The 114,806-nt window shown below is 52.0% G+C and overlaps 4 protein-coding genes across 8 annotated transcripts; all 4 read left to right on the top strand.

Annotated features, from left to right (window-relative positions):
* Positions 1-1,307: 1,307 nt before the first annotated feature.
* ARID1A (AT-rich interaction domain 1A) lies at positions 1,308-72,464 on the top strand. The gene is made up of 20 exons (XM_090058395.1): positions 1,308-2,324; positions 25,107-25,319; positions 26,236-26,700; positions 27,803-27,916; positions 46,358-46,598; positions 47,026-47,115; positions 47,800-47,967; positions 48,474-48,789; positions 49,801-49,946; positions 50,035-50,144; positions 57,524-57,733; positions 58,309-58,516; positions 64,344-64,476; positions 64,845-65,017; positions 65,188-65,338; positions 65,450-65,593; positions 65,710-65,806; positions 67,185-68,058; positions 68,659-68,789; positions 69,517-72,464. Exons 1-20 carry the CDS (start codon positions 1,437-1,439, stop codon positions 71,233-71,235), a joined length of 6,591 nt encoding a protein of 2,196 aa, XP_089914521.1. The 5' UTR covers positions 1,308-1,436; the 3' UTR covers positions 71,236-72,464.
* Positions 72,465-75,713: 3,249 nt separating this feature from the next.
* On the top strand, positions 75,714-82,951 carry PIGV (phosphatidylinositol glycan anchor biosynthesis class V). 3 transcript variants are annotated; one of them, XM_090058690.1, is made up of 4 exons: positions 75,714-75,810; positions 79,464-79,615; positions 80,068-81,240; positions 82,634-82,951. In XM_090058690.1, exons 2-4 carry the CDS (start codon positions 79,529-79,531, stop codon positions 82,943-82,945), a joined length of 1,572 nt encoding a protein of 523 aa, XP_089914816.1. In that variant the 5' UTR covers positions 75,714-75,810; positions 79,464-79,528; the 3' UTR covers positions 82,946-82,951. The 3 variants fall into 3 exon arrangements, with proteins under 3 accessions (XP_089914816.1, XP_089914818.1, XP_089914817.1); XM_090058692.1 differs by lacking the exon at positions 75,714-75,810 and adding an exon at positions 75,821-77,223; XM_090058691.1 differs by lacking the exon at positions 75,714-75,810 and adding an exon at positions 75,821-77,854.
* Positions 82,952-85,876: 2,925 nt separating this feature from the next.
* ZDHHC18 (zDHHC palmitoyltransferase 18) lies at positions 85,877-101,189 on the top strand. 3 transcript variants are annotated; one of them, XR_016443672.1, is made up of 10 exons: positions 85,877-86,121; positions 86,204-86,364; positions 88,853-89,002; positions 91,059-91,196; positions 91,723-91,771; positions 92,402-92,504; positions 94,129-94,238; positions 96,190-96,289; positions 98,976-99,068; positions 100,234-100,369. XR_016443672.1 is itself a non-coding variant. In XM_090058693.1 (9 exons), exons 1-9 carry the CDS (start codon positions 85,877-85,879, stop codon positions 100,489-100,491), a joined length of 1,314 nt encoding a protein of 437 aa, XP_089914819.1. In that variant the 3' UTR covers positions 100,492-101,189. The 3 variants fall into 3 exon arrangements, 2 of the variants coding, with proteins under 2 accessions (XP_089914819.1, XP_089914821.1); XM_090058693.1 differs by lacking the exon at positions 98,976-99,068 and having other exon boundaries at positions 100,234-101,189; XM_090058695.1 differs by lacking the exon at positions 100,234-100,369 and having other exon boundaries at positions 98,976-100,227.
* Positions 101,190-105,332: 4,143 nt separating this feature from the next.
* On the top strand, positions 105,333-106,986 carry SFN (stratifin). The gene has a single exon (XM_090058696.1). The coding sequence runs from the start codon at positions 105,645-105,647 to the stop codon at positions 106,383-106,385; it is 741 nt and encodes a 246-aa protein (XP_089914822.1). The 5' UTR covers positions 105,333-105,644; the 3' UTR covers positions 106,386-106,986.
* The last annotated feature ends 7,820 nt before the right edge of the window (positions 106,987-114,806 follow it).

Below are 114,806 nucleotides of genomic sequence, written 5' to 3'. Positions count from 1 at the left end.
CTGCGGGCGCCTTCTGTCCCCCGTGCTGCCGGAGAAGGGAAAGACTGTTCCCACCAGCCCACCCCTTGTGCAGGAACCCCTGTAGCAAACATGTTCAACGTATACGTACAATTGCAGTTGTTTGGTAAAAGTTCCCCCTTCCAACAAGCGTTTCTCAAGTCGGGGGAAAGTCTTGTACTTAATACGCTGTCAGGATGGCAACTGGGTTATCAACCCTGATATCAGGAAGATTACCACGTCCTAATGCTGGAGACTTGATTTGGCAATCTAAATTTGCTTTTATTTTGATCTACTTTGTTTTTTATTTTTATTTTGATCTAGGTTCCGTTTTTTATCCTTGTCTTGGGTCACACGCGTGGTCGAGGGAACCGTTGGCCCCGCGGCACGCAACCGCAGCGCTTGGGCTCCAGGACTTGGGACAGTGCCCGCTGGAGCCAGGGGGCTTTGCCTGGGTGAAGAACCACCCCCCGAGCCACTCAGCACCTGCCAGGGCCACACGTTTATAAAATCACAGGGAATGAGGGCTGGACCGGGCCTTGGGAGGTCAGAGCGGGCCGCCGGGCCTCCTGCTCTTGCTCTCTGTGGCTCCCGACCTCTCCCTTTTGGCAGTCTTCAGCAGGGTGTTTGCTGTCCCCTGACTTGGGGCACTGTGAGTGGCACGTGCACAGGGAGGAGTGCGGTAGGGGCAGCAACCCAGCAGCAGCTCCTGGGGCAGGGAGCAGAAAGCAGAGCGGTGCATCGGGGCAGGGGACCAGAGCGGCACAGGGAAACGGGGGGGGGGGGAGGGATGCAAACAGCATTTCCCAACACAAACCCTCCCACCAAAAACCAGTGTTTTGAAGTTGTTTTTAATGTCCTAAAAGCTGGTGGCACTTGCGAGAGCGCCGGGGGCGGCCCGAGCTTGGGAAGAAAGAGACTTTCTTTCGGAGCGGCGCATTCCCGTCGGAGTCCGCTCCGATCCGCGCCGGGTTTCGCGGCGGGGGGGAGGGAAGGGAAGGAGCGAGCCGAGCCGAGCCGAGCCGCCTTTTGTGGCGGCGGCGGGCAGGGCAGGGCGCCGCTCCGCGGATCCGGATCCGCCGCCGGAGTTGCGAGGCGCCCGGGGCCGGCCGCTCCTCCGCTCTCCTTTGTGACGGGGGGAGGCTCCGCTCCGCGCGGCTCCGCTCCGGCCGGCCGCGCTCCGCTCCGGGTTTGGCAGGCGGCCGCGGCGCTGGGTAAAATGGCAGAGCCGAGCCTCGTGTCGGAGTGAGCCGGAGCGGAGTCGGGCGCTGCTCCTCGGCCCCGCCGTGTCCCGGCCCCCCCCGCTCGCCCGCCCGCCCTCCTCCCTCGGCCCGGCCCACTCGCCTCGCCTCGCCTCGCCTCGCCTCGCGGGCCCGGCGGGGATGAGCCCCGCCTGAGCGGGGAGCAGCGGAGCAGCGCCGCGCCGGGGCGGGGGGATCATGGCCGCGCAGGTGGCCCCCGCCGCCGCCGGCAGCCTGGGCGCGCCGGCCCCGGCCGAGCTGAAGAAAGCGGAGCGCGAGCAGGACGAGGCGGCGGCGGCGGCGGCGGAGGAGAAGCCGGCGGGCGAGGGCGCCGCCACGGAGGCGCCGGACGAGAGCAACGGCGAGCCCGAGCCGCAGGGCCCCAACGGAAGCGCGGGCCCGCGCGCCCACCCCGACCCGCCCGCTGCCGCCGCCGCCGAGGCCGCCCCGCCGCCGCCGCCGCCGCCACCCCCGCCGCCGGCCTACGGCTTCGGGCCGCCCTACGGGCGCGGGGCGCCGGCCGCCGCCGCTGCCTTCCACCAACATGGCGGACAACAAAGCCCTGGCATGGCAGCGCTGCAGAGCGCCGGGCTGGAGCCGGCCTACCCGGGCGCCGCCGCGCCGCACAACTCGCACGAGCACGGCTTCGCCAACCACCAGTACAACTCCTACTACCCGGCCGCCGCCGCCGCCCGCGGCCCCGCCGCCGCCGCCGCCGCCTTCCCGCCGGCCTACGCCCTCGCCGGCTCCCCGCGGGGCGGCGCGGCCAAGCAGCCCCCGCCGCCGCCGCCCCCTCAGCGCCTGGGCGCCGCGGCGGCCGCGCAGCCCAGCGCCACCCCCACGCTCAACCAGCTGCTCACCTCCCCCAGCTCGGCCCGCGCCTACGGCGGCGCCTACCCCGGCGGCGCCGACTACCCGCAGGACGGCGGCAAGGCCCCACCGGCGCCCGCCGACATGGTCTCCCCGTACGGCGGCGGCGGCGCCGCGGCCTGGCCGCAGAGGAGCCACCACGCGCCCGTGAGCCCCGGCAGCAGCGGCGGCGGCGGCGGCGGCAGCGCGGGGCCAGTCCTCAGCCGCGGCCCGCAGGTGAGTGAGAGGGCGGCTGCCCCCCTCCGGCCCCGGGAGCTGCCATTGTGCCTGCGCGCCCGCGTCTAAAATGGCTGCCTCCCCCCGCCCGCCGGCCTTTGTGCCGCGGCCTGGCCCGGGCCCGCGCACCGCCCGGCGCCGGGATTTGAATTATGGAGGTAAAATCCTGCTGTCAAAGCCAGGAGACAGTTGGTCTTAGGTTGACATCCTCTCTGCGCGCTGATTGGCTCCCCCTCGCCTGCTCCTGGCCATTTGTAATTGCCTCTGATGTCATGGCACCGCCATCCCCTCCGCGCATCCCCTGCGCCCGCTCGGCGCCCCTTCCCTCTCGCCCCTCACCCTCGCCCCCTTCCCTCTCTCGCCCCCCGGCTGCGACCTGCCCCTCGCTGCCGACCCCTTCCCTCTCGCCCCCTCTCGTCCCCCGGCCGCGACCTGCCCCTCGCTGCCGACCCCTTCCCCCTCGCCCCTCACCCTCGACCCCTTCCCTCCCTCGCCCCGGCTGCGACCTGCCCCTCGTCCCCCCACCGCCTGCGTGCTCTCATCCCCCAGCCGCGACCTCGAGGGCCGCGGGAGTCTTGCCGCCCAACAAGGAGGCAGCCAGCTGCCGCGTGTCTCCGGTCGTTCAGGAGGCGCCAGTCCCCGGCGGGCCTGGAAGACGGCTGTGGCGGAGCGGAGCGGAGGGCGCCTGGGAGGGCTTGGTGGGACGCGCCCTTTGGGAAAGGTGGCTTCTTGGGCTGCGCTCTGCAAGGCGGGGATCGGGGCTGTTCTCACACCTGACTTGGATCTTTTTTGGGAACGGCAGTTGTCTTCGAGCACCGCGGGGCCCAGGTGCGTTGCGCGCGCTGCCTTTTGGGAGCGGGGCCGGTAAATGCGTCCATGCGTTTAAACAGTTTCTCCCGGTGTGATTTTGCTTTTTCCCATTTTTGTTGTTAAAACCCTGCTGGAAATGTGAGGGCAGCCTGTGGATGTGCTGCACAGCACTTTCACCCATGTGCGAGTCAGACATTTTGGATCCGGAGCCAAGGGTTACTCACATCTCATTCATATCTGTTCTTAGTAGGTTTGAGGAGCCCCTGTCCGTGCATGCGTCTTGGGCAGCATTGGGAGACTTGTTTCTCCTCTCTGTCCTACCTTCGGAGACATTTGATACTCTAGAGTGTGACTTGCGCCTCCAGCTTTCCCTCCTCCGGCGTGGCTCTGAACTTTCATTTTTTGTTCCTTGATTACTGTCAGTGCTGTCTGCTTCCTCCTCTCCGAGCGCTGCAATCGCCCTGTCCCTTCAGTTGAAGCCCTGCTTCCTGATGAGGGTCTTCTCTCTGCTGTGGTCGCTGCATTGTCTGCAGGGAAGGAGTAGGGACCCCTCTGGGTAGATATTCCAGTCCACTTGTCTCGAGTATTCGCAGGTAGGGTCTTGTGGAAACCAGCAGGAAGGTATTTTATGGAGCAGTTGGGTGTTCTGTCAAAAAATCCTTCTGGACCCAGATGGGTATGAAGAGGCAGCCAAAGATTAACCAGTTCAGGAAGGCTTTTGAGTGCCGTGAGCTACCAGTGATAGACCACACGGTAGAAACCTTGTTCTTCCTGGGGGGGGGGAGCCCAGGCCTGCGTTGAATGTCTAAAGTGGCTTACAACCAAGTGAGATGCCTGATCTCAGGTAGTTGGTAAGTGCATGTTTGGTGTCTTGGAAGTGTGTGAGACCTTGGCACCAGCGCCATGTACAGAAAGTTTTGTGCTCCAAGGATGATCAGAATTCAGGACAGATACAAATGCCTCTTTGGGTTGTGAACCACCAGAAGGTTGCTGCTGGGTGTTGAGAAATGGGTTTTCGGGCATTGTCCATGTTCTTGCAGAAAGTTAAATGGCTGCATGTGTGACAGTGCACAGCCAAGCCATGACTTCTTTGCAGTGTCTTGCTGGTCGTAGATTCATAGAGGACTTTGGGCACGAACTGTTGTATTTCTGTCTGAGGCTGCTCAGTCCTGCACCTGAAACTTATTTTTTTTCCTCAGAGAAGTAAAGATGGGGGGTGGATGTGATGGACCTAACCCAAACCATCTGCAACCCACCAGCCCTAGGAAAGTAAAAGTCCTCTAGCTGCAGTCTCGGGGAAGGGGCCTGGGAAGAGTGCTCTTCTGGTTTCTTCCATAAAGTTGTTGTATTTCAGGGAGGAGAGGTTAAGGAGAACAGAGCGGACCTCTCCTTTTGCTTCTCCCCATGCCTGGTGCAGTCAGTGAACTTAGCTGGACTTTGTTCACTAAAAGTTATTGCTTCATTCTTCTTACTGGTTTGGAGGCCCCTTTTCTGTTGGGACCTGGGAGCACCTGGGTACTTCAGTAACCCCTTGCAGATCGGTCTGCGGCAGGAACGAGCCGCTGGTGGGGGGAGTCCTTCTCAATAGAGGCCAGTTCTGTATTTGTGTGGACTAGGTCGATGCACACTTCTGTTTGCTCGAGTGACCTTTCTAACCTGGAGTGGGGTCAGAGATCAGAAGGTCTGTCTTGCAGAATAGGAACCTAGAGGTCCCTGGTTGACTATGGGAACGACTTGTAGAAAACTTGGAGCTCTTGGGGGAATGAAGGAAGAAGAAACGGACCCTTTCCTGTAGCGTGACAGTTTTTGGAAGTAGATGGTGGCTTTCTTAAGCTTCTCTAAGGATGGGGCAGGGGGAAGGAAAAGGTCCGTGAAGTGCCTGGGAGAAGAGGGTGCCATCTCTGTAATACATAGGTGGATGTTTCTCTTGGTACAAACTCACTACAGTAAAAGGCATCTCCTGTAATGAGAGATGTCTTTGGATCACATTAAACATTCACGTGTTGGATAAACTCCCAATAGGTACACCGTCATCCAGAGGCCTGTGTTACAAGTTCTGTGAATTCAGTTTAAAAACAATGACATGCTAATAAAAAAGAAAAAAAAAAGTATTTGGGCCCATTGCCATGTAATAGCAGTTCAGTTGTTGACTTAGTTCTCAACTTTAGTAGCAAGCGAAGCATGAAAAATGTTGTTAAAAATATGGTTTTCAAACTAAATTGGCACTAAATGGCTCTGTGCTGCCAATGAGCTGTGATATCTTGGAATCTGAAATTGAGCCCTGGCTCCTGTTGGCTTTTATCGCAGGGTTTTTCCTTGCTCGGTAGTGTATTGTTAGCAGGCCTTGTGTTGCCTGCGAGGTAGTAAACATTAGACCTCTCGACAAAAGGGAGAGGTGCCGTTCTTTTGTGGCGTGGGCCTTGCCTCTCAATTGCCCTTAGGCTTTGTCTGAATCAGAAGAGCGTGCTAATATAATTGCATTGTTTTTAAAATGAGCATATTTAATTGGCACGAGCCCCCTATGGTAGACGCACAGAGTTTAAGCAGGTTTATTCTAAGGTCCGGTTGAGTTAAGCCAGCATTCTTGTCTGCTATAGACTAGGGGGTGGTCTCCACTTGCTGTTTAAATATTTCTCTTTTGGTGGCTGTTAAGGTGGTGTTTCAGGACGAGGATGATGGGGTTTTTTTGAGGTATGTGAGTGGTGATGAGCTAGTGGGATCTACTGGAGACAGCATGATCTGATAGGTAGGAGACCCAAGTGGGAGTCCCAACTGAGCATGCCTTTTTCCCCCTAGTCCTTTGCTGACTGTCTGCATAACCTCGGCTGAAACACTTGATCATTCGGTGCCTGACTGAAGTGGGGTTAATACTTGCTCGCATTAGTAAAATGTGCTGAAATCTATGAATGAAAGGCATTATGAACGCTTATTTATTACCATGCATAGGGTGTTAAGATCCCCTTTTCCTCATCTATTATGTATGGCAACTCCTACAGCGCGACTTTTATTTCCAGGATATTAACAGGGATGTGCTGTCTGGAGGGGGTACACGGGCGCGCACGCGTGCGTGTGCCTTCATGGACCATTTCTGGCAAGAATCTTTGCTCAACAGTTTTTGAAAACCTTCAGCCAAGTTTCCCTGTTGTTCCACGTAGCAGTTCAGTTCAGCCTTTTCAAAAAAAGGGCTACGACTATGTTTGGTGTTGTGAATAGGATTTAAGGGAAAAGATGAACCAGATTTGCCTGTCTCGCACAAGCGTATCTTGGAAATGGTGGGGCAAGGCACATGCACAAGGTGGTGTGTGTGTTGTGGGGAGAGGGGGGTCATTTAATACAGTATACCTATATCTTTAGGGCACTGACCTATATGATTAGAAACTCGGTATCTTCATAATACTCTGGGCTTATGCATAGCACCTCTCATGCAAGGGGCTGGACCCAACGATCTTCCAAGGTCCCTTCCAGCCTTACAACCTATGAACCCGAGAGCATTGTTTAATGTCTTCCTGACGGGGTATTAATGTGTAAATGAACAAGAAATTTTACAGCCAGGTTTCATGACACAAGCATCCAAACTCTCTGGATGTTACAGCCCCTTTTACCTTCTTCTATCCTTGTCCTTGCTGTAGTGCTCAAACAGAGCGCCATCAGTTCGGGAATCCCACTGCCCTCTGAAAGAGCTGTACCTGCTGTTCTCACAAGTGACACCTGTGTTCACCGTAATCGAAATGCTAGAGGGAGAGAGGCACGTGCTCTCTTTTCCCTGTTTACGCACTTCATGTGTTTGACCGCCTCTCTGTCTCTAGTCAGTTGGGATGTCCAGGTGCGACTTCTGTCTCCTGCATTGCTCTGAAGAGAAGCGTTGCTGGCATGCCGTTGTCCAGGTCCTGCCAAGAATGTCTGAAACTTTCACGCGGTAGCAAGGCCAAAACCGAAGAGGTAGGCATATGCAAAGAGAGCAAGAGGGGCTGCCTTGATGATATTTAGCAGTACCGTGGGGCCCTTCCCATTTTTTCTCCTGGAGAGACCCCTGGGAGTATGGACAGGAAAGCACAATAACCCCCCCTTCCCCTGCTTGTGTTTCAAAATGGAAAACTTCAAACGCTAGCTGTCTTTAAAAGGTACGCCACTTGTTACTCCCTTTAACTGGCTGACTTCAGCCAATTGAAGCTGATTAAATGTCATTTGTGAGGTCTGCTGTGGGGCTCATATCCATGGGTTGACAAAGTAGACTGAGCTTCTGCCAGCTGAAGCCCGAACTGTAGCCAGCTAGAGATGAAAGAAGGATGGGATTGGAGAATGGGAGCCACCGCTCAGTGGCCGATGGGCAAGAGGGGTACGATTGAAACGTGTCGTGTCCGTGCTTGTGCTGTCCATCTGCCTGCGGGTGACAATGGACAACTGGACAACACTGCCTTTCAGTTCTGCCCCACTGCTGACTGGGGAAAGCTGAGCAGCTGCATGGGGACTGGAACTGCTTTCTGCAGGCTCAGGAAGACAATGCTGCGTCTGTTAGCAATTGCTTTTGAGACGGTTGTCTTTATAATATTCATAGCATAAATGTAATTTTTAAAAAAATCTGAAATTCCACAAAGTCCTTCATCTACCCAGGAAAGTTTTTGCCCCTGGCACGTGCATCTTTCCTAGTGTTACTCCCTCACGTTGTTGTTTTGCTGGAAAGGAAGCTGAGGCACAGAGGTTACGCATTTTGCTATCTTTGCATGCCCAGTCCTGCCACCTTAGCCTTAATTTGTTATTTATGTGTTGACAATGCATTAAACCCTATTTTCCGGTGTTTTATGTTTAGGAAACACGGTGCCCAGCCTGGCCCTGTGAGAGGGAGAGGACTTGGCACTGGCGAGGCTGAAACAGGAGGAGCTGCCTTGCTCTGGTTTGATCTTATGTGCATATTTGGCTTATGCCCGTAGTGACTTAAGCACGTGATGTAAATATGCGCACATGGGCCAGGGAGGGGTTCATATGTCTACTCCTTTCGGCGTACCTGCCTTCCCAGGGTCATAACTCAGCAGCTCAGCAATACAGCTTGGACAAGTTATTGTTCCATGCAACAGAGAGGCGTTTGCGAGTCTGGCACAGTCTTCTTTCTGGAGCGTTTCTGAGCTTTGTCGAAATACTTGCTGAGCTGTCACAATGTCCGTGTGAACTTTCTGTAGTGACACGTATAAGATACTATATAATGGTAGGTAAATTTAATAAAAGCCACTCAGTAAACAGTTCCTTTCTTCATCCTTTTACTTTGGAGGCAGTGTGGATGAAACCAGAACCTTCTTTCTGTGTGTGTTTTGGGGGAAAGGCATGTAAGGAGGAGAGATCGGCTTGCAGAAAATGCGCGTCCCACTCCAGTGGGAGTTCCTCTCCCCGCACACAGTGGGTGCATAAGTAGCGCTGATGTGCCACGTTCTTCCATTAAAGTCACTTGCTTGGTTTGCCATAATCTGTGCACTGCTGTTCCAGGTTGGAGTTTGGCCAGAGGGGTATTCTCAAAGCCTAAAAAGGAAGTCACTGGTTAGGTTCTCCCATTCTTTTTTTACCAGCTATTTGTACTGGCAAGGCCCAGGCTGTTCAGGGATAATGTTCTCTCACTTGCAACTGTGTCCTGGGGAGGCTGGTAGCCTTTTAATTAAAAAAAAAAAAAAATCAACCCAAACTTCTTGTGAGTATTTTCTAGGAGCTGTAACTCTTCCATTGTTTGCATGAGGTTGCTGGAATTTCCCAAGGAGAGGCTGATGTCATAGAAGTAGCTTTTCTTTGTGTGAAACTGTGTTCAGGTTTGACTCAGAACTTCTGCAAAGTACCTTTCCCCTTCTGATGTCAGTGCGAAGCTGGCAGCCTGCCCAATGAATAAGTGAACACTAATGTCAAAAAAAGCTGGGCTGTGTCATCTCTGCTGCTTGATGAGCCTGAGAGTGGGTGACCTCTGGGGTGGAAATGAGTTTGGCTTTCCCCAGTATTTAGCCACCGCTTGTCTTTTTTTCTTCCACCTTTCCCTGGGGGTGTCGGTAGAATTAAGACTGCCCAACTGCTTGCTGTCAGCACATTGTTTTAATGCAGAGGTGCTGAGTACACATGGCTCCTACTGACTCCTCTTGCAATCGGGTGCTACGTACTTCTGCGTATCGAGCCCCAGATGTCACACAGCGGGCACCCAGAAAGTGGTCTGTTCGTGGCCCGTGGGTCCCAGACTGGTCTTTTAGGTGTAACAGTCTGGTGGGTAAGTACAGAGCGCAGCTTTCCCGTGTCGTGCGGCATTGGCTTGTTTGAATCAGGCGACCACCATTTCGTTTCCATTCCTGCCGTCCCCTACTTTGTCCTCAACATGTTTCTGATTTCTTTTTTGACTACAAAAAACAAAAAACCAAAAAAACCAAAAAAAACTTTTTGTACCAGGAGTCTGGCAAGTGTCCTCTGTGCATACATAAAGCTACTTTGTGCCTGGGTAACACCTACGGATGGCAAGAGGGGACCAGGTTTAGGTGGCTGGAGCATCCTGAGCTTTGGAGATGCTTGAATTCGCAAAATTAGTGGTGTTTTCAATCCTCTCTTATGCACTGAACACGTTGCTGAGACTTCTGGATTATCTCAATACTAGGATTGATTTAGTATTGAATGGAGTCCCTGGGACAGTGATCTGTCCTGGTCTGGCGCCGTGGGGGTAGATGCAGGTTTGGTTTCTAGTTCTAGACTTCATGGGGGAATTCAGTGGTATCCTGTCTGCTTCCAGAGGATCCTCTGTAATTCCATCTTGCTTAGGCCTGATCTAAAGCGATGTCTTTTCCCAGCTAATTTCTGTTTCTTACACAGGTACAGGTACACACATGGCTAATATAACTCTGCCCATGCTTTAACTCTGGTTTTTAGGCCAATAATTGAAATAATGCAAAAAGCATAGCGGCCAAGACCTTAGAAGGAGACAGGACGTGATTGCAGGGATATAGGCAACTCCTTGGAAAGGCTGGTTCTGGCTCTGGGATTGAGGGAGTGAAGTTGACTTCAAGGCTGCTGAAATGATCCTGAGCAACCGCTCCACCTCCTAACTTGTCCACAGTGAAATAACAGTAGCATGTGCTCCATGTTTCATGGACTCCGTGGTCTTGTACGACACTCGGGAGAGCCAGGTTCATGTGACTTGTTGGGAGAATGGAGGTTTTTTTGTCTACGAGGAAAGAACAGGGTTTTTTTGGTCCTTTTTCCTGCAGAGTATTAAATTGGTGTAAAACCTGGCCTTGGAGTTGGCTCTGTTCCTCAATTTGACACTGAGACCGGGCAGTATTTTGGTGGGTAACATTGGTAAGGTTCCTAAGTAGCGGAGGACACTTCTATCACCATTACAGTAACTTCCTGAAGGAATTCCCATGCTGGGTGGCTCTCTTGACTTTCCTTGTGGGGACTCTTTTCTGATTTCTTGCCATTTAACACATCTGTCCTTAGATATCTGATCACTGAAGGATTTTGTTGAAGGAGCTTGGTTGTTCTTGTCTTAACACATGAACTTGTTCCAGGAGGCCAGGCTTTGGCAGCCCCACACCGTTAGCCTGGTTTTGTTTCACTGATCAGGATCCTTTCTGCCTTTTTGCTTTGTGCCTTGTTCTCTGAGACGATCAGGGTGGATTTAAAGTCCAAATGACTGTAGGACTATGCACCCTGCCCAAGCTTAGAGCAGTATCTGGTATTCATTAACTTGATGTCAATAATTAAACTCTAGTACTGAGCTCCCTTGCCACAGAATAGTTTGAAGAAGAGTATTTTGGTTCTCCAGAAGAGGTGTTTAAGTGGCAAAAGCTTTGGAGTTCATTACGTGTTTTAAAAACCACCTTGTTACTTTTTTACCTGTGTTGGGTACCATTATTAATAAAATGGAAGGCCCTGCATGCTAAGACTAATTTGCTAAGTAAGCTTGCACATCAACAGCTTGCCCATACAATTGCAGAAATTGCCTTTCTGTACTGCATTTAGCTGCCAGCATGTTGCGACAGTGGCCCTAGAAGTACCTGGGCCAGACCTCATTGGCCAGGCTGAAGATTTGCCTTGTCCCTTCCCCTACTATTGACTTGGTGGTCTGGTCACCTTTTTGTATCTGTTCCTTACTGCTTGGAAGGGCCCCAGAGAACTAATGAAGTAGACACCATACCTGGCTGTATTGGATATATCTTGCACCTGTATCACACAAATATTCAAGGCCTGGTCTTCAGTACAGATTTTTGGTGGCAAAACTTGGAGTGCCCCTGCATCCAAAGCACCCCCGCATTGGGGGAGCCTCACTTCTGCCTCTGACCAGCTAACGGGCAGAAGGGATGTGTTGGCCACTGGCACCCCTTCTGCCACATGTCATAGTCGCTTCAGCAGCTGGTGCCTTATCGGGGTGCACTTGGAGTTTGGGCAGCTCTGTGGCTGGGGGGGGGGTCTCTGTGCCTGCACATACAGGTGTTGTGGTGGCTTTGCTGCCTGTGCCTGGAAGTCCCAGGGCAGAGGGGCTTAAGCATAGACCAGGTGTGGGGTACTTAGAAGGGAACAATTGCTAGCCCCTTGCAAATGTTTGTGCATGTATCCTCATGGCACCTATGTAAAGTAGGGAAGCGCTGTTACAGCTTGAGCATGGAGGCCTAGCAGGACAAAACGATGGGTCCCAGGGTCACGCAAGACGCCTGTGCCATAGTAGGGACTTGGAAACCGGGTCTGACAAATGTCTGACCTGCAGGGTCATCCTTTCCTTTTGGGAGTGTGCTGGAGCCTGTACCAAGTGCCCGTGTAGGCTCTGGGACAAACCATCTGATTGGAAATGCTGCTTGTGGCCTGAACGAGGGAGAACTCTTTTTTTTTTTTTTTTGTGGGGGTGGGGGTAGGGGGAGCTGTGGATGGTCTCAGGAAGCAAAATCTCCAGTTGGCATTAGTATGCTACCCATGGTCTGCTGATACTGAGGTAGGCGAGCAATAGCAGTGCAGAAAGAGGTCCTTTAACATTGTGGAAAATGTCCTACCCAATTAATTTTCATTTTCCAGGGGAAGGGGAGCTGGTGAAAAGACCCAACCATAGCGGTCAGTGATGAGAGCCCAGAGAGGACTGCAGCAGCTAGAAGGGAACAGGCAAATCCACCTGGGTTTACCCACTTGTCTGTACTCCTTAGGGATGCTTTGAGAGCATCTTTTAGGTGCTGTCTCAAGACAGAAGTGAAGAAGCTTGTTTCCACTTGGAGACGGTTTGATTACCTTGTACTGTAGAAGGGGTTTCCCCTTGAAAAAGTTATAAGCAGGTTTGATGTTGGGTTGTAAAATCAAATGAAGTGATTGCAGCTCGGTAGAATATGCCGGTGCAGTTCAGTGCTGCTCTCTGATCCAAAAAGACTGCCGGCATCACCCGTTCATGCTTCCCACCCACTCCGTGACTTGGGAGCGTGGAGCTGAGCATTATGCTAATGCAACTTGCGGGGGGGGGGGAAACTTGAGGCTAATAAGACGCATTAGTGTGAGAGTGCTCGGTACCCGGAAATGCGAGCCTCAGAAAGCTGGTTTTCTGGTTTATTGACTGCCTCCATGCCCATTAAAAGCACGTTGCATCAGGAGGGCAATAATATTTGTGCTGGGTAGCGCGCAGGTATTAATGTTAGCTTGGAATTTGGTCGCGCTATGCAGAACATTAAACTGCAACGGGTTGTCACTGCTGTCAAGGTGTAATAGTCATGTCTCATTTTCCTCTTCTCATTCCACTTGCCTTGTGGTTTCTTGTTATACCTGTTTCTGAAACCAGTGAAGGGTTTGCAGCGTTGGCTGTTCTTCCTCTCCTGCTGGTGCTGGCACAGGCGTTAATTTTGGTATCTGCTCACCAGCAGCCAGCACGCTCTTTCCCTTTTAACTTGCAGAGCAACTCCCAGTGTTTACAACTTCTGCTTTTAAAAGCAGCCCATTGTGTCTGGACTGATGGGAGGATAGAAGCTCAAAGCCAGAAGGAAAGGCTGGAGAGAAACAAATAGCAGATTTAGGCGTCAGGATTGCTGTAACCTGGCATTCGGAGCTGATAATTAAAAACCAAACAAAAAACCCCCCAAGACACATACTTACATCTTTAGTGGCCTGCTCAAGGACCTGTGTCACTGCAGAGTTGGGATTCTTACAGGACTTGCCAAGAGGAGCATATCTAAATTGGTCTGGTGCTGCCTTCTTTTTTATTCAAGTCTAGGCTGGAGTATCTGTACTGCTCTCAAACGAGGCAAACTTGGCTGCAGTTTTGAGTTTCTTGCCTACACGGTGTCTGTGCCTCCCCCAGCCACCCCTTCCCTTCCCAGCATAGACATGACTGCAGCTCCGCTTTCAGGATGAAAATGGGTTGCCTAGGTAGAAATGCTGGGAATCGGTTGCTGTTTGTGATGCTGCTAAGCATGGGTGGCCTCCTTGCCTGACTCTGGGTGCCTTTGATTTCCAGGAGGTGTAATAATGAGTGGCATTTCTGAGTCGGGTGGGAGAAGTCTTCTACTAGAGGCTTCGTGGAGCATCCAGAGCTATTGCTTATGTGATCCTGAAGCTGCTTGCTTTCTCTTTCCCTTCTTTGCAAAGGCAGAAGATTTCAGCCTTGCAGGCCTTGTTGGAACTTCTGTGCAAGATAGCTGGGGGTGGGGGCTTCAGTAGTAGCAGGATGCCCGTTATCTTTTTAGATCTGTCCACGGAGATCTTGCTCGTGATGAGCAAAGCGGCATCCTGTGACTTTAGGCCATCCCTGGTCTTCAGGAGTGCCTGGGAGGGTGGGATTCTGGGCTACATCGTGGAGCAGCCAGGTTATTGCCGCTGTGTGCCTCGTTCCTTATATCTAGTCTCTTAGTTGCATGAAGGGACAGGAGATGTGTATTCGCAGTTTACCGGCTATCCCCTCCCAGCTTTTACTCACTTTTTTGGCTTCCTCTGTGGTTGCTTTATGAACGGCTTGAAAACGGAAGATATTTGGCACTCTTGCCGTGGCAAAAATAAAGGCAATGCAATCGCTTATGGGTACTACAAGTCCCAGCATGCTCTGGGCAAGATGGAGCACAGCATGCTGGGATGAGGTAGCCTCCGACAACTGTACCTCTCTTACAGTTGAGCGTGGCTGCATCTTCCACCTTGCAGTGCTGTGCATTTCTATAGGGCTGAGATTGCTGAGGGCCCTTATAGATTTAAAATGCTGCAAACTAAGCCTCCCAGCACCCTGTGCAAGGTAGGTTGTTCCTGTTCTTTCCTTGTAGGCGGTCATTTGAATCCCCTCATTGGGCAATGCATTCATCCACCTTTTTTATCCTGATTTCAAACAACAAAATCCCTCTCCCCCTTTTCAGATCTGCAGACTTCTAATAATAATTTTCCCAGGTGCTTGGAAATTTGCAGGGACGTAGTATCCCTTTATGGGTGAGAAAACTGTGAGGCAGAGGTAAAAGCTGGCTGTGAACAGTCACAAAGACTGGCATAGACAGGACCCATCTCCTGACTGCTCTGCACTTTAGCCAGAGACCATTTTTACCTCCTCACAAGTTGGTTGGAGCCCTGAAGCTCATATGAAGTCGGCAACATCATTTTTTCCTGGCTAAAGTTTGAGCACCCCTTTCTCCATTGCTTCCAAGTGGGAAGGGGGTGGAAAATGGGGATTTTTATTTTTTCTAACCACTTCCCAGCAGACCTTCTAGGTTGTGTAGGGACGCATGAACCCAACCTAATTTTTCTCCATACCATGCGTGCAGACCACCGATTCTGCCTGTCTTTGCATGGGGGTGTGTGCTGACTCGCATGCAAGTTTCTCTGTATCCGTGTGGCAGAAAAGTGGTGTAGAGGAGGAAGGGAAAACCTGACGGATGCTGGAGCCTGTCAGGTTCCCATGTGCAGAGAGCTCATAACGGGTTAACTAAATTACCGGTAACTTGGTTTTGGAAACCCGTGTTCTGTGTACTCCGTGCAGGCCTGAAGACTTCTAGCACCAGCACTTTTTAGTAGCTGCGGGTGTCCTGTGCCTGTGCCCAGTCTTGCTCGTTTGGGATGAGGAGCTGGGTTATAGGGAACCAGATGGCTAATGATGACTGGTGGCTTATGGCTCACTGTAGCTGTTTGAACATACATGTTGGCCACCTTTTGGGGGTGCTTTAAGGTCTGTTTGACATCCAGAGAATGCTTTATGATGCAAGGTGATTTGGGCAAGACTCCAGCACTGCTCTGTGATGCAACTTGAACGGGCGTTGGTCCTGTCCTCACTCGGTGAGAGGGGACGAGGGATAGAGCTGTTTCTGCCCTTCTTCACCTCATTTTGGAGAGTGGGGAAAGCATCTCACTGTGGGTCCAGAGGCTTCAAGTCTCACTCCAGGCTTGTGCTGAAGCCTGCCCTACCATTAACTTGCTGGGGCTGGGGAGTGAAACCTGGCTAGGTGTTGCCTTAACTAAAGCGAGCCTCAGTGCTTGGGTGAAGGTTTGACCTTGACATTCTTCCAGTTTGAAAGATACTTCTTTGACTATTGTTCTACTCTGGGAATGGGACTTAACCAACATGTGAGCCTTTTTATTATCTCTTCTGTACGATGGGGCTGGTATAAAATGTCACAGTAAAAAATGTTGTCTCTGTTAACCCGTTTCCAGTTGATTTATGGTGGGGGGCATAGGACGCTGGTTAAATTTGGAACCTTGTTTAATGTCCAGGAAGGAAGTTAGTTGGCTTTCCTTTGGGAAGGGGAGCACCTTGACATTTTTGTGTTTCCTGACAGTGTTTCCTGTGAAGTTATCTTGGATGACTTTTTTTGGAAGGGAGGAATCTGTGGGTGACTTAGAGTGGAGGGGCTGAGCTGCATGTCAGTCAAGGTGACTGAAGGCCTGAGATGCGTTGGGGTGAAATGCGTGACTAGTTACGTGAACGTGTCCTGTGAGAGGAAATGATTTGCATCTGTACCAGAACATCCTAATCTTGTTCAGTTTTTGGTGTCTGCAACTACTGAAGGAGCTCACATCTTAAATATCAAGACGCTCACTTGACACCTGCCGTCTATCTACAAGAGCATCAGAAAGTTTCACCAGCTGATACCCGCTTCTGAACAACCGCAACTTTTACTGACCATCCGAATTAGCTTATAGAAGTTGGCAGCTTGGCATAGTGACAAAAGCAATAGCTTTAAACTTTCCAATTTGCCTTTGCTGGAAACCAACCTTGTAGGCATTCATGAAAGAATCTCAGCCTTTAGTTAGATGGTAGAAATGTGCCTTATCCTCTTTTTGTTTTTTTGTTCTTCTGACCTGGCAAGGTGTGGACAATCATCAGTAGAGAGCATTGTGGGGGCGCATCGGACAGCACGCAAGTTTGGGATTTTTCTCCCTTTTCCTTTCAGTTTAGAGATCCGTCGGCAGACTCAGCTATTTGTGCAAGGACTCTTTTGAAACATCTTAGATGTCAAACCTTGTTCCCACTGTCACGCTAGATTTTTTTTTCATACATCCAGTTTTGCCAGTTGTGTGTATTTTCTGCCTGGGGGTGTACTGAACACCTTTAAATAAGGGTGTTAGACGGTGCAAAAGTGTGAGGCTCAGCTCGAGAGAGAAGGGTTTTTCTGTCTCTTGTCCCTCATGCTGTTTTTATGCTTCACAATTAGTATGGTAGACTCCCATATTTACCCAGCCAGCGCAGGCAAGGCTGGGCCTGTCCGTCTGGCATCTTTACAAGCGCTGCATCTACTTGAAACAAGGAAGAATTGCTGTCCTAATAACCAGGCTGCAAAGCTTACCTTGCAACACTGGTTTTTTAGGTATGATGGGAAGATACCCTAGTAATCTAATATGTGGGTCCATGGAAACTGCAGGTTAACAGAAAACTTGACTGCAAGTCGTCACTGGATATGGCAGTAGCCGTGATGGGGATGAGGGAGTGGTGCAGCTACTAAAGTCATGCGGCGTGAGAAGTGCAGGGGCTGTGTGTTACCGAGTGATTTACTGGGTGAGGAGGAAATCTTGGAGCTTTGTTAAGCAAAACTTGGTGGCCTGTTTAGAAAGGTTGGAAATGTCACAGGCCAGGGAGAAGATCTGGGAGAAGCCTGACATTTGACAGCCTGGATCTGCTGTGCAGGGGAGTCCCTGGTTTCTTCCAGCTTGAGCAGCAGCTCAGAAAAGTTTCCCCTGATGAAGGTGCGCACATTACTAGCAGGGCTGTTTCTCTCCCGCGTGGGTTGGGCTCTCTCGGCAAAGGTGATGTGGTTAATGTGACAAATTTGAAGAGTTCCCTCCGTGCCACCAACAGCTGTGATTGTACATCTGGGAGAGACCTGAACACTCCTCGCTGGCAGCGGAGGGGGGTGCTGTACGAAGCGCTGCTTTCTCCTTTGTTGTCAGTGCGTGATGAGTACAATTCTTCAGCTTCTTGAGGTCTGTGTGTTGTTGGCAGAGGAGTAGAAAATATGCTGCATCCATTTCTGGTCTATCAAAAAGAAGAAAAACTTGGGTTTCCTCTAGTTATGTGAGTGAAGCCTATTAGGCAGAGGCCACATGCTGAAATGCTCTGGTGACCACTAGTAACTAATCTGCTTTTATGACTGGTAGTGAGAGATGAGACTTTCACTTCTAGTTCACTGGCTCAAATTTGAACCAGGTTTCTTCTATTCTTTAATTTGTCAGGTTGGGGTTTTTCCCCCTCCCTCCTGCCAGTAGCCTGTAAAAAGGAGTTTGGTCTCCTGTGTGTTTGTGTAGGTCTAGGAATCCCGAATGGCTCTTGGCAGCATCAGATGTGGGGTGTTTTGGGCGTGTGGACTCGTGCCTTCTCAAAACTACTCTCATTCATGAGATTTAAGCTCACGGGAAAGACAGTGGGGAACTTTGGGACTGCGAGGGGGCTCGCCGGCTTCCCTTTCCTGAGCCTTTCAACAATTTGAGGAAATGTCAGCTTTGCTTGTGCTTGGTAATATGAAAAAAACATGTCCATGGTGCATCTTATCTGCTCCTACAGGAAACTTGATTGCAACATTTATCAGAATAAGTGCAGCAGTTCCTTCTAAGGGGCTTCCAGAAGTCGGATACTCTTTTGAAACATCTTGTATATTGGAAGATTTTAAACTAAATTCTATTTATTTCAATCGTCTATCCTTCTAGAAGAGACGAGCTTGTTTTAAAGAGTGGTGATGAATTATGCCCTGTGATACACTGCACTAGTCTTTCAGAAGGTGCTGGGAGGTATGGAGTTCACACTGGGATACTGACCTGAACACAACCGGTTACACCTCAAATAGAGCAGGTGCAAGTGCTTCTAGGTAGCAGGTGAACCCTGTTTACTGATGAATGGGAGCGCTCTTTCATTTCCTCTGACTTTTCAGCTTGAACTTTTCACTGTCTGGTTGGGGAAGAACTAAAAGTTGGCTTAGGTGCTGCAGAGAGCTTGTGAAATACCGGTTGGTGAAGCCATGGGAGAGCGAGCAGACACTAAAAGCCAAGTTGAATGCTAACTCCCTGTTTTTCTACCAGGATCGTGTAGCAGTGCAGTTGGCACACTGGGAAAGGCGGGAAGTGCCCATCTGCGTCTGAATTCCTTGGGCCAGCTGCTTAGTTGGTATAAATGTTTATAGTTAAAGTGATGCCAGTTGACGGGCCAGGCCATGATCCGCTCTTTCTTGCATCATGTTCTGCTGATGGGTGCCTGTTCCTTCTATACCTGCCACTTGGATATCATTATGCCCCTCTAATATGAAACGGGACTAGTGTATTGAGATCTTCCCATGTCTGGCTTGTTATGATGCACTGGTACATTGACTTGTAGTGGTCTTTCCAGGGTGTCTTAATGTTTTGTTTTTTGTTTTTTTTTTCCAAGCTAGGAAGCACTTGTAGAGACTGGTCTTGCCGCATCAGGTTTACCGAACATGTAGGATCTCCTTGCTAGGGTTAGGTGCAACGGCCTTCTCGAATCTGGGGACCTTTCAGAGATGTTTGTAGGCTCCCAGCGCAGCCTGCTGGATTCCAACGCATCTGTGAGCTCTGCTAAACGCCTTGTCACGGGGACACGAAAAAGGAAAGGAAGGACAGAGTTTTTTTTGTGTGACATCAGCCCGTGATGATGCTTGTTAAATGTAATGTATGAAACTAGAACTAGCTGCCGCAAAAGAGAAGTTTGCGTATCTCCCAAACTTAGGACTGTGTTTGTATTTGAGACGGTTTTGTCGTGCAGTTGAGAACCCCTCTGGGGTCAAGGCGTACCACCTGACTGCGTGAATTCAAAGTGCCAAATTCTCTTTACGTTCTGAGTGATCCTTCGCTTGCCAGCTGATCAGGATGCATTTGTCTTTTTCTGTGCCTTGGGATAATGTGGCCCATTGTCCCTGAATGGGTAGAAGGCACTGGAAAGTGAAAGCATAAAGCTGCTGATTCTGTATCCTGTTCATGTCAACAGTGCCATAGGTGTTGCCACTTTTGGGCAGTTGAGGTCCCCGTCACTAGCTGGTTGTTTTTGCACACTTGTAGATTTGAGAAAAAGCCACATACTTAAAAGTTCCTGGGAGCCTGGGCCATTTGTCAGTCTAAACAGCTAAATCCCAATAGGTAGATAAAATCCCCTCCACGCATAAATGCAGAAGAGGTGGCAGGTTTCTGAGTGAGAAATTGATATTTCTCCTTGATCATCTCCTGTATTAATTTAGGCCTGACAGTGAGGATAAAACAACCTGCTTTCTGATTTCTCTAGTACCAGAGACTGGTTGTGCCTTTGTGCCTGGGTAATGCGATGCTTGCAGCCGAGGGGGGATAGAAAGGAGGGGGGAAAAGAGGACAGTCTTCTGAACAGAAATCTAATTTCTTTCCGTCAGTACTGTGCAATCCCATCTGGGCTCAGCCGTGGGGAGCTGATGGAAGCTGCATCTGCGAGCGCGCAGAACGGTGTTAATCAGGGTTTTGTTGGTGAGAGCTTTCCTCTGTTTGGTGGCTTTCAGGTCCCTGGGGTTCGGTGGTCCCTGTCCTCCAACCAGCTCGAACGTGGTGGGGTCCAATAGGAGAAGCTGCGGGAACAGCTGCTGCTTCCCCCTGAATTCACAGGAACCGAACGGCCTGAACCGTCTTTGTACAGGAGCTCAGCAGCCAAACAATAGTTTGTGCTCGCAGGGCCATGTGGTGAGGCACGTGACGCGGTGCTGTTTTCTGCCGGGGTCCTTGCCCATCTGTTCTCTCGGCTCTTTCTGGGTTATCAGGCGCAGGTCCAAGTCCTCTCAGGCAGCCAGCCTCATGGCCAGAGATTACGAGCAGTAACCTTCCTGGCAGGGGCGGCGTGGCTTTGCTTTTATGCAGATTAGCCATGTGCTTCTCACTTCAAGGCGTTCCACAGGAAAAGACATTTCCTGTGTTTGGTTCTCAGTGGGCGGCTCCTGCCTCGCCGTGCAGGGCCCGTTGGGCTGGGGCCCGCGAACCGCGAGCACGCTCGGGAGAGGGATTACAGCGCTTGGCCCCCCTTCCCATTCCACCTCCAGTGCTACGTCACCACAACACAACCACATGCGCTCTCATACTGTTGGTGTCATTCATTCAGTGCCAAGATTGCTTTAAAAAATTCCCTTGGCCCCAGTTCAAACAGGAGTACAGCTGGGATGTGTTAGATTTTAGGCAGTCTGCCCTCAATTTGAGATGAGTTATAAATAGCAGTGCCGACTTCCTTAACTACCACTCTCGGAGGTAAAATGCAGGTTAATTACTGTGGGAATCAATTAAGGCTTCTCTCGGTTAAACAGCCAGTGATGCTCTTGATTATTATTATTTTTTTTTAATTGCAAAAAACGGACACCAGATCTGGGAAGAAAGAAATTCTGGATCCAAGGTGAGACCTTGCGTTCCAAGGAAACCGATTCTGGCTTATGCAGGCGCTGCCTAATAACTGAGTGATGCTGTTAGAGGAATTGCACAATTAGCAAGTTCAGGGGGAAAAAAACTTGCCTTCCTCTTGGTGCCCCGTCCTTCCCCGCAGTGAAATATCGCTGTGTAATAAACCGTCGCGCGGATCGCTGGGCTACATCTGGCTGCGGACAGTGTGTCACCGTTGCTCTTTACCATCCTGTCTCGCAGTGGGACTGACCTTTCATTCATTCAAGTAGCTCTGCTCTGCCCCTAAGTGCTGCCTTTATTTTAGGTAACGAGTCGCTCTTTATTTTATTTTTATTCTAAAATCTTGGTTTTCTGGCAGAATTGTGTGTTACTCTTGTACCTACCTAGACCCTTTAGAAAAGTTTTGCCCGTTGCCTTCCACTTCATCTGTATTTTGAGCATCGCTCCCGACCAGCTGATACTATTTTTGAATGCTGTTTCTGTTTTTACAAGTGGAAAGCTGTTTTGCCCTAGTAGCTGTGAAGTGGATTAGGGTAACTACCTTTTGTGGTGCTGTTTCATCAAAGGGCCCGTCACACTTCCCATTGTATATCTAGCTTTTGGAGGGCTTTAGAGCTTGGCAGTGTCAGATTGCGTTGGGCTGGTGCCTCCGAGCAGTCTTTCTTAGACCAAATTTGAACAATCAACTCTTATTTCTGGAAGACTGCTTTATTGTGGGCTTTGTTGCATGTACCAAAATCCAGCCACTTTGATTTCTTTGGAATTTTGGCAGGGGACAGGACTCAAACTTGTCAAGTTTGGGTACTTGGAAAGTGCTATTAAAGAGCAGAGATCCTGAGATTGCCTCTGCCTCTGTTCTTTCTCTGGTTTGTGTGAACGCAGGGGGTCTGGACTTCACTGATCAAGGAGCAATGCTTCTCTCTCACTTATGTCTCCCTGTGGCAGGGCCTTTGCTTTTGAAGTGTAATCACAGTAATCTACTCCTGTGGTTTCCCATTGAAAGGATTTCCCATGTGTCAGTCCAGAGAAGAATCCCCAGCCTTTTAGCAGTTGGGGTTTGGCATTTCCGTATTTATCCTGAAGTGTTCTTGCAAGTGAACAGGCATCACTTCCTCTTGGCTTTTCCCATCTCGTATAACACCCATATACAAAGGATCTATAGCCCATCCCTCCCAAACTCTTGCCCAGCATTTAGTTGGCTAGGCACCGTGCTGTTCTTTCAGCCCTGCCTGTTCTCTTCTTGAAGCCCATGTTGTTAAATTATGTAAGAATGGAGATGGACCCTGATGTTCACTTCTTCGACTAGAGGAAGACGGTTGGGGTTAGGGCAGTTAAAGCCCTATCAGTGAAAGAGATGCTCAGCCTCCTCCCTCCAAATCTCCCACAGCAGACGTGCTGTATCAGCGTGAAGGCATACCACAAAGCAGGAGGATGCGGGTTTGCCTTTTGGATTACAGGCATCGGATGCATATATTCTATTTTTCCTTTTTGCAGAAGTTGAATGGGGCTCGTTCAGGTTAAAAGAACAGTAACCAAGGAAGGTTTGGGGTGCAAAGCCTCTCGAGCCATCAGACTTCCTTTTTGACTCCTGGTAGGGGTCATAGTGTGACAGATGCTTCCAAGTAAGAGGCCAAGTCCCAGAGGAGCTTTGTCTAAAGATGCGCACTGTATTCCTAGTCCAAGTGGTTGAGGGGGTGATTTTTGTCACATCTTGGGACTACAAAGTCACTTTTTCATGGACTGTACGAACCATTTCCGATCGCTCCTCATTCTTACTGTTAGGAGTTAGGGCAGAAGTGCATCCTACAGGAGGGATTTGAAAGTGGGTGGAAGTAGTGGTAGCTTTGCAGGTGATTATAGGAAAAAGGAGCTCTATGCCTCGGACTCGGCACGCGGGCTTTCCTTTTAAAGCACTGAGGCATGTGTGAAAGGCTGGTGGCACTGGCAGAGTGGGAAAAAGTGGTGATAAGATGGAAAAAGCAAAGTAGGAAAGGAGAAGTATGGAGTCAGTGATGAGACATTTGAACTGATCAGGTGAAAAGAGAGGAATATGAAAGGATTAAACCAGAGATTGACTTGGTTTGAAATAACAGGTCAGGGAAATGATCCTTACAGTAGCACGTCATGTATTAAAGGAGAAAATGTTAGTACGGAGATGATGACAATAATCCAAAGTCCTATGTCTACAGACACCAAGAAAAGTGAGGGCAGGTCAGTGGATGGTGTGAAGACAATGCGCATGTGTTAAGGCATGCTTAAACCTCATGGTTGTACCTGTTCCAGAACAAAGTGGTTTGGATCGCCGCTGCTCACTTCTGAGCGCCAGCAAGCTGAGACCGCGGTACATCTGAATAGAAGCATCCACGTGGGGCTTAAACTTGCTTAACTGTCTTCATGCCTTTCATCCATTTGCCCAAACTTTTTTTTCCCCTAAGCAACCCTGTATAGATCTGGCACAAATAGGAGTTTCTACCTCTATGTATGTGTGTTTGGGATTGCAGGGGGGTGCTTTATAATGTAGCTAGTGATAGGGGGGAAAAAAATTAACCTATACACATAACACTGGGCCCTTTAATTCCTACCCTGGGCGTTTTACAAGATGCCTTACCTGCAGTGGCATAGTGTCCAGGCTGCTTTAAACTAGGTATTGGGGATGGGATCCTTTAAATCAAGTTAATTTCCATTCGATGAGTTCCATCTTAAAACTAGACTTGTGCCCACCTGAATGGAGCTGTCTGAAGTGTACTGTAGTGTGTGAACATTTCTAGGGGAGGGTGGATTCCTCATGCATAATTGCAGTGCTGGTGTGGCTTGTGGGCTTCCTTCAGCTTGCGTCAGGAGCTGCGCAAAACCTGCATGTGCAGGCCTGTAGTGCCACTCCTCAAACACCCGACTGCAGCGAGAAGGTGAAGCAGTAGGAATACCAAACACGGCCTGCTCAGGGCATGGGCTGGGGGAGATAAAGAGGGTCCCTTGTTAGCCATCAGGAGACAATCAGCCAGTTTCTCCTAAATCCAGATTCCTGGTCCAGAGCAATGAAGCTTGAAGATTGTGCGTGGATTCTGGTGCCACCCGATTTCACACGAGCAAAACCCCTAATATGAAGGACCTTATCTAAAGTCTGTCTTTAGTGCTGCCTTCGGTTAGGCTGAGGAGCTGCTTTCATTTGCAGACTGTATTTTGAGGGAAACTAGGCTGACATTTCTTATGCCTTTTTCTTCGTGCAGAGATAACGCGTTTAGAAAGTGTGAGTAAAATTGCATTTTTTTCCAACTTTTCTCTTGCTTAAGTTATTTCAAGAGTGTGCGCTTACAGCAAACCTGGAAAAAAAACAAACCATGTACTTGCATAATTTTTGCAGACTTTGATTGTAAAATTGTACTCTTGGCTCTGGGCTTGGCCCTCATAGCTAATAACGGTTTGTTACATGTGTGAAGAAAGCTGCTTTAGAAAGAAGCGTCAAAAAGCGACACGAAGCACACGTGTAAAGATGCATGCTAAGAACGCACCTGCCTGCAGCTTTCGCAGGCATCGCTGTGCACCCCTAGCACCGTGCACTGAACTTAACTGTTGGGTTAGTGTTAACGATGCAGCTGAATTTAAATGCACAAATGCAATATTTTTGCATTGAGAGAGAGACCCAAACCTGCTTTGCTCAAGGGGGTACTGTTGTAGGAACCATAACATCTTGACTTCTGTGCATTCACATTTTAAACTGTAGTATCGCGTTAACGTATCGTTTTGCGCCAAATTTAATTATTTAAATACACGCAGCCCCAAACTGCTTCATGGTGTGGGCAAAAACCCTTTTGCGGCTTCTGTGAAACAACTGCTCTTTGGTCCCTTAGTCAGATTTAGAAACTGGTCTTCGTTTGTCCTAATGACTTTCCCACCCTTTCGTGTCTGCGGGCCTCAGCTGAGGTGGCAGAGATTCCTCCGAGTTGGGGAAGTGCGGTGGGAGTCTCTGTAGGGCCAGTATGGCTGCCTCTCCTCAACTGATGCTGTGTTTTATAATGTGACGGCTAACAATTCATTAGCTGAGGAGATGCGGGCCAGCTGGAAGCTTTGCTATGCCCTTTCCTGCTGACCACTTTCTTCATGGCTGTTTGGGTGGAAGGATCGTTTGGGAAATCTTTTCTACACCAGCAAAATATAGCTCATGTGTCATAACTTACTTTGCAGCCATCAAGCCCAATGGATCAGATGGGGAAGATGAGACCTCAGCCATATGGAGGAAGTAACCCATACGCACAGCAGCAGGGACCTCAGTCAGGGCCGCAGCAAGGACATGGATATCCAGGACAGCCATATGGGCCACAGACTCCCCAGAGATATCCAATGGCAATGCAAGGCAGGACGCAAAGTGCAATGGGCAGCATCTCGTATGCACAGCAGGTAGAGCATGCAGCCCCTCAGCCCCTCCCCGCTGTAGCCTCCTGTTCCCTGGCTAGAAGTTGAATGAAATCTTGAAATGTGGCTTGCTATTGTCTGTGCAAAAGGAACCCATCTTTACATTCAGTTCTGTCCCATCAACAGTTATTGAGGCAAAAAATGGCATTTTTGTTTAGACTGTGTATTATAATGTAGCCTGGTTCCCTATGTTGTGGACAGGCTTTGTGCAGTCCTTGCTTTCTGGAGAGGTGAGAGTGGATCTTTAGTATTAAAATGGGGGAGGAGGGGAAGAGATGAGGGTGGGTGGGGGATAGCTGATGCAGTTGTTCCCACCTTTTTTAGATCGCGGACCAAAAGTGACCATGGATCGGCAAACTGCGGACCAGCATACTGTAGACCAGAAGTGACCAGCAGCCAACTCTTTTCTATGCTGAGTATAAAAAAGGGTTGGCTGCTGGTCTGCAGTATGCCGGTCACTTCTGGTCTGGCAGCCAACCTTTGGGCTGCAGCCTGCAGGTTGGGAACCTCTCAGCTAATGGATTAAAACATTGCCTCCATGAAACTTTTAACTTGGGGATACAGCTGCCACTTGGAGCAGTATAAACTTCCACTCCAGGGCTAGTTGGCTGCTTGGTCCAAGCAGCTCCTGTTGAACTTTTGCAGCATATAAAAGCCTACCGTGGAAGCAAGCCCTCCATCTTTTGATGGTTGGTCAAGTCAGTACTGCAACTAAGTCTTTGTGGGTTGTAAAGATCTCCCAGAAGGAATCTGGCCCACTAGTGATCTTTTTCTGGTGCTTATTTAAGTGGGCAGCTGTATTTCCATTATCTTCCCAGTTAACTGTCCTCTGTGGGTTTCTGCAGAAGCTTCTCCTCAGCCATGCTCTTGTGTTCTGGAACTCTGCTCTCCTCTCTTGTAGATTCCTCCTTACGGACAGCAGGGCCCCAGTGCATATGGGCAGCAGAGCCAGACTCCATATTACAACCAGCAAGGTCCTCACTCCCAACAGCAGCAGCCTCCATATTCTCAGCAGCCCCCATCCCAGACCCCTCACACCCAGCCTTCTTATCAGCAGCAACAGCAGCCTCAGTCTCAGCCTCCGCAGCTTCAGTCATCCCAGCCTGCGTACTCCCAGCAGCAGTCCCAGCCACAGCATCAACAGTCCCCATCTCCGTATCCTCAGCAGCCATCCACAGCCCAGCAGCATCAACCAAGTCAGCCCCCTTACACCCAGCAGCAGTCACAGTCACCCTACCAGCAGCAGCAGACTCCACAGACAGCATCCTCAGCTCTCTCTCAGCAGTCCTCTTCATACCCTCAGTCACAACCACAGCAGCAGCAGCAGCAGTCTGCATACTCCCAGCAACGATTCCCACCTCCTCAGGTAGGCCTTCTCCCACAGTCTGTCTGCTCCTATAGGGTTTGCATAAATTGGTTTTCTCGGTATTCAAAACCACTGAAATGCTCTGTAAACATGCAAACTGAATTGTTTGAACTACTAAATGTACAACCTTCCTCGCTGGGACTAGTTCCATGTCTCCCAGCTGTGATGGAGAAACGAGCAGGGCCGTGTAGAGAGTGTCTTCAAGATCACAAACACAGGACGTTGGCACTGCCAATCTAAAAGGCTCCTGATTTGAATGGCTTTCAAACTGGGGGGGTATGGAGTGTCTCCACGTGGTACGCAGACCTACTGTGCTTATCACCGTGGCAGAGCATTTCAAGGAATTATACTTCCTGCTGCTCTGGGAGCCCAGACCAAGATTCGTGTGAGATTTTTCTCAGAGCTTTTTATAATCATGCAAAGGAAACACTGAGTAGCTGCTTTGCTGCTTGGGTGCGGTTTCCCCCTGTAAACTAACAAAATTGTAAAGCAAATAAAAGGCAGAATAGCCTGCAAAATGACCTAGAGAAAAATGCATGGGAATGGGCTAGGTTAGGTGTTCAGTGTGAAGCCCTGCCCTGCACTTAAAAGCAAAGAAATGGCACCAGTTAAAATCAGACAGCAAGGTGTGCTGCATTCAGGTGAATTTATTTTCATTTGATCTTGCTAACAGTAGGATGTTTCTGTATGTAGTTGTCTAGAAACATTCCTACAGATGACAAATTTCACCTTTCTATTGTGAACTTAATTACATGAGTAAATGATGCAGGTTAAAAAATGAAAAGCCCTGTAACTGCCACAGGAAAGCTGTGACATGAGGAAGTTTAAGAGTTTACATAACAGGAGTGTAGTATGAAAGTGTTTGAGAAATACTGTTTTATGCTTCATCTTCTAGTACCGAATCATCTTTGGTCTAGGCAGTTAGCTTGGCTTAGTTGTCCATTGCTCGCCTTGTCCCCTGGGTGTTGTGGGCTGGTGGTAACTTGGTTTCTCTTCCCCATTTTGGACAAATGTACTTGAGTAGTACACAAACCTTCCTGCTTATGAATTCATAACAGAGCCCATGTCTCACTTCTGTGCTGTGTTACCTTGTGTGTTTCAGGAGTTATCTCAAGACTCATTTGGGTCACAGGCATCATCTGCCCCTTCAATGGCTTCCAGTAAAGGACAAGAAGATATGAACTTGAATCTTCAGTCCAGACCCTCCAGCCTACCGGTGAGTGGTGAGCGTGTCTGTGAACGAATGAACAAGCAGAGGTGCAGTAGGATACATTAGCACTGGTGGTACTGCAGGCGGAAGCCGGGATGCTGGAGACTCCTAAGCCATGTAGCTTTCCTCCAGAGACTGTGTAACTTAAATAACTAGCAGATATCATGGTATCCCTTGAATACTGTGGCCTAGATGTTCCAGCTTGGGGAAAGGCACTGAATTGCACTCACAGCAGCCTCTGACCTTGTGGGGTCTTTTGTATTCCAGTTCTGCTCATCGCTAGACTTCTTGGTTAAAAATCTAGTGTCTTTTCTTTGTCAGTGGATCATTGCATTGCTGATTGTGCTCCTTTAGTACAATTGGACTGAATAGTTGGCAAAAAATACTTTTGTTTAGGTCACGGAGTTAAGAAGATCCATTGTAGGTCGTCCCTTCTACTGCAAGCAGGGGAGGACTGTATCATCTGCACCCCATATCTGCTTGCTAAGTTTGCCTTAAGCACTCAGGCACTTGCATAGTTTGTAAATGTGTCTGACTAACATTCAGTCCCCTGGCTCATACTGAGCAAAAGGAGTTCTACCTCGGGTTTAAATGTCCTGGACCAGTGAGGAGAGTTGAAAATCACCCCTTCAAAATCCTGGATGACCTGCCCAAACAGAGCCATGTCAGTGGCTCAGAATAAAAGTTTGGTTTGTTGAAATCTGTTTTGTTAGTGATTTGGTTACTCCAAATTAGTGAGAGGTAGAAGTGATGTTTTCTCCTCCCCTTGAGCATGAGGCTGAAGCTTCTTCACAAGTGGCAGCTGGCTTGGTCAAAGGAGGATGAGCTGTGTACATACCAGAAATTATTTTTGCTTTCTTCAATAGAAAATCCAGTTTGTGGGTATGCCCTTCAAACTAAGATTTTTGAATTGCAGGGGCAAATAATGTTACACAAATGCTGAAAGGACTCTAAGTTTGATAGCTCAATGGGGTATGTTTTTTGGAATATTTTTCCTCTTATCATCTGGTTGGTTCCATTTGGCCCCCGAGTGGCTACAAGGAAGTTGTTCTGAGGTGTAGGAAAGAATCTTTTTTCCACAGCATGTTTCTTTCGACTCTACAGATCCTGCCATGTGACCCATCTTCTGGCTTAGAACATAGGGAAAGTGAAAGGCATGAAAGCAATTCAGGAAACTGTCCTGACGCTGAACTGGAGGGAGTCATGTTTAGTAGACTAATGCTAGAAGGATTCATGAAGACAATGGGCTCCTTTTGATTCAGATCATAGGAATTAGTGGCTTCTCCTGCACACAACCAAATGGAAGTGTGCTTTATATGTTATAGTGAAACGTGGTTTCTCCATGAACCCTTTTTTCAAGTTCACCTTCTTCAAATGGCTGAAAGAGGATTTCCATTTGTGGTATGGGGGTGGGGTGGTTTGGGAAAGTGGGAGCTGCATCTTGTTAGAGGCCTGAATTTTAAGGCATCAATTAGCTTCTGACATGCACTGCAGCACCCAGAGCCTGGCTTGGTACAGGTCTTGCATCTGTGGCCGCTTTCTGCAGTTGTCAGCCTGCCATTTCAGCCAAACCTCTTTGCAACCTTTTGTCTTTCTGAGTTTACCAGTAAATCCTCTGAAGCATAAGAGAATCAGTTGGTCCTTACCCTTCCAGAGCCAGGTGCACCCCAGGATGCACTGTTTTCCAGGTGTATGCTAGAATTCACCATCTTCTTTAATGCAAAGGGGATTGGTAATCATAGCTTCAAGATCTGCACTCCTTGCCTAGTCCTTTAAAATGGGAAATGCATCAGACAGTGACTCAAACAACCATATCCTGGACCAGTAATGTGGGAGGGCCTTGCAAGTGTGTGTTGGCCAGCCCTCTTGCCGTGACTTTTTTGCAGGGGTTCTTGACTGAGAGGGCTGGAGGCAGATCCCCCATAGAAGCTAAGCGTTATATTTTTCTTCTCTGTTCACCTCAAAATTGGTCCATGAGGAGTCCTAAGTCCCTGCTATTAGTCAAATAAACTTTCCCAAGTTGCATATAAATGCCTTTTATAAAAGTACAGTTGTGGGGCTCTTTGCATGTTTGAAAACCTCTGGGCTCCTTCCTAAGGGCTTGGAAGATCTTGCAGAGTAGCCAGTTACTGCGTTCTTTGGAAACTGGGCGATCTAGGAGATGCAGTATCTTAACTTGCTGCATCTAGGTTGACCCTGACTAAAACATACCTTGCTGTTTTTCTGGTTACCTCTGTTTAGGAAGATTAAATACATTTATTAAATCTTAACAAAGTCTGGAAGCCATCGTAACGTATGGCTCAAGTATAACCATTGAAATGTTGGGCAACAAATGGGGAGCATTTCCTTAGCAGGTCTTCCCTCTTTTTAGGAAGTGTCTGTTTCCTTGAGACTAACCACAAACCTGGCAGTACCGACAGGAAAGCTCATGCAGCCTGATATTTCTTGCCTGCCTTGTCGAGCTCTATCTGAGGGGTGGCCAGTTCACCTGGAGGGGTGGTGCCTCTCTGGGTGTCTGCTCATTAGTAAATTGGAGAACCAGCCCTTGTGCCATTTTTTTCGTTGTCTTGTTTGAATCCGAAAGACAGGAATATTGCAAAGGGCTGAAATTCATCAATGATTTACCTAGTGCCTTGATTGCAACAGTGCCTCGTCTCCCAAGTTTTGCCCACATGTCCCTGGGTTTTAATAGTTTTATGTTGTCTTTCCATTTCAGAACAATGGCCAAGCAGTGTAGGTTTATACGGCACAAGGCGGCAATATGCTGAGACGTGCTAGCCTGCATGCTCTGCTTCAGTGTCCTGTGTCTAGCTCAGCATTGCTGTGTCCCTTATAAACGCACCCAAAGAGTGCGAGTACATACACTGCAGCTGCTAAAGACCCTCGGGCTTTTCGGGATCCAGGATGGTGCCTGCCAAGGCCTATTGTTGTCTGGACAGAGAACTTTTCTGAGGCACTTCTAACAGCGCAACCCAGTGAAACTTAGATTGCTCTCACACAGGAGAGCAGAGGATAGTCGTGGCATCTGGATGTAATGGATGGAATAATCTTGAGTATAAATCTCTTCTTTCTAGGAGATAAGTCTCTGAAATTTAGCAAGAGCTTCTCCCAGGCAAGAAGCCTCCAATTTTATTTGGCCTTTAACTTCCTGAGGACCTCGACCCCTGGAGAATGAATCTGAAGATGGTGTCTCTGGCTGGTACTTAAAAGCTAGTGTTTGGTTTTTAATCAGGATGTGCTAGTTTTCTGCAAAGTTTTTAGGTGTAGTCAGAGGGCTCTTTCTTTGCATCCTTTCTTTTGTCCCCTTCCTCTTGCTACAACTTGAGCTACAAATATTCTGACTAGGACTTGCTGGAGGAGGGAGGGGGGGAATGGAAGTTGCCTTTCAACGGGTACTAATTTTCTCTTGAGTGAAAGATCTTACTCCCGTGGAGAGTATATTGCACAGCCCTTCCAAGTCTGGTCTCAGTTCTTTCTGCCAAAGCATACTTCCAGAGTGAGCTTGTCAGCTTCTTAAGGGGTTCGGATACCTGATGCAGGGAAGTGTAGAGTGCCTGGCAGGTGTTTCATTTATCCCTTCCCTTGATTTCCCCTCCTTCTTCCCGATAGTAAGTACCTCGATGGCTGGTTTCCTACACGGAGCTTAGTGTCCCACGTGTGTCCAAAGGGAGTCTAGAGGAGGCATTGTTTGCCTCTCTTCAGGAACATTTCTTCAGAAGCTCCTGAATTTCGTAAGGGATGGCTTTCTTTGTCTTCTTCAGGGTTCTTGATGTTCTCTGGTGTTCTTTTGTTGAGACCCAAAGTCTCAGAAGTTGGTTTTCTTTCTTATAAGTTGATTTTAAGCAGTTTTTTTAACACCTTAAGGGGTTGCGTGCTTATTTTGTAGCAGTGGAAAATAAGAGGCATTGCTTAGACAGAGTTGTTAGCATGAAAAAAGATCTCGAAACTGAAGGGTCCAATGTGTGAAGGAACAGAGATGTTGGTGGCCCACCAAGGAGCTTGCATATTGATGCTAGGTAAAAGGAGCATGACAGCAGGATGGAGAGCAAGGTTCTCGGCTGGTGTTGCATCGCTGGAGCTGTGCTGGTTTGTACTAGCTGAAGGTCTACCCTACCATCCTCGGCAATTGCTGCCATGTGCCCATGGTCGTTGATGGAAGGAGAGTTCGGGAAGCTGTGTACCGCTGTGTCATGTTCCAGTAAGTGTAGACTGCCCTTCCTTTCCTGTAGCCCTAAATTGCTACTTGGTTTTTTGCTGTAAAAGAAACTCCCCCCAGTTCAGAATTTGACTTCCTGCATCTGCGTTCCATGTTTGCCAGTTGGCGTACAAGTCCTGTGCTTGTCTAGAGGGGTAGGATATCTTCAGGAGCCTCCCATGGTTCAGGTTAGTTCGAGCTGAAGGTGAACAGGCTTTCCAGTGGTGGTTTTTTCAGGCCGGGTACTGAAGTAAGTGCACTGCATGAGCAGGGTCAGGATGCTGAAATACGGTTTTATGACAGTCTTCAGGGAGAAACAAATACCAGTTTAACTCGCCTCCTTTTCTGGTTATGATAGAGTTACCTTCACCAATCAGAAAAGTTTAAAGCCCAAACCTTACAGGGAAGGTACACCTGTGGTATGCCAGCAGACTGCAGCGCGCGCAGGGAACAGCCCCGAATGCCCAGCAACTAGTGTTGGGACCAGCAAGTGCTTCATCTTCATAAAACCTGACTTCTGATGCTGGTAGCTTGGCCCCCAGAGGAGGAAATGGGGTACCAAGTCTCCAGGTCAGTGAACTGAAAGTGCATTTGACTGGTTTTTGGTTTTAGATGAGGGAGGAGGTGGAGGGGGCGCACCAAGCAAACAGGACAAATATATTGGCCATCACCAGACTCGGGTGGAGTCTTAGCAAAACCTGCTATTTCAGCACACCCATGCCTCGCTCCCTGGCTATCAGAAAGGAACTTAGTGCAATCCCTGTCAGCTCGGAGGCTTTGGAAAACAATTGCCATGTCTGGCCATTAATAACTTGCCCGCGTGCCAAGCATGCGTCACGGCGTTGGGTCTGCCCTGAAGACTGTGTTCAAGTAGAACCACTTTGCTACTGGCGTCTAGCAGCTGCGCGTGGTCTGGGAGCAGGTCAGGGGTTTTCTGTGAAGCAGTATTTCAGTGGAAAGCACTGATTTGTCAGAATTGAAACCGTTTGCAGGAATGTGCCGGTTTTGAAGAAACCGAATCTGGGGAAAAGTTTCCAAGGGCAGGGCAGAAGATTCACTCAAAATCAGATATGGTAGACAAGCAGCTAGTGTGCCCCCGCCCAGGTTTGAGTCCCTGTGTCAGTGAATATGTGAAGTGGGACGGCTCTATCAAGCGAGAATTAAGCTTTCCACTCTAGCAGCTGGTTGATTATGACATGCCTGAGTGGGGGGGATCCTGTCCAAGGCTTTTTGTGAAAACTTTTGTAGGCTCTTGGTTTTTTACCATGTAGGATGGGAATCTTTATTTTAATCTCATTTTTTGCATGACAGAAAACCTGTTTCCCACCCATCTCTGCCCATTGCTTGTTTGATCTTGGGGGGGGGGGCTCTGAGCTGTTTCTGTTGATGCCTGAAGAGGATGCAGTAACTAACTCAGACCAAATCACTGATCCGCACTTAGTAGTTTTACCTTTGTTGCAGTCTCCAATCTTCAAAGTCGGGGCCTGGATGGATCAGGCTGCTGGAGGTGGAGGAAATGTCCCTATCTCTGATTTTTCAGCTCTCAGAATTTGAGTCAGCCTGTGACTTGGGAGGACAATAAATATTTGCTGCTGAATCTAATGGTGAACCCCTCAGCCTTTCCTTCCTTACTGGGTTTCCTGCTTCACTTTGTTGCTGGACTTTCAGCTCCTATTTCTCACTGTGCTTTTCAGCGGGGTCCAGCAAGTTACAAATATCAAAGCAACATGGCACATGCCTGCAGTAGTGCCTTAGCATGGTGGAAATAACTAGAGAGAAGGTGCTTTTCTGTTCCAAGCATTTTTCCAAGGTGCACAATTCCTGGCCACTAACGTTTGAGGGGTCAGAGCAGCTCAGCTTTATGCTGATGTGCAGTGCCTGTGCTGAGAGCAGGAGTTGAATGAGTCTTTTTGTAATCTTCCCTCTCTGCGGTGCCTCAAGCATTTTCTCCTAAGACCTCGCCCCCATGCTCATGTGACTCCCATTCCCTTGCAGTTGTTCTGGAGTCCTCCGCTTTTCAGAGTTTGGATTTCTAAGCTGCCCGGCGTGGGCTTGAGAAACACAAATGTCACAGGCCCCCAGTCACTCCAGCGACACGCTTTCTGCAGGTGACCCAGCCTCTTGGGATTGCTCTGCTGTTTGTCCATGTGGCAGTGCCTCTCCTCCCACCCCTCCCTCCGATGCTGAACGAAGCTGCTGTGACCTGGTGCTCAGAAGGAAATTCCCCACCCCCACTGCTGTATCAGCCGAGGCTGTGCAGAGCAACGCTCAACCGTGTGCATTTTTTTTCTTTCCTTGCTAGGAGCGGTACCCAATCAGCTTCCAGTTTATAAATCATGCTGCGCTGAGCCACCGATGCAGCTTGCTTCGCGGATGCCTGTGCTTGCAGCAGATTGCTCTATGCTCGGTCCCGGGCCCGTTTCCTGTTTCTATTCTAGTCGCTAGTGGCTCAGCTCTGCTTCCTGCCAGTGTATGTTACACAGATTCCCCTTGCCGGAGCCGTTCGGTTTTGTAGGAACAATTTCAGTTAGAGAATTAACTGAAACGTGAAATGAGCCATCTCCTTTCTGGAGCCACCGATCTGGGCGGCAGTCGCAGGCTGCCCAAGAGGCATGCTCGTTTCCTCCTGTTTTTGCAGCTCTCTTTCAGGCCCTGCTACACTGAACAGGCGGGTCAATGTTTAATCCGGAAATTGCTCCAGGATGACCAGTTCTCATCTTGGATTCCTAACAATGGGCCATTTTCTCTATCACGCTCGCCCACTGAACCAGAATATCCTGGATGTGCATGGCTTTTAGTTACCCGGTTAGAGTAACCTCTCTTGTGTGCTCCTTGAGAGATGACCCTCTATGTTTAAAGCCCCTCCAGCAAAGTCGGTCATTTCAGAGGGAGGCGATGTGCTACTGGCTTCCCTTTTTACTGCAGGTGGAGACAACTTCACTTCTTTCTTTGGCAGCCTGGCGTGTTGTGCTAAGAGGACTGCTGTCAGCAAAAGAACCCCCCAAACCCGCAAGCATAAGCTCACTGAGGCTTGAAAAGAGGCAGGAGGGGCAAGGAGAAGTTGTAGTGACTTGACCTTCTTCTTTGCAACCTGCTCTGTTCTCTGGGCACAGGGTGGGGAAGGGATACATGGAGGTGTTTGACTTGAGCTGGTTCCTTCTTAGTAGGGCCTCTCCTAAGCTCTCAGACGACAAGCAGGCTTTTCCTGTACATGCCAACAAACTAATGCACACAAGTGTGTGAGAGAAACTCTTTTTTTTTTTTACCTTGTCCCCTGGTTATAGGGGAGCAGGGCAAGTTTAAGCCTTTGTCCATCCAGCCCCGACCTGTAGAGGCAGAGGCTGCCTTGTGAAGGCCGTGTCTGCATCCTTATTGGCACAGAGTTTGCGCTGTGGCTTCAGACCCATCCTCCATGGTGAGTGGAGAAGGAGTTGTCTCACTTGATTTTTATTATTTTTAATCGGGTCTTTATCCAGGAAGGAAGAAGCCTCTTCATGAGACGGAGTTTCCTGAAATGGCAAAAAAATGACTTCTAGTAATGGACTGTTCTGACAGCCTCTGACCTCGAGGGCTAGCAGCCATCATTTGTCAGCACGTGGAAGGGGCCCTATTTACCATGGTTTTTTGTCTTCTACACACTCTTCTTCCCCATCAGCTTGGAGGAGAAAGCCCACTGATTTAAGCATGACTTCAGTTTTCCAGGCCTAGCCAGATCAGCAGCAGAAGCACAGGGATTTTGGCTTGAAAGTGCCGCTTTTGTGAACACACAGCTCGATGTCCATAACAAGTGCAGCAGCAGCCCTTTTGAGGCTTTCTACAGCATTAATTACGTGGAGGCTGTAGCCGGCAAGGAGAAGGGGACGGGGCATGCAGTGCCCTCTTTTTGGTGGCCTGGTCCAAAGGAAGAAATGCCAGCTTTGTCTGGCTTATAAACATCCAACACATTTGGAAACCCTGTCCCTTTTTTACAAATTTCCGAACAATCTTTCTCTTCTTTTCACCCTCGCCCACCTCCCAAAATGAGTTTTCTAGCTGCAGTCGCAGTTTCAGCGCTGTTGGAGCCCATTGTAGCATTGTCAGCCCAGTCTTTTAGTGTGATCTTTCTCCAAATTGGAAGCATGGACCAAGAGCCTTTTACATATTTCCCGTTTTTGGAATTCCTGGCTTCACTGCATTTCTTTGCCCATCCAGACTTGGATGGTTGGCATGGTGGCGTAATCGCATGCTAAGATGACTAAATGCTTCTGGAGTCTGGATTGAACACATCACAGATGGAGAATGCCGTGCAGATGAGGAGGAAGTGGGGCTGGGAATTTGTGCATGTCCTTGGGGATAGAGACAGCAGCTTAGTTTCCTGTTGCTTATATACAATATCTTTGCAGATGATGAGGGTTTTGGCTTCAGAAGACGCAGTGTCTCCTGCGTATTGATACAGGGTTGAGATGCATCTTGAAAGACCTTTTGTGGTCAGTCCTTTGAAACTTGTGCCACTTTCTCCTTTATGCTCTCCTACCCCAGGACCTTGTTGACTGCTGGATCAGGTCTGCTTTCTTTCCAGATCACACTGACATGGCTCAGCGCATCCCCTAACAGGAATTGCCCGAGTTGGGTGATGTTGGCATTGGAACCCCCCTGAGTTGCATGGGCGCTTTCTGTGGTCTCTTCTGCTCCAGTTCGCTTCAGGATCAGATCGTCAGACCTGTGCCTTGCTCTGCATGCTTTGCCATCAGAAAGCTGGGGCAGAAACTCTTGTTTAACTACCAGCCAGTACAGAATTGCCCCAGCAAATGGAAAAAGCCAAAATACGATTACCCTGTACCACTGCTGTGAATATTTCCTGGGGTATGTTAATACCAATTAAACACTAGGGAGCCTTGTAAAAATGAGGGGTGGGGGCAGGCAGGGATTCTCAAAAGGGTTAAGCAAAAACTGGCTTCCAAGGAGTTTGGCCGCTCTGGTTTCCAGGGTCCTGCAGAAGAGATCCACCCCCGGCGCTCCCTGGGGAGGGGGAGACTGCTGGCGGCCTCCACAGTGGGGCTTTTCTTTCGGCGACATCTTGTTCTGTGACTGAATCCCGTCACCCTTTCCTCTTACTTCGTGCTGCCAGTATAGCATTGACTGTTTTCAGAGAGGGGAGAGGACATGGGGATGTGCTAGTGGGCTCAGCGTTTTTGGGGAGGTGGGGGTTGTTTTACATTTTATTTGGAGGGGGAAGAGGAGAAGGGGTGGCGGAGAGCAGAAGCAAGAGATGTGATTAAAGCTCCTGCCGAGCAGATCTGTGGGAGTGGAGTATCGACCTCTGAAAAATCAATGGCTGCTGCGGTAGCAGTGCTGGCTGTTTTTGCAAGGTCTCCCATTGCAGGAATGTAGTAAAGCCAGCAGCACTTTCCTCCTCTTCCTCCTCTCTGCTCTGTATCTAGGCTCCATCCGAGCAGCCAGACCCACCTAGATTTGCTGAGGTGGATTCGAACAGCAGTTTATTTTTGCAATTAGAGTAAAATTTCTCGTGTGACACTGAGCCCCTCCTCCTCCTGCCAGCCTCCTTTCCAAATGCTCTTTCCCTGCACTGCAGCTAGAGCCAGCAGCTTCTACCAGTTTGTCTAAAGCCAGGCTGGAAGAATGAGCTTTTCAGCTCCCTTTTCAGACAAGGAGACTGTAGCAAGTGCTCTTTCCCACGTTCTGGTCCCCCTCCTAGATTAGTCCCTGTCAACAGTGGCCCTGCAGAGAAGCCCAAACTCCTTGTGGTGGGGAGGGAAGAAAATACGGGCTCGTTATGTAGCAGAGACCTGAATCCTGAGCAGTGTCGTTTTACTGATGCTCTTCAGCGGGTTGTTTCTTTTCTCTTTGCAGCAGGGGATGTCGGACCCACTTATCAGGGCCTGGGCGGATGGGAGTAAGCGTCACACGGGGAGACTTAGATGCATTTTTAGTTTGTAACCAAGATCTTACAGTTTTTCCCCCGAAAGGAGCTGTGTGCACTTCAGGGAGGAGCCTGAGAGCTCGCTTTGTAGCCGCTCGCCCGTCGTCCTTGTTCAGACCAGTAGACCTGGCTCCCGGTGGGCGACGCACGTGGTAGGCTAAAAACACAATTGGCTGTTACAGTGGAAGCTTTCTTGTCTAGTTGCTGATCTTAGAGGTTTTTAATAAGGGATGCAGGAGAACAGGCGAGGCTCTGCTCTGCACCCAGGGCACAGAAAACCGCCCAAAGGGCGTGGCCGAGAATGGGGTGTAGAGGGGCGCAGACTTCCCTTTCCAGGCTTTTCCCTACTTCCAGCACCAGGAGAAAGTTGCCTCTCAACAAATGACAAACCGCGTGCACAAAACCAACGTCTTTCCAAGCTGGGAGCTTAACCAATGTAACAGGAAAACAGCGTGCTGTGGAGGGGCGCATGCTTGCCCTGGTTATATTTGGGCATTTTGTTATAGTGAAGGTCTGGCAAAGGCAAGTAGAGCCTACAGATGATCACGGTTTTTTTTTTTTTAAATTTTTTTTTTTAATACGTTTTTATAAACCTAAATAATTCAGACGTCCCAAAGCTGGGCACTGCTGTCCTGTTTAGTAAGAATCCAGTTGAATCTCTTTCATTCCCCACATGTCTCCTGTCCCACTTCTCCCTGAAGCGCAGGGCATGGGATGGACAGTACCTCGATGTTTTTCAGCAGAAGCTTTGATTTTTCAACCTTGGACTTCAGAAACATTCTGGGTTTAGAGAGGAATGCATTGCAGAGAGCTTCTGAACGGATCTCCTCCGTCTCTCTCACACCGACGGATGATGATGAGCCGTCTAGAAGGTGCTTCTGCTGCTATGAAGAATGGCCTATTATCCTCCACACAATAGCCTATTGTAGAGAGAGAGCGGAGGGAGCCGAGCGGCCCAGTCCACCCTGTGGCAAGTTGTGTGCTTCCAGGATAGGGCAGGCTCCTGGAAATCTGTTTTGGTTTTGGTTATTTCAGCTTTTTTTCGCAGCACCTGCAGGTCTGTGTGGCCTGTTATCGTGGCCTTTTTTTTAAAGCAATCACCTGTGCAAGAGGTTGTGAGTTCAGTGCTTGAGATTAGCTCGTGTTGATGACGATGGTCACAGTTTGAATACACAAGGTCTAGTTTGGGCAGTGGCAAGTCCAGGCTCAACACACGGGCATCCTTGCCAGATTGTGAATGGGCAGTTGAGATGAGCAGCCTCTGCGCTCCTCCTGCTCCAACGTTAGTCTGCAAACAAGGTGTTATTTATGGGGAGGCCCCTCTGCTAGCAGCACAGGCCCCCACCCACTGGTTCTTTCGCCTAGGCTAATAAACAGCTATTCTGTAAGGATTTCTGGGCACCGCTGTCCTACTTTAATTTGTTGCTCAGGGAGAGGAGAGCTGTCAGCTCTGTTCAAGGGTGGATCAGGTTCCCGTTGTGCAACTCTGGCCGTGCAAAGCTACCTCAGTGGGAGCCGAGGCTCTGGCTGGCACTGTTTGAAATGTCAGCATTTGAGTGATTGCAGCCACTAGAGATGTTCATCGCTGGGTCGTATGAACTTGAGTAAGAGAAGTTCACTTCTTTTTTTTTTTTCTTGACTGGGTTTTGTCTAGGTTCAGATAAAGCAATACAACAGTGCATTCACCGTGGCATGGAACAGCCCGTTTCCTTCAGAAGCATAAAAATCCTGTTTAAGTTGCCAAGACACTCCTTTAAGATAAAGCCAATTTGTTATACTTTCCCTTCTGAACCATTTGAGTTGTGTTAAGCGCTCCGAAGAAAGGAAACGCACAGTAAAATCTCAACCCTGCCTGAATTCTGCTTCCCAACCACCGCCCGTCTTCCAGTTTGGCCCCACAACCCCCCAAAATGTGGGTATTCTTCATTGCAAGGGAATGACAGGCCTTTCTACACCCCCCTGCTCCCATCTTGTGCACGCAGTGCTGTCAGATGTGTAGAAACCTCCTGGGTTTTCTTCTTTTTTACAAGGTGCCCAATGTACGGGCTGGGCTCTGGTGTAAATGGGTACATGACCTCTCCAGACCACACAGCAGCTGGAAGTGAATACAGAGTGGCTTGTGGAGGGTAACATGCCAGACACAGTCATCTCTGTACTAGGGGGGTGGCAGTTTGTCACCCAGCTGTGTCCCTTTCTGTAAAATAACTTCGCATTCAAATAGGAGCTCTGAATGTTTACAGTTCTCAAAACCCTTGGAAAAGAAACTGTGGAAAAATGAAGACAGGCTAATAATTGTAATGCTAATGCAGGTGGTCCTGCTTTAAATCAGCGCACTGAGGATGTCCTTCTCTGAGAAGAGCCGGAGAAAAAAGATCATCCTGTTTTAATAATTCTCCTGTTAGTCCAGCCTCCGACTTCAGCCACACTGTTGGTTCTTGGTTTGCAGAAGTCCGCGTGGAAGTGATTTGGTTTACAGGATTTACGAGCGTCACCACGTGTGTCTACACAACTTCCTTGAACTGTATCTATTGATCGGACCGTGCTTTTACCGTCTTTTCATTTGGGCTGCCTCTCTGTCTTTCCTGACGCCCCTGTCCTTCCGGACACATTATTTACATGCCCTGACCCCGGGTAGCGGCTGGTTTGTGTTCTGGTCTGTCCCTTTGCTCAATCAGGACGGTGAAAATCTGGGGCTTTGTTACCCCGGTCTCGGGCCTTTCTTGTCGATTCGCTCTTCTGTTTGCTTAACTGACCGAGCTGAGGCTGCAGGCGAGATGGAGGTTCCCTTTTTTCACATAGAAGAAGCGTCGCTGTTCTCGGCACAGATTAACCGGCTCTCTTGCATTGGTCGTGCTGGGGCTTGCAGCCTATTCCCTCAGATAGGCAAGCTCCCTGCCCCTCCTCCTTTGGGTATTGGATTGTGTGATTTCAGGCATGGTTTTGTTGTGGTGTGAAAAGAAGGTGTTAGCTGCGGAGTCCCTGTTTGTCAGCAGTACTGACAAACCCACGCTGGCATGAGCTAGGATTGGGCAGCCAATCGCAGCTGGAACAGTTATCGTTTCAGAGTCCCTGTGGGCTTCCGCTATCAGGTCACATCCCAAAATAACACTGGGCAGTATTTCAAGTGAAGAAACGAAGGCTTTGGGGCTGCAGCCAGCCTGGAGTGTGAGATTCTGTGCGAAATAGTTGGAATCCCTCCAGCGTTTTTGATCTGCATGGCAGATGAGCAATAAAATGCATAAAAAACACATTGGAAACACGTGAGGAAATTCTCCAGACCCTGACGTTTCCTTCAAGTTGGCAGAGTTACCGCTGTTGATCCTCACCTCCTGTCTCGGCTCGATTGGCTCCGCTCAAGAGGAGGAGGGAAGAGGAGAGCCCTATTAGCAGGGCTGCTGCGTTGTTCTGGGCCTTGCCGAAATCCCTGGAGGGGGCAAATGAAAACCGTGCTGGTGTTTTTATTCTCTGGGCCTGATCCAGAACCCGCCGAAGATGATGGATCTTCACGATCCTTGCATTTTGGAGTAGGGCATTTGTGCTAAATCTGTCCTAAAAGCATCACGGAGAGGGAAGTGTTTGGGTTTCTTCTGGATTGCGACGCACTTCAGTTAATGGCGCTTTTAAAGTTTTTTGTGAGTGTGTCTTGTAGGCATAATTAAAACTACATAATCACGTTTTTACATGCGAGAAGATAACTCAACAGGCTGGGGACCAAATGCACCTTTGATTGCAGCCCACAGTGAAAGTGCTCTGGTCCCAGGTCTGACGTTTTTCTTTCCCCTTGTCCTGCAGAAGCCATGTTCCCTTGGCAGGTGGAAGTGGCACAGGCTGGGTGGGTTTGAATCCTTCATTTACTTATTAAATACACTGGTTCTGGTGGAGGGGAGTAGAGGCTGCACTGTTGGAGTGCGGCACATATCACGTAGCTTCATGGATGTTCAAGGCTCAGTGTGCAATTTGAAAGCTGTTGTCCTTTTTATATTTATGGACGTGAATTGTTTTAGCCTCCTAAGCTTTATGATCCGGTCATTTTGCAAGAAAAAAGCACCTGCTGCAGACTTGCACACCATTCCTTCAGTTAAGGGCTCAACTTCTGATGACTTTTGAAAGTGTAAAGATGATGGGCCTGATTTTCCTCGATGTGTTAGAGGCCCTTTTTATGTCATGTTAGCAGTGTGAAAGGACACTTAAATTGCATGTGGATACTACCCCGGTATTAACGGATAGGTAAATTACCAAACAGGCTAAATGGATGGAAACTAGTTAGCATCCAGCTAAGAGTCAGCATCACTTCACTAAGTCAGATGTTTTCAAGTGACTTGCTGCAGTTTAACTTGGCCATGGTGCATGGATGAGGCTGAGCACGCTGGTTTTAAAGTTTATCCAGTGGTTAGCGTTCAACCCGCTTGCCTGGCTCTGTTTACCCTTTTCTATATTCCCAGAACAGTCGCGTGCTCTCCTGTCTCAGACTTTACTTTGCTTAATTAATGTACGAGTGAACGTTGTTCATACCACGTAGCAGTTACTGACTCCTCAACTCCTCCATTTTGAAGAAGCTCCGTCTTCTGCTCATGGCAGATCAGAAGCAGCTCTCCCTGCGCCCCTGCTATTGCCAAGAGGGTTTCTCCTCTCGCCTCCCTTATGCAGCCCCCAAACACCCATTGCTCAGTCAGCTCAGCGTTCACGTTCTTGGATGTCGTGTCGTCTGGTGAAGGTCTCCAAGCAGACTTCTCAATAGATCTCTGACTCTAGCGTATCAGTAACATCTTCAGAGTATTATTTCATTCTCCAAAACATCCGCAAAAGTTTCTGGGAGGGATTTTGAAGATACTTGTGGAGATTTGGACTCTTAATTGCACTTCACTTGAAATGGAAATTGTGTATTCACATGCTGTCAAAGCCACCTACCATCTCAGCCCGAAAGTATATTAAAGAGAAACACCAGTCTTTGTTGTTTGGGTAGCGCACGTAAGGGCAGAGTGAAGTACGTCCATGCAACTTTGCTCTGAATTTCATGGCTTTCAGGCATACATTTTGTTACATGTCTGTCCTAGCAAACCTTGTAGCAGAAGGAGCTCATGCAGCCCTGCAATCTTACTAATGATGTTTTACAAACTTGGGTCCTAGAAAGGACCAAGGGACAGCCACGGTTTTTGATCTGATATATCAGAGGGGTGTTTTGTATTGCTACATAAAAGGATGGATTTCATTCATGGCTCCGTGATGGTTTTGCAGTTTAACTTGGGTTAAGTCTCTCAAGTGAAATATGAAAAGGGAAAAATGAAGTAGTGCTCCTGGCTTTGGTTTTAATTTCTTAAAATGAACAAAACCCGGGACATTTTCTGTCCTTTTTCTTAACGTCTCTTTAACAGGAAGTTCCTGGTTTTAGAGAGTAAATTTAGGTCTTATCTGCTTGTCTTTTTCCTAGAAGGGTCTGACAGTTGGATAAACGAGTAGGACTGTGACATTTACAGTACCAAGCATGCAAAAAGTAAGCAGTTCAGTGGAGGAGGGATTTTTAGACGCTTCATTTTGGCAGGCAAATTTATTCAGTGAATGCTTCACAAGCATTGGAGAGAAAAGGTATTTGTTCTTTTTTTTTTTTCTTAAACAAAGAGATCTAATATCATTTCCTCTTCAGTTAAGGAAACTTCACTGAAGCCAGAGAAAACAAGGCTACAATTCTTTTTTTCTTTTCCCCTAAAATTTTTACAAGAAACTGGACAGTCTTTCAGAGACCATCAGACTTACAGCCTGTTTGCATGTCCTCTTTTGCCAGTCACATTTTGTACCTCCTGTCAAAGGGAGACCAACTGTTTTAGGGCTGGTGTGAAGCTGTTAATATTTCTAAAGTGCTTTTAGATTCTTGGATGGCAAGCGCTAGATAAGTACAGGGCCTCAAGTCTACATCCCAGCTATGGCTGCATGGTTATACTGATGTGGGAGTTAATTTTAAAGCTACAACTTTAGCTTTCTTATTTAGTGTTGCAGTAGATGTCTAATGTTGCCCGAAACTTGTGCGTTAGGATAATGTGAACAATTTGACCGAACTCGTAGACTACAGAAGAAATTTATTTCGTGCTTAATGCAAAATTGTCCTGAAGTCCCAAAATAAGGTACAGACTTTTTTCTTTTTCTTTTCTTTTCTCTTTTTTTTTTTTTTTTAACCCCTTGGGTATGAGCAACTATGATGGCCATGTGCACAGCACTGTCTTGGGCCATCTTTACTGGAGTGATAAGTTTTTTGGTAGCTTTTGTGCCATAAACCAAATTTACTGCTCAGGCAAGAGACTGGAAGATCATGAAGTCCTGTGAACATTGTTTTTAGCTTTCACCGAAATATAAAGAGCACGTTTTTCTTGGGAAGATGGCAGGTATAAACACGTGCACTGATGGGATTTGCCTGATAAGAAATGGTCTTCATGCAAACTGAGCTGGTACTAAAAGGTGTAGGGGAGTGGTGAGATCTCTAATCCCTGAGAGGCTGATTTATTTCCCCTGTGTCAAACATGGCAGTTGACAAAACACTGGTTAGAGTTAAGTCATTTTGGAAAAGCACGACCGAAATCTGAAAAGGCTGAGAGATGATGACTTGCCCAGCGCATCTGCGGCGGGACGCAGACTGGAGCCCACACATCTGAAGTTGTATTGTGCTCAAAACCCCAAACTACATCTGTCTTGGCTTGGTTTTCTTGCTAGTTATGAGAGCCAGTATACCAGTGCTGCTGCACATGTGTGGTTCCCCAGGTACTCAAGAAGTAACGATTATTGAAGTTAAAAAAAATCTGTAAATAGTAAAAGGATTTTAACAGCCATAAAATATATATTTGAAATGCCGTGCGACTGCTATCCATTGATCAGTGCAAGGTATTTGATGCACTGGTGGGCTAGAAATGAATAGAAAGTAATATCCATGTGATAAGTTGGTCTCCTATTTCAGAGTAAATGTGAAATGTAGGTTAACATGTACCCTGTTGTTAAATCATCATCAGCATCATCCTCTCTGTGATCCCAGCTGCTTTTCCTGCTCTGCCAAAAATTGCCTCTCAAAAAGGGGTTTCTGAGAAACTTCTTATTCAGATATCTTCTACAAATCCACTGGTGCTGCGTTTCCTAGCCGCAACCCCCCTGCTTTGTCTATTTATCATCTCTTTTTTTTTTTTTAAGAGAAAAAAAGCTACTTTAAATACTCTTTCACTATAAGAAACACAACCTCAGAAGAGACCCTACAATTTTAGAGGATTAAACTCTGTCCTGTTGAACTTCATGCATAGTGTTCGGGCGGGGGGGAGGTGTAAAGTGCCCAGGACTTTATCTTGGTCTTTCATTGTGCTCTGGCACGTGTCTAAGCATGATCTCTTTGTGCCACAGATTGTCTTTACATCTGTGTCTTGTATAGCACCAAGGATATTAATAATTAACTCTACTTATAGTTACAACTTGTTAGTCAAGAGCTCCCCACATATGCATGCTGGTAAATACAAAACTGTGATATATATCGGCTTGCTTTCTTTATGCTGCAGTTTTCTAGCTACTCCTGTGCCAATTTAGGGCATTGAAACTAGTTCAAACAGGACTCTGCGCTTGCTTCATTCTCAAGGTGGATGTATGCAGCAGGGAGGGCCTTCTCTGTGTTTTTGCCTTTAGCAAAAACTGAATCTTAGTTCTGTAAAAAGAAATTTGTTCATTTCCAATATCTGTGAAAAAAGGGAAGTGGGCAGCCCAAAGAATGCCTTATGGTTTGCTTTAAATCTCTGTGTCGAGTTTGTTGTATTTTTGTCTGTCTCGAGCTTCCCAGCCCATCTGAGGTCTGTGAATGGACTGAGGTTAGACGGGATTTCTCAGACTCTTTCCAAGGGTGAGCCACATCTGATTTTTGTGGACAATCTCTCTTCCTAGTCATGATCACATGGACTGTCTCTTCTTCCATTTGCTGTCTTGGGCATGTGGTTGTGGCAACCACAGCAGTGCCTTACAGAGGAGAATATAGTCTTCTTTTTCTTCTAATGTAATCCAGCGTCTCTGGAAACGAGTATGAGAATTAGCACCACGTGGCCAGCCAACTCTTCGGCCCACCAGCAAGCACTCCCCAAACCAGCTGGGGTCTGGGTTCAGGGATGGGCAACCAGGGTGAGAGATGTTGTTTCAGTCACTTGGGTCTGTGCTATAGATGTCCTAACGGATGGTAACAAAACCTGGGTTCATGGACTGCTGTTTGTTGTATGGTTGAGGGGGGCATGCAGTTGAATTCTGAGAAATTCTATTTCCAGGTGGTGCGTGGGAGAATAGACTGACTTCTGTCCCTTCTTGCGTGTCCTTCTGTGTATTGCAGGACCTGTCTGGGTCAATAGATGATCTCCCCATGGGTACCGAAGGAGCCCTGAGTCCTGGAGTAAGCACGTCAGGGATTTCCAGCAGCCAAGGAGAGCAGAGTAACCCAGCTCAGTCTCCTTTCTCTCCGCATACCTCTCCTCACCTACCAGGAATCAGAGGACCTTCCCCTTCCCCTGTTGGATCTCCTGCCAGTGTTGCTCAGTCCCGTTCTGGCCCACTCTCACCTGCTGCTGTACCAGGTAAAGGTATCCAGCCTGTGTATACTTTCTTGTGTCTCTACCAGACCTACGTGAAGAGCCGGATTAAAATGGGTAGTTAAGGAAATTTGTCAGGAGCCAGACTACTTTGACACCAGAGCTTCTTGTGCTAATATTTAGTTGTTTAATGGCCATGACTTGCAAGGAGCAGGCTTTTAAATATATGCTGCAAAGCCTTTAGTTGATTAACTGATCATGCCATGGCATGATCTTGTGTGTATTATAAGGAAAAATTAATTTAACTCTTTCCTTCCTCTTCCTTCTCCCATTGTTTCTCTTCGCCTACCTCCTGTAGACTTTTTTGTAGCTTCAAAAAAAAGCCTCCTGTGATGGCCTCAAGCCTGTGCACTCTGGATTCTCTTGTATGTGATTCTTGGGGATAACATGCTTGCTTCTTTCCATGATGCAGGCAATCAGATGCCACCCCGACCACCCAGTGGGCAATCGGACAGTATCCTGCATCCTTCCATGAACCAGTCGACCATAGCCCAAGACCGAGGTGTGTGCATGTGTTACAGGTTTCAACTGTACATTTCTGAATGCAAAGCAGGATGTATAAAGGAAAATTATTTGGACTGTGCACTCTTGAAGCAATCCCCTTTCACGTGCGAGACACTATTGGATAATATTCTGTTTGAAAGATTTGTCACAGCTGTGGAGGTTTGGGATGCATCCCATCAGAGTTGACTGTTACCAGTCTTCTGGATACCACATATTTTTGTTTTTTAGGGTTTTTTTCTTTTTTAAAGAGGCAAGTTCTCTTCAGCTCCTCTTCTCTTCGAAGAGCATCTTCTCTTCAGCTTTTAAAAGAACTTTCTGAGAGGGTTGCTTTTCCAAGAGCCGTGGCCTTAAACGTATGGTGTTTTACAACAGTTTTGGGCTCCCAACAGAAGAGCAGAGTTGCTGGGAGAAAGATGAATGTATAGTAAATCAGCATTTGCCAGCTCTTACTACGCAGTGCTGCTGCACAATGCAGATTTTTCCCGGTTAGATTGGCAGCAGAAAGTGAAATATCATTGTGAATGTTGGTAACTTTTTAAAATAGCAATTGCTGTAATATCTCTGCTGGGGCTGTCACTGGAATGTTTTCTCAGGGAATTCCCTTGAGCGCAGGGCGTGTGTGGTAGTAAGCCTTGGGATAATTGTGTCAATAAGTGCGTCGTTTGAATGTCTCGTTGATCAGGTTACATGCAGAGGAATCCTCAGATACCCCAGTATAGCTCCCCTCAGCCTGGCTCTGCCTTATCTCCACGTCAGTCTTCTGGTGGACAGATGCATGCCGGGATGGGACCTTATCAGCAGAACTCCATGGCAAGCTATGGACCGCAGGGAGCTCAGTATGGGCCTCAAGGTAAGAACGTGGGCCAGCTGTATAGGATGAAAAGCTGATGGACCTTTGCTGCAGGACTGTTGAAAGACGCGCAGCCCATAGCTATTGTCCTTTGTCGTTAATGGATTGCATCCAGAACACTGATGTGAAAGGGGCTATGCTTTGTGAGCCTTGCTTGAAGATAATGACAGGTCCCACTGCTCAGAGAACTAATTTGCTTGCGTTAGAGAACTTCTTGGTACTGGACTGAAAGCCCTCAGATAGCACATCCAGCATTGGAGACCCGATGGTCCTTTTCCTCTTCTGATGGGCTCAATAGTTCCATACTGCTTTTGAGTTGATGCTGTTGGTTGTTTTAAGACCTCATTTTATGTGGATTAGTTGTAAATACTTCGACATCATGCGGATGTGCTAAAATCCCCCCTCACCTTCCTGATATTTTGTTGGCAACCTTTTAATTGGAGATTTGTGTGGCAAGTCAGATGCTATCTTGCTGAATGTCATCCTTCTCCCCTCTGTCTCTGCAGGAGGCTATCCCAGGCAGCCAAACTACAATGCCATGCCTAATGCCAACTACCCCAGTCCCGGAATGGGAGGAACCATGAACCCGATGGGAGCAGGGAGCCAGATGCATGGCCAGACTGGTGTGCCACCTTATACTGGGCTTCCCCCAGGAAGGATGAGCCATGCAACCATAGGGAACAGGCCCTATGGACCCAACATGGCAAATATGCCTCCTCAGGTGGGAACAGGGATGTGTCCCCCACCAGGTGGCATGAACCGGAAAGCACAAGAAGCAGCTGCTGCTGCCATGCATGCTGCTGCCAACTCCATTCAGAACAGGTAAGATGCAAAGTTGCCCTGTGTCTCTGTGTATCCTTAACCCTTTCCTTCAGCATCTCTGGGGCTGACCCTGCATTTAGCCTTCAGAAGGACAGGCCCTCCAAGAAGTCGTTTCCATCACTGAAGGTTTAGGGAGGTACAAATGGAGTGCTTGGCTTCATGACACATTTGAGTTCAAATGTGGCTTGCAATTTTATGCAGCTTTTCCCATGAGCAAAGATGCCTTGCTTGATTTTGAGACCTTGCCTGCGTTAGCTGTTTTGTTGCTCAGGTAGTGTGTAAGATGGAGCATGCCTGGAAGAGCCAGTAAATCCAGCAGGCTGTCCTTTTTGCTGCTTCTTGTCAGAGTCAGGGTATGAAACTTAAGTGCTATTCACTTTTTCCTGTGATCCCGATGAGCACTAGAATGGGCAAAATAGGATTTGGAATTCGGTCCCACAGTGAAGAGCAGCATGATTTGTACAAAGAAGGGGGGAGTTATGTTGGATATGAATGCCAACCAGGGTGGCCAGGAGAGCATATAGGCTGGGATGTCTTAGGTGCCACTGAGAACCGATCAAGTATCCTGTCTTCGGGTTTTGTATGACCACCTGTTGCCTGATCATACACAGGACCCTGCTAGTGAAATTTTAGAGTTCCTAGTGGGAGGTGTGGAAGCATAGAGGCTTTTTAAAATTGAAAATGAGTTTCAGTACACTTGAGTTAGTTGAGTAGGATGCTACAGTCTCCATTGTAGAGAGAAATAATGGTTAATTTAGACAGGGTTCAACTTGGGGATCCTGTCAAGAGATAAATTTTCACAAGTGCTAAAGTCCCACTTTTTCAAAACTGTTTTGAGCCCAGACTCACTTTTGAAAATTAGGGTTTAGACTATGACGTAGTTTAGGTGTTCCTGATGGAAAAAGCATTCTTCCTTAGCTTGTTAGTTTTGTTTCAGCTGCAGCAGTGCCTCTATTAGCAAGCCCATACCAGTACAATACAAGACCCTAATGCTTTTGTTCCCTTCCTCAGGCCACCTGGCTATCCCAACATGAACCAAGGTGGAATGATGGGGACTGGGCCTCCTTATGGACAAGGAATCAACAGTATGGCTGGCATGATAAACCCCCAGGGTGCTCCATATCCCATGGGAGCGAATATGGCTAACAACTCCGCAGGTAAGCCATTGCTGACCCGCAGCAGTTCACTGGACTTCATGGTACTGGATTGAAATACAGTGTTTGAAGATTCTGTTTAATTTTCTAGGGATGGCAGCAAGTCCTGAGATGATGGGCCTTGGGGATGTCAAACTAACACCTGCAGCTAAAATGAACAACAAGGCAGATGGGACGCCAAAAACAGAATCCAAGTCAAAGGTAAAGCGTGTCTTCCTGTTGTCTTCCCAGGTGTCAGGGAAGTGGGAGAACATGACCTTTGTACACCAGTTTTAATTGAGCATGTGTTCAGGACCACGGTCTAATGGCACAACTCTGTTCAGTGCCTGACGAGTATATTCCACTTGCATTTAAAATGATGGCATGGTTGTTGAAGGAAGGTCTGTGTGGTTGCCTTTTGTCCGCATCCCACCTATGAAATCTTTTTATCTGTCTGACAGTTTATCATGTTACTTATGAAACGCTGCACCTTCACGGCCCGATCCTGGTGGGTGACCTGATGTCTGCAGCGCTTCTGACCTCACACGGGCAAATTTGCCATTATAGTTGGGTGGCAGGTTGCTTCAGAATAGGCTCCAGTTCTGTGTTTGGTATTGTTCCCATTTATTATTGTGGTGCTGTTGTAATGGTGCTTGAAGACACCAGTCAGGAGCCTGCACATGAGGGGTTATATATGCAGACATATACGCTGATGTGGTCTTTGCCCAAGGAGATTGTCATCTTTCCCCTCAAAGTATCAGTGTAAATGTTACTTTCTCTGTCTTCTGCAACTGTGGTCCATTAGACCAGGAAATCCATATCTCTTTTAGTAGAGTGACTAGTGGTCACGCACCTGCCAAAAACTGATATTTTCTCTTTTCACCCCTTATATTGGTAGGAAACAAATCTGTTGTTATATCAGAGTTCATCTATACCATTATGATACAGAATATTGAATGTGCGTTTCCGAAAGATACCGTCTCTACAGAATTCCCCTTCCCTGGTCTTAATGACGTGTAGCAAGATGAGAACTCCTCAGCTTTCAAAGGCTTTGACCTTCAGAGGGCAGTAGTAGAGGAGGCAAAGTGTTTGTCAGCCCTCTCGTGAGTCTAATATATATACCAGCCTCACAAACACTCCTGTTGGGCCCTTGCCTCTTGGCCATGATGGGGAAAGCTCCCTGCTGGATACGGCATTGAAGGCACATGGTGGTACTGAGAGACCACCTGTTTTTCTCATGTCTTCCAGTCAGGCTACCTTGAATATACCATAGCAGTCGGCATTTGGTGCAAGTGTGGTTTGATGGACCGGGGCTGAGTGATTGCACGCACATCTTGGTATTTTCCCCAGCAGTTAGTGCCTAGTTGGGCTCCTGCCTGTGCAGTATGGTTCAGTATTCTTCTCTGTCTGAGGTTTTCTTTGGAAGATCAGTGCTAGAGTTACAGGATTCCTGTGCCTTATGTGGAGTCAAGCTGCTTTGTGTATTGGTGTCTATGCTAGCTCCATTAGTGGTAGATTATTGGTCACTTTTTAACATCTCCTGTTTTTAATTTGAAGAACAGAAAAGCCTTGGAGCTACAGGTGACCAGGTCAGTGAAGCACAGCTGTAGTCAGGAAAATGATGTGGTTGGTTGCATAGCCTGACTTAGCTGACCATGGTATGCGGAGGTGCCAGAATGGATCACAGATGTTTCCCCATGCTCTTGTAAAATGTGGCCGGCACCTCCAGATGCTTTCTTGAGGCATGGCAGGTCTTGTGTGAGGGTTTCCTCAGGGCATTCGGAAGACCAAAGCATGAGTTTGCCAAACCACTGAATGTTGAGTTTCTGTCTCACTTGCCTGAGTACAGACCCATCTCTCTCAGAGAACCTGGCAAGCCAGCTTCATTAAGTCAATGGAGGTCAGCTCAAGGTGGTCTAGGGCACCATAAATATGGCAGACACTCCCAAGAGACACCCCTGGAAATGGTGCAGGTATCCAAACTCCTGGACATCTTGTACCCTCCACCGCCTGTGCAATGGCCTGCTGAAACCTGTGGAATGCATCAGCATCCATCCACTCTGGCCACATTCGACTGAGCAGACAGTTTATTAAATCACTTTCAGGAGACTTTTTACCTTCCCAGTACGGGGCTGGGTTTGGTAGTTATGGTACCAGAGACATCAGTGGCATTTGTACACATGTATGCGTTGCAGCACCAGGCGCTTTTAAAAGCACGCAGCGCTGCATCGCATGCATTTGTAGAAATGGTGAAATGTGTGTCAGTGGCGGCACACTTTTTTTTGAATTAAAACACACTGAAGGTTCGAAAGCACACAGCTGCCATTTTCTGCGCACTGATGTGGATGTCACCATTTATACAAACGTGTGTGATGCAGGACCGGGTGTGTCGGCTCGCCTGCTCCGCGCTGGATTTCTGGCGCGTCCGAGCAGACAAAGGTACATGTGTAAATGGTCCAGAACACCAGGGATGTTGGTAACATTTAGCCAGAGACTCAAAATGACTTTTGGATAGGGTGGAATATAAACCTAATAAATAAATCTGTTCGAATGCAAAGTATCAATCTGCCAGTCTTTGGGATGACTAATTACCACACATCTCTGTTCAAAGACAGTTGTTTTGAATAGGGACAGTCAGTCTCTCAATCTGAGTCTTCTGTAAGACCATTCACAGGACTAAAGACCCCCTTGTATCCAAAGAATGTCTGAGATATAATCCATGCAGACTTGACTGATCGTACGAGATGCACCCAACACAACAGCCCATGCTATGGCTAGAGCAGCAGGCAAGAGAAGATCTCCCTGGCTCCAGTCTTCATGGATTCCAAGGAAGGTCTAAACAGCCAAGGACTTTTCCTTTGGAGGGCAACGAACTCTTCAATTCAGATGCAGATGAGGCCCGTCAGAAAAGAAGCAAGCAAGAGCACAGAGCTTGGGAGCATTCCTTTTGAATTATTGTTCACAACCTTGAAGGGACTCAGGAATTGCCAAGACTTGATCTGTGCTGTTGCTGCATGGCCTGTGTCTTCCCTTTGTCACCAACCTTGAGAGTCTGGCAGAGGCTTTGGGTTGTGACCTATTTGCTGCTTCTCCCACCTTGGGCAGCTGCCTCTTAATTTTGGGCCAGTGGGTCTGGAAATTGTGAAAAGGATATCTTGTTCTTGCACACACTTTATCTCCCTGCCTACTTTATTTTCAATGACACTTTTTGCGATTTATTCTGTTAAAACAAAAGGGGGATGTCCTTCTGCAAATGTTAGCGGTGTAGGAAGTGCCTGTGGAGTTCTGGAAGCAGGATTTTATTCCTGTTATGTTCTCAGCTCAGTGAAAAGTTGGCATCCCATTCTGGACTTCTGACAATTGGTTTTGTGATTTCAAGGTCAGGACAGTAACTTTAGCTTCTACAATTCCCTTGCTAGGCGTTCAAGATTGGCTCATTGTACTTGACCCGCAAGAAGCCTGCTTTATATATTCACTTGGTTGAGCTGCAGGAATATCTCTCATTCCTAACGGAAAAGTCTCTACTAGTAGAGGAGCCTGTGCTGCAAAAAAATAGCTGTGTTTTATGTCAACTGATAAGGGAAAGCACAATAATTTCAGCTCTGAGGCAGGTGCATATTGAATCAAATGTGCCACTTCCTTGGCTCCCATAGCACCTTGGCAGACCAACTCAGCAGGCAAGCATAAGTGGCCTGTTAAACTCAATCCTGCCAAATGTTCCTTTTTTCCAAGCAGAGATCCCTAGAAATACCCGTGCTAGCTGTGGACCAGGGTGCAGTCAGACATTTTGTTCCAGAGGCAGTTCAAGCCAAGGTCCCCTGCGAGATAGATGCTTCTCTGTCTTCTGGGTCATGGGGACTAAGTTGCACCTTACTTCAAAACTGAAGCCAGATGCAGGACTGGTGCTGACTGTGGCCTTAGCATAGATCTAGCAGTTCTGGTATTTTGGTCTGATGGAAACCTTTCAATACAGTCCCTCATCATTGCTTTACCTGCCCTGCTGAACAGTGCTGTGGAATGATCTGGTCTTGCTCACAGACCCAACTTTAACTCTGTCAACTTGGATGTTGGCTACTGAAAGTGCTATTCTGTACCCTCCGCCTCCCCATTTAGCATTGGAAAGCAGTCTGGTTGCTCTTTGAGCATCTCGGCATCAGTTCATAGATTCATAGGTTCATAGATACTAGGGTCGGAAGGGACCTCAATAGATCATCGAGTCCGACCCCCTGCATAAGCAGGAAAGAGTGCTGGGCCTACATTACCCCAGCTAGATACACATCTAACCTTCGCTTGAAGACCCCCAGGGTAGGGGAGAGCACCACCTCCCTTGGGAGCCCATTCCAGACCTCGGCCACTCGAACTGTGAAGAAGTTCCTCCTAATATCCAATCTAAATCTGCTCTCTTCTAGCTTGTGGCCATTATTTCTTGTAACCCCCGGGGGGGCCTTGGTGAATAAATACTCACCAATTCCCTTCTGTGCCCCCCTGATGAACTTATAGGCAGCCACCAGGTCACCTCTCAACCTTCTCCTGCGGAGGCTGAAAAGGTCTAGTTTCTCTAGTCTCTCCTCGTAGGGCTTGGCCTGCGGGCCCTTAACCATACGAGTGGCCCTTCTCTGGACCCTCTCCAGATTATCCGCATCCTTCGTGAGGTGCGGCGCCCAGAATTGCACGCAGTACTCCAGCTGCGGTCTGACCAGCGCCCGATAGAGGGGAAGTATCACCTCCTTGGACCTATTTGTCATGCATCTGCTGATGCACGATAAAGTGCCATTGGCTTTTCTGATGGTTTCGTCACACTGCCGACTCATGTTCATCTTGGAGTCCACTAGGACTCCAAGATCCCTTTCCACTTCCGTGCCACCCAGCAGGTCATTTCCTAGGCTGTAGGTGTGCTGGACATTTTTCCTCCCTAGATGCAGCACTTTGCATTTCTCCTTGTTGAACTGCATTCTGTTGTTTTCTGCCCACTTGTCTAACCTGTCCAGGTCTGCTTGCAGCTGCTCCCTGCCCTCTGGCGTGTCCACTTCGCCCCATAGCTTAGTGTCATCTGCAAACTTGGACAGAGTACATTTCACTCCCTCATCCAAGTCGCTGATGAAGACATTAAAGAGTATCGGTCCAAGGACCGAGCCCTGCGGGACCCCACTGCCCACACCCTTCCAGGTCGAAACCGACCCATCCACCACGACTCTCTGGGTGCGACCCTCCAGCCAATTCTCCACCCACCGGACTGTGCAGTTGTTTCCTTTGACATTGCTCTCTCCCCCATTGCTGAACTGCCTTCCAGCTGTGAAATAATATGGGCTTTGTCAGCGCTGTAGGGTCCCTTTAGCATTAGTACCTGCACATTGCCTTCCTATGCAGGCCGCACTATCATTTGCCCCCTGTACCCAGTAAGTGTATTGAGGGCCTCTTCCCCTTCTAACCCTCCCTCTTTAAGAAGGCCCTCTAGGCCCCCACTGTAAGTGGGATTGAGGGATCCTCCAATGTGAGCATTTAGCAACCTGCTTCCCTGAAATACATATGAAATCCATTTTGGTGGCCATTATATCAGTTTGAAGGGCAGGAGAAAGCATGGCCTTTCATGGTCTTTCTGCAGTGTTTTTAAGGATGGACCTTGTCCCAGGTTTCTGAGGTTTTTCAGAACTGTGACTCGTTTTTTTTCATCTCCCAAGTCTACTTCTCAAAACCTGTACTCAGCTTCAAGAAAGACTAAACTTTTATGGTAGTAAGCCTGCTGTCTTCACGTAGACGAGACGGATGCTTGGGAATATGCTTAGACTAACACCACTCTGCAAGAAGGGTGAAGGGCGGGTGCAGTGTCATCTGTTTCTGATTTAAGGTCTCTAAGTATATGGAGATTTGTGATAACTTAGCCAATTCACCCCCTAGTCCGATTTATGACTTGGTGTTTCCTGTGTGTTACAAGAATGCCCCTGTCTCTGGAGTCTGTAGGGTAACTATGAAATGAAAAGGGTAGGGGGGAGATGTTTCTGATGATTGAAGAGCTGACGGATGGCTCCAGATCATCCTGGCACTTGAACGAATGCCTGGTCAAAAAAAGGCTCCTTCCGTCTTGGAAAGTCATTTTCTTAGTGGCAGCGACTTCAGCTCATACATGGTGCTGCAGACTTGCCCCATGTTTCTCTAAGTGGTGCTAGAGTTTCTTTAATGATCCTGTTTTCTTACATCTGCGTGCCCAACCTGGGCAGTTTTCCACGTGTATAACCACAAATCCAGGCACCGGTTTTGTTAGCTTTTCTATTTGTGGTGGCCTAGAGTCCTTCAAATCTACTTGACATCAGTTTGCTAGCTAGTACTGAGAACAATGGGCCCACACCTCTGTGGATGCCTCATTGTACATGTTTCTATGGCCTGCCTCATTTGGGACTAGAAAGCCCTCGTTAAAGTTCTCTTTCGTTTAAGTTGAGGCTGCCAGCAGAGCTGCCGTGGGTTCTTCAGTTGTTGACCTAAAGCTGTTACGTGGACCCTTTGACCCAGACACTTCTGCAGAACTGCTTGGATTCAGCGTCCAAGAGAATTCTGCTTTGGACTCTGCTCCAAATCCTGTTTCCAGGGTGGAGGATAACACAGCTCTCCCTTCCACTTACCTCCAAAACAGCTCTCATCCAGGTACCTCTCGGATACGGTTAGCCAACTTGTTACACAAAGTTCTTTCTAATTAGTGTCCTTTTCTGCAGACAGGAAGGGTGTTTGGTATTGTACCATTGGGGTACTTTTCTTCTATGTCTGGAGGTAAACAAGAGAGGAGGCAACGAGGGAAGAGAGAAATTTCTCTTGAGGCTGCTGGCATTGTACAAAATCTGATCAGAAGCTGCAACAGATTGACTCATTAGGGAAAGAAAAATTTCTAAGGGAAGCAATCCTCTTGCAGGATGTGCCCACCCACTCTCCTCCCACCAAGTGCTTTGCATCTAGGCTTTATTTTTCTTTGGGACATGTCTTTTTTTTTTTTTTTTTATTGTGTGTTGATAACTCACTTTGTATTGTCTTGTCCTGGAAGCTTCCACTTGCGCAATGGAAGCAACTGCATGCTTGGAGGGCAGGGTTTATAGCTTGTGGAGTATGATGGTTGCTGTGAAATCTGGCTTGTGCCTTCTGCTGTTCGCGTTGCCTTTGGGGCAGAGAAGCCCGTAAGAGCTCCGCAAACCCGGTGCTAAAATGACAAAGACCTAGGAGTAGGGATCTGGTTAGACGCCTTCAGAGAAGCCGAATTGCACGAGAGTTTCTTGATTAGGAAATGATTGGCCGTCCTGTGGGTCGTCGCCATCTCCTCATGTACCAGCACTCGGTTCTGGTGTCTGGACAGGTCCCTGTGGAGCGCTTTCACTCTGAAGTGTGGTCCGTGGGATTTTGCTGTTCTGCCCCACACACAAGCACAACATTTCACCCGTCTGGTTACGCAGACCTTGGGCACAGGTGTTGGTTTCAACATTTGAATGATACACAGCTACCACTAATACCACAGCAGAGCTTTTTGCTGGTTTATTGTCTGTTTATAATGCTAACTGTGGACTTCAGTGTTGAATGTTTTTACATGCTTCTCCATCCTGTGATCTGCTTCCTCCTTCTCCTAGAAGTCCAGTTCCTCTACTACCACCAATGAGAAGATTACCAAATTGTACGAGCTGGGTGGTGAACCAGAAAGGAAGCTTTGGGTAGACCGTTACCTGGCCTTCACCGAAGAGAAAGCAATGGGCATGACCAATCTCCCAGCTGTGGGCAGGAAACCCCTAGACCTTTACCGGCTCTACATCTCCGTAAAGGAAATTGGAGGACTGACTCAGGTGAGCAGCCAGAAGCCAACGAGATGTGATGCAGGCTAAATAATTGTCTGTGTCTGCATAGCAGCCTCAGTTTCTCAACGGCAAGTTACAGGCAACAGGATTCAGGCTTGACTTGATTCTTTATGTTAGGGCTGATATTTTTTTTATTAGTATTATCTAATAAAAAATTAATAGTATTTCTAAGAGCCAGCTTGCTTAAACCAGCTGAGGCAAACTTTCAGTGCTCCAAGAGAGTTGCCTGTCTTCAGTCTTGCCAGCCAGGGAGCTGCACAAGTATAGAGAGCAGCTCTGGCACCTCCCAGACTTTTTTATCAGCATCATTGCATCTGGGCCTTGTGGCTGCTTTTTGTGTGCTGCTTGGTGGTGGCTGCCCCTGGAGGGATGGGTTAATGGATGACGGGATGGGTTAATGTTTTTAATCCACGGTTTCAGTCCAGCTGTGGCTGTTAACGCTCACTGCTGCTTTTGTTTACCTGGTACGTGCTGGGGGGAAAATCTAACTCTGATTCTGGAGGGCGTTCTGAAATGGAAAATGACTTGGATTTAGGTTTCGATCCTGTTGTTTGGTCATGCAGGTCAACAAAAACAAGAAATGGCGGGAGTTAGCCACCAATCTCAATGTGGGCACGTCTAGCAGTGCAGCCAGTTCTTTGAAGAAGCAGTATATCCAGTGTCTCTATGCCTTTGAGTGCAAGATCGAGCGAGGCGAAGACCCTCCTCCAGACATCTTTGCAGCTGCTGATTCAAAGAAGTCCCAGACTAAGATACAACCTCCATCTCCAGGTGAGTGTAAAGACCAGCTCTAGGACTGTCACTCAAGCACATCTATTAGTGCCCAACAGACAGGGCCTTATGTGCCATGCAGTCAGCTGGATCCAGACTTTATTGCAAGGCCCTCAGGTCTGCTGCAAAGCAGAAGGTCTGTGACAGGTAAATGCATTCAAAATGGAGGCCTTTATCCAGCTACATCTGCCAGTAAATAGTAGTGAGTAAAGCATGTGTTGTGTGGCACGTGCAATTATTCTGTGCTGCCATTAACTCCTGAATTTTCTGCATATATTAATACTGACAATGTATCAGTGTGTTAGGGAAGGTGTGGAGAGAAGGGAGCCTGGAGTTGGTTTTTCAGGGTGATCTCCATGTCTTCTTGCAGCAACATGGGTGACTGCTGAGCTTTGGGAACCTTGCAGAAAAGTAGTGCGTTTACATCCACACAAATGGTCTCTTTGTGGTAGTGAATGCTTCAGGGCGCTGTGCAGTTGCCTGCCATGTTGGCTATCTTCTCATGGCTGGCTGCAAGTGTTAAGGACGTTCTTAGCTCTGCTTGCGCTTTTTCCTTTTCTCTATCAAGTTTATTGAAGCTAGTTGGTGGGGTTTGAGTTTCAGACCAACTCTGGGGTAAGTTTTAGCACTGATGGATCAAGTATTCTCTGTTCTTTTGTGCCTAGTTTAGCTTTCTGGAGAGTCTCAGTTCCTGGATGTCACGTCTGATCAAGACGATAAGAAACAGGAGACAAAGGCTGGGCTAAAGCAGTGCATACTTTATTCTCTCATTTCTCTGCAGTCTGATACCCTCTTTACTTTTTGTATTAGGTAGGGCCATTCCCTGGTTTGTTGTGGAATGCGTTGGCTCTTTATGCCGCAGCTAATTTGCCTTCAGGTCCTAGTAATGATGAAGACCTGAAAGGCCAGATCCTTGAGTACATCTGTTTAGGATCCCATTGACATGCAGAGGCAAAACAGCTTTGTTTGCTTTGAAAGACTTCACCATAGGGAAGCCTCCACCTTTGGTTTTGGGAGGGGCATTTTTGCCTAGCTCCAAAGTGTTGGAATAAGCCCTGTTGTCCTACAACTCCAGGCCTGCACATTTGTCATCAGGGACCTCCTTTGTTCTGATGGCTTCCAATACCAGGTAAGGCAGGTGGGTGTCTCCCACTTCCCAGTGAAGCCGAGCTTTTAGGCTGTACAAGTCCTCTTCCCTTCTTGATCAGACGTGCAGGTTCTTCAGTAATCCATCCACCCCAGCACAGCTCCCCACTGGCTGGAAGTTGCAGCGGGGCTGCAACCGGGGAACGGGGAGGGCAGGAAGAAATGGCAGCGGTGTGGGCGCAGCTGGAAGCTTCCCAGCCCCAGCACAGCTCCTTATTGTCCAGCTCTGTGGGCCAGCTGTTGCCAACCCCTGCCACATGGAAATGCTTCTGATATGGGGGATGTAACAACAGAGTCGCTGTTCTGGCAGCTGCTGAGGCGCAGTGGTACGTCTAGGAAGTGCTTGGAGCCCCCCTGGATGCCGCCAGATCAGGTGAAATGCTGGGAGTTGCTCAATATTCTTCATGCTGTTTTGTGAGTCTTCAGAGGCTGTTTCTTTCCCCATCCTCTTTCACCTATGGGGCTTTCCTTGAAGTATGGGTATTGAAGGACAGTGAGGCCAGCAGATAACCTTGCTTCCTTAATCCCCATTCTTGCCTTTCTCCAAAAGGCAAGGGTGTGGTTACCACTGTTGTCTTTAAGCTCCTCTGTTTGAAGAAGCCGTCTTCTTTTTTTTTTTTTTCCCTCCCCACCTCTGGCCAATATTCACACAATGACTTGCCTGTACTGGATAGGAATGAACTAGTGTCTGATGTCATGCATCTGCTTTGCCTGGATACCATCATGTCTGCCCCTGTGTTGCTTCTGATGGCTGTAGGCAGTTTCAGGAGTTGCTGGTTTGGATTATCGCCTGTCTAAGAAACTTTCAGCTTTTTTCATTTATAATATATTTGATGGGAAATCCTTCCCCATTGACTAAGGCTTGGCGGTTTCCAACACCTGCATTTCTGAGGTTCTCCAATGGAACAGCACCTTTTTCTACTCTTTGCTCCCAAGCCTTTGGTTTTTTTCTCCCATCAGTAAGAAGTTTGAAGAGCTCCAGGAATGATTATTCTTCCCCTTCTGACAATATACCCCAAGCCCATGGAGCAGAAGTAACAAGGCTTGATTCTCAGTGGGTATTTTGGTTGTGGGGAGGGAGTGAACAGAAAATGCAACAACAGATTTGTTCCTCCTTGACTTGGAGCTAGGATCTGCTATAGATTAAATTGATTGAGGCCATAGTTTTTAGTTTAATTTGTCCATTCTGGGACAGACAATCTTGGTGTCCCTTGATCTCCAAATTATCTTCTGTGCTCACAAGACCTTGTAATCTAGAAAAGCAGTCTTGTATCCCAAGCCAGTCTCTGTACTGAACTGGATTAATTCTGATCTCTCAAAATTAGTAAATGTGCAGAGTTTGGGTAGTTGTTGGAGTAATGTTGTAGCCACGATAGTCCAGGAAATGTGAGGGGCAAGGATTTTTGTGGCTGATACCTTTTATGGGACCAAATATTTGGGTGTCTCTTGGAAATCCAGGAAACAAGTCATGTTGAAATTCCACCCTAGATGTGGGAAAGCCTTTCCTTGAGTTAAGAGGATAGACTCTGCTTCTGTTCTGATCTGCTTTTATGCAATCTTTTGCAAACTGATCGAAATTGAAGTCTGCCTTGGTAGGTCCTTGATCAAAGCGCACTTCTTGTGTCCCACTGGCAGCTCTTATGGAATTTATCCATTCCTCAAATCATAAAAATTCCTTTTAAGGACTACATCGTTCTTTCCACTGGTCAGGAAAGCTGTCCTGACTGGGATTTAACTTCACTGCACTCTTCAAGATTTGTCATGACTTGTCACTTTAAATTTGGCCTCAAGTAGCAATTGAGTTCTACTTAAGCTCGACCACTAATTTCTCCACAGCTTGCTTTCTGAGACCTTCCTATTAGCTGAGATATGAAGCTGTATAAGGGAGATGTTAAGTGTGTTTGGAATTTGTTTGGATAGGGCTAAGGCATTTAGAAAGCCACTTAAAGCTTCTTGTAGCATTTGGAGATCTGTGGAGCAGGGATGCCATTTCCACTTGGTGCCCGTCCAAGTCTATCAGCGCGCCTACATTTTTACTATGTTTGAGCTTGTGTGATGTTACATGCAAATTTGAAGACTCTTTTCTAAGGGTGTGGGAACACCGATGCCTTGCATCAGTAGTGGAAATCTGCAGGACTGCTCCCTTGGCTTCCCTTTGTACATTCATGCAGCGCTGCTCTTTTGACTTGTAGAGCTGAGCCGTGATGTAAGAGGGCCATTCTGCAGTCCACGTGTGAATTCCTCGTTCGGTCTTCACTGGGGTTTGTCTGTGGGAACATGCAGAGGCAGTAGCTGTGGTCTTTTCAGACATGCCTCCTACATTTGTTCTCCTTCCGTCTTCCTCAAAGTTTTCTCAAGGACTCTTGGACTGGCCAGAAGGAGCGGTGGAGGTTTGGGACCACATGGTTGCCCCTCAGACTTGGTCCAGTCCCTCCAAAGGAGCAGTCATGTCCCAGCAGGCACTGCTGTTCTAGCAGGCCCCTTGACGCTCACCTCGGGGAGTGCCCGACACATGGACACGTGCAGAGAGCCCCATTTTGTGGGAAGCAACCTTGCTTCTTAGCAGCTGTGTAGAGGTTGGTAGGACACTTGGCACTGGGGAAGCATGAGCGTTGAGAGAATTTGTGTAGTGACAGCAATGTCTGACAGACGCCAGGAGCCTGCTGAAGGCATCTAGTGTTGTGCAGATGCTTCTCCTCTCTTGTGGACAAGGAAATGGTGACTTGACTTTTTTCCCCCTTTCCCTGTGTGGAAGGTTGATCTGCCGTCCAGTTCTGCCGCTTGTCCACTGCTGAATCAACAACAGCCGTGCCTAGTAGATATTAGGAAAAACATTCTCGCTAGGAGGATAGTGAAGCACTGGAACAGGTTATCCAGAGAGGTGGTGGACTCTCCATCCTTGAACCTTTTGAAGACCCAGCTAGACAAAGCCTTGGCTGGGATGAGACCACAGGAAGACTAGGTGTGACCTTCCTGAGGTCCCTTCCAGCCTTAACTTTCTATGATTCTGTTAGCTAAATATGTCTAACAGTAAGGATCGTTTGACCCTCACACATCAGGATACAGATTTCACATCCCATGAAGCAGTTGACCTCTGTGGGCACTTAGGTGTTGCTTCAGGGCCTTTACCAACTTAGAAAGTAAATGGAGGCAAGTCTTATTTCAGCCCTGGTCGCTTGTGAAAAGAGAGAAGAATTCGTGCATTGGAATCGGTTGTTCAGATGAAAACCGGTGGAAGTCTAAGTGATGACTTTTTTTTTTCTAGCTGTGGCATCTGTGGAGGCTTTGCCAGTAGTGACACTGTGTAAGGCAGGGGTGGGCAACCTGCGGCCGTTTGGAAGCTGGTCACCATGTGCTCGTGCAAAGATTCAACTTCTGGAGAGCCGCAGGTTGGCCACCCTGGCGTAGGGCAGTGAGGGTGTCTGATGCAGGTTTCCAGTGCAGGATGGCTCCGGGCCATCATGTACATAAAACTGAGCATGCAGAAAGCCTCTCCAGAGGTGTAAGAGGCTGCTCACCACTTCCTGGGCAGGTCGGCCACGGGTTGTCTCCGGCCTTCTCGGGTCCTGCATGCGAATGAATGGCTGCCTGTCTCCTGGGCGGCCCAGTACCCAGCACGGCACTGGCGCGTCTCCAGCTGTTTGTAAATCCGAGTGGGGGGGGCCAGGACAACGAATGGCAGCGACACGGGGAATGTCTTGCCTCTTCCTGTTGATGTCAGCGCATCTGTAATGCGGTGGAAGCTAGCACTGAGTTCCCAGGGGAACGGAACGGAGCCGAGCTGAAATGGTAATGAATAGGGAAGGACAGCATGGGGGAGGAGTCCTGAATGAAATTCCCTGCTGAGCTCTGCCCTTCCTTCTGGAGACGTCCCCAGACGGGGAGGAAGGGAGAGACGGACAGGGTGCCAGGAAGGTGGGGTGTAAACAAACATGACCCGCCTCTGACCTCAGAGGATTTTAATGAATAGCTGAAATGAGTCATCAGCCCGGCGAGGCTGAAGCAGAGGGCTATCGGGTGCCGGGAATGGTAGCTAATGGAAACATTAATTAAGAGTTCAGCGCCTGCCAGCTGCGAGGCGTGTAGGGACCTGAGAGGTGACACCGTTGCGGCAGTTCCGCCGGAGGAGAGGAACTCCTCGAGCTGGCACCGCGCTCGCGGGCACGTGGTGGCGTAGGGGTTTCAGCGAGGGTTTGCCACCCCGAGTTCAGCCGTACTTGTGTGAGAGCCAAACGAGAGAGCTCCTGCATAATAAAATGACTCTTCAGCGGGATGCAGGGGGTTTTTCCTCTCTTGCCAGAGTTGGCGAGTGGCATGGTGAACTTGCCTGGGGTCGAGGGCAAGACAGTGCAGGGCTTCTGTCCACTAGGGATGACTGTGGCTGATGGAGAGATGCTGTCTCTGCAGCACCTTCCTGAGATAACCTTGGGAGCTGGTGCACGACGGTGGGATGGTGTTTAAGAGCGGGGAGGGATGGAGACGCAAAGTCGTAAGGATTCTTGTTGCTTCACGTACCACGCACGGGAGTCTGCACCCTGGTACGCTGTGCTCATCCTGTCTGCCTGCCTTGCTCACGTTTCAATCCTGGATCTACCTTGCCTTCAGGTGTTTTCTTCTGGGAAGTTTTGGGCAGTCTCTTGTGCCTGGCAGACCCACTCACGCAACTGCTCTTTCCTTCCAGCGGGTTCAGGCTCTATGCAGGGTCCCCAGACACCTCAGTCCACCAGCAGCTCTATGGCAGAAGGAGGAGACTTGAAACCCCCGACTCCAGCATCAACACCACACAGTCAGATGCCCCCTTTGTCAGGCATCAGGTATCACACTGCTGCAAGTGGGAGGGCGTGCAGTGCTCGCCAGGCCTAGGGAGGCTTTTGCCAGTGTCACTGGCTTGTGGGCTGAAGCGAGCGCTTGGGTTAGTTTTGGTTTGCAGTAACTCATGGCAAAGCTGTAGAATTTGCATCTGGGTAACCACAGCTCTTCTCTCTCAGGATTTAGGCTGAGGAGAGGGTTATGGAGGGGGGTGGGCATCAGTCTTTGAAATGAGAAGAGGATTTTTTTCCTCTTGGTGGGCTCTGTGGGATGAGTCGTGAGATCCATCCTCCTTTCTGGGGAAGCGAAGCTTCAGTGGTGAGGCAGAGAGTGGTCGGGGGCTTTCTCACCACGTGTTTTTGCATTACACCAGGAGCAACTCAGTTGGCCTTCAGGATGCCTTTGCAGATGGCAGTGATCCCACGTTCCAGAAGCGGAACTCCATGACTCCAAATCCAGGGTACCAGCCCAGCATGAATACCTCTGACATGATGGGTCGCATGTCCTACGAGCCAAATAAGGATCCTTATAGCAGTATGAGGAAAGGTGAGGAGGTTCTGGCCTGTCTTCACTTATTGTTCAGGGGCACTGACCCCATCGGATGCCCTAAATGTGCCTTGGGAATACACACCTGTGCTCCCAAGGTCTCTTGTCCTTCTCCACCAAACACATCTTCCTGTGCTGATCATCATTTTTTTTTCCCCACCTTCTTTCAGCTCCTGGAAGTGATCCCTTCCTGTCCTCAGGGCAGGGCCCCAACAGTGCTATGGGTGACCCTTATAATCGTGCTGCAGGTCCAGGAATGGGTAACATGGCCATTGGGCAACGGCAACACTATCCCTATGGAGGGCCTTACGAGCGAGTGAGGTGAGTGCGTGCACCTGCCCATTGCTGGATTCTGTGCGGTGCGGTGACCGCCCCGGTTGCTTCTTCCCAGCAGGGGAACGGAGCAACATACTTCTGTGTTTTTTTATGCAGGACGGAGGCTGGAATGGGACCTGAGGGCAGCTTGGGCACCGGCACGCCACAGCCCAACATCTTGCCTTCCACCCCTGACTCGGGGATGTACTCTCCCAGCCGCTATCCACAGCAGCAGCAGCAGCAGCAGCAACAGCAGCAGAGGTAGGTGCACAAAATGGCTTCTGGCAGTTCAGTAGAAAACCTCCTGCCAGGGAGAGGGCGTTATTGCTCCACTTGTGCCTCCCAGAAGTCATGTGCTGTTCTGTCTCTCTCTGCAGACATGATTCCTATGGCAATCAGTTTTCCACTCAAGGCACATCTTCTGGCAGCCCCTTCCCTAGCCAGCAAACCACCATGTATCAGCAGCAACAGCAGGTGAGTTCTCCTTGAGTCTCCACTTTGGCCGACTGACAAAGATATGGGCGATTTCTTGTCTCTTCTGCTTTGTGCAAATGAGTGCCCGCCACGATAGCTGTCTGCAGCACTGGATCCTATTTAGTGTCTCAGTTACATGCCTAGTGTAACCTTCCCATAGTCCTGGTAGTTTGCAAGTTGTTAAGTGGGTTTTATTTGTGCGGTGCTGGGTTATGGGCGTTCCGGATTGTGTAGAGAGTACAACAGGGGGTCCTGCTAGCGGGCGTTCTGTGAAGTGAGGGCTCTGCAGATACCAAGAGCCCAGGCAGCTTCATTTGGTGGTTCCTTCTCTCTTCCTAAGCTTATCTGAACCCCATGGAGTTTCTGTAGCATTTTAGTTCACGGACTGGGTGAGCTTGTTCGCTGGTAGCTTTGTGGTTCTGAGCAGCCACCTCTGGGTGGGATCCTTCTACGCAAGTCAGAATTTCATGGGATATTCTCATTTGCTGAGCTGAACACCAGAGATGTTGGAGTTCCCTCCAGTCCTTTATTCCCACAAGACTTCTGCTGCTTGGCTTTCTCAAGGAAAAGTTTACTGTAGCCCCTATTAAGATTATGAAGAGGAGGCTCTTAGTTTGTTCTTCATAGCCATGTTTCTGTCTCTTGTTCCCTCACTGATTTTTTGGGTTGTGTCCTGTTTGGCTTGTAAGCCTCAGTAGAAGGCAGTTACAGAGCTCTGCTAAGGATAATTGCAGCCATGCTGCAACCAGAGCCAAAGGCCCTGAGCCAAGGGCTCCCACTCCTCTGGTACTTCACTGCTTGCTAGGTCTTGCGTCTGAAGCAGGTTGAGGAAAGTAGGACTCCTAGGTAGAAATGGGGCTGGGACATGAGGGGTCTGGGATTTAGTCTTGGCTCTGATTTTTCTTCATACAGGCTTAAAAACGGGGCAGGGATCGTGCTTACTTTTGTGAGATGACTTGGGATCTGTGACAAAAGGGACAGCTAGAAATTACAAGGCAATTTTTGAGGCTTCAGCGGAAGTTTTACCCTACTTCTCATCTGTTCAGTGGGAAAGTAATAAGTTTGGATGTTCGGAAAGGAACTTGAATCCACATAGAGATTTTTGTGTAGCGAACCTGTACCAAGAATCGAGGCTCTTTCACTAGCCCATAGCTTGCCCTGAAAGCATCTTGACATCAGGCTGCTGGAAGGGAACTGCTGTGGCTTGTAGGTTGTGGTCTCTTCCGAGCTAACATAGGAGGGTTGGTCTCGCCTCATCCCAGCGTGAGCTGGACCATAGCATTCGTGTGATTAGACAACGCAGAGCTGCTTGTTCTGCCACCCGGTTCTTGTTTCCTGTAAATAATGATGTAAACCCCTTCACGTATCTTCCTTGTAGAACTATAAGCGGCCGATGGATGGCACTTACGGTCCCCCTGCCAAGCGGCACGAAGGGGAGATGTACAACGTACCGTACAGCGCTGGACAGGGGCAGGCACAGCAGCAGCTGCCTGCAGCACAGACCCAGCAACCGAGCCAGCAGCAAACTGCCCAGCCTTCTCCGCAACAGGACATGTACAACCAGTATGGGAGCACGTACCCTGCTACTGACCGCCGGCCCTCTGGAGGGCCCCAGAACCAGTTCCCATTCCAGTTCAGCAGAGAAAGGGTCTCGGCCCCCCCAGGCTCAAACGCTCAGCAGAACATGCCGCCTCAGATGATGGGTGGTCCCATCCAGTCTACTCCAGAGGGGCCGCAGCAGGGCACCATGTGGCAAGGGCGCAATGAAATAGGGTACAGCTATCCAAATCGGCAGAGCACTGGCTCTACGCCCCAGGGGCCTGCTTATCACGGAGTAAACCGAACAGATGAAATCCTACATTCAGATCAGAGGGTCAATCACGAGGGCCCGTGGCCTTCCCATGGCAACCGTCAACCTCCTTATGGCCCCGCTGCCGCCGTGCCCCCAATGACGAGACCCCCACAGTCTAACTACCAGACCCCTCCTAGCATGCAGAATCACATTCCTCAGGTATCCAGCCCAGCACCTCTGCCCAGACCTCTGGAGAACCGCACCTCACCCAGTAAATCTCCGTTCCTGCACTCGGGGATGAAAATGCAGAAGGCAGGACCTCCTGTCCCTGCCTCTCACATAGCACCAGCAGCTGTGCAGCCTCCCATGATACGGAGGGACATCACCTTCCCAGCCGGATCAGTGGAAGCTACACAACCTGTGCTGAAGCAAAGGAGACGGTTGACGGCAAAAGATATTGGTAAGAGTGAGCTCCTGCTGTACTGGGGTAGCATTTGGCCATGGGTATCGGTTAAAGGGACAGGCCTTGCTTTTGGTAGTAAGCTCTTGAAGCTGTGCATCGACAGTGAAGGACCTCACATGGCTTCGGGTCCCATTTTTTCTAGCTGTTGGTTTTCAGTAACAATGGTGGTTTCAATGCAGGTGCAGCGCCAGCAATTGCTGGGACGTGCATTCTGTAAAAGCAGTGATTCTCGGCCTGAGTGCCTGGGCATCCTTTCAAGGGTGCCACACAGTGTAAGCGCTGCGAGGTGTGCAAATGTGATTTTTGCAAGATAAGCTCAGATATTTCAAACGGGAATCCGTAGCGTTAAAACCGTTCTGATCCATTGTCTTTCTGAGTTATTGGCAACAGGAGAATCGCTCTTGGTTTTTCCATAGTCAGAAATTAAATGAAAACTAAGAGCTGCCATTTTCCGCGGGCTTCCTCGAGTCTAACTAGGTTGAGAACTGCTGCTGTAAATCCTCTCGAAGTGGGTTCTGCTCTACCTGGAATCAGAAAGCAGTACTGGGGACTCTTGTGTTTGAACTCTAGAGGCTCGACGTCATGTTTGTATTACAGGGACTCCTGAAGCCTGGAGGGTGATGATGTCTCTGAAGTCTGGGCTGCTGGCTGAAAGTACGTGGGCCTTAGATACCATAAACATCCTGCTCTATGATGACAACAGCATAATGACCTTCAACCTCAGCCAGGTGGGTGCAGATGCTCTGATAGTGCTTCGAAGGTGAATAACACGCGTTGGGGTTTACCGTGGGCCCGGGAGCAGAGCACAGCTCCTAGCCACGTGTGAAGCTGCCCAACACTTGCAGGAAAGTCATGTACCCGTTGTGCATGTTGGGTTGGGGCCCGGCTGCAGTCAGGTACACTGTACACCCAGCTGCTTGTTTAGACGTGCAGCTCCCTCCTTTGCATTGCATGGGGTAGAGGTTCACATTTCCCTTGGCCGTAAGGACACCCTACAAGAGGGATGGCGGCCTGTCACCTTTGCTACTGTACAGTGCCACTCGTTGCATCCAGCTTCAGTGCTTTGCAGCCCACGGGAATTCCTTACCTTTTCTAAGCTGCCTGTAGCTGGTTGTCTTGTGTGCATGGAGCTGTCTCCTTCCTTTTTACCCCACTACAATATTATCATTACCGTTTCACACCATTGCTTTGCTTCCCCGTGTTTGAGAGAAGAAGGATGTGCCCGAGAAGGGGTGTTAAGGGTGCCTGATTTGTGTGCTGACTTTCTCAGAGAAAGGGGGGCCTCACTTTCTAGTGGTCAGAATAACAAACTTGTAATGCATGGGTAGCGTAAAAAAGGAGCCAGCTGACTTTGCTGCTTCAGCTTGTGACCCTCTTCTGCCTGACATCCCCTGTCGCTCACATTGGCTTAACTTGGTCTCTGATTTCTTCCGTGGTTCTTTCTCTCTCTCACAGCTGCCAGGGTTGCTAGAACTCCTGGTGGAATACTTCCGGCGTTGCCTGATTGAAATTTTTGGGATCCTGAAGGAGTATGAGGTGGGAGATCCAGGACAAAGAACACTATTGGATCCCGAAAGGTTCTGCAAGTCTTCAAGTCCCTCTCTTGACGAGGGGGAGTACGAAGAGGAGCCGCAGAGCCCGAACTGTGAGGAGGAAGAGGAGGAGGAAGAGGAGGCTGCCTTTGCGAGCAAGGACAAAGCACCCCTGGAGAGCAGCGAGGAGAAGCTGGTCAGCAAGTTCGACAAGCTTCCAGTCAAGATTGTGCAGAAAAATGACCCCTTTGTGGTAGATTATTCCGACAAGCTGGGGCGCGTGCAGGAGTTTGAGAGCGGGTTGCTGCACTGGCGGATTGGTGGGGGCGACACCACGGAGCACATCCAGACCCACTTCGAGAGCAAAATGGAGCTACCTTGGATTCACAGACGAGCTTCCTGCAGCGCTGCCTCAAGAAAACGTCTAGCAGCCGAGAGCAATCCGGGCGCTAGGGAGGGAGAGAACCCTCCATCTGATGGCCCCCCAGAGAAGAGGATAACGGCCACCATGGATGATATGCTTTCGGCCCGGCCAGGGTCCCTGCCGGAGGAGGAGGAAGAGGTCAAAAACTCGGAAGCCACAAAGGAAAGCAGCAAGTTCCCATTCGGTATCAGTCCAGCTCAGAGCCACAGAAACATAAAAATTCTGGAGGACGAACCTCACAGTAAGGATGAGACGCCCCTGTGCACCCTCCTGGACTGGCAGGACTCTCTTGCCAAACGCTGCATCTGTGTCTCGAATATCATCAGGAGTTTATCGTTTGTGCCGGGCAATGACTTTGAGATGTCTAAACACCCCGGTCTGCTGCTGATTTTAGGGAAACTGATTCTGCTACATCACAAGCATCCAGAGCGCAAACAGGCACCGCTGACGTATGAGAAAGAAGAGGAGCAGGACCAAGGGGTGAGCTGCAACAAGGTGGAGTGGTGGTGGGACTGCTTGGAGATGCTACGTGAAAATACGTTGGTTACCCTGGCCAACATTTCTGGTCAGTTGGACCTCTCCCCTTACCCAGAAAGCATCTGTTTGCCTATCCTGGATGGACTCCTCCACTGGGCAGTTTGTCCGTCAGCAGAGGCCCAGGATCCCTTCCCAACCTTGGGGCCCAGTGCTGTCCTCTCCCCTCAGAGACTGGTTTTGGAAACACTCAGCAAACTCAGCATCCAGGACAACAACGTGGATTTGATTCTTGCGACTCCCCCCTTCAGTCGCTTGGAGAAGCTCTACAGCACCATGGTGCGTTTCCTCAGTGACAGAAAGAACCCGGTGTGTCGAGAGATGGCTGTGGTACTACTGGCCAACTTGGCACAGGGTGACAGCCTGGCAGCTCGAGCGATTGCTGTGCAGAAGGGCAGCATTGGCAACCTGTTGGGCTTCTTGGAGGACAGCCTGGCAGCCACTCAGTTCCAGCAGAGTCAGGCCAGCTTGATGCACATGCAAAACCCACCCTTTGAGTCGACGAGTGTGGACATGATGCGTCGGGCAGCCCGAGCGCTGCTTGCCCTGGCCAAAGTGGACGAGAACCACTCTGAGTTCACATTATACGAGTCGCGGCTGTTGGACATCTCCGTGTCGCCTTTGATGAACTCCTTGGTTTCACAAGTTATTTGTGACGTACTGTTTTTAATTGGCCAGTCATGACAGCTGTGGGATGCCTCTACCCCTGGTGTGCGTGTGCGTGAGTGGAGAACGTAGAAACTGACTGTTGCCCTTTATTTATGCAAAACCACCTCAGAATCCACTGTCTGCCCTGCGCTGTCCTGCTTCTCCCTCGGGGAAGGACGTCCCCCTTCCCTTCTCCCCTTCCCCTGCCCCTCAAATTTGTCCTGAACCCCCGGTTCCAGGAGACAGTTCTGCCTACATAGAAGACTTTTTTTTATTTTAACCAAAGTTACTGTCGTTTACAGTGAGTTTGGGGAAAACGACTTGCCGTGTTACCGCATCGACAGGCACCACTTTCATAACTGTTTTTAAATGGTAAACTCTGAAGGACAAAAGTGACTGCTGAACTCTGTGTGGTTTATCGTTGTACATTCACAATCTTGCAGGAATCAAGAAGTTACCAGTTGTGAACAGACCTTGTCCAATGGAGGCCTGTGCAGTAGAGTGTAGAACTTCATGTACTGTACACCTTAAACTGTAAACATACTGTAATAAGTCTCACATTGAAAAGAAAAAAAAAACGCTGGATCAGCAGCAAGCTGTAGTTTTTAAAAATGTTTTTAGTTAATGTTGAGGAGAAAAAAAGGCTTTTCCCCCAAAGTATCATGTGTGAACCTACAACACCCTGACCTCTTTCTCTCTTCCTCCTTGATTGTATGAATAACCCTGAGATCACCTCTTAGAACTGGTTTTAACCTTTAGCTGCAGCCTGAATGCTGCCACGTGTGTATATATATATGACGTTGTACATTGCACATACCCTCAGATCCCTTGCAGTTTTGTCCCCGTCCTCCCCTCCCCTTTATAGTATGACGAGTTAACGAGTTGATGACCTGCAAAAGCGAGACACAATTATTTAATCTCTTGCCAGACATCTCTCTCTGGAGGATGCTGTACAGGTCTCTGTGTATAAAGTCATTGCTGTCTCAGCAGCCAATCAACTTATAGTTTATTTTTTCCTGTTTTTGTTTTCTTTCTAATCGAGGTGTGAAAAAGTTCTAGGTTCAGTTGAAGTTCCTGATGAAGAAACACAATTGAGATTTTTCAGTGATGAATTCTGCATATTTGTATTTCAGACGATGTAGCTAAAAACTTGATGTAAATTCCTCCCTTTTTTCCTTTTTTGGCTTAATGAATATCATTTATTCAGTATGAAATCTTTATACTATATGTTCCACGTGTTAAGAATAAATGTACATTAAATCTTGGTAAGATGTTTGTGAGGATTTTTATTTATTTTTTTTTTACTATATTTTTAGTAGAGAAATGTGAAAGCAACTCCAGTCCCATTGAGGCTAGTATTTCACCTTCTAGACCAGCTCTTCTTGCCCCCTGGGCAGTAGAGAGAGCTCCAGAGCCCTGTTCCTTGGCAGCATGTGATTTGATCGTGTGTGGAGGGGACAGAAAATCATCTCCATTAACTGTAAGGCTACAGTTTTCCCCTTCTGTCACACTGGCCCCTGGGTTAGTGGCGATTAAATCCTGAAGGCAGGGAGAATGACTTTCGTAGGGGGACTGGAGAGCTCAAGAAAAAGACACTGTTGGGTGAAGAAAGCAAAGGCTAGGAGGAGAGAGGCAGTTGCCTTTCAGTATCTGCAGATGGGAAATTTCAATTAAAAAAAAAAATCCCATGCATGTGTCTGGTTTTCTTGGAACTGCACTGTGTAGACTGACTTCCCTTAAGGGGAGGGGTTTTCCAGTCTTCTCAAACATCCTCCAAGCCAGCAGCCAACGGTCGGTATCCAGCACAGTAACCTTTGTGGTGGGCATGAAAATCTGCCCGTTAATAGGTTGGTTGGGAAATGGGTGAGTTTTACTTTCATTTGCTATGACGCTGGTGCCAATGATCTTGGCACTGTAATGGAAACGGTTCAGAACAGTAATGTGTACTGAGTTTTAAGGAAAACGGACAAATGACATTACGTAATGCTGCTTCTGTCCAAGAAATCAAATCCTCTCTTAGGCCTGGTCCAGTCCTCCCCCTTGAAACCCAGTTCCATTTTAAACCCTCTGCCCTGCAGTGGCATTTTTGTTTTCAGTTTAAATTTCTGGCAGTCCTCGCACCACAGTGGTTATGTTTATTGGTGATGAACAGCTGCTACAAAACCCCAAAGTGTTTATAATTCCAGTTCTTGCTTGGCTAGTAGGAGAGGGGAATCCCTCCAAATCAATTCCTTGGGAGACTGTAGTAGCAAAAGAGTGACCTCGTAGTAAAGAAATCTTGCCTTGGACCTGCTTTGCTGTTTGAGAGAGGCAAGCTGTGCACAACTGGACCAAATTCTCTCAATCAAGTTGGATGAATTTTTAGCCTGGTGTGCTGATCACTAGTGTTCACCAAGGCATTAAGCACACGTTTCTGCCCCCAAAGTTATCTTTCGTGCATATAAAGATGAGGGCTTAATTCAGGGACCCTTAGTTAATGTCACATGTCCTAGTAGCTTTGCTTTTAATTCAAACTGAGAATCCTGCATCTGGTTCCAGCAGGTTGCGGCAAACTTGGGAACTCCTGAATCAACTCCTGAAATTGTTTTTCCTTTGTTTTTGAATGGAAAGACCCTCAGCAGAACAATCACCATGATAGTTTCCAGCAGCATTTGTCCAAGAACTTGTCTTCAGGCAGGCTGTCTCTGTTCATGTTTCTGTGAGCTGTGAAACACGTACAGCCACAGTACCTAAGGAGAGGTAGAGAAGAGTAACAACGGGTAATAAGCACCCACTCGGGCACCTGAGTCCCCTAGCATTGTGTCCCTCACAAGGTGAGTTTAGCCGTGTGATCTTGTGAAAACAGTGCAAGCGAGCGCAGATGAGAAATAGGTAAAAATACAAGAACGAAAGGTGCCCAGTTTGTAATTGGGAGCTATTTAAAGAACCAGTCTCCCGACTTTTTACAAAACTTACTTCAACACCGGACTTTCAGGCGCAGAATGTAAAAATGACTGGAGTTTCACCAGCTTCCAAATCTGCAGATATTCCTTGAAGCCAGCCTTCTTTCTTGACCCATGGAGCTGTGCAGATCCTTGCTAGCAGCATGGCGCATTTGCTTCTCCCATCTCCCTCACCGGCAGATTGTAAGCAGCTTTGTGAAACCTCTGCTGAGGATGCAACTGCCAATGCCTGTCATCTTGTCCTTGCAAGAAATCTTAAGTATCATTAAGGAAATAATGCTGGAACATTTTGAAATGCACATTTATAGGATTTCCTTGGAGAAAGAAACCTCTCGATCTCTGCGAGATTTTGCTCATTTTTTTCTTAAACTCAAAAATAAAACCTGTAAAGTGCATTCCTAACAAGCTGTAGTGTGCTTTTTGAGGCACTTTCAATGTGTGGTTAAGCACAATGAGATCTCGCTTAGGAAGAAAGCCGAACTTGATAGAATCTTGCCTACACAGCAGTGATCTGCGCTATGCGGAGGCTTCCACCGTCCTTTCCCAGTAAGTAAAGTTCATAATGGCGGAAGGGTCAAGTGTGTTACTCAATGGTATGTTGTGGCTAATATCACATCATGAGCAAATCCCGTTTCCATGTGTGCTGCGGGTAATGAGTATCAGCGTTTCCAAGCTGCTGCAGAGCACGTCCCTCCGTGGGTCCGGGAGCCCCATGCTGAGAAGGTAAGTGCCGCTGCGCTCATTTTACAGACTGAGAAACTGAGGCACGGGTCTGGCTGGGGTCACTCGGCAAGCGGGCGGCTGTGCTGGGAGCGGAGCCCAAGTCCCCTGCGTTTCGCGAGGCGTGCGTCCGGCGCGCTCTTGGACAGCGCGGGGCCGCGAGCGGAGGACTGGACCTTGGGGCCGAGGGCGATTCACCCCCACGAGCCCGCGTCGGGGGTGCCGGCTGAGAGTGGTGGCAGCGCGAGTGTCAGGGACGGGCTCGGGCTGGTTCGAACTCATGGTGATGGACTCGTTTGAACTCCCGCTGCTGTCTGTCTCTCCAGGCCTCGCGCATCCTCGAGGCAGGAGGATGCGAACTCAATGGGGCCTGGGGCGCCGGCGCCTCGGGAGTCTTCACTACCACCGGCTGGGACCAGGTGAGGAACCCCCGGGGGAAAGCGGCAGCTTGGAGGTCCTTGCGTCAGCCGGTTGTGTCTCTTGGGTGGCTGCCTAACGGGTGGCCCTTGGGCGTGTTGGCAGCTGCGGGGCTTGGTGTGAGGCCACGTGGGGCCAGGCCCTGGGCTGGGGGTCAGAGGTCAGCGCTGCAGTGGCTCCCTCACGGCCCCGCCCGTGACCCTCCTGTTTCACGGCGGGGGCGGGGCGGGGCGCTTCCTGCCCCGGGCCTGGCGGGCCTCCCGCCGCCCCCACGTGGAAGCCGCTAGGCGCCGCACCCGCCCTTCAGCCCTGAACAAAGATGGCGCCCGCCGGGTGACGCACGAGGGCGGCCTCAGCCAGCGCCAGTGCGCTTGCGCAGAAGCGCCGCGCGGCACAGCCGGAAGCGCTCCCTTTCTTTTTCTGTCTTGCCGCCGCCGCTGCCGGAAGTGCTCGCTGGAAGGCGGAAGTGACGGGGGGCGCCTAGGTGGCCACGGGATGGAGTCGGAGCCGAAGTCCCGTGCCGAGCACTCAGGTGGGGGAGGGGTGGGGAGGGGCTCCATCAGGCCCCGCCCCCCCTGCACACCCCGCCCTCCTCCAAGTGCCGAGACCCCCGTCGGGGGGGGGGGGCGTGTCCTAACTACTGCTCTGCTTTCCGCTCCTACCTCACGCCCGGTTTGCCGCTCAGCTTTCTGGTCCCTGTTCGTGGCCCGAGCTGCTGTTCTGCTTTCTGCTTCCCGCCCTGAGCCTCATGCCCAGCCGGTAGCTCTGTTTTGCGCTCGCTGACCTGTGCTGCTGCGCTTTCTGCTCTCTGCCCTGCGCCCCATGCCCGATTTGCTGCTTTGCTTTCTGCTCCTTGCTTTGTGGCTGATCTGCTGCTCTGCTCCCTGCCCTTGTGCCCAATCTACTGCTCTGCTTTTTGCTCCCTGTCCGGCTGCTTCTGTGCTTCCCGCCCCTCCTTGATCTGCCGCACGGCCCATGTGCACGCGCCCCACCCTTCCGCTAAACAAAGCTGGGGGAGAAGGGGTTTGTCGTCTGTAAACGTGGAACCAGCCTGCCGCTTGGACGGATAAAAAAGGAGCGTGAAGCGATGGTTTCCCGGCCTGTTGGCACGAGACGCTGAGCAGCACCAGAGTCTGCGGCTCCAGCAGGAGACTCCTGGCCGACAAGGGCGCGCGTTCGGCGGAAATGGCTGAACTCGTCCCTGTTGGGGCGGGTGCCCTTTTAAACCCGGACGGGTTCTGCCATGTGGCATCTGCACCCATGACTGATCCCGCCAGCGCCCCTTGTCTTGCCACCTTAAAAATGTTCCTCTTTGGGGCTTCGGCCACATTTCAGCCTCTCCTGGAGTCTGCAAATTGCTGGCCCTGCTTATCTCGGCAGCAAGGAGAGACGATTTTTGTGCTTTGTCTCTGTCATTTTAATTTAAATCCCAGGCGCAGTCTGGGTCAGGCTGGGCCATCCCAACAGCAAAATGTGGCGCAAGTTCAAAGAGAAAATCACAAGTGACTCTGGTAGAGACCGTGTCTTTGCAAAGTGATTTTTCATTCAATGTTTTAAAATACACTAAAAAAAGGGGGGCACAATCCTGCGCGCTGGATCCACTGGGCTCCTTTCACCCTGGTGTTCGCCAGCACGGCTGCGAGTCATGAATCTGCCTCTATGAAATCACTTCTAAATTTGGTCCAGCGTACCAGGTTCGGAAACGAGGATGTTACAGTAAATTTTGATCCAGTATTGGTTTTGTACAAACAAATAAGCAGTGGAACTGTTCCCAATTTTAGTCCCAGTGTTTAAATAGAGGATGATTTTAAACAGCCTGGTGGCTGCCGTGAAACATTGTAGCCTTGTGCCTGAGTACCAGGAACTGAAATGGACTGAAAGCAAAACCAACAAGGCTCCCTTTATTATGGAGAAAAATGCAGACAGTGAGCAGCAGAGATGAAAGGTGCATTGGATTTTTAAAACTCAGTTTGTCTCGTATAAGGTTTGGGTTAGAATGGTTCATAAATGTATTTTTTTTACTTTGAGTGCTCCTTTCATCTGAAGGAATATTGCAAGAAAACAGAGGTGCCTGAATCATTGCTTTAGAAGTGTTTTCGATATGTACGCTGAAATAGGAGTCCTGTGTGGCCAGAACCTGATTGCCAGTGTTGATGTCGCGAGTGCCTGCTACCCCCTGGCGGCGAACAGCGAGCACCGCGGTTTTTACAGATCTATCCTAATTCATATTTTCATTTCTGTGATTTATTTTACATGCATTTTTATTAGTGCTTATGCCTGGTTTGATAGCATAGTTTTCATGGCTGGGGAAGGAGAATTCATTTCTGAAGACAGGGCTGGTTAGACATATTAAACACGGAGAGAAATGCGTCCTGAATTCTGTATAAGATCTGAATTCTTTTCATGATGATTTGTTAGCCTATCTCCGCTCTTTATTATCCCTGTCCTGTCTACCCAGGTGTTTTGTGAGCAGGTCGTGATGGTGCTTTTTTGTAGAAAGACGTTCTAGTCCCATGCAGTCCTGTGCTCTCTGCCAACATGGTGGGTTGCAGCTCTTTCTGGACTTCTGATATCAGGTGTGCAGTTTTCACAAGAGCAGGTTTCTTACTGTTTGATTTGAACCTTACTGACAAATTCTTTGCAGAATTTTTACAACATCTAAAGTGCTCAGACTATTTTTGCTGCCTTTGTTCTGTGAGATTTAGTAGGATTTAGAGTTGGGTTGAAGCACCCCCCATTTCTGCCTAGGAGAAAAACAGTACATCTTCCTGACGTAGTACTCTGCACCCTGGTTTAATTACTTTGCCCAGAAGAAGGGGACACATGAGCAAAATCAAAAGTGTTGGTGTGTGAGAAAAGAGGAACTGTAATCTACTGGCTAAAGCCTGGAACCAGGCGTCAGTAACTTCGGGCTCTGTTCTCAGTTTTGCCATGGACCTGCTGGGTATCCTTGGGCAGGTTCCTCAGTTTTCCCCACCTGTGAAATGGAAATGGAGAAGTGTTGTCATCCCACAAGGTGCTTTGAGGCCAAATTGATGATAATTGAAGTACTTGTAGCGTTCTCTGTGAGGTTTATAACAACTGGACCAGCACAGGAGCGTGCTGTGCTATCCTGTCAGAACTTAAGGGACACTTGGGGCTTCTGTTTGTCAAAGCAAGAAGCAGCCAGGGGCTACAGGGCCAAGGGAAAAAGCATGGTGTAATTGAAAACAGCATAACGGATCTAGAGGCTGCTTGCTTTGTAGCTGGCCCACAGAAGCTGGGCATCACAGCTGCCTTGGAAATGTCAGTCCAGAGTGCCAAGGTGTGAATAAATCTTTAAGTCGCTTCCTCAAACTGGCTTATTTTCTCCAGTTAAGGTCGGGGGGGGTTAGAGAGTTCCTGTAGCATATGTGACTTGTTTGAATCGGGCAGATGCCCTCACTCTAGTGAGTACGGCCCCCTGCCAAAATGTTGGAGACACACGGAGACAGTGCTCTCTAATGTCATATCAGGTAAATTGAGTTTTCTGCCCTGTGCAGGGCCCGAGCGCTGAGTGCGAGAAGCCTGCGGAAGGCAAGTGAGGGAATGGGCAGTGAGTTTGGTGCTAGCGAGGTGTGGGCTTGACAGGCCTGAAGGAGTCTGCTTTCCCTCACAGCCTTTTCCTTGCTGCTCTCCGTGTTTCAGCCCTGCCCTAAGAGCACCCCATTGGGAAGAGAGAAGCTAGCAGGCCTTGTGTCTGTTTTATAGCCAAATCCAGCAAAACTCGTAGGCACGTGCTTAACTGCAAACCTTTACTTTAGGTCTTCCCCTTTCCGCAAAATATCTGTTTAAAACTCAGGGGATTTTACATGCTTTGCTGAACTGGGGCTTGAGCCATTTGCCTTTTCAACTGAGACAGCCAAGGAGGCTTTTGATGCGTGTGCTTGCTCAGTAAGTGGATTAACAGAGTAGACTGTGCTCTCTCCCTCAGTCTGTCCAGAGGGAAGAAGCCATGAAGGTGTTTTTTCTGTATGTACATGGTAGGCTGAGGCAGCTTGGCTCTGAGGCCACAGTGTCTTACAGAAGAGAAGGTCTTGTTCCATGTAGGCTTGCAAACGTGCGCTCATGAAAGTTATAGAGTTGGCCATTAAGTAGGTTTCTGTACCATGGAGCCATGGTCTAATCCAGCAGTACTCTCTAGAATCGCAGATCTCTTTATTTCAGGTTTCAAAAACCGGAGAGAGGATTTCTTCTATGGAAAGCATCAGTGACCCATCACGGAGGTCAGAATGAAGCTGCTGAAAAGACGAGAACCCTACCTTCGAGAAGTCCTGCAGTTTGCGGTGTGGTGCAGAGCCCTGACGCTTCTGCTCCAGGTAAGCCTCCTGCGCCAGTTTGAGGAGCTAGCTTAGTTGGACAGTGCTACAGAAGTGCTTGGTTGAGTAGGATCAGCTCCAGAGTAGCTGGGAGTAAACTAAGTCGTAACTGGCTGCAGGAACACAAGTGCTAGAGAAGAGACCTGTTAGTTCAGCTGCATCCTGCAGGCAGGGGCTGACACAGGACTTGGATTTTTCCCTCTGTGTTTCCCAGAGCTTTGTGCAGCCCAGATGTAGGTGTCCCAAGCGATTGGGAACCCCACCTGGAGCAATTTCAGCCCAGCAAACCTTGCCATCGGGAACTTTTCCTGATACTCACCCTGCCTGTCTGGGTGCCTCATTGTACTCCCTTACTGGTGTGAATACTCCCCGAACTCCTGGAGTCTTCATTCACTGGCCCTGTCTTCAGTACGAGGCATGGCTAGTTTCAGTTCTCTCCCTCTCTCATCCAGGCCCTGTTTAACCTCCTGATCCCGGACCACGCTGCAGACGCCTTCTCTCCACCCCGCCTGTCTGAGCCCAGCTTCTGCGACTGGCTATTGGAGTGGCTGTTGGGAGGCTTGTCACACTGGGATGCAGAGCACTTCTTGTTTGTAGCTGAGCATGGCTATGTGTATGAGCACAACTTTGCTTTCTTCCCCGTGTACCCCCTGAGCATACGAGTGGTGGCAGAGGTCAGTCTGTGGCCCCTGCAGGGGCTGCTCTGCCTACGGAGCCGCCTGCTCCTGTCAGCTGTACTTTTAAACACCCTCTTCTCTGTTCTGGCAGCTGTTGTCCTCTACGAGCTGGGCTGCGTGGTGCTGCAGTGTCGCAGGACAGCCTTCCTCTCTGCCATCCTCTTCTGCCTCACCCCAGCCAATGTGTTCATGACAGCCGCCTACTCGGAAAGCATGTTTGCCCTCTTGGCGTTCAGTGCCATGTGGCAGCTGGAGAAGGGGCGTAGCTGGACCAGCGGACTGCTTTTCTCCTTTGCTGCTGGCGTGCGCTCCAACGGGGTGATCAATGCCGGCTTCTTGCTCTATACCCAGAGCAGACGCCTTGCCCTCCAGCTCCAAGCTGGTGCGGGGTCTGTCATGAAACAGGCTTGGGTCTGGAGGCAACTTCTCAGCTTGGCAGCCTCAGTAGTTCTGACGTGTGCTGGCCTCTTTTTACCTCCTGCTTTGTTTCAGCTCTATGCTTACTTGAGATTTTGTGACCCTGATGTCAGCCCTGAACATGCTGTTCCCCAGCCGCTGTTGCAGCTGGCCGTGGACAAAGGGTATCGCCTAGCAAGCATGACTGGGGTGAAACCTGCTTGGTGCTCCCACCGGGTTCCTATGATCTATTCTTACATTCAAGATGTTTACTGGAACGTGGGTTTTCTGCAATACTTTCAGCTGAAACAGATCCCCAACTTCCTGCTAGCTGCTCCCATCACAGTGCTGAGCGCTTGGGCTGCCTGCGTCTACCTCACTGCCAATCTCCAGGACTGCTTAACACTTGGCCTGGTGAGAAGAAGGAATAAAAGCGGGGGAGGAGAGGGCTCTGCCAAGCCAGGGGTTGGATTTTGCTCCTCTGGTGTCTTCGTGTATGTGGTCCACGCCACTGCTCTCTTGGTATTCGGACTCCTCTGCATGCACGTGCAGGTAAGATGATCACAGTAACGTGTAAGTTGTTTCTTCAAGGGAAATAAGTGCTGAGGAAGGGCAGTGGATGGATAGTCACAGGGACTGAGATACCCTAACCACAGAATAGGCCCAGGACAGTGCAGGCTTTTTTGCCTGGAAGCTCTGCCTTTCCCCTCTGGGCTGCTTCCAGATGAGAGATCATTGCTTCAGTTTCCGAAGCCGTTTAAGTCATTTCTGTCATTGAAACTGATCAAAAAGAGGCCGGCGGGTGCCAGGGCTGATGGAAACGCTGGGTTACCAGCTTGTTTCTCGTAGGCCATCTGTCGACTGGATGATGTTTCTAACATGCTTATCTCCAGTTGAGCCAAATGGTGCTAATCAGCTCTTGGGCGGGGGAGTGTCCTGATGTTGGGCCACTACCAATTTGGGTGGGATTTGAAATGGTGGCCCGGAAATGAAAGGCTCTGTAGACCCTTGCCACTCCCTAGAATTGATTCAGGACTGCTTCTGACACTGCTGCCGACACAAGGAAGGCGGTTGCAGGAGCCAGCTTGGGGGAAACCCAGGTATGGGTCATGAAGCATGAAACAAAACCACAAGTGGAGGAAGAGCTCACTTGTTTTGCCCTGTCTCTCACTGCTTAAACTGGACTCCATTTTCTGGACTTGCTGCCCTGCTGCCCCTCGGGCTGACCCCATTGTGCTGGCATGTCCCCAGCACATCTGTGCACGTGAGTGCCTACATGTGCTCGACAGTTAGAGACTCGTGGAGAGCGAGTTTGGTTCTGGGCCTCCAGTCTGTTCAGGGGTCTGGAATGCCGCAGGGCACACATGATAAGGGATGCCAGAACCAGCACTTTGTCCACAGCTCTGTAAGCCGTTTGCAGTCCCTTATCTTTCCCACGAGGCAAACTAGGTATTTTACCCACATTGCCTTCCCCATGCAACATGCATCGCATCTGTAACATGTCTTGGGATCCTTCAGGATGGGATGTCCTGCATAAATGGGAAATATCCTTGTTATCCAAGGGTTGGACTTCTCCTTTTCTTGAGGCAAAGACAGGGGAATTCAAATCTCGGGAACCGCTAGCCACTGCACTGCTCAGGCACTGGGCTCTTGGAGATGGTTTGGTGGACATTTTGCGTAGTACCAGAGGAATTGGGGTTGTTACTGTTTTTATAATCTAGAGGTTACTTGGCTGCTTCCCCAGCTATCTTTGTTGGGTAACTCTGAGCTGAGACACATTTTGCCCCGAGCATAATAAATTCTAGCGCTACGGAGTAGGGCAGTATTTCATTCCAATTGAGCAGTAGTCTGAGACAGATTGTCCCTTTCCTTCTTCGCAGTGGAGGGTGGTTGGATTCACAGGCCTGTAATTAATGCAATTCCTTTTTCCACTTGTCATTCTCAGGTCCTAACGCGGCTCCTCGGCTCGTCCTCCCCGGTGCTGTACTGGTTCTCTGCTCACCTGCTCCAGGACAGCGATGCCTTGCTGTGGCGAGAAGGGGATCCCACCCAGACTGCAGCTTCCCTCTCTGAGCAGCCCCCTGTAGGCAGCGCTCTTCTGGGGTTGTTTGGAACAGGGGTTTCTGAAAACCCCCTTCCACGATTATTGCTGAATTACAGAAGGAATACTGCCTTGACCAAATGGGTTCTGGGGTACTTCCTGTCCTTCTGGCTGCTGGGACTGATTCTGCATTGCAACTTCTTGCCTTGGACGTAGCTAGAGATTGTGTGTGCACGTGCATTTGGGACCGACTTCTGAAGAGAAGCAGAATCACTGCTCAGAGTTGTGACTCGCTTTTAACCTTGACGGAAGGGAACTATGCTGTTGTCTTCGTTGCGTACAAAGTTGCACGGAGCCACCAGTATGTGCATGTTCCTCGAACAGCCGTGCTCTTTTTTGTAACCCCCGTCCATCCTTATTCCAGCCCTCCTTTCTCTCCTTTGTCATTTTCACCGCTCATCTTATGGCCAAAATTTGGTCTGTAAACTCTCTGGGGCAGGTAACGTGGCTTTAATTCTTACATCTTCTGTGAAGCACTTTACCATGATGAATAAGTAAGTATCTGATGAAATGAGTGGGAAGCCCACTGCTGTCTGAGGAGCCTATAGCCAGCGTGTCTGCCTACAAAATAAAGATCCTGAGAAACTCAAGGAAGCGGCCTTCATCTCCAAGTGAGACGCTTTCCCCCTGCACCAGGAATGTCTTGTTCTCTCTGGCCCAGTGCTCTGGGGACTCCCTTTGCGTGTTGCATGTAACGGCTGATGTGAAGGAGACACTGGAGTGATCCTCAGGGGAGATGTCACCAAAGGGACTAGGGTGCTGCAGCTCACAGGTTCTCAAGAGGGCGCGAGTGGAGATTTACTGATGGCGTATGAGTATTGTCAGTATGCCTTGCGGGTTTTGGACCAGTCAGAGGGTTTTTTTCTTTGTGAAAGGGCGTCTCTCACCTGGGAAATCTTAGAGCCCCAGCAGGGAGGAAGAGAAGCCATGCGATAGGGGCAGGGCAGCTGGACATCAAGGGAAAGAAATAGCCATTTCTCCCTGCTAGAAACCATGCAGTCTTAGAGCAAGGCCTTTTGAGTTCTCCCCTGGCTCCCTGTGCGAGACAGCGATCCTTTTTCATGTTAAGGCTGTGGGGCAATTATTGTATCGCTTATGGGTGCCAAACATGACTCAAACAGAACACATTTGAGTATCCAAGTCACATTTGTTTCCTTGAGTAGTAATATGCTTTATTGGGCTACTCTTCCATTAAATTACAGAAACTTGGGCCTGAATGTGGGGCCCTGACTGCTGGGTGATACCGTCCCGGGGCACAAATGCCTCCACAGGCCGATTCTTCCTGGGCTTCAGCCACTTCTGTAGTTGAGGCTGATCTGGGCCTGGGGGTTACCACGGTGGAGGGGAGGGGGGAGTCAGGCCCAGGCCGGTTTGTTTGCTGGGAGCAGATCCCTTGGCGACCAGCCTTTCCACGCCTGTTCTCCCCTCCAGACTACCCCAGCGAGAGCTCTCGTCACGTCCGCCACTGTGACTGTGCCGAGGTGTGAAAACGCAAGATGCCAAAACCTGCTTCCATGCACACTGCCTGGCTCTTCTCGCCTGGCCCCGCTGGGTCCATTTATATTTGGGCTGAAGAGCTGAATTCTTCATTAGTCTCGTGTGGCTGTGCCTGCATCCCCGAGGGAGCGTGAGAACTCCAAAGGGAGACTGCCGGCCAGAAACAGGAACCGCGGTAACATCAGGGTGCAGCTCAAAGCAGGCAGGGGATCGGCTGCTTGGCCTGCGCCCCCCTAGCACGCTTGCTGCGTCGTGTGCCAGCTGGGAGGCGGAAGGAGCTGCGCCCAGTGGCACTTCAGGTCCGCGGCCCAGCGCTCCTGCTGCATTTCTCCGCAGTCGGGCCCTCTGGCCTTGGCGCGTGTCCCACGACCTACCTAGTCTATCTCGAGCTTCTTCCAGAGCCATTTGGTGGCTCGGGTAACACGACCACGACCTGGGCCTGTTTTCAGGCGCCCACTTCTTCCTCCGAGGGGCCCCCGCGCAGACTGAGCTGTCCTCGTGCTCGTGGGCGGCCCCTCTAGGGGAGACGGGTTGTGGTGGGTTTTAGGGGAACTTGTGCCGATAAAGGGGTTTCATTGCCAGGGCTGCCCTCCCACCGGCACTAAATCAACTTCAGACATTTAGAGAATGAAATCATTCCCCGCAGACCACTTAGCGTTTGCTTGCTTTGGACGGTGCTGGCTTGGGGAAGTTACTGTTAGCTGGTCTGTAAATAGCATAGGGGTTCTATGATGTTACAGCTTCAAAGCCATTGTACGGTTGTGCACGTGGCTTCTAAAGCCTAGTTAGGGTGTGTGGTATGAGGGGGCCGAGGCTGGGACAGAAGAGGAGGAAGTGGGTAGCTTTGAAGATGGGATGAAATCTTGCATTGCGGGATGTGAAGTCGGGCATCTGGGAACCAGCAAATTCTGTTGTAAGCTAAAATCCTGGAGGCCGCAAGCGAGAGCGCCTGGCCGCCGGCGGGATGCGGAGGAAGGGCGCGGGCAACAGAAGGAAGTGTCATCCTGCCCCTTCAGGAAGCCGCAGGGCAGCCGGAGAGAGAAGCAGGCGCTCGTGGGGCCGGCGCCGCTCCGTGAAGCAGGGCAGCCCGTGGGGCCCCCGGGAGCAGCGGCCACGTTGGCGGAGAAGATGGAGGCTGGACGTGGGGAGAGCTGCGCGGTCGCGGCGGCCGCGATCCGGGCCCCGACCCGAGTCTCCCGGAGGAGGCCGGCCGAGCGCGCGGTCCCGCCCCGGGCAGGGCCGGACTCGGCGGGCCGCTGAGGCCCCTTCTGCGCCCGGCGCGGGCGGGGACGGCCGAGGGCGCTCTGCTCGGCGTGGAGGAGACGGGCTGCAGGAGGGTGTAGAAAAGGCTACGCGGGGGGGAGAAAGTCGCCGGGGCCTTGTTACCTCAGGAAAGGATGCGGCCTTTGCGCGGGGCGCGGCGACGAGGGCAGCCCCGGCCGCGGGGCGGTGCCGGTGTCGGAGGCCGGCGCCACACGTGCGCGCAGCCGCGCCGGGCCTGCGGGAGCAGCTCCACCTCCCGGCGGGGCGGGGCGCGGCGGGGCGGCTCCGCCCGGCCGCGGGCAGCGGGCAGCGGCGGCCCGGGGCGCCATGAAGGCGTGCGAGTACCGGCAGATCCCTCCGGGCGCCGCCGCCCCGGCCCCGGCCCCGGCCCCGGCCCCGGCCCCGGCCGCGGCCCCCAGCCCCGCGGCCCGGCCCCGCCGCAAGTGGGAGTCGTTCCCGGGCCGCAACCGCTTCTTCTGCGGCGGCCGCCTGATGCTGGCGCGGCACGGCGGCGTCTTCGCGCTCACGCTCGGCCTCGTCCTGGCCACCAGCGCCCTCTTCTTCGCCTTCGAGTGAGTCCGGCCCGCCGCGAGCCCGGCCCCGGCCCGGCCCGGCCCGGCCCGGCCCTAACCCGCCTCTCTCCCCTCTCCGCAGCTGCCCCTTCCTCGCCCGCCACCTGACCCCGGCCGTCCCCGCCATCGCCGCCCTGCTCCTGCTCTTCGTCCTCAGCTGCCTGCTGCAGACCAGCTTCAGGGACCCGGGCATCCTGCCGCGAGCCACCCCCGGCGAGGCCGCCGACCTGGAGAAGCGCATCGGTGAGGCTGCCCGGGGCCCCGCGCGCTCCGGGGAAGGGGTCCCGAGCCGCTCGCCGCCGCCTCCGTGGCCTCGGGAGGTCGGGTCGCTGCCGCCTGGGCTTCCCGGCCTGTGACACGGGGGCCGTGCCAGCCTCCTCGTGCGCGGATTACGCTGGCAAAGCTCTTTGGAAGCGGAGGGCCAGGCCTTCGGCTGCTCGGGGCACGTGTGTGGTAGCCCGAGGGGCCGGGTCGCTTCGGCCCTGCGCGGCCCGGCGGGAGAGGAGGCTGGGCGCGCGGCTGGCGCGACGGAGGTGGCGCCGCGTGCCAGGGCGTGCAGCCCCAGAGCCTCGTCTGCGTCTGTTGTAGCGCGCGGGGGTCGCGACCTCCTCCCGTCCCCTCGCTGCTGGTTTGCCCGGGAGCCAAAGAGACCGACTGGAAAGCAGGTAGCCTGCATTCACGGTCAGTGGCTCGGCCGAACCGGCGGGGGATGCTTGCTACGCACGTCCGGCGTGCTCCAGAAAATACCCGTCTGTGTCCGTGCGTCTGTGTTTGGCCCGTCCAGTTGCAGGCCAGCGCGCGGAGGCAAGGAGCTAGGCCGTATTGCTTTCTCGGGCCATTCAGCATATTGCCCTTTCCCTTCCCTTCCGCGTTTCGGGACCAGTCGTCTGGCTTGTAAAATCATGCGGGAGGCTGCAGCGTGATTGAGAGCTAGCTTCCCGGGTGTTGCCTGTGGCCTTCCCGGGACAACGTGGAGGCAGCCACAGGCCGCTCTCTGAGCTCTGGGGAGGGAAAGGAGGGGTGTCGGGCTCCGGGCCAGCTTCAGACCTGCTCGTGGTACCGGGAGTGGGGATTTGTCGCGGATGCTGTGCAGACGGTGGGACTGATCCTGCAGCCGTGGGCTGGGCTCGAGTCCCCTCCTCCCTGCTGCTTCGTCCAGCTTGCTGCGTGTGGGCTCGGCTGTAGCGGCGGGCAGCAGGCGTGGTGTTCTCTACTGACCCTGCTGCCTTGTCTGTGGCTCCCGCGAGTACCTGAGTCCAGCCAGACGCGGGCCAGTCCCGTGCCCGCTCCTGTTCAGTTCCAGGGAGGCTCGGGCCCTTAACTCCCTTCGGCAGCTCTGAAAAGCCCAGCCTCCGGGTAAACGAAGAACATCCCCCAGCGCCGGCAGAGCGCTGCGCTCAGCCCCCGCTCACCAGCTGTCGCCGCGCACCACCCACTCCCCGCGTGTCCCCCTCTCGCGAGCTCCCTGATCCCCATAACCGCTGCGTAGCGTTGGTCTGAGGGACCTGGCCCTCCGTCACGCCACGTCCTTAATGCCAAGCCAGCCGAGTTGTCAGGGTGCCCAGTGTTAAGTTCTGCGGCAAAAGTAGTAATTCACGTGAAGGGATTATCGTTTTATTTTGCAGATGAATGATGTTAGGGTTTGGAATAGTGACTTTAGGCGTTGGTGCTTTGGAGGGTCCTGGCTTGCCACTGGCCTGCTCTGCCTACAGGACCGGTATCCGTGCGAGGGGCGGAGGGTTGGTATAGTAGCAGAGTGCACGCCTGTCCTTGCGATGGCTGTCGCAGGCCCACGCGCCTTCCCCTGGGTAACAGGCGTGCAAGCAAAGCTACTGTGAGACTTCTGAAATCTGTCATCCCTGAAAGCGGCTGTAGGAGAATAATTTAGGGCCACCGGCTTTCAGACACCCACAAAATGGTTATCTTGGGCTGTTTCGCTTGCTGTTTAAAAATACCTACTGCCAGGTGCCATGTCAGCTGCCACTCGTAATACAATGTGCTCGTTTTCCCCTTAATGGGCCTGAAACGGTCAGATCTGTGGTTTTGAAGCCCTGGTAGCTGCTTGTGTCATGTGCTCCTTGCTGTGATCTCCAGGCAGTGCTTTTTTTTCTTTCAAGTGACATGTGCGTTTCCAAAGCCCTCCTCCGCGTGCCACCGCTGCTGTGCTGAGATTGGGGACCTTTGGCGACAGGCCTGGAATTCATCGGGTGCCAGCGCGTGCAAATCCATCTTGTCGTGTCCTTAAAATTCCCCAAACTCAGGAGCTGGTGGGAGCGAACTCTTCTACCAACAGTCCCAGCCAAAAGATCCACCGGCCACCTTGCCCCCAGATCCCCAGGGCAGTGCCCGTTCTTCCCTCGCCGTAGCTGTGCTGCTGGTGCCAGGTCCTAGCTGCAGATCGCGCTTGTCTGAGATGGCCGTTTCCTGGCGTCCATAGCTGTGCTTCACGGACCATTGTCAAAGTCTTGTGTGCTCTCACGTACGGTGCTACTTCCTCTGGTCAGGAGGTGTTAGCCACACTTTCTTCCCCCGTGACACAGAGCAGTGTCGGCACTACTAGGCACAGCTGCCAGACACTCATTATTTCTATAGCACTTTGGCTTCCAGACTGGGGTGGGATTGAACACGCGCGGTACGGCCTGACCCGAGGAGGTGGGAAGCCCCCTGAGCGTCCGGCAGGCCTGGGTTTCCCCTGCATAAGCCTGCCTGTGCCCTCCTCTCTGCTCCGCAGATAGCATGGGCACCTCCACCTACCGCCCGCCTGCCCGCACGATGGAAGTGGTCATAAACAAGTATGTGGTGAAACTGAAGTACTGCTACACCTGCAAAATGTTCCGGCCCCCCAGGACCTCCCACTGCAGCGTCTGCGATAACTGCGTAGGTAAGTCCAGGGGTGGAGACTGGGCATGCCCCCTCGAGGGCACAGGGAGCAGTCCAATGGGTCCCAGGCTGTTGGGGCCCACTAGCCCACTCCTAGAAAACCTCATAGGAAAGAATTTCTGTGGGGCTTGTGAATCTGCCAGAGGTGCGGTGACCCCGACCTGGGAACTGGTAGTTAAGGCCCTTGAGCGAAGGCTTTCCTGCTTCATCTCAAGAGACTTGGAAAGAAAACTAACAGTTTAGGAGGGGGTCTCTCCCACCTCCGCCTGGCCTCGCATGCATACAGTGCCAGGCCAGGGTACAGCATGCTAACAGTGGTGCCAGGTAGGAAGGCTTTCACCAGTACAGTCCCACCTCTTGCTTGAACTCGCCTCTAAGCATCTCTCTGCGAAGTGCTACCCTGTTCTCTCAACCACTGCTTGGCTACAGTGAAGGAGAGGGCACAGCCAGCCTCCCATCTTCGCCCTTCTGCCCTCCACTGGAGGGGAGAAAGTTGGAGATTGCAAGAAGTTGTGGGTATATTCCACCCCCCTTGCCAGGCATGAGGTCAGAGTGGGATCTGGGTGTGTGGCAGGGAAGTCCTTGGCCTAGGCTAGGGTCTAAAGGACTGGCTCACAAAGTTGGCAGGGCTGTGGGGCGTATGGGCTGGTCCCTGTTAGAGCTGCCCATACCTGCACTGCGGCACCAGGGCCCAGTGTGGACACATCTCTGCTGTGGAGCTTTCCTGCCGCCCGTTGCAGCCACTCCCCCAGTGGCAGAAGCCTTCTCCTCCCAGGGCTGTGTCCCCCACTGGGGTTTGCCAGCCACGGGCCGTGGTCTTCCCCACTCCTGTCTGGTGCAGCTTGGCTGGCAGAACTGCAGAACATACATGAAACTGAGGCGAACGGCAAGTCTGCTGATCACAGGCTCTTCCTTGGCTGGAGCCCTGTCCAAATGCAGGCTCCCGATCCAGCCCTCCCCGTTGTAGCTGCAGTGGCTTGGGAACAGGTGGACCTACTGACCTAGGGGCTGTCCCCAGATCTCCAGCTCCCTGTCTAAAAGCGGGGCGGGTGCTAGCAGAGTGTTTGAGAAGCCAACGGTTGGCAGGAGGCAGTTCTACAGAAGGGGATACATCTACTGCATGGCACAGTGAGCTGTTGTGCTTGGAGCCCTGCAGGAGAACCCGGCATGCTTCTGGGAGCCATTTCTGGCCATTCAGGACCCTGCGTCTGTCCTCTTCAGGCCCTTCTGGAGCAACCCCTCAGGCTGAGATGCAGCCTGGCCCCATCATGGATCCAGAACATTTTTGCTGGAGCAAGACTGCAAGCTTGTGCCTTGGGAGATTCCCATTCAGCTCCCTGTGTTCTCAGTTCCCCTCTCAGCCCCAGTTTTCACCCCAGAAGTCTGTTTTGTGTAGTGTGGTCATGGGCAGTGTAGGAGCCAGTAGTCTTGTACCAGAGGAGTGGTACAGCATTTCAGAGAGAGAGAGAGAGAGAGTGTGTCATCAGCACTGCTGCTGCAGGCACCTCAGCCCCCCTGAGATCTAGCTCCTTCTGGAGAGGCAGAAGGGTCTCTGTGCAGATCACCCCTCTTGGAATCCCAACCAACATTTGAGGCTTTGCCATGTGATTCTTCTGATGTGCAAAGAAGAAAAGCATCTTCAAACAAGCGGAGGAAGCTGCCTGACGCACCGGGACTGGCGGAGCTGAGCGCACTCGGTGCCGCCAGAGGCACAAAACAAACAAATTAGAACAGAATTACGCTCTTTGTTTCCATTGCAGCAGCTACAGATGCTCCAAGTGACAGTAGCTGCCTAAAGCAATATTCAGACAGAAGGGGCTTCCGGGTGGGATCCCTTTCCAGTTAATGGACCTTAAAGGTGCATGGGCTGCAGAGCCCTGTATCAGTTTGGTGAGAGCGTCCTTTGTTAGTATGTTCTGGACTTAAAGCTTAGGATCGAGTAGGTGGCAAAGGGCTGCTTGTAGCCCCTGGATTCACAGAGGCTCTGCTAAAGGTTTGGCGCTCGGCTGGTGCGTGGGACATGTAGATCCCTAATGTCATTCCCTCTCCGGTTTCAGAACGGTTTGATCACCACTGCCCCTGGGTGGGCAACTGCGTGGGGAAGCGCAACTACCGCTACTTCTACGCCTTCATCCTCTCCCTCTCCTTCCTGACAGCCTTCATCTTTGCTTGTGTCATCACCCACATCACGCTGCGTAAGTACTGCATGCCTCCCTCCTAAGAGCCTTTTTTGTGGCCACCTGATTTAGTGTATGCTGAAAAGCAGCTTCTTAGGTCATGTCAGACAAGGTGGGGGTGGCTGAAGCGATTACTAGCTTGATACTGGATCTTCCGCCGCTCCGTCACCTGGGTGAGCCAGATTGAGGGTTGCAGTGAGCTGTAAACCCCTAACCCTTGTGAGTTTGGTGATTGCGTTGTGGATCTGTATAGTAAATAAGTTCATGTTGGGGCTGCGGTGGGTTGGAGGGTGGGTCTGTGTGTACACACGCACCCTGCATCTGCCATTCATGTCTAGGCCTGGCCTCATTTAGTCCAAAACCTTGTTGAGCACATGCTGCAGCCCAGCATTTCTCAGAGGCTCTATGTGGCTGAAGCTTTGTAGCTGGCTGGGCAGATCCGTGAAGCCTCTTGGGATGGACACGTACCCTAAGGCAGAACAGGATGGCTGGACGTGGGAAGCTGCTTCCTTGAACTTAGTGCTTTGTCCCATTCAATTTGCAGGCTCTCAGAGACAAGGATTCCTCAACACTCTGAAGGCAACACCAGCCAGATATCCTTTGGTGCCTGTGGCTTTTTGGGCTAGTCTTCTCTTTGCATATTGACATGGTCCTGGATCGGGCAGGGTGCTGGGGAAGAACCCTAAAGCTGTGGTGATCCGGGGGGGTTGCGCTCACCTACAACATGCTGTAAGCATCAGGGCACCTCAGTGTACCTTCCAAGTCTTTGTTGATGTCATCTCCTTCCTCCTGGGAGGCAGAGGGCAGGCTTCTCTGTCTGCGTAGCTAGTGAGACCCTGGGTTCAGCACACAGCCGCTCACCGTTGGCTTGGGTTTGGGAGGCGAGCTGGCTTCTGGCGTGGGAGGGGATGTCCCTGAACTGGCTGCAATGAGCTGCCCCCAGGTGGGCATTCCTGGAGCCGCGCTGGCAGTGAGGGGAAGGGATCTGCCTGCTTTCTCTGTGCTAAGGAGATGCATTCTCTGTGCTAGGGCAGGGCAGGTGCTTTCCCTCGGGGTTAGGATGCACATTCTCCAAGCCTCCCATCCAGCCCCTGTTGGACATGTCACGGCCTTGCGTGCCTCTCCACAGACAGCATCTCCAGCATGAGGCTCTCCTGCAGTCAGACCACAGGGCTCTCCCTGCTGCGTGGGTTCAAGCCTGGGGTTTCCTTGACTCTTCCCACTGTGCTGGAGCTGGTGATCTGTTTTTTCTCAGTCTGGTCTATTTTGGGCCTCTCAGGTTTTCACACTTACTTAGTCGCCTCCAACCTGACAACGAACGAAGACGTAAGTACTGTGTGCACCACGTCTTGGCAGAGGGACCAAACGGGTGTGAGCGCCACCTCGGAGCTTGCACTCCATTGCTTTCTAGGCAGCAAAGAGGGGATCTGCCTGTCTGTTGGTGGCTCACCTTACAGCAGCATGGCCGGCGGCGGTTACCTTAACCGTGGATGATGATTACAAAGCAAATAATCAGCTTTAGGCCACAGGGGTTTTCGTTGTGGTTCAGGTAGTAGGGTAGGGAGTCACAGCTGGGTGGGGGTGCAGGGCATGCCAGGGAGAGCAGCACATAGGGTTTGTGCCAAGGCTGACCCAGGGGCTAGTACACTGCAGCCTTTGAGCTGGACACCCCCCGCCCCCCTTGGCTTTGAACATGACTGTACCAGCCAGGAAACTGGTTTTAAAATTCCATTTGGTTTAAAATGTGTTAGCTTGAAACTAGACTTTCTTTCCAGACATGCCTTTTGCTGCGGTGGGGAGCTGAACAGCGGAGGGGCAGGCCAGGAGAGGGGTTTGGGTGTTAGGCTCCGACTCCTGAGGTCTTGGGTCAGCCCTTCCTTGCCATGGACTTCCTCTGATGGTGGGAAAGCCCCCCAGTCTGTCTCAGTTCCTCCTCTGTAAAGGACAGAGTGCACGAGGGTGCTGTGGAAAGAAATACATGAAAGATGGGGGCATGCTCAGAAGCTGTAGCAACAGGACCATGCAGGTGCCTGGCTAAGGTAGACTGGCTCTGTCTCAGACAGAACAGCTGTTGGCTTCAAGAGGCTCAGTAGCCGTTGTTAGGAAGACTCGTATCCCTTGCTGTCAGACACACGAGCGTGGCTGCAGAGTGAATGGAGGGCACGGCTTTCTCCTCCTGCCTTCAGCCCTGCAGCTGGGGCCCTGCTAGGTCAACAGAGGGCCCTGCGCGGGGCTGAGAGCAGAGCCGAGCCCTGGTGCACAGTCCCTCGCTCCCCACTGCATTGCTCGCACTGTCAGTTCTGCACGGCAGCTGGGGAGGAAGTGCGAATGTGGTTTGTAAATCCCCACACACTGGCTCTGGCCCACCCCAACTCCCAAGGCTCCAGCGTCTGAGAGTCCAGCATGATAGGCTGCTCAGGATGGCAAGGATGTCCTCCCATCAGCTGAGCAGCCTGGGAGCTGCCCTAGCTATGTGTGCTAGGTGCTGTACAGAAGTATGCCCCTGCCCTGGAGAGGTCTCAGTCTGAGCAAGACTAACAGGAAGTGATGGAAGCACGGGCCCCAGCCGCGTGTCGGTGTGATGCATGGGCCACAGTGCAGGGAGGGTCTGGCTGTCTGAGACTACGTGTGGGCAACAACAGGAAAGCCGCTTGCTGTGGAGACGCAGGGAGCTGAGGAAAGGCAGCCAGAGGGCTCTGCAGAGGGATCCTTCCTCGCATCCCATATGCAGTGTGGTTTCTCCTAGCCTGTCTGTCTAGGAAAGGGAAGAGCCCTGCTCCTCCATGTTGCCATGCCTGGTCCTGGAGCCCTTCTGTCATCGCCAGCCTGGGCATGGATGATTCAGGAGACACCCTCCCCTGCGCCCTGGCAGCAGTTGGTGTGGAGGGCACGAACCCACCCTGGTGGTTGGCCCCCACATCCTAACCTGGGCCTGTCCTTTTGATTGCAGATCAAAGGGTCGTGGTCAAATAAGAGGGGCTCAGAGTTTGCCAATCCCTACAGCCATAAAAGCATCCTCACAAACTGCTGCGCGGTGCTGTGTGGACCCTTCCACCCCAGGTAAGGGCTTCGTGTCGCTGTCTCTGGGCTTGCTCCTGGCAACTAGCACTTACACCTGGGGCCACGCGTGGAAGCTGAGGACAGGCAAGCTCACACTGGTGCCCAGGAGGCCTGGCTGCAGATGGGGGTAGAGGCTGCTATGATGCTGGAGCCTCCAGGGGGGCAAGGTGACCAGTTTGAGGTTTAGGGTGAACATGCACGTGGGTGCCAGCAGGCTTCTTCACCCTCCTCTGAAACCTGCTGGCTGAGGCTACTTCTACCCTCCTGTCCTGGTGTGAGCAGCATGGCTGGGATTTCCCCATGGTGCAGCCTGGGTGGGAGCCTGCAGTAGGCAGCTACTAGACATATTTCCTGGATCAGTGCCTTTCCTTTCTGCAGTGTTAAAAGCTGGTGCCATGATGCCTGAACGTTGCTTGGCAGAGAGGCTGCAGGGGGCTGCACAAATCAGCTCTACTTGTTAGCGCAAATCATTCAAGTCCTGATGTTGCTGGAAGCTCTGTGGTGACTGAGAGCTATCGAAATGCTAGTCAGACCAGGGTAAAGCTGGAGCACGTGGCAGGAGCAGGGGCTATGGTTAAAGAGGATTCTTAGTTTTTTCTAACAGCTGCATGGTGTTGGTGATCACAAAAGGCTTGGGAGCCGCTTTGGCTACTGCCCACCCCTCCTTTGGAGGGGTCTCGCTGCATTGTGCCCCTACTACAGCCACTAGGCTGTCTGGGTGGGATCAGACCTGACGTTCCCAATAGGTCAGTGGTGATGCTTTTGGGTCGGTACCTTCCACCCTGGGGTGCCAGCCCAGCTTTTCACTTGGCCACAACCTTTCTGCCAGGCATGGCTGGAGAGGCTGCAGTCACTCCTGCAGTGACTGGCAGGTGTTGCATAGATGAAACCAGAGGGCATGTGCCAGACTGCGGGCACCCCTGCCCTCCCGGAGAGGAGGGGTGCTACTGTGCGACAAACTGGAGTCCTTGACTTGGTAGCAAGTTGCAGGTGGTTTGGCCACTGTGGCCTTCCAGCAATGCTGCAATTTCCTGGAAATGTCTAGTTCCCCTCCCCCACATTTGGGCCCACAGTTCCCGTTATAGCAGGAAGAACGCCAGACATCTCGGGTTTCTGCATCACTGCTGCTGACTTGCACTGGCCAGTGAAACCAGCACCGGGGTGCTGGCTTCTGCAGGCCCTGGCATTGCAGAGGCCCCTGGCCCTCATGTTCACTGTTTCAAAGTGTTGACTTTGACTGGCTGATCTTTCCAAACAAACAGTATTTGTGCAAGCTCAGGTGCATCATTTCCCTGCTGTCCGGTCTTCTTGGGCTCAGTGGTCCTGGCAGCTATGACTCCAAGTCCATCCAAAGCATTACTCAGGAGGATGCTGCTGGGCAGATTCCAGGCTTGTATCTTGTGCTGGGTTGTTGGATCTCACTCCTTGCAGGGGCGTACAGCTCTTAGCCAGCTGACTGCTGTAGGGGATCCCTTGAAACTGAATTTCTTCCGCTGGCAGGACATTAGGGGTGTTACCTGGATGAGGTTTGCTCGTGCAGCTCACGACTAGGTAAGACAGGCTGGCTTGGATAGGGGTGGCCTCCTGAGGGCCCTGCCTTTCCATGGCTGGATGGGCACATGTTGCTTTGTCAGTCTCTTGTGGTTTTAAGGTTTCAGTGTGTTTTGGAGCATAGCTGTGGGCATGGGCAGCTGCTGTCCTGGTGCAGGGTTGGCTCCCTGCCCTGACTCTGTGCAAGGTGGCAGGATCCTATGGGCTGAGTTGAACCTGCTGCATGGTGCTAGCAGACACAGCTCTAACATGCTAATGCTGGAATGCAATGAGGGTCCAAAATCCCCCAGGGTTGGGTGCTGGCTGGCTGCTTCCATAGCAGCTCTGGTCACTAAGATGCAACTCCTGGCGCTAGTTCTTTGATGAGCTTAGGATTAACTCCTTCCTTTTTGTCTTCTAGTTTAATAGACAGAAGAGGATTTATCCAGCCGGACGTCGGGACCCCATCCAGTCCCAAGAGTGAGGTTCCCTCCTTTGGAGCCAAAAGTGACACCAGCATGGTAGGAGGCATTCCCTAGCGGTGCTGTGCTCTAGCCTGTGCCTGTCATGCCTGTGCCTAGCTCCAGCCAGTACCTTCCCTGTTACTGCCTCCCTGGCCTCAGGCAGCACAGCCCTGTGATGCAGAGCTGCCAAAGACTCAGTCGAGCCACACGTTGCCTTCTTTTTTTAAATGTATTTATTGTTTTGTTTCACTGTGATAACTGGCCCCCCACGGACTCTCCGCTGTATCGGCATTGGCGAGCAAACCCCTGTCCTCCGAGGATGGAGGAGGTGTTGGGAAGACACAGGCTTGGGGTGGTTGCGCCAGAGAGCTGCCACCTCCCCCACCAGCGCTTCCAAGTGGGCAGCAGTGTCTTGTGCGTGGACTGGGGGTGAAATGAGCTCAGCCAGCAGCCCAGCTCCTTGGGTTTCTGCTGTAGCTGGGGGTTTGCTTCCAGGGCTGGTGAAAGTTGGAAGTGGCAGGATTGCCCGTTCTCTCTGCCAGTGCCCCAGTGTTGCCAAGGGCAGCGCTGTGCGTCGTAAGCTGCGGTGCCATCAGGCCCTGGTCAGGGCCTGGCTTTTCCTCGCCAGCAACTGGATGGCTGTTCCCAGCAGACGGGGGAGCTCTCACCAGCTCGCAAGACAGGCTGACCCACTCTTTGCTTCCAGAGCTCTGTTAGCCAATGACGGGGACATGCAGGGACAGGGGCAGCACCAGGGGTGCCCCTGAGCTTGGCGATGACTAGAACAAAGTGCAGCACTTGGTGCTTCCCAGGGCGTTGCCCTTCTGTGGTCACTGCTGGATGTCTGGGCAGCTTCACATGGCCAGGAGAGCCTAAGCAGTTCCACGGCAGCATCAGGGAGCAGACTTCTGAGAGACAAGGCCATCCTGACAGGGCTGTGTTGTGGGACCAGCAAATGCTGGTGTCCATCAGCATCAGGCTGTGCTCTGGCTGCAGGCTGCAGGCTGCCAGCCCTGGGATGGCCCCTTTGGAGTCTAGCCCTGCTCTGAGCTCCTCTGCCCTCCTGCCGGCTGTGGAAGCCATGCATCATGCCTTCTGGGCTCCTTGTTGCCAGTGTGTCCATGGGTTAGCCGTGCTGGGGCGTGAGTCTGACTTGTTAGCAATATGCATCATTAAAAGTTGCTGGGTATTTTTGCACAATTCATAAGAGTTTTTACCAGTGTGTTTTGTATCTGGGTACAGGCGGTGGTAGGGAGCCCTAACACCAGGCAGGGTTGGTGTTAGCTGGTCTGGACCCTGACCCTCTTCTTCCTCCCCTGCCGACATAAGCAAAGCTGGCTTGTGTGGAGGGGGCTGTGCTGCTGTTGGGATGCTCCGGCTGTGAGGGTCTGAGCAGGTCTCTGGGCTACCTAATTGCTTGAGGCAGGCCAGACACATGCCGCCTTCATGGGTTTCTCAGAGGTCAGCTGTCCCCTTTTCCCCTCTGGGTGCCAGCACCGATCGCAGTCATGTTGTGTTACTAGCCATGAGATGTTGGCATTTGGGACATGCCCCGCAGTGCCAGGGAAGCGCATGCAGCATGTCCTGGGCTTCAGGCAGGGCTGCGAGGGAAGCGTTAGCTGAGGAGAAGGTTGTTCCTCCATGGCTGGCTGGCTGGCAGAGAACATCTCCAAGATGTTGGTCGTCTCTTGAGTTTCTGGCTTGTTGCAGAGATCTCGGTATTGAAGCGAGCCCTGCGTGCTCTTGCCACTGAAAATTCCCATTCGTGTTGGGGGAGAGGGGAGGCGCTCTGCCTCACTTCCCTCTGCTGATGGCAGGGGCTGCGTGGCCAGCATATCGAGGCCTGTGAGCTGACCGGTCCTGAACCCACTGATGGCCCGGTGCGCAAGAGAACCGTCCCCCACCCCGTGCGGTGTCCGGAGGCTGAACTTCTGCCGGAGCCCGGCAGGTGGCCCCGCAGCCCAGGCACGCAGCAGGCTGGCATGTCTCCGGAGGTTGATCTTAGCCTCATTCGCTGCCTCGGGAGAGGGACTCTCCAGAGCTGCCTGCCCAGCACCTGTTTCTAACTCACCTCGTGTTGCCCCTAAGGCATCAGCACGGACTCTCCCGTGTTTCAAGGGGACAATTAACACTGCATGTGTGAGGGCAGGACAGGCGCCGGGGGCGCTGGTCGTACTGGGAGGTTGCAGCCTTAAGTGCTGGGCTAGGACCGCTGGCCAGTGGGGGCCGAGGGTTGCTGGAGCACTCCAGGGCAGTGGGGAGGGGTCCAGCTCAGCTCTCACATTTTTATTTAACCTTATTCCCTTGTTACTTGCTGTAATAAATTCTATTTTCAAAGAGTTAATTGCTTGGGGGTTTTATTCCCTTGTGATTTGCGAGGTGGCTCCTAGCTGTAGTTGCCCTGTAGTGTGCGGGTCTGTCCGGCACGTGAGGGTAGGCTGTCCCTTTCAGTGGCAAGCCCGGCCTGGCAGCTGCACTAGCTTCCAGCAGGCACAGACAGAAGGCGCCGCCAGCCCCGCAGCTCCTCCCTGCCTAGAATGCTCCCGGCTTCTTGGGGTTTTGCCGTTTCAGCTGCTGGAAGTTGACCCGGGTCAACTTGCACCTTCCTCTTGCATCTGAGGGGAAGCCTCTCCCTGCCCCAGCCAGCGGTGCCCAAGGAGCTGAGCATGCCCTGAAGCTGGCACAGCCCACTCAGTCTGCACCAGTGGCAGCTGAGATGCGTAAACTCTGGTGTCTTCCCCAGGAGGATGCCTGCCAGGACTTTGCCATTTCCTGCACAGCCTGATGGGATATCCTTCCCCCCTGGATGTTAGCCCTGCTTTCTGAGGGTTAGCTGGTAAGAAAGCACCTTCTCCTTCCCTCCGGTCCAGTGGCTCATCTCATCTTCACTGCATGACTCGCTGTCCATGGATCCATCTACCCTCTGGTGTGTGCACAGATGTGTGTGCGCAGCGGGTGCCACCGGCCCAGCCTCACGAGGGGCATCATCTGTGCCAAGCGGGAGAGATTGCCACAGCCTTGGAGGAAGGCTAGGGCAGGCTTTGCCTGGGAGCAGGCAGCCTGAGCCCGAATGGGCATCGCTGAGCAGAGGCGCGCAGTGGGGTGGGTGGCAGAGCTGCTGTGGGTGCAAAGGCAAGTCCTGGGCTGGGGCAGGGCTCTCGTGTCGCCTGTGGTGTGAGCACAGGGGGCCTGGAGCATGCTCCTGGTCTCAGCTCCGCTACCAACAGAGTCCACAGCTAAGTCCCTTCCTTGTCTCTGGAATACAAGGCTCGTCCTTCCCCTGTACCTGTGCCAGAGGCAGGTACCCGCAGAGAGTTCGGCCTGCGGCAGAGACGCTATTCTCTAGTGACAGGAGGCAGCAGCCCCAGGGACAGCCCTCCTAGCGCCTGCATCGCTGCCCAGCTGGGCCTTCCATGCCTGCTACAACAGGATCACTGAGCACCCCTGCCCCTGCCTGCCCAGCACAGTCCTGCTGGCACTCTGAATTAATGGACCTGAGACCAGCAGCCCTGTAGAGCCCCCGTGCCCCTTCCACTGACTTCCTGCAGCGTGTGCAGATGCGAAGTAAGCCGTGTCCCAGCTGCGGTGGCATGCGCAGCGAGCTGTAAGTCTGCAGACTGTCCTGCTGACAGTGGCATGGGCACTCTGTCCCCCTCTCCCTGCTGCGCTGTCTGGTTCTGCTGGAAGTCGTGCTCCCATGCTGTCACCTGCTGCATGACGCTCCAGAGCAGCGTTGCTTGGGTCTCATTGCTCAGGTTCTGCCCAGCTGACCTTTGCCTGCCAGGTTCCACTGGAGACTGGCGCTGTTGGGACCTTGTTCGTGCTGCTACCGTGGGGGGATGGGACAGCGCTGACAGCCCCTTGCGTTCGCCTTCTCTTCCTTTAGCTGCTCGGGATGATCCACTTCTGCTGCCTGCTTTCTCACTCTGGTCTTCCTTGTACTAACCTCTCTTTCTCTTCCTCCCTTTTCCCTTCCTTGCCACTGACTGTGGGAAATCCAGTATGTTCAGGGCACTAAAGAGCTCTTGAGGACTGCTGCCCTCTGCCTCTCTTGGAGCAACCCAAGGGAAGCCAAGAGAAAGCGGACGATACCTGAAACTACAGCCATTACCACCACCTGTGCCTCCACTCGCCAGGGCTACGCTACAGCACCGGCTCCCCTCCCATTGCAGGAGAGGGGCGAAAGCTGCCATGCACAAGGGGAAGCCTCTCCAAGCCCCCACCAGGAGCCAGTGCGCTCTGCTGTCCTGTGGGTTTGAAGCTTAAAGCCATAAAACCGCCTGCTCCGAGTGCAATAACTGGAGTACCTACCGTCTCCTGCCGCCAGAAACACTTGCGCTACTGAGCTGAGGCTGTAGGCGGCTGCCTGCCTTACTCCGCAGTGAAGCATCTCCGCTTTGGTCAGTCCCAGAAGATGTCATTAGTTATTAGTCAAGCAGCTCCTCTGAACTTAGCAGGCTTAGTGCAGCGTTTGCAGCAGGGACACAGGGCTGGTGGTTACTGGCTGTGCTGGCCAACACCTTCCCCAAGCTGCTTTCCCAGCGCACGCAGCCCGAGGCCCCGTCTCGCTGGCAGTCCGTGCGCTCCGAGGTCACCTTTCAGGCAGCGCTCACCAGTAAGCTCGGCGTTTTCCGCTGTCTTAGGGCGGCTCCCCTTCTCAGGGAAGGGAGCAGAGCACAGCAGCAGCTTGCCTAGCCTCTGTCCTTGTCTAGCCTCTTCCCCCCGCTACTGCAGTCAGTGTTAGCGGGAGCCTGGGCCTAGCACCCTGTCACCCCATGGGGCCCCAGTGCAGCACTAACGCTCTGGCCACTAGCAAACCGGATGCGAGGCTTTACAAAGCAGCTAGTGCGAGACAGCCCAGCCGCTGCCTCCTGCCAGCCCCACGCAGGCTGGGGGACTGGAACCGTGTCAGGCTTTTTACTTTTGTAACACAATAAAGTTTCTCCTATTTACTGTACGCGGACCCCTGGCTTTTGTTCCTCCAGGAAGGCGTGCCTCTGCTCTGCCGCTCGTGACTACACACGTGTTCGGGGGGGGGAGGTGGGGCGTGAATGAGAAGTCTCCTGCTCAACGATTTCAGGCTGCCAGCCAGGAATATCTAGCTCCCTGGGCTGCTGGGTGCTGGTCCCAGCCGTCCGGAGCCTCGCTAGGTGCAAGTGGCAGGTGCCGGGAGCCTAGCACAAGTGTGCGGTACTGAGCTTTGCCTCTGTTCAGGCCTCATTCCTGTGAAACCCCAGGTGCTCCCAGTCAGATCAGAGCCAGGCTGGGTCTTCCTGGAAACTTGATGCAGGGTGAGCTGCAGCTGGGAATCAGCTTTTTTCCCCCCAAACTACCTGCGGGCTCCGTGCAGGGAGAGGATGAGGGGTGAGGGGCTGCTGGCTTTATTGCTTCAGATCCAGGTGTATTTATTCAACTCATTCAACGAACTTGCTAGGATCATTTGACCCACTGCTGCCTACCAGCCCTTTGGGCAGGGGGTTGGATCCGATGATTTTGTGAGGTCCCTTCAAGCCCTAATGTCTATGAAACGAAATCTGTGAAACTGGGAACAGGAGCCTCCGGCTGCTTCCTTCTCAACTGCCCTGTTGCAAAGTTGCTGGTGGACCCGAGAGTCGCAGTTTCATATAGCTGTGGCAAGGGGCCGATCTGTCCAGAGGAACGAGGTTGGGTCAAGAGCAGCAGGGGAAGCCGTGTTGCGTGCTCCCAGGGAGCCTGGCATGTGGCAGGACTGAGGGGTGTGTACAGCAAGGTGTGGCGGTGCTGCGGGCCTTCCAGCCAGGGCAGGAGGGAGTGAGTAGGAAGCCTGCTGTGTTAATGCCAGAGCGGGTCTGCAGCTCTGGCTGTCGGTGCTCAGAGCTGGCCTGAGCCACAGGCCCCGCTGAATGTCATCACTGCCACAGGGCATAGCCCGGCCTGCCTCTGCACGCACGCTGGGTCAATTTGTTGGGCATCTCCTTGATGCGTTTGCTGCTGCTTGTCGTTCCCATTCACGCTGAGCTGTTTGGGAAGGGCATCCCCCCAGTCTGGTCCACGCATTGCCCGAGCTGGGAAGGTGAAGTGGGGCCAGCCCAAGCCAAGCTCATCTTGCCGTGCTGAGCCCTGTGCCATCCTGGCGCCCCCGTTCTTCCTGCCACATGTGCTCAGCAACTCACGTTTGCCTCAAAGGGGAGGGAAGGGAAGGGAAGGGCAAGTTCTAAGTTGAGCAGCTCCAGACCTGAGAGCCCCTTTTCTTCAGGGTGAACTTGAGCCTCTGCAAAAATAGAGGCTTCTGAACAGCTCCTCTGGGCTAGGTCTGGTTCCACCAGCCAGGAGGCAGACGCGTGTGGCAGCATCGGCACTCGCTGCTGGACTGCAGCGGGGCCCTTCCTTTTCCCACGGCAGCGCCACGGCTTTTCTGAGCAAACAGTGACGCAGATCAGGAAGGCGCTAATCCTCCCTCCAGCCAGGGAAGAGAGAGTGGGGCTCACCCATGCTTGTTCCTTACCTCCCCGCTGGGCTTGGGAGCAGACAGGCCTACTCAGTTTAATTCTCCAGCACCGAATGGAGCAAGCATGTGCCCTGGTGCAGCAAAGGGATCGCAGAACTGCCTGAAGGGAAGGCACCTCGCCACAGTCAGCCGCACAGGGCAGGAGGCTGTGCACACCCTACCAGGTGGCGCGCGAGCCACCCTCAAAGGGGAAGCAAACCAGGGGGATATTCACACCTGGGAAGGAATGACATGGCTGTGGCTAGAGCACAAGAGCACCCACCACGTGGCCTGGTATCCCCTCTGACAGCCCACAAACTGCTCCCCACTATAGCGGGCCAGGGACCCGCCTGGTGCTACTTGCCAGCATCTCTTTTGGAAACACTCATTGCTGGTTCCAGCGCACAGCTACTTGTGCGTCTGCAGCATCAGGGTCCCCGTCACCCCCATGGGGCCCCAGTGCAGCATTCAGGCCACAGAGATGGGGGGACATGGGACAGGGAGTGCAGCACTAGCTGGGACCTGGGAGAACCGGGTTAAAGCCCTGCTCTGACACAGATTTCCTGCATGAGCTTGGACGAGTCCCTTTGGCACCAGCGTCGGTCCGTGGGAGCTGCGTGTGGAAAGCTCTCGGGGGTTCTGAGCCTCGGTGCCCGGCTGTGCGGCAGCAGGGATCACTGTGCTGCCCGCTCTGCCCCAGGGTGCTGGGAGGGGCTCAGATCCCTTGGTAATGATTACTCAGGGAGCGGGGAAGGCCTCTAAGCTAATTGCACCCAGGAAAGCTAAGCTCAAGTTACAGGGCTCAGCCTCCCGCAGCTCATCCAGGAGGGATTCGGCGCTGTAGCTGGGTCACAGCGTTCCCCTCAAATCAGCAGCGAGCTGGTCTGATCTCACCGGGGTGTCACCGGGGCCTTTCAGCAGAGAAGGGCTCAGACGTCAGCTGCGGGGAGACACTCCAGGGCTCTGCGCAAGGATGAGTAGCGCCGTGAGTCACGCAGCCAGAACAATTCCTCAGCAAAGTGGGACAGCTGAGTTGCCAGCCCCACCCTCCCCGCAGCAGATAACATGGAGGATTAGTGCAATGAGTTTGTCACGCCGCGTCCTGGCAGCAGCAGAAAGGAGCAGTCAGCTCCCAGCAAGTGGGAACAAGCTTAATCAGTCTGAGAGTGAAACTGCGGTGTAACTGGAAGAGGAGATGCTAATCAGGGCATTTCATGACAGGAGCGCCGCAGACGGTCCCTTTTTCCTATTTCATCAAAGAGGCTTTGAGCCAGGCTGGTAGCAAAGCGAGAACCCACTGGCCTCTCAGCAGACGCCACTTTCCCTGCCTCGCACGCAAGGCCCTGGGGCAGGATGCTGGCTTTGGGAGCCACCGGGCTCTTGCGCTGGTGTGCAGTGACAAGGGAATCATCCCCATTCAAAGCAGTTTGCATGGACCCTCCAGAGCGCAAGCCCTTGGACCAGGGGCAGGCAATTATTTTGGGCAGAGGGCCACTTAACTGGGTTTTGGCAAGCCATCGAGGGCCGCATGACAGGCAGCCAGGGGCAGATAAATATTAATTTTCTAAAATTTTTAGGGGCCCTGGGGGCTGGATAGAACGGCCTGGCGAGCCGCAGCTGGCCCCCGGGCTGCACTGTGCCGATCCCTGCCCTGGGCAGCCTAAGATGGGCCTGGACACCCACTTCCCCACACCCATTTGTTCCGTGCACGGAGCCACACGCACCCACCTCTGGTAAAAGGGCTGGGCTGTCCAAGGCGCTGTCCCTCCCGAAGGAGGAGGATAAAGCATCTTAGTGTTGGAGCAGTCCCCAAAACGGACCTGGGTGACCCTATTCAGCCACACGCTCCTGGTTTGCTCCTCTCCTATATAGACAGCTTTATTCTCAGGGTAGCAGAGATGAGTGCAGCGTGACTGGGTTCTTATGCCCTGCCTGTTGCCCGCAAACCTTCCCCCTTTCCCCTGGAGGAAGGCCACATGCTTCTTGAGGCTTTTTGAGCCAGTGCTGTCATGCAAGTCTGCTCCCGTGCTCATGGGCCCAGCAGAAGAGGGCAGCAAGCTTACTGGGGGGGAGGCGTGATCTAAGCACAGCAGCAGGAGCCAGAAGCTCCTGGAGTCTTATTCCACCTATAAAACGAGCCCTCTCTGCACTTCGAGAAGTGGCTTGTTCTCTCTGCCTGGGTTTCCCCAGCTGCACAAAGACCCAGCTCCCAGAGGAATGAGCCCTTTTGGTACTTGAAGGGCCCTATTTGAAGTGGCTGCATCGTGTTCGCTTTCTGGGGGTCAGACAAGGTACGTCTCATCAGGCTGAAGCTGCATGGCCGCTCGCCCTTGGGGAGCTAGCGGCGCTACGCAGAGACCTCCTGACCCTGGCAGAGGGGGCAGCGAACGATTTCCTGGAGTCTGAAAAGCAGGGTTAAATCTGCTTGGTGCTTCATCTCCCCCAGCCCTGAGGGCTGATCTCGCTCGAGCAGTGGAGCAAGGCTCCCACGCAGAGCCTGGCCCGGTGCTTGAATCCAGGCGAAAGAGGCCATCTCTAGGTGCGTGTCCAGCCAAGATGCTCTCCGACCACCGAGGAAGGGCGCGGCGACAGACGGGGCGGGCGGGGGCCCAGCGCTGGAGCCCAGGGTGCAAACCTCTGCGGCAGAGGCAGCCTGTGATTGGCAGGCGGCAGGGCGGAGGCCTTGCTCCAGCTGGATGGCTCCTCCCTTTGCTGGCACACCGTTAGTGAGCTCCCAGGTGAGTCACTGCCGTTTGCCTTTTAAGGAGCTGCCTGTCTAGGAGGAAGTAGAGGAGGGGCTCAGCCAGCACTTCTCAGCCGCACCCAGCCCTTGCTCCAGGCTCAGCCGCTCAGCCAAAACCAAATCCCGTCGGCGGCGCTGAGACAGACTTTGAGGGCTCCCAGGACAACTGCCTGCTCCTTCTCCAACCAGCAGCACTCCCCGCCATGGCACGAAACCACCAGGTGCAGAAAGCCAAGCTGGCCGAGCAGGCCGAGCGCTACGAGGACATGGCCGACTTCATGAAGGCCGTGGTGGAGCACGGGGATGAGCTGTCCAACGAGGAGCGCAACCTCCTCTCGGTCGCCTACAAGAACGTGGTGGGGTGCCAGCGCTCGGCCTGGAGGGTCGTCTCCAGCATCGAGCACAAGACCGAGGAAGGCGACGACAAAGCGCAGCTGGTGAACGAGTACCGGGAGAAGATCGAGGATGAGCTGAAGAACGTCTGCAACGTCGTCCTCGGGCTGCTGGACAAGCATCTCATTAAGAAAGCCAGCGATCCAGAGAGCAAGGTCTTCTACCTGAAGATGAAGGGAGACTACTTCCGATACCTGGCTGAGGTGGCCACGGGGGAGGACCGCAAAAACATCATAGACAATGCCCAGAAAGCCTACCAGGAGGCCATGGACATCAGCAAGAAGGAGATGCAGCCCACAAACCCCATCCGCCTGGGGCTGGCCCTCAACTTCTCCGTGTTCCACTACGAGATCGCCAACGCCCCCGACCAGGCCATCACGCTGGCCAAGACCACCTTCGACGAAGCCATGGGCGACCTGCACACGCTCAACGAAGACTCCTACAAGGACAGCACCCTCATCATGCAGCTGCTCAGGGACAACCTCACGTTATGGACAGCCGAGTGCGCGGGAGAAGATGGTGGCGAAGCCGGGGAAGAGCCCAAGAACTGAACTGCGGCCTGGCAAGCTCCCCACCTCTCGGCCCCTTTTTGTCAGACGTGTCTCGGCTCCGCAGCCCGGATCCTGCTAGCAGAGGGGACGTGCCCGCGCGCATGGTAGTCGCACATTTTATCTTGCCTTCCCCTGAGGCAGCTTCGGGACAAAACCCCCTTCCCCAGCCCCTTCCCGATCTCCACGATACCCCTGGTGGGTGGTTGTTGCTACAGAAGAGCGCTGCTAACTCGGTGTCCTGCCCAGCGTCTGGTATGCTATTGTTAGCGTGGGGGGGGGGTGTATGGAAGGGGGGCATCTTAGACCCCCCCACCCGCACCCCTTTGCAAAGGGCTGAAGGGTCCCCGCTCTTCAGGGCGTTTAAGCAGGGGAATCTGAGGAGCTGGGAGCCTGGCCACTGCCCCTGCGGCGTGTTGTGCGGGATCCCTGTCGCCGCTGCCACGAGTCTTGGTGGGAGAAAGCTGGAGGCGAGGGGCCTGGGGAGGGGGGAGCGATTCTTTCTTGCGGGTTAAGATTGATAAACTCGTGGTGCTGCCTGTGTCTGTATTGCCAAAGCCGCTATCTGTCTGTCCCTGCCAATAAAACTTCACCTGCCCCCTGCCTCGGTCGTCCTGTTCGTTACTCTTTGCTGGGCCTGGTGCTGTGGAAGCGGCTGGGTGCAGCCCGTGCCCCCTGGCACATGCCTCTGCGGCTGGGTAGGGGCGAGGGGTTCCAGCTGCGCACATGTCTCAGCAGGGCGCAAGCCCGGGGCTTTTCCAGGCAGGCTTGTGCACGCCAGGCTGCCTGTCAGCGCAGATAGCGGGGTGGGGGGGCTCGGGGCGAGGAGCGAGGTGCCACAGGGCAGGCCTCAGCAGGAGGCGAGGACCCCACCAGAGCAGCACAGCGGGAGATCCGGTTACAGCACCGAGGGGATGGGGGAGCAGGGCCTTCCTGCGCCTCCGGTGTCTCGGTTCTGGGCAAGCAGGATTCCTGCCCCCCGCCTCCAGGGCCACTATCTGTTGCTTTTCGCCAGACCGTTGTCAGCCCCAAGCACCATGTGCACACACAGGCCCATGCACACATGTGCAGGCACCTACATGCATACACACGCCCCACCAAGCTTCTCCTACTAACGTGGCTTTTAAAAGCTGCCGTTTCTCTTGATTCCCACGCAGGGCCTGGTCTCCAAAGAAGGGCTCCTCCACCCAGGGCTGATGGTGCCCTGTGACTCGGGGGCTGAGGGTGGCTGCAGCCCTGGCCTGAGGCAGTAGAAGCTACAGTCCTAAACCTTCTGCAAAACTCCAGCCAGGCTGGACTTCCATTTGGTTTAAAACTGCACCCAAGGGAAGTAAAGATGCTTGCAGGAGCTAGGTGTACATCAGAGAAGGGGCAGAGGAGTTGCATCTTCCCAGGATCCCTGGTGGGTCCAGGTAAGCAAGACTTCTGCCCCCACCCGCCTAAGGAACAGTGCCAGTTGCTGTCCTCGGGGCTGCAGCCACCCCAGCACCAGGGGTTGCCCTGTGATCGGTGGGCTCATGCAGGGACTGGGCTGGATACCAATCTGGGCTGTGGGCAGCAGTGGAGACCACATGCAGGGCCAGGCCCACGCCATCTCCCAGCCCTGCTCAGCGTGGAGGGCCATCTCTGTTTGACGGCTCATGGCAGTGTTACACAACAGGCCGGGGCGGGAGGTGTCACGCCTAGCTGGAAATGAAGGGCAAGCTGCAGTAAACAGCTGGGATTGGGCCAGGCCGTGGGATGAGGGTGCCACTACTCAAGCGCTGCAAACCAGCAGGACCTTGGGACACCAGGCAGCCTGTCATTTCATGCGAGGCTGAAACAGCAGGTCTCTCTAGGCACTGGAGCGGTTCAAGAGGCAGCAGCGACGGTCCCAGAGCCGCAGGGAAGCCAGGCAGGTACTGTGACTGCACGGGGCTGCAACCCAGGTGCTGGCACGAGGGAAAGCACAGCTCTTATTCACCTGGCGCCTTTCCACCCCCAGCTGGTGGAGCATGGGTGTAGCTCCCGCCAGTGCAGCATTCAGTTTCCCCCCACTAGTTTCAACTTGAAAACTAATTACAATAAAACAGTCATGCTACCTTGAGCTATGAGTTCATCAGCGCAAGCGAGGCTGGGCCAGGCCAGGCCGGGGCTTTGATGGGCACTGCAGCCTGCTGGAGGGAAGTGACTCAGGAGGCGTCACGGCCCAACTTGCCTGCACCAGCTGTGGGGCGAGCACTAGCGTCAACGGCCCTGAATCACCTCTGCGAGCGGCCAAGTGGGACACCAGACTGGCCCAGTGGGCTGCACGTGGCCGCCCCATTCCCAACTGGAGAGAATCCAGCATCTAGAGTCATCCAGGCCCATGGACTGCCCTGGGCTGTCCTTTGCAGCTGGGAGGCCAACCTCTGCCTTAGCATGCAGGGCTACCTGGCAGCGTCCCGGGAAAGCCCTGGGACAAGCCAGTAGGCACCGCAGAGTGGAAACTGAGGGACAGAGAAGGGAAGAGACGTCCCTGAGGTCATCTAGGGACAGAAGAGTTGAGAGCAGAGGCTGGATCCTGGTTCCCTCCCCAGCCCTGTGCAAGGCCCTACAACCCCAAGAACGTGCGTGGTTCCTCACACTCATGGCATCAAGTCCTCACAGCACCGAGTCCCCGCACTCATGGCACAGTCCTCCCTTGCCATGGAGGAGGAGGGAACCAGAGACCTGCAGAGGCCAAAGCCCCATGTGCAGCCGAGCACGCCTGGTGCAAGCTGCACGGGCCAGGGCAGACTGACAAGGAGCACGGCAGCGCCAAGATGCTTTCTGCCGAGCTCAGCAGTTGTTCCAGCACTGAATGATCCCCAAGGGGTGAGGACCCTGCCCCCCGCCCTCACCTCTGGGGGTAGGCCACAAAGTGGAGCAGTGAAAGGCTTCTTGCCCAGGAGCTCTTCACTGTGGCCTTTGGGACGCAGCTTTTGGGTGCTGAGGCTTGGCTCCTTGCAGCTCTGCATCGTCAAGGCCTGGCTTTATCCGTGTGCTAGGTGCTCTTGATGCCCCTCGTGCCCAGGGCTGGGACAGGGTGGCCTCGCTGCCCATGAGACCGCAGCCTAGGCCTGTCCTGCCAGCATCCCCTGTGGCCTTGAGCTAGTGGTGCTGGCAGAGGGCTGGAGTTCATTGATGGGCTACGTCTGAGGAGCCTGGGCATTGTGGGTCATACGCCTGGCAGCCAGGCATCTACTGCAGCTACGCCAAAAGGGCCCGAACTCCGATGGTGCCAGGGACCGTTGGCCTTTGCTCTCAGGGCCCGTTGGCTGCTATGCCAGGCCCCAGGAGGCCAACGTGCTGCCCTGCACCAGGCCGACGGGGTGTGGCGCTGGGTGGAGGCTCCAGCCCTGGCTGTGGGAATTGCTATGTTCCAGTTACCGGCGGTGCTGGGTCGGGCACAGCCCGGGTGCTGCCTGGGAAGGGTGTCCGCTCACGTCACAGCGTGGGAGGCCAAGTTGCAGGACTCGGAACCGGTTTGCCTAGATGTGTCACCTGGGGGCCCAGCTCAGCCTGCTCCCTGGAGCCGGGGCTGGGAGAGCAGAGCCGTGGCTTCACCCCGCTGCTCCTCTCCACCCCCCACGATGCAGCTTCCCTCCTGCCCTGCACGCATGGGGTGGGCAGCTGTGCCCAGGCCAAGAGGGACCATTGGATGGGCATGTGTCTAGAGCACAGGCCACCCAGGCCTCATGGCTAACTCCAGAACCGAGGCCCACGTGGTTTTGATGGTGTGAGGAGGCCACTAAGGCAAGGGACCTCATGCCTAGATCTGTGAGCAGCATGACTGGGACTGGAAATAAGTCTGGATGGAGATGAGCAGAGCTCTCCTGTGTGCCAAGGGTCTGGGGCCAGTTCCCAAAGAAACCAAGAGGCAGCAGGATGCAGCTGCGTCGGCAGGGACTGGTCCTGCGGCTGCTCCAGATGGGGCGGGCTGGGAAGAGCGATGCCAGGGCATCCCGGACTGCAAGCAGCAGAGCAGCCAGGGGGGCAAGAATAAGGGGAGGCGAATCCATCCTGCACAGGTTCTGCAGAGCCTGAGCCTTGGAGCTCGGCCCCTCGCAGGTGCAGCCTCTTACCGCGAGCGCCGTACCGGCCTGCTCAGTGCTTCTGCAGAGAGCCGAGCAGAGGACGGTCCCAGCCCCAGGCCTAGCCGTGCTTCCTCCCCTCCCAGGCCACCGCAAGCCTGACAGCTGGGCCAGGCTGAGCTCTCATGGAGGCAGCTTGGCCCTGGCAGGGGATCTGGGCCCGCTGCACGCAGGACGGGGTGGGACGGCTCCAGGCGAGCAGCCCAGCCTGTTCCCTGTCTCTGCTCCCAGCCTCTCCTGCAGCTGGGGTCCCCTCCCCCAGTCCCGGGAAAAGCCGGTTCCCAGGTGTCTCTCAGGGGAGAACCAGCAGCTCACAGTTGCAGCTGGGATTTCAACAGAGCAGGAACGCTGGCGTTGCCGCACGGAGTGGGAGGCGAAGCTCCCTGCACCCAGAGCCGGTCTTGCAGCTTTTCCCAGGCCCTGGGGGCTGCAGCTCCGCAAAGTCACTAGTAAGCAGTTTAGGGAAAGTGAGAGGGACGTGGGGCGTGATGGGGACCGGCCCAGCCCAGCCTTTGCTAGCGCAGCTCTTTGCGAGGGGCAGGGATGCTGGGTGGGCCAGGCAAAGGAACTTGCCAGCATGCTCGCAGTCCGGGGCGCCCAGGGCCTGGGCTCCCTCCAGGGCCAGAGGGAAGCTCTCCTGCAAGAGGGCCCCAGGGATGGGTGCATCCCAGCCCTTCCCTCTGTCCCTGTCTGCACAGGGAGGCCAAGCTGCTTTTCTACACAACCAGCTCTCCCACCTCCACCCAGAGCAGGGGCACGCGGACCTCCAAGCCAGGGGCCAGCCTGCCCTGAGCAGCCCCACTGAGATCCCGGGGCCAGAGGAGGGAATCGAAGCCCAGCTACAAGTTCCTGGCAGCAAGGCAGTGCCTGGCCAAGCCCACGCGCACACAGCACCCACCGAACAGCCCCTTGCAGCCAGCCAGGCACCTAGCCTGGGGGGCTGCACTGAGCTGGGCTGCCTACAGACCCCCAGCACATCAGGATCCAACCCACCGGGGAACATAGAGGGGCTGCAGGCCCAGGCTGGCGGATCCGACTCCCCCAGTGCTGGGTGACACAGGCAGGCTGTGAGGCCAGTGCTCGCCGCCTCCCCATCTCCCAGAGCTTAGCACAGCCCTGGCAGCAGGCTCTGCCTCTGCTCGGACCCAGGCAGGGTTCATGTGTTTGGCCGTGATCAAGCCCAAGCTGCGGCTGGGACCAGGCCGCGCCTGCGCTGCTCTGACCGAGGCCATGGCAGGAAGGAGCTGCTCCTGGGACAGCTGTGACCGAGACTGGGTGGCAATGATGGCCAGAGGAGCCAGCTGCAGACGCCCAGAGCTCCCAGCAATGCTGTCTTAGCAGCTCTGCGGTATTTCACAGGGGCCGCAAGACCCCCAGATTTCAGGTGTGGGGGAGCAAGCACACAGCACCCCACCAGCACCCATCTTTTGGGGCAATAAGATGGCATGAAAGCTGCTGTTCTCTCTTTTTCCCTTTCGCCCCACTCAGAAAAAGATGGGAACAGGCAGGAGGCTGAGAACGGGGTTGTGCAAGATCAGCCGCTGCCGGGAAGGAATGAAGGGATGTGTCAATACACGCCAGAGCCTGGAAGAAACGAGCATGTTCCCCCCGAGCAGCTGGCCCAGGAACTTGGCAGCATCAAAGCCAACTTGCCGCACCCCATCCAGCAACGCGCCGAGAAGGCCCACACCAGGCAGGGGGCAAGGAACCCAGCCGACAGCGGGGCTGAAGTCGCTGCCCCCTGGGTTAGGCAGGTGCCTCAACATGGGGGACAGCGGGAGGGGACAGCCCTGTCACTGCAATGCAGGGAATGACCTGGTCTGGAGACAGACAGATAAGGTGGGGCTCAGTGGCCTTTACTATTTGAGCCACAAAGCCACCTGCACCCTGCTGCGCTTCCCCCACATGCACTCTCGGTTGTCCCCAGGCCTGAGAGCTGGGGCACGAGCCCCTCAAGCTGCCTGCACCCCCCTCCACAAAGAGACGCTGGCAGGGCCTAGAGCTGCCCAGTGCCTTCCTCCTAGACATGCCGAGAAAGAGCCGTGTCTCTACTGAGGGGCTGCTTCACCGCCTGCTTTTAGCAGAGGGAGCACAGACAGGATCCCCTGGCACCCGGAGACCAGGCGTCTGCCCAACTCCATCAGCCCTTGGAACGAGCTTCCCCGTGGGCGCAGGAATAGTGCTCCCTGCTGCTGGCTCTCAAACACAGGCCAGAGCGGTCCGTCCACAGCGGGTGATGCAGCAGTGGGGAGGGGGTGGCACCCAACCTTTGGTGGCAGCCATGCTGAGCCATAGCGTGCTGCAGGCAGCGTTATACCCTGCACGACCTGAAGGAACAGGTCCCCGAAGAGAGCAAAGTGAGCGGGTGAGATTTGCGAGCTGTGCGGCATGCAGAGCCTGCTTCGGCAGACGAGGACCGATGAAATGGGCTGCTGTCCATGCAAGCTCATGCCACTCTGAACCAGTCGGTCTCCAAGGGGCCACCCTGCCCTGCCTGGTGACTGACACGGCTAAATATCTCTCTGCAAGGCGATGGTGAGAGCCCCACGACAGGGGAATCTCCCCCACCTCATGCCATGTCAATGTGTCCTTCGAGTGCCACCCCCTAGATGCTCTTTACGCCGGGAGACCCGCACAGGGGTGGGCTGGTTCCTGTCCGACACAGCAAGCCATTGATCTCGCAGGTGCTGGACAGCATCAGTCAGCCCCTGCCTGGGAGCATCCTTTCACCCCCACCACCCCTGCCCGAGCTGAGCCGTCTCCTGGCTCCGGTGACCACAGCAGGCCCAACCCATCAGCGCCACATCCAGCTCTGACAGCACAGGACTTTCCAAGGGCGTCTCACAGAGAAATCCCCAAGGCAGCCAGGGAGGAGTGGAGGCACCAAGGCAAACCGCTGAGTAAGAGGCTGTCCGGTCTCATGTCTGCCCACGTAGAGCCGCAAACCCGTGGGGACACAGCCCATCCTGTTCTTCTACAGGCCTTAGCAATCCCTCACCTTGCTTACGGGCACCAGGTGTCATCTCATGAGTGCTTGTGGAAGCAGCAAAGAGCTCGTACCTCCTTTTTTTTATCTCCTCCTTTTTTACCACTTGTTATCTCCCCTGGTATCTCCCCAGTCACTCAAGGAGCCTGTGGCAGAGCTGGGGTCAGCCCAGCCCAGCCTGTAGCTGAAGGCACAAGGCCACGGTCTCGAGTGCCTTTGGTGCTGCTCTGGCCCTGTGGCCATCCGAATCCCCGAGAGAGGAAAGTACCGCTGCCAGAAAGGGAACGAGGCTTGGCGAGAAGAAGGGCGGTGTGCTGGTCCTTCCCGGTGCTCTACAGGCCCCTTCTCGGTTATGGACATGTGTGGGACTTATGCTGCCAAAGCAGTCCTACTCCTGGACAAGACACACACAAGGAGGAATGCAGGAGGAACCAGGCATGTCCATAGATGGGGCATGTCCAGGAGGACCCAAGCACGTGCTGGTGCCCACTGTGCATGGCTACTGGCTTCAGGGTCCCAAAACAGGTCTGGCCAAACCCCTGCCTGGCAGGACAGACAGCTCCCACCTTGCCCCCAGGAAGACAAGGGGACCTCACTTCTGAGTCCCTTCCCCCTCAGAGGGGCTTGAACCCAGGTCTCACTGACCTCTCAGCACAAGGAGGCACAACCACCAGGTCACAGCTCAGCCACATGCCACCCACCCTCCCCTGCTCCTTTTCACGCTAAGCCACTAACACAGTCCCTGAAAAAATGGCTAAAGGAGGGAGCTTCTGCTTCACTGAGAGCAAGGACCCAGGGCCCTCTACCTGCCGGGCCAGCAGCCCCCTCACAGGGGCACGCAGCCTCTGGCCTGACCCCTTCCTCCCAACTCCAGATTCAAAAGGAGAGAGAAGGGCTGTGCCCTACCCCAGAGGCAGGTGCCTCGCACTGGTGGGCAGCGGGGACTCGGGACCAGAAAGCATTGGCAGCACACACACGGCCCCAGGCGATCAGATCTGCTCCCTGCAAGTGAAGGGCTCTGAATGAACATGGGCTCGCTCCACCACAGCAGAGATTACCCAGCACAGCATGTACCCGTGAAGAGCTGGAAGGGGATGGGATGGGGCTCCCAGCTCAGAAGGGAAGGGCAGAGAGAGTGTGATGGCCTGAGCTGCCTTTGAGGCTGGCCTGGGTGAGTGCACTGGTCAAGGTGGCCCATGGCAGGTCAGTCAAGGCAGCTGTGGCAGGAAACCACCCAGGGCAGAGCTGCAGGAGCCCTATTGTCTCCACCCTACTGCTAACCCTGCACTAAAGGCAGAGGGCTTTGATCTCTGCCTGCCCTGCCCCCTCCATCCCTGGCAGCTG

The sequence above is a fragment of the Crocodylus siamensis genome, chromosome 7 (assembly GCF_052110815.1).
Source record: "Crocodylus siamensis isolate JL-2025a chromosome 7, ASM5211081v1, whole genome shotgun sequence".
Lineage (NCBI taxonomy): Eukaryota > Metazoa > Chordata > Crocodylia > Crocodylidae > Crocodylus > Crocodylus siamensis.
Note: the sequence above shows the minus strand (reverse complement) of the source record. Positions and strands in the feature narration are given on the sequence as shown.

Bases quoted from the DNA above. Each gene is read 5' to 3' on its own strand.
- ARID1A (XM_090058395.1), top strand. From the start codon at position 1,437: ATGGCCGCGCAGGTGGCCCCCGCCGCCGCCGGCAGCCTGGGCGCGCCG. The intron at 65,807-67,184 runs GTGAGTTCTCCT...TCTTCCTTGTAG, and splicing joins TGTATCAGCAGCAACAGCAG to AACTATAAGCGGCCGATGGA. The intron at 68,790-69,516 runs GTGGGTGCAGAT...TCTCTCTCACAG, and splicing joins TGACCTTCAACCTCAGCCAG to CTGCCAGGGTTGCTAGAACT.
- PIGV (XM_090058690.1), top strand. From the start codon at position 79,529: ATGAAGCTGCTGAAAAGACGAGAACCCTACCTTCGAGAAGTCCTGCAG. The intron at 79,616-80,067 runs GTAAGCCTCCTG...TCTCTCATCCAG, and splicing joins CCCTGACGCTTCTGCTCCAG to GCCCTGTTTAACCTCCTGAT. The intron at 81,241-82,633 runs GTAAGATGATCA...TGTCATTCTCAG, and splicing joins TCCTCTGCATGCACGTGCAG to GTCCTAACGCGGCTCCTCGG.
- ZDHHC18 (XM_090058693.1), top strand. From the start codon at position 85,877: ATGAAGGCGTGCGAGTACCGGCAGATCCCTCCGGGCGCCGCCGCCCCG. The intron at 86,122-86,203 runs GTGAGTCCGGCC...CCCTCTCCGCAG, and splicing joins GCCCTCTTCTTCGCCTTCGA to CTGCCCCTTCCTCGCCCGCC. The intron at 89,003-91,058 runs GTAAGTCCAGGG...CTCCGGTTTCAG, and splicing joins CGTCTGCGATAACTGCGTAG to AACGGTTTGATCACCACTGC.
- SFN (XM_090058696.1), top strand. From the start codon at position 105,645: ATGGCACGAAACCACCAGGTGCAGAAAGCCAAGCTGGCCGAGCAGGCC.